This window comes from Neoarius graeffei, chromosome 5, assembly GCF_027579695.1.
Source record: "Neoarius graeffei isolate fNeoGra1 chromosome 5, fNeoGra1.pri, whole genome shotgun sequence".
Classification (NCBI taxonomy): domain Eukaryota; kingdom Metazoa; phylum Chordata; class Actinopteri; order Siluriformes; family Ariidae; genus Neoarius; species Neoarius graeffei.
Genome location: NC_083573.1, coordinates 57383904 through 57524541, shown reverse-complemented (window position 1 = coordinate 57524541; position 140638 = coordinate 57383904). Strand labels below are relative to the sequence as shown.

At 41.6% G+C, this 140638-nt stretch overlaps 4 protein-coding genes across 9 annotated transcripts; 3 read left to right on the top strand and 1 right to left on the bottom strand.

The window, feature by feature from the left end:
- Positions 1 to 36201: 36201 nt before the first annotated feature.
- On the top strand, positions 36202 to 62743 carry cblc (Cbl proto-oncogene C, E3 ubiquitin protein ligase). Of its 2 annotated transcripts, XM_060922135.1 has the most exons (12): positions 36202 to 37520; positions 41368 to 41514; positions 41704 to 41860; positions 44363 to 44484; positions 44600 to 44737; positions 44819 to 44906; positions 54943 to 55074; positions 55614 to 55820; positions 56915 to 57067; positions 58287 to 58351; positions 58701 to 58759; positions 61781 to 62743. In XM_060922135.1, exons 1-12 carry the CDS (start codon positions 37141 to 37143, stop codon positions 61858 to 61860), a joined length of 1728 nt encoding a protein of 575 aa, XP_060778118.1. In that variant the 5' UTR covers positions 36202 to 37140; the 3' UTR covers positions 61861 to 62743. The 2 variants fall into 2 exon arrangements, with proteins under 2 accessions (XP_060778118.1, XP_060778119.1); XM_060922136.1 differs by lacking the exon at positions 56915 to 57067.
- A 2645-nt stretch (positions 62744 to 65388) lies between these two features.
- LOC132886073 (trypsin-like) lies at positions 65389 to 71104 on the bottom strand. The gene is made up of 6 exons (XM_060920624.1): positions 71065 to 71104; positions 70549 to 70705; positions 66554 to 66652; positions 66246 to 66406; positions 65737 to 65873; positions 65389 to 65541 (listed from the first exon to the last, which is right to left on the bottom strand). The coding sequence occupies exons 1-6, from the start codon at positions 71102 to 71104 to the stop codon at positions 65389 to 65391; spliced, it is 747 nt and encodes a 248-aa protein (XP_060776607.1).
- Positions 71105 to 72220: 1116 nt separating this feature from the next.
- LOC132886918 (trypsin-2-like) lies at positions 72221 to 76121 on the top strand. Its single transcript, XM_060922137.1, has 5 exons — positions 72221 to 72257; positions 72476 to 72629; positions 72780 to 73039; positions 73360 to 73496; positions 75972 to 76121. The coding sequence occupies exons 1-5, from the start codon at positions 72221 to 72223 to the stop codon at positions 76119 to 76121; spliced, it is 738 nt and encodes a 245-aa protein (XP_060778120.1).
- A 5405-nt stretch (positions 76122 to 81526) lies between these two features.
- Positions 81527 to 130722, top strand: irgq1 (immunity-related GTPase family, q1). 5 transcript variants are annotated; one of them, XR_009654750.1, is made up of 5 exons: positions 100937 to 101114; positions 101235 to 101673; positions 109137 to 109300; positions 109417 to 109520; positions 109635 to 111505. XR_009654750.1 is itself a non-coding variant. In XM_060922133.1 (3 exons), the coding sequence occupies exons 1-3, from the start codon at positions 81718 to 81720 to the stop codon at positions 86048 to 86050; spliced, it is 1485 nt and encodes a 494-aa protein (XP_060778116.1). In that variant the 5' UTR covers positions 81527 to 81717; the 3' UTR covers positions 86051 to 87497. The 5 variants fall into 5 exon arrangements, 1 of the variants encoding a protein (XP_060778116.1); XR_009654749.1 differs by lacking the exons at positions 100937 to 101114; positions 101235 to 101673 and adding an exon at positions 81527 to 81731; XR_009654748.1 differs by lacking the exons at positions 109417 to 109520; positions 109635 to 111505 and adding an exon at positions 130679 to 130722 and having other exon boundaries at positions 101235 to 101685.
- Positions 130723 to 140638: the final 9916 nt, after the last annotated feature.

Here is a 140638-nt window from a genome sequence, read left to right as displayed (position 1 = left end):
TTTAGAGTCACCAGTTAACCTAACCTGCATGTCTTTGGACTGTGGGGGAAACCGGAGCACCCGGAGGAAACCCACGCGGACACGGGGAGAACATGCAAACTCTGCACAGAAAGGCCCTCGGCGGCCCCGGGGCTCGAACCCAGGACCTTCTTGCTGTGAGGCGACAGCGCTAACCACTACACCACCATGCCGCCCCCGCCCTACATCAAATGTAAAATAGTAAATAAAATCTTAAACATGTAGAGTATTGTAACATTATAACATACATGTAACATACGTGTGACATATGCTTTGTCCATGTATTAAAGGTAGACTGCCTTTAAGATTTTTCAAGTGTAGGTCATAAAAATAATTTTCCCTGACACCCAATTATTTTTGTTTAGTAGGCCGAAATTTACTGAATTCGAATCACAGACTTCCAATTTTATTAGTTTTTTAAAAATAGAACAATTAATGAATTTAGGGCCATGTGGCCCTTAATTGTCTGCCATGTTTTCTTGCTTCACCATGACCCAATTCAAGATACTACCTCATGCATCACGTGGTGGGCTTTCCCTGTTCACGCAAGGATTGTGGGATACAAATTTGAAACAGGAGAGAACAATGGAGGACGTGAATGAAACATGAAAGACTGACTACAGTAAGACATTATGTTGTGAAGGAAAGGAAACGTGAGACCAAACTAATAAATATCGGTGGTCAGCGAGCACCTTGGTGTGATCAGCTGTTCATTTAGCGACAGAATGATGTAACTGTCAGTGCACGGTCAAGGTAAACCTGTAGATGGCAGTAATGCAACATTGGATGCCAGCTGCCATAAAACCCAAAAGTTGAAGGAAAAGAAGAAGAGGAGGAGGAGGAGGAGGAAGAAGAAGGTAAACCTAAGCATGCGCACACAGACTTCCTCTGTCTGCTTGACTGTGCAAAGCGAGCGATTTCATGCACATTATTTGCTCGGGAATCCCCTTAAATTAAATAACTTCCCAGCAGCAGAATGGCCTGTTTTTTTTTTTTGAGATATTGCAGAAATAAACATATATCACAATGACCAAATTTCAGAAGGAACTAAATATCACCGATTTTATGAAATCGAAAGGCCATATAGCTTTAAAGTTTTGTGTACCCAAGCTGTGGCTTTGCCATACCGTAATAGAAACACATATCCAAAGGACAAATTGTACACTTTAAATAGCAAACTTCTTTAAATATCAAAACATATTTTTAATCTGAGAATACAAATTGGCCCTCTGCTGACCAGAGTCGATTAACACAAAATATTGGTTTAGATACTTCACTACATGCTACAAGCCCAGTTCCAAAAAAGTTGGGACGCTATGTAAAACATAAATAAAACCAGAATATGATGATTTGCAAATCATGGAAACCCTATACAGGGGTGGATCCAGAAAAATGGGGGGTTGGGGGGGGGTCCAACCCAGTAAGGCCAGGGGTTCGGGGGCCACCAGAGGCCCCTGGAAGCTCTGCAGTTTTTAAATGCCCGGAGATGCATTTTGGCCTGTCAGTGCATGTTGTAAATGAAATCTCTTAAAGAAAATTACCATATCAAAAATATGTCTTAAAAGTAGGAACTTTCAAAACCATTTTATTCATCACTGAAAATGATATTGTCAGAGTCGCAGGTATATGTGTAGAACATAATTACAACTGATATATGGTCATATTTATGAAAGTTGCACTGTCATATAATGCATTACCACATGACACACTACAGTGTAGTACACTGACCACAGAACACCTTATATCAATAAATTATTACTATTTTAGCAACTGTAATCTAAGCTCCTGCTCAGGATATTCAATGTACATATAAGACAGTGAATATACCCAGGTAAACTGAGGTAATGTAAGTGGCCACTTAAGACAGAGCTTAATACCGAGATAACTATAAACAAAGACTGCAAGAGTTGCATGTCTATAATACAAAGTCAGTAACTGCAATCTGAGCTCCTCAGGCTAATAGACTGAGATAATGATACAGTGATTGTATGGGTTGCATGTGAACAAGTCCTATCATAAGTCTGAGTTCCCAAGACAGGGGATTTCAAGCAGATTTTCTTCAGAGCCGTTGCAAAAATCAACATCCCTCACAGACCTGTCCAGCCGCTGTCGTAAAAATCAAAGCGAGGCTCACCCCCAAAATGACACGTGTACCATGTACATACACAGGGTATAGTAAGTACAGGGATACCCTATTAATGAATACAAGCAGTAGCCAGACAACCCACATGTGTGTGTACGCAGTAAGTCCACTGTAGCATCTTATCATTTTGGCTTGTGAACATGCGTGTTAATGACACCATAAACATAAAAGGATGGTGCACACCCTTTACATGTAGTCTACAGTGCAGTCTGGGAATACATATATGTTATTTACCAGCTGGGAGGTCCGTATCGTGAAATACCATGACCGAGGTCTTGAAAGTACTGACTGAGGCCCTCTGGGTCAGTATTCAAGGCCGAGGTCACGGTATTTCACCATATGGACTGACCTTAAGCTGGTAAATAATATATTAATTTTTTTCTTTACCAAATTCTAACAGAAAGCAAGAGCGCCCGAAAGGGAAAACCGAGCCGAGGCGAGCCGCCATTTTGAATCCTCATTCACAGCTGTAATGCAAATTGCTTCCTCCTTGGTAAACAAGTGCACTTCCATGGTAGGAAAAAAATACATTTTGCCGCCTATGTAGTCACCTATTTATACAAAATTGAGTCATTCAGGATTCAGCCATGTTTTTGCTTGGCGTTAGCAACAGTTTTTAGCTTTCTCCTGAAATGTTTTCTTTTATTTCTTCTTCCTCAGGGTAGTAAAACTCGCTTTCGCTGTGAACACTGTCGTTATCGCTATCCATGCTGTAGAATTAATGCTATTCTCGTGAGAAATGCTGGCAAAAAATTATAAGATTTTTGATAAGCTTATAAATAAATCTTATAAAAAAAAGATAAATGTTGACCAAAAAATGCTACTATGTTTGTTGTTGTTGTGAACGAGCGAGTCGCCAGAGGTCCGTAACCGGGGTCCGTAACTGAGGCCCATATCGTAGGATACGGACCCGCTCGCCAGCCAATCAGAGCGCAGGATTTGATGGAAACCGGACCGCGAAAAAATAAAGTATGTTATTATGTCGATGCATAAAGTTCCTACACCTTGTTAAAATCTAACAGGACTTGCCCAGCTTGCTTTTCACTGCATTCGTTTCATGAGTGAAAAAAACCTCAGCTAGGACCTACTATTAAATATAAATTTATACCATAAACTCTTCAGCTCAATCCCACATAATTTATTTTATTTATTTTTTAAACCTTATTAATTAAAAAACAGTGGGCATATCTCGGTATCTGCAATACAATCAAGTCACAATTCCACAATTCCATGGCTGAGTCTCTCAGAAGTAAAGATGGGGAGGGGTTCACCGCTCTGTGAAAGACTGTGTGAGCAAACAGTGCAACAATTTAAGAAAAACCTTCCTCAAAGCAAAACTGCAAAGAATTTGGGGATCATATAATCTATGGTACATAATATCATTAAAACATTCAGAAATCTCTGACAAATCTCTGTATGCAAGGGACAAGGCCAAAAATCAGTATTGGATGCCTGTGATCTTTGGGCCGTCAGGTGACATTGCATTAAAACCAGATATGATTCTGTAGTGGAAATCACTGCATGGACTCAGAAACACTCCCAAAAACCATCGTCTGTGAAAACAGTACATCACTGCATCCATAAATGCAAGTTAAAACCAGATATAAACAATATCCAGAAACACCGCCACCTTCTCTGGGCCCGAGCTCTTTTACGATGAACTGAGGAGAAGTGGAAAACTGTCCTTTGGCCTGACAAATTGAAATGTGAACTGCTTTTTGGAAATCATTGTCACTGCGTCCTTTGGGCTAAAGAGGAGAGGGAACATCCGACTTCTTATCAGTGCAGAGTTCAAAAGCCAGCATCTGTGATGGGATGAGGGTGCATTAGTGTCCATGGGTTGGGTAGCTTGCACATCTGGGAAGGCATCATTAATGCTGACAGATATATACAGGTTTTGGAGCAACATGTTGCCATCCAGATAACATATTTTTCAGGGAGAATCTTGATTATTTCAGCAAGATAATGCCAAAGTGCTTTCTGCACATATTAAAACTGCATGACTCTGTAGTAAAAGAGTCCGGGTGCTAAACTGGCCTGCCTACATTCCAGACCTGTCTCCCACTGAAAACATTTGGTGCATTATGAAGTGCAAAATACGACAAAAGAAACTGTATATTCAGCAATATGGCACAACATTTCACTTTCACAAGTACAGCAACTGGTCTCCTCAATTCCCAAACATTTCCAGAATGTTGTTAAAAATAGACGTGGTGCAACATAATCATAAACAAGCCCCTGTCCTCTTTTTTGAAACATGTTGCTGGCATCAAATTCAAAACGAGCATATATTTAAACAAACAAACAAACAAACAAAATTTCTCAGTTTCAACATTTGATATGTTGTCTTTGTACTATTTCCCCCACAGTACAAAGGCATGCAGGTTAGGCTAATTGGTGGCTCTAAGTTGACCGTAGGTGTGAATGATTGTTTGTCTCTATGTTAGCCTTGCAATGACCTGGCGACTTCTCCAGGGTGTACCCCGCCTCTCACCCATAGTCAGCTGGGATAGGCTCCAGCTTGTCTGCGACCCTAGAGAACAGGATAAGCGGCTACAGATAATGGATGGACAGTGCTCTAACATTTCTGGAATTAGGGTTGTACAACCCCGATTCCAAAAAAGTTGGGACAAAGTACAAATTGTAAATAAAAACGGAATGCAATAATTTAAAAATCTCAAAAACTGATTTTGTATTCACAATAGAACATAGACAACATATCAAATGTCGAAAGTGAGACATTTTGAAATTTCATGCCAAATATTGGCTCATTTGAAATTTCATGACAGCAACACATCTCAAAAAAGTTGGGACAGGGGCAATAAGAGGCTGGAAAAGTTAAAGGTACAAAAAAGGAACAGCTGGAGGACCAAATTGCAACTCATTAGGTCAATTGGCAATAGGTCATTAACATGACTGGGTATAAAAAGAGCATCTTGGAGTGGCAGCGGCTCTCAGAAGTAAAGATGGGAAGAGGATCACCAATCCCCCTAATTCTGTGCCGACAAATAGTGGAGCAATATCAGAAAGGAGTTCGACAGTGTAAAATTGCAAAGAGTTTGAACATATCATCATCTACAGTGCATAATATCATCAAAAGATTCAGAGAATCTGGAAGAATCTCTGTGCGTAAGGGTCAAGGCTGGAAAACCATACTGGGTGCCCGTGATCTTCGGGCCCTTAGACGGCACTGCATCACATACAGGCATGCTTCTGTATTGGAAATCACAAAATGGGCTCAGGAATATTTCCAGAAAACATTATCTGTGAACACAATTCACCGTGCCATCCGCCGTTGCCAGCTAAAACTCTATAGTTCAAAGAAGAAGCCATATCTAAACATGATCCAGAAGCGCAGACGTCTTCTCTGGGCCAAGGCTCATTTAAAATGGACTGTGGCAAAGTGGAAAACTGTTCTGTGGTCAGACGAATCAAAATTTGAAGTTCTTTATGGAAATCAGGGACGCCGTGTCATTAGGACTAAAGAGAAGAAGGACGACCCAAGTTGTTATCAGCACTCAGTTCAGAAGCCTGCATCTCTGATGGTATGGGGTTGCATTAGTGCATGTGGCATGGGCAGCTTACACATCTGGAAAGACACCATCAATGCTGAAAGGTATATCCAGGTTCTAGAGCAACATATGCTCCCATCCAGACGACATCTCTTTCAGGGAAGACCTTGCATTTTCCAACACGACAATGCCAAACCACATACTGCATCAATTACAGCATCATGGCTGCGTAGAAGAAGGGTCCGGGTACTGAACTGGCCAGCCTGCAGTCCAGATCTTTCACCCATAGAAAACATTTGGCGCATCATAAAACGGAAGATACGACAAAAAAGACCTAAGACAGTTGAGCAACGAGAATCCTACATTAGACAAGAATGGGTTAACATTCCTATCCCTAAACTTGAGCAACTTGTCTCCTCAGTCCCCAGACGTTTACAGACTGTTGTAAAGAGAAAAGGGGATGTCTCACAGTGGTAAACATGGCCTTGTCCCAACTTTTTTGAGATGTGTTGTTGTCATGAAATTTAAAATCACCTAATTTTTCTCTTTAAATTATACATTTTCTCAGTTTAAACATTTGATATGTCATCTATTTTCTATTCTGAATAAAATATGGAATTTTGAAACTTCCACAGCATTGCATTCCGTTTTTATTTACAATTTGTACTTTGTCCCAACTTTTTTGGAATCGGGGTTGTATATTTAATTAAGAAAGGATGCTGCAAATATATATTGCTAAATCAATGTTTCAATGATATATTGAGATGTTCATTTTGTAAACAATGTTTAAAGTTGACTTGAAAAGTGTTCAGATTCAAATGTTTGCTACCTCTGTGAGAGCTGCTAGTGCAAAGTAGGCTACATTTCATGCTAAGCTGCTGAAATGCAAATTGGTGGCAAATTTGTTTAGTTGTAAACTATACTCTTTATAGATCTTGATATAAGGAAAATGGACTGTATATGTCACCAAAAATATAAAAATACATTGCAATATGATTGAGAGGCATGCACGTATGTGATAAGGCATACCAGGTAGCCTACTCAAAGAGTATCCTACTATACTGTCATAGCTTGGATTAATCTGATGATCTGTCAGAAGTCATTTTCTCAGCTGGTGATCAGGTATAAGTGGTATAAGCATTCCCTTAGAGACCCATAATTTTTAAAATAAGTGTGAAAAAACCCCCACCCAATTTCATTTGTCAAAAATGTTTTTGTATCAGGCAGTCACATGGGGCCCCCTTGTGGTGTAGGAAAAAAAACCCCGGAAACTGCCATTTATGTACTGTAACTAAATTAGGTAGCTAACATAGTCTATCTATCTGTCTGTCTGCGGTGGAAAACATAAAAAAAGGCAGAAGAATAGAAACAGATCCAAAACACATGTTAAAAAAATGAATGCTAATTAACTGCACTGGGGTAGTTTGTCCCCTTTCTTGCTTCCTCTTGTTGATGTAATTAAAATGGAAATAGTTATGTGGCTAAATAGTAAGTAGAGCAAAACTTGTTAAGTTGCTAGCATGTTGTTAATAGCTACGGCCTGCTGACTTTAAAGATAATCACTTCTATGGTGGTGAAAAGGTCAATCGCTTCTAACATCTCCGAAGATCACATCCAGGGAAGAAATGATTTTCCTGAGTTCAAATTTTTTCATCATGCTAATAAGCCTAATGGTCATTTTCAGGTGCTGTAAGAACGCAGCCAACAATTCCATGCCAAGGTTATTTTTGGAGTTGCAGGACTCAGTTTAGAGTCATTGTCACAGTCAAACACAGCTTCGTTTTGAAGCTAGCAATCAGCTTGAGAATGACTGTAGTCTGTGTTCCAGTGACACAAAAATCCCAACATAATCATGGCCTACATATGACCAGCTTAATCACCATGGACTATCAGCAGTGGATGCCCAGCCCTATGATGACATGAGAAACATTTCTCCCTCATGGACATTACTTAAATGGCATGCCATCCAAGGAAATTTGTACTGCTGAAACATGGGCATCACTGTGCACTTTCTGTAGGCTCAACACGGTTAACGGCACCCCTCCCAGCCAACACCTTTCCAGTTAATCTTTTGATATGTCAGATCCTCATGACAATGTGGCTTACATTATGAAATTAAATAGGATCCTAATTACATATGTAACAGATGTAATTAGAATTACATCCATTAGGATAAATCCACATGATTCTCATTGCTCCTCATGGAGATTCAAAATTCAGAGAATTACATTTACATACATAACTTGCTTTTAAGTTATCCTTTTTTCTCTCGCATTATTGATTTTTGAATAACTGTGAATTGAAACACCTCACAACTCCAGAGTACCCAGTTTTACACTGGGCCTGGTTTACTGTCTACGCAGAGTTTTGTATGCTCCCTCCATGTCCTCCAAGTTCTCCACTTCCTGAAAACATGACAGTAGATGGACTGGATAAAAATTGCCCCTAGTTGTGAATGAGTGTCTGTGCGTGGTGCCCTGAGATGAACTGGCATCCCATTCAGGCTGTATTCCCATCTTGCACACAGTTCCTGGGATAGACTATCCATCATTCGGTGCAGTGACATGCTTTCACTTGAATATTTAATTGGCACAGTTCACATACTCTACAGATAAAGAGAATGGACACAATAAGTGAAATATACTATATACCAGGGGCGATTTCTCAGAGACAACAAGGGAAGCCGAGCTTCCCCTAAAATTCTCTCCCCAAACTGCAGCGTCTACGATGTTGAATTCTCATTAAAACAATAACTTGCATAACATAATATATGCCCAAGATTGTATTTATGTTCATAACTATCCTGTAACTTATTTGAGTGATGTCTGACGAACTTGCAGTTCGCTACGAGAATCACCTTTGCTGCCAGGCTGTAACCTTTCTTATTTCAATGGGCTCTATGGACTGGCAGCAGTGTTGCCAGATTGGGCAGTTTTAAGTGCATTTTGGCGGGTTTTGAACATATTTTGGGATGGAAAACGTCAGCAGTATCTGGCAACACTGACTGGCAGCCGGGTATCCGTTGCAGTCTACGAGACGGCTCTGAACAGCCAATTTCGGCTAGTTGTTATTGGTTAAAATCAACAAAATCGTCACTTCCAGGGAAGCTGGGCTTCTCTGGGACTAAACGAGACAGTGGGAGGGACAAGAAGCCGGGCTGATAAAGGATTATTGGAGGTAGTGTTTGAAAGACATGAGGAGGGCGGTACTTCGGCGAGGAACACGGAAGTATGATCAGTCAGTCCCTAGCGGATGTCGAGAAAGTGTAGTCGTGTGCTAAAGTGCTGTCCGAATTTCTTTTCATATAAACGGTTCTTCTCATTGATGTCTCTGTACATTACTCTGTAAATAAATGTAAATATTACTCGTTGTGCTCCGTTAACTTTCATCCATTCTATCAGTTTGATCATTCGTGAATTCACTCGTTTATTTCATTTGTAGTTCAATCTGGTTGTAGGCTAGCTTGAGCCTTATTGGGATCTGCAGTGCTAGCTGCTAACGGAAATTGGTAAAGTCTCTGGAAAGCACAACCAGCTGGTATGACAGGGTCACAGACCATTTTCTGGAAAAGGAGCGGAGGGCAGAATTTGTGTATAAATAGTGTTCATGTTCATGAATCTGAAGTGTGTATATTGTTCAGTAATGTTAAAAGAATGGTGGGCTCTGTGTTATAGGTTATACCTGGTTATAATATTCAAGGTTCTGTGTGTTGCATAGCCTACCTGGTTATGAATTTCCAGACTGTGTTGCAGAAGATGTTTAAGGATGTGTTGCACAGCTGGGTGTTGTGTTAAAGACTCTATGTTGCATATCAGGGTATGATGTTCAAGGCTCTTCGTTGAATAGCCAGTGATTTTTGGATGTTTGATATTTTTGATTAAGGATATGAGGCACTAGCCTGGCAAGCCAGACTATAACATGAAATGTACAAGCAAAAATACTTTCTGCCACTAGGTAGGGTTGTCTAGTTCACTATGCTAATGGGGCACACCTTTCTATGCTTTGATATCCGGCCTACAGGTTTTACGATGAATGCGTAAAATGGGCTTCCCCTGTTTTAAAAACCAGCAGCCGCCACTAGCTCAAGTTGTCAACAACCACAGGTTGAATCTACACAGCAAATTCCCCAGTGTTGAATTAACACCCAATTGGACCAATATAAACACTCTGGGTGTTAATTCAACAATGGGGAATTTGCTGTGTAGTTTAAACAAAGGTTTTTCCGAAGAATGTTCTATAAGTGTGGGGTGATGCAGTCACATCCAAATAATCATCACATTCATGAGTGTGTAAATGTGTGAGTCAGGCTTAAGTAAGAGATTTAGAATTTGAGATAAATTAAAAAAAAGCTGTTCTCAGTGAAAGTTCTGTTGCTGATTGTTTTGGAGACCTAAAAGATAACCCTTTCATGGAATGAGTAACACAGCAAGTTTAAAAAAAGTGCATAAACATACAGTCAGGTCCATAAGTATTTGGACAGCGACATAAATTTTGTTATTTTGCCTTTGTATACCACCATCATAATGGACTTTTTTTTTTTAACTATTGAAATGAAACCATCAAGATGTGATTGTGTAGTGTAGCAGTTCGGATGGGTGGGTGGAGGACAGAAGGACGGCAGGCCAGAACTGAGTTCACAAAACTCTTTTATTTTCACTTTTCAGCAGCTCCCTCTGCTCTCGCTCTCTCTCCTTAAATAGGGCGCAGTCACTGGGGAAGATACACAAACACAGATGGGTGGGTGGAGCACAGAAGGACGGCAGGCCAGAACTGAGTTCACAAAACTCTTTTATTTTCACTTTTCAGTGTCAATTTCACTCTCTCAGCCACACACGCACGCACACACTCCAGTCGTCTGGCTGGGGAGAGAGCTCCCTCTGCTCTCGCTCTCTCTCCGTAAATAGGGCGCGGTCACTGGGGAAGACACACAAACACATTAACTAACCTCAGGTGCAGTGATTCTGCCACTTACCTTCCCTGACTCCGCCTTCCGGTCACAGACCGACGCTTGGCCACGCCCATGCTGCCACATAACCCCACCGCCCGACTCAGGCCGGGCAGCCGTCCAGCCTGCAGCCGAACTCCCCCCCCCCTTGACGGGAGAGGAAGTCCGCCACGACCATCTGCGCCCCCAGCCTGTGGATCACCTTGAAGTTGAAGGGTTGGAGTGCCAGATACCAACGGGTGATCCGCGCGTTGGCATCCTTCATGCGGTGGAGCCACTGGAGGGGCGCGTGGTCCGAACAGAGGGTGAAAGGGCATCCCAGCAGGTAGTAACGGAGGGCGAGGATCGCCCACTTGATCGCTAGGCACTCCTTTTCAATGGTGCTGTAGTGCCCCTCACGCACCGACAGCTTCCTACTGATGTACAACACTGGGCGGTCCTCCCCCTCCCCCTCCTGGGACAAAACAGCCCCCAGCCCTCTGTCCGACGCATCCGTCTGTAACATAAAGGGGAGAGAAAAGTCAGGGGAGTGTAAAAGTGGCCCCCCACACAGTGCAGCCTTTACCTCAGAAAAAGCCCGCTGGCATTGCTCTGTCCACTGGACCGGATCTGGTGCCCCCTTTTTAGTCAGATCAGTCAGCGGGCTGGTGACGTCCAAATAATTAGGTATAAACCTACAATAATAGCCAGCCAGCCCCAGGAACTGTCTCACCCCCTTTTTGGTCTTGGGCCTCGGGCAGGCCGCAATTGCCGCTGTCTTGTTAATTTGGGGACGCACCTGCCTGTTGCCCAAGTGGAAGCCCAAATACCGTACTTCCACCCGCCCAATCGCACACTTCTTCGGGTTGGCTGTGAGACCCGCTCGCCTCAGCGACCTAAGGACGGCCCTCAGATGTTGGAGGTGCCTCGGCCCATCATTATGTAACCCCTTCTCTCACACTCCTGCTGGCTTCCTTGCACCTCCACACACCACTACTCTGCGTTGTGTTTGGTTGTATATGGACGGCTGACGGGGGGGGGGCGCAGCCAGTAGAAAGGCGAAGATACAGACAGAAGGGTTCGGGATAGTGGCTGTTTTATTAAGTTGCATTCCACAACATCGCTGTAGGGTTGATAACATGAACTAAGATTGATATCACACCAGTAAACATTTTACAATAGGCTAGTACATTCCACCACGTTGCGCGCTCAGTCGCAATACCCATTTTAATACAAAAATAAGAGTGCTAGCTTCAAAAATTGCTCAACTTCCAAAAGCGTAGCATTACAGTACTGAAAATAGTTGATAAAAACTAACTCAAAAGAGATCACAGTTAAGATATTTTGTAATTTACAAGAGCAGAAAAATAACATGGCGTACCTGTAGGGTTGATAACATGAACTAAAGAAAAAATGGCGCATTACACACACGCTACCAACCCTACGGTGTTACCAGAGGGACAAAAGGCAATTCTAAAATAGCAACGGTAACTTAAATATGGTCTTGCAGCGACATCTAGTGGAGAGACAAATACACTGCCTTACATCCACCCCTTCTTTAAGTGATGGCGTCCCCGCCATCAGACTCAACAAGAAGAAACATATTTACAGCATACCCTACAAAAACAAATGTGTGTGGTGCGTGTAATATAAAGTGTATGAAAAAAAAGAGTGTGTGTATAAGGTTTGTGTGTGTGTTGTTAGCGGTCATCTAGGCATGTGCACCAAGTGGCCCTAGGTGTGTCCAACCGCTCTCCTTGCTTTGGCCCTTTGCCACAACTTTCTTCCCCTCTCTATCTTCTGCTGCTCACTCTCCGTTTCCACTACCTGGCACTCCATTGAGAATTTTACGGGAGGATTTCGACTCCTTCTCGGTGTTCTTCTTGGGGTGTTGGCCGGTTGAGTGGAAGTAGCTCCCCCACTGGCCGCTGAGGTATCCTCTCGTATCTCCACATTGCTCTGCTCCATACTGGGGTGGTCCTCTCCGCCCACTGTTCCGGATGCGGCTGGGTCTCCCATTTCTACCATAATGCCACTCTCATTATCCTCTTCATCACCCACATCAACATTAGTCTCACTGTCCTCCTCCATGACCACTCCACTGATTCGCTCCACTGGGAGAAACATGCACTGGGTAAGGAGGTTCCGATGAACCACCCTCTCAGGACCTCCATTCTCCGGTCGCACCACATAGACAGGTAAGTTGGGCTGCTTCTTGACGACGACATATGGGCATGACTCCCACCGGTCTCCCAGTTTCTGTCTCCCCTCCACATGACATATTTTGACTAAAACTCTATCCCCTGTGCCAAAGTCTTCACTTCTGGCTTTCTGGTCATAATACTTTTTCTGTTGCTCTTTAGCATGCTGAGATGTTTGGTTAGCCAGGGCATAAGCCTGCGTCAGAGAGTCATGCAGAGTCTGGACATAGTCGCTGTACTCACAGGGCTGTTTGATGGTTGAGGACCCGAAAATCAGGTCGACTGGGAGTCTCGGATGCCTACCAAACATTAGGTAGTATGGGCTATAGCCCGTAGAGTCGTGTCGGGAGCAGTTATACGCATGAGTCATGGCGTCAACATATTCATGCCAGCGGGGCTTTAAGTGAGGCTCTAGCGTCCCAAACATGTTCATTAAGGTGCGGTTAAACCTTTCAGTCGTCCCGTTGCCCTGAGGATGGTAGGGCGTGGTGCGGGTTTTAGTGATGCCCGTACACTTGCAGAGTTCTTTGACAACGGCACTTTCAAAGTTGCGCCCCTGGTCCGCATGCAACTTTGCAGGGAAGCCAAAGCGACAGAAGTAGTTCTTCCACAGTACTCTTGCCACTGTGCCTGCCTTTTGATCCTTGGTGGGGTAGGCCTGGGAGTAACGAGAAAAGTGGTCAGTGACAATGAGCACATTTTCCATACCACCTTTGGACTTCTCAAGTGTCAAAAAGTCCACACAAACCAGCTCCATGGGGGCACTGGTGTGTATGCTGACCAGGGGAGCTCTGACATTGGTGGTAGAGGTCTTTCTCAGGCAACACCGTTCACACTGTTCGCACCAGGCTCTCACCTCTTGGAACATCCTCGGCCAGTAGAATCTCTCTCGTATCATCTGGAGCGTCCTCTCAAATCCCAAATGTCCAGAGTCATCATGAAGAGCGGTTTTGACAGCCTCACGCAACCTCTCTGGCAGTAGTAGCTGCTCCACTTCTCCTCTATGGCAGTCTCGGACGCGGCGGTACATGATACCATTGCGTACCACTAATCTCCTCCACTCTTTTAAGAGAAGACCCCCACTTGCACTCACTTCCATCCTCTCACTGCGGCTTGGTTTCTGATTACGGGTCTTAAAGTGCAGGACTGGACCGATGATCGGGTCTTCCTTTTGCCAAGCTCGGATCTCCTGTGTGGTCATAGCGGGCAATGCCTCCATCCCCACCTCTCCATATGGCTCACTGGACTCCACAGGCTGACTCTCAGGCTCTTCTAAGACAGCAGCAGCCTCCCCAGAGGGCTCTTCCACTTTGTGGGTGACTTGTGCCTCATTGTGTCTCTGTCCACTGTCGGCCACTAGTTGGGGGCAGGTCTGCAAGGCCTCTGTGACTTCCTGATGGGACATACGCGAGAGGGCATCAGCGTTGGAGTTATCCTGTCCCCTCCGGTATTGTATGTCGAAATCATACATAGACAAGTGAGAGACCCATCGCTGACCGGTAGCATCGAGCTTGGCTGTGGTCATTACGTACTTCAAGGGATTATTATCTGTGAGAACAGAGAACTGGCGTCCATAGAGGTGGTCATGGAACTTATCGGTAACTGCCCACTTAAGAGCAAGGAATTCGAGCTTGTGTGCGGGATACCTTGTCTCAGGCGGGGTCAAGCCTCTGCTCGCATACGCAATGACTCTTTCCACTCCACCCTGGATCTGTGCAAGCACAGCACCAAGACCATCTATCGATGCATCCGTCTGCAGCACGAACGGTTGACTGTAGTCTGGGTAACCCAGCACCGGTGCATTTGTCAACTTCTCTTTTAATGACTGAAAGGCCTCCTCACATTCGGCAGTCCACGCAAAGGTTGGCTCGAGGCTTGAACCTTTCTGGGCCCCTCTCTTCTTCTTTCTGGGGTCCCCAGAGGTGAGGCGGTACAAGGGAGCAGCCAGACTGGAGTAGGACTTTACATAGCGTCTATAGTAGCCCGCGAACCCTAGGAACTGGAGTACTTCCTTGCGGTCCGTTGGCCTCGGCCAATCTTTCACTCGGCTGATTTTCTCCGGATCTGTCCTGATGCCGTCTACCGACACCAGGTGACCGAGGTAGTTCACTTCCTTCCTAACAAACTGGCACTTCGAGGGCTTAAGCTTCAGGCCATGCTCCCTAAGTCGATCAAAGACCAGTTGCAGTCTTTCTAAGTGCTCATCAAAGGACGCCGAAAACACTATAATATCATCCAAGTAAATAAGGAGATGTGTTAAGTCTAAGTCACCAAAGCAGCAGGTCATTAGTCTTTGGAAGGTGGAGGGGGCATTTTGAAGCCCAAATGGCATTCGGTTTGCCTCAAAAAGCCCCATGGGAGTGCTGAAGGCTGTCTTGTGCTTGTCATGTTCCGCAACCTCCACCTGCCAGTAACCGGATGTAAGGTCAAGCGTGGAGAAGTACTTAGCTCGTCCCAAAGACTCCAGGGCCTCCTCAATTCTTGGTAGGGGAAACGCGTCGCGGGTGCTGCATGAATTGAGTCTCCTGTAGTCTATACATAGCCTTAACGACCCATCTTTCTTGGTCACAACCACTACTGGGGAGGCGTAAGGGCTCTTACTAGGGCGTATGACCCCGGCCGCCTGCATCTCAGTTAACATCTGCCGCACATCTTGCCACTGGGATGGGGGTATTCTACGGTAGGGCAGCCTGAAAGGCCTTGAGTCCACCAATGGAATCTCATGCTGTATGGTTGTTGTGTGACCATAGTCCAGGGAATGTTGGGAGAAAACATCTGCATTCTTGCCCAGCAGTTCTTCAAGGCAGGCCCGCTGATCTTCATCCTCCACCGCCGCTTCACTCAGGTCCACCCCACAACTCGCCCCAACTTGACCCAGACTGAGGGACGCCTCTGTATTCTTAACATTTCCCTGCTTGTTCTCAGGCCGTTCCACCACGCTGTGTACCAGGACTGCATTGGCCAGGTGGGTGTATGGCTTAATAGTGATGGCACGCTGGGAGAGGTTCATCACCCTGACTGGAGCATACCCTCTCTGTACATCGGCAAGAACCTTGGCAACCAAGAGGTCCTGGGGAAGCCGCACCGAGGCCTGGCTTTCGATCAGGGCGGTGTAGGTCTTTCTCTGAGGGCCGGCTTTAATCTTACATCTCAAATCCCTCTCTTTCCCTGCAGGGATACGTATTTTACGACCAGGGTATACAGCAGGGCCTACTATGTCATGCATTCCACTTTGATCGGTGCTCCCCACCTTCTGCAATGCCGTGTACCACTCTGGGTGCTTTTCCTTCACCACGTGTAGGAACTGCTGGCCATAGGATGCTTGGAGGTAGCTACGGGAGGCCCGAATGACATTTGTGCCCACCAGAAGGGGGACTGAAGAACGGTAGTCGGAGTCAGGAACAACGAAAGTAGGCACAGATTTATGCTCTTTCCCAAGGACTTTCAAGTCAATATGCACAATGCCATGGTAGGGCACGGCCTGGCCACCTGCACCTTCTATTGGTATCTTTGATGGTTTTAACTGTTGCCCCTGTAAGACAGGGTGATCCCGCCAGTAGCTGTGTGTAATACTGGTTATCTGGGAGCCAGAGTCAATGAGAGCCCTGCACTGAATGCCATTCACTTCAACTTCTCCTTCATTCCTGGGTCCGACTATGGGGGTTCCCTCCTCTCCAGTGCTATCATTTCTTTTGGGCAGGTGGGGCCCTTGCTGGATGCCCATGGTTGCCCCGGCTACCATGGGCCTTAAGCATTTAAAGGCTGAGGTGACTGCGGTGTGGGCCCCTCAGCAGGAGTGATGGGCTGGGGAGCCCCAACTGGGCTGAGAGGGGAGAGCACTGCTCTACAAACCCGGGCGGTGTGACCAGGCTTACCACACCGATAACAGGTGAAGCTTGTATTCGGGGCTGCCCTCATCTGTGCTGGCTGGACTGCCGGTAGGGAGGCCGGGGGCGGCGAAGCTATTCTTTGCTCCAGGTGAGACAATTTGGCCATTTGTTCTTGTTGATTAAAGGCTAGCCTCTTTACCATCTCGGTCAACTCAGCTATTTCAGAACGGGGGTTAGTCATTTCAGATTTCACATTTATGCTGTCGTCAGACATTACGTGTACTTGTGTAAACGTTTTCCTTGCTCTGTTCTGGGGCTGGAGCTTCTTAGTTTCTCTTGCCAGGTTGCGGAGCTCAGTCTGCAGCTCTCGGAAGCTCAAAAGCCGGGGTGTCATGGGTGCTATCCTCACATACACCTCTTCATCAACAAGGCCTCTCATGAACTGTCGGGTGAGTTTGCTGTCTCGGTCGGGGAAAGGCCTTCCCCCCCTCTGCTTCTCTTCCACATCCCGTAGTTTTGACTCCAGCGCTATGGCATAGGAGCAGGCGGACTCACTTGGGTTTTGGCTCCGTTCATAGAAGTCAGCCAGCGGGTCTAGGGAACCTCGCGTGTCGCCATACTCTGCTCTCAGCTCCTCGAATGCTTTCTCTGGGGTCTGGGTATGGGTAGGCAGGTTTAGGATTAACTTTCGAGCTTCACCGCTCAGGTGCCGCACCACAGTGGAAAAACGCAAGTGCATGGGGAGCTCTATCGCATCCAGGAGGTATTGCATATCACGCACCCAGTCCTCCACTAGAATTTTGCAGTCAGGGTTTCCAGTAAAGACTGGGACATTTTTCACTTGATGCGTTTGCACGAAACCACCATAGGCTGACACTGGAGGGATTTTGCTGGCCATGGCCGGAACAGGGATCTTTGACTGCAGCATACGTGGGTAAGTAAACACATTGGGTAATGCAGTGGGATCAAGGTGGCTATCAGCAGCCATGTGCAGTGCATGGGAGCTGTAGGGGGTTGTGTTAGTGTGTGTGGCATGGGAGCTGTAGGGGGTTGTGTTAGTGTGTGTGGCATGGGAGCTGTAGGGGGTTGTGTTGGGAGCGCTTTCATGGGGAGTGGGTAGGGGCGAGGATTCACTATGGCCTAAACTCAGAGCACTATGATCGGTGATTCCAGTGAAACGTACTTGAGGGGTGTGCCCAGTGACCGCAGGCTGGTTTGTTATGCTAACTGGTAGCGGTGTTTGAAAACGTGGATCGGGCACATAGTTTGCAGGGGCGGAGTGTGGGTAGTTTAGAAACACCTGAGGGCTTGGTCCAACTGACTGAGGTGCATATGGGGTAGCCGCCGGGTAGGCCTTAGGGGGCTGATGAAGAGCTGCTGGTATCAAAGCACTGGGAGTGGTAGGTTGCAGATGGCCTGTGGGGCCATGTCCGCTTGGGTTGGGTGCAGTAGCACCAGCCAATCCCACTGCTGGGCTGCCTGCTGTATTGACAAGGCTAATGTCAAGGCAGAGTGGGGATATCTGTCCTGAAGCCCTTGAGCCTGACAGCCTGGATGGATGGGCTGTGGTGACATACTGATCCTCATAAGGTGAAAGCATGTGGGGCGGGGGATAGTGTCGTTCTAAGGGCGGCAGCCCATTAGCAGCTACATGCCCAGCAGTAGATAAGAGCCCGGGCGTTACAGTGGAGGGGGACTGCAACTCAAGTACAAAATCAGTGTAATTCTGTGTCATCTTGCTATATGTAATGTGTGGAAAGCAAATGAAATGATGTTGTAGGAATATAGCGTGTATGCAAATGAGCAAGGTGTGTATGAGTGTGCCAACACTATCAATGTATGTTCAAATGATACAGAGATGATCTATATCAGTACTATGGGCGGAAGCAAATGAAATGATGTTGTATTAATATAGTGTGTATATAAATGAGCAAGGTGTGTATGAGTGTGCCAACAATATCAATGTATGTTCAAGTGATACAGAGATGATCTATATCAGTACTATGAGCAGAAAGCAAATAAAATGATGGTGTAGTAATATAGTGTATATACAAATGAGCAAGGTATGTATGGGTGTTCCAACACTATCAATGTGTGTTTAAATGATACAGGGACGACCTATGTCAATACTACGAAAAGAAAGGGAAAAAAAAATCAATAAAATTTAACAAAAAAAAAAAAACAAAAAAAACTGTTCAACTAAAATATTCTGCCAGTTCACTTCACCGTTCAACTTAAAATTTCACTTAATATCAGTTTGCTCAATACACAAACTTCAATAAATCAAAAAAAAAAAAAATCCTTCCTATCCTACAAATCTTCAGTAATACCACTTAAACAGTTCAAAATTCAACTGGAACCATGGAAAAATACTTAAATCGCAACAGCAAAGCAATTTCTATTCATAACAGTTTGTATATATGATATAGAAATCAAGATCAGAAAATAACCTGCAAATGTCCATTCACTCAGATAAACGTTTCACAGTTCAATATTTAATACCAGCCTGGTCATACAATTTCCTCTTCAGTAATGCAACACCACCATCCGGGTCACGGCACCATAGATGTAACCCCTTCTCTCACACTCCTGCTGGCTTCCTTGCACCTCCACACACCACTACTCTGCGTTGTGTTTGGTTGTATATGGACGGCTGACGGGGGGGGGCGCAGCCAGTAGAAAGGCGAAGATACAGACAGAAGGGTTCGGGATAGTGGCTGTTTTATTAAGTTGCATTCCACAACATCGCTGTAGGGTTGATAACATGAACTAAGATTGATATCACACCAGTAAACATTTTACAATAGGCTAGTACATTCCACCACGTTGCGCGCTCAGTCGCAATACCCATTTTAATACAAAAATAAGAGTGCTAGCTTCAAAAATTGCTCAACTTCCAAAAGCGTAGCATTACAGTACTGAAAATAGTTGATAAAAACTAACTCAAAAGAGATCACATTTAAGATATTTTGTAATTTACAAGAGCAGAAAAATAACATGGCGTACCTGTAGGGTTGATAACATGAACTAAAGAAAAAATGGCGCATTACACACACGCTACCAACCCTACGGTGTTACCAGAGGGACAAAAGGCAATTCTAAAATAGCAACGGTAACTTAAATATGGTCTTGCAGCGACATCTAGTGGAGAGACAAATACACTGCCTTACAATTACAATAGATAATGATGTCGTCGAGGTAGGCGGCCGCGTAGGTGGCGTGGGGGCGGAGGACCCTATCCATTAGCCGCTGAAATGTAGCGGGTGCCCCAAACAGCCCAAAAGGAAGTGTGACAAACTGGTGTAAGCCGAACGGTGTGGAAAAGGCCATTTTTTCTTGGGATAATGGAGTCAATTGGATCTGCCAATAACCCTTTGTTAAATCCAGTGTCGAGTAAAAGCAACCTGTGCCTAGTCGATTGAGCAACTCATCAATACGAGGCATTGGGTACATGTCAAATTTAGACACCTATATTGACTTTCCTATAGTCTACACAGAACCAGACCGACCCGTCGGCCTTGGGTACCAAGACCACCGGGCTGCTCCAGTCACTGTGGGACTCCTCGACGATGCCCATTTCCAGCATCACCTTGAGACCTCGAGTTCTTCCCGAACCACTTTTTTCTTGTGTTCGGGTAGCCTGTAAGGGCGGCTACACACTACAACCCCCGGGGGCGTCTCAATGTGGTGGTCTATGAGGTTGGTGTGGCCGCGGGCAGGGGCGAGAACACGTCCGAAAACTCGGTCTGCAACTGAGCAACCTCCGCGAGTTGGGTCGGGGAGAGGTGGTCTCCACAGGGGACCAGAGAGGTACGTGATGCCAATGTTCCCTTTTGAACCTCCGGCCCCAGCTCCGCCTTCTCCGGAGCCACCGACACCAACGCCACGGGGACCTCCTCGTTCCAGAGTTTTGGAATGGCCGCTGGATTTACTAACTGGCATTCGTAGCACGCCGTACACCACCTACGGACATTGCCACAAATCCCTGGCCAATAGAACTGGGCCATTATTCGGGCTAGTGTTTTATCCTGCCCTAAGTGTCCAGCCATGGGATTAAAGTGAGCCGCCTGGAATACCAATTCCCAGCGGCTCTTCAGAATCAAAAGCTGTGTAACTTGCTCTTTAGTTTGAGTGTCCTGCATCACTCGGTATAATCTATCCTTCATAATTGCGAAGTAGGGGAAGGACTGGGTGGCGTTTGGCTGGAGCATTTGACCATTGATTACTCTCACTTGGTCAAATGCATGCCGCAGAGTCTCGTCTCATGACTGCTCTAATGGAAAATCCATGAGGGATTCCCTAATAGAGAGAGGAGGAGCCGGTGGCTCCTCACTCTGACGCAGAGATAACGTAGACAGCTCTGTGACAGCTGCTCCCACCAACGCGACACCGGGACCTCCCCTTATTAAGCTACAGCAGGACCCACTCTTCAATAGATGACTCATTAATTCCCCAAATCCCGGCCAATTCGTCCCCAAAATTATCGAGTGGGTAAGGCGAGGATTAACCGCTGCCTTCACTATAAATTTTTCCCCTCGAAAAAAAATGTGGACCGACACTAAAGGGTAGTTGTGAACATCCCCGTGCACACACGACACCTTCACCAATTGTGCTCCCCCCAATGCCTCGTCTTGCACCAGGTTTTGGTGGATTGAGGTCTGATTACAACCAGAATCCACCAACGCCTGATGTGTATCCCCTTGGACACTCACCGGTATGCGATATGCTCCGGCCCGATCGAGGGTGGCTCCTGGTGCGTCGAGGATCCTAACCACCGCGCCCACCTCCATTACCGAGCACTGCTGTTGGAGGTGGCCCGGCTCCCTGCAGCGCCAGCAAACCGGCCTGGGCTTCCTCTCTGCACTGGTGCTCTGGGGCTCACTCATCTGAGGGGGGGGAGACAGACACAGAAGAGAGAAACGGGAGGGCACCGCGGGTGCGGTGGGCCAGCTGGGGTGGGGCCGGCCCCCGCCTCCGCGGTGGGGGAACGGGGCGAGGATGAGACACAGGAGGAGAGGGAGAGAGAGAGAGAGAGAGAGAGGAGAGGGGTGGGGGGGAATAGGTTGTCTGCTGTCCTGCCGTCGGGACAGCCGCCAAATGGTCCTCCGCCAGCTCGATTGCCTGATCCAGCAACGCTGGGCGGTGGCACTGGACCCACTCTGCAGCTCCGGCTGGTAGGCGCGTGATGAACTGCTCCAGTACCACCTGGTCGATGATCCCCTCAGCGTCGCGGTTGTCGGCCCTCAACCACCGCCCGCAGGCGTCCCGGAGTTGCTGGCCAAACGCGAACGGCCAGCCGACTTCCTCCAAGCACAAAGCGTGGAAGCGCTGACGTTGTTGCTTGGGGGTGCACCCCACATGCTGAAGGACGGTCCGGCAAAGGTCCGCGTAGGCCAGCCGGCGGTCGACGGGGAGCTGTAGCGCGGCCAGCTGCACCTCTCCCGTTAGCAGGGGGAGGAGGTGCGCCGCATGCTGTTCCACCGGCCACCCCAAGGTCTCTGCTACCTGCTCAAAGAGCGTGAGGAAGGCCTTGGGGTCGTCCTGCGGGCCCATCTTCGTCAGGGTGAGGGGGGACGGGCCCTCGGCGGTGGACCCCGCCGACGCAAGGAGGTGCCGGAACGCCTGTCGCTCTTCCTGCTGAGCCAGCACCAGGGCCTCGAACCGCTGTTCCTGTTCCTTCCGGAGGGCAACTAGTGCCTGGTGCTGGCTTTGCTGGGCTGTGGCGAGGGCGTGGACCAGGTTGGCAAAAGGGGAGGACTCCATGGGGCTGTTCTGCTTCTGCGCTCCAAGTCCCAGGTTTCGGCACCACTGTAGCAGTTCGGATGGGTGGGTGGAGCACAGAAGGACGGCAGGCCAGAACTGAGTTCACAAAACTCTTTTATTTTCACTTTTCAGTGTACTTTCACTCTCTCAGCCACACACGCATGCACACACTCCAGTCGTCTGGTTGGGGAGAGAGCTCCCTCTGCTCTCGCTCTCTCTCCTTAAATAGGTCGCGGTCACTGGTGAAGACACACAAACACATTAATTAACCTCAGGTGCAGTGATTCTGCCACTTACCTTCCCTGACTCCACCCTCCGGTCACAGACCAACGCTTGGCCACGCCCCCGCTGCCACATGTAGATTTTCAGCTTTAATTCAAGGGGTTGAACAAAAAAAAATGCATTCAGCATTTTGGAATTACAGCTACTTTTACATAACCCCTCCATTTTCACAGGTATAAAGAATTTTAATTAATACTTGGATAAATACATGGATGCAAATCCTTTGCAGTCAATGATTGCCTGAAGTCTGGAACCCATGGACCTCACCAAATACTGAGTTTCCTCCTTTGAGATACTTTGCCAGGCCTTTACTGAAACCTCCTTCAGATGCTGTTTGTTTGTGTGTCTTTCAGCCTTGACTGACTTGACCATTTAAGAACACTTCATTTCTTTACCTTATTCAGCTCGTTTTGCTTAGGTCATTATCCCTCTGTACTGTAAAGCAATCAATTTTGCAGCATTTCAATTAATCAGAACAGAAAGTATAGCTCTATATACTTCAGAATTCATCCTGCTACCTTTATCAGCAGTCACATCATCAATAAGCACCAGTGTCCCAGTTCCATTGGCAGCCATACATGCTCATGCCATAACACCATGGGTTTTTTTTTATTTAATTTTTTTAATCTTGCCTCTCTATTCTTGAGTATTGGTGGTTTACATCTCGCAAAACCCTCTGTATTTACATTAATGAAGATGTCTCTTGATTTTAGACTTTGACAATGACACACCTACCTCTTTGATAGTGTTCTTGACTTGGCTAGATGTTGTGAAGGGGTTTTTCTTCACCAAGGAAAGAATTCTGCGATCATCCACTTTAGTTATCTTCCATGGTCTAAAGGCATTTTGATGTTGCTGAGCTCTCCAGTACATTCTTTATTTTTGAGAACATACCCGATTACTGGTTTGGCCACTCCTAAAGTTTCTGCCCTCTTAGGCCTCTAGTGTACATCGGCAAAATGATGAAAATTGTGTCATTGTCCAAATAATTATGGACTCAACTGTATCTAACCAGCTAGGTTCAAGGCAAGAAACATCTGTCTGCTTCCCAAACTTCATTGTTTTTCTTTTTCTGTACTTACGATAGGTCTCACTTTGACATGATGTACAATATTGTACAAATAAACAAAATGTCCTCTAGGGGGTGATAACAATTCAATGATTTAACTGTGCTGGGCAATCTTATCAGGTAGGGTTAAAGGAAACAGGATATGCACCAAAGTTACTTGATTTAGCTGTGTACATACTTCCCATGTAAATTAAATACATGACACCAGCAAAATTAAAGCAAAATTCAGCTGATTTTATTTAATTTACAAAGCTGGCTAACCAGAAATCCTGAAATTGTACCAAGTCATGGTAAAATTATTAACTGCACCAAAAAAACTTTTTCTTTCAGTCTCATTGTAGTCTCATGCCTATTCTATTTAAATTAACTAGACATATACATATCAAATAATAATAAATAAGACATATGAATCCCAAGATGAACAAATGTCTGGAATAATATCCTCAATTAGGGAGAAAAAAATTGATCAAGCAATAGAGAAATAATGAAATAGCTTTTGCCATATATATATATATATATATATATATATATATATATATATATATATATATATACACACACACACACACACACACACACACACACACACACTATGGCTGGGAAACCACAACAGCTTGTGCCAATTGTAGTGGCCCCCATTGTACCTAATCTGCATGTCTTTCAATTGTGGGGGAAACCAGAGCACCTGGAGGAAACCCATGCAGACACAGGAGAACATACAAACTCCACACAGAAAGGCCTCCTTTGGCTGTGAGGTTCAAATGCAGAACCTTCTTGCTGTGAGGTGACAGTGTTAACCACTGCACCACGGTGCCACCCAAACATAACTAGGTCATGTAACAGAAATGTATCTTGCTAAGAGGGCAATAATGCAATTTTCTAAAGTGGTGAGTAAGTAAGCCTAAAGAATTCTCAACATAAGAAATATGAGGAACAATAGATTTATCATCAGCTCTTTAGATGAATCAAAATCTGAATGAAAAATTTAGTAAGAAAAAAAGTCAAAGTTTTCAGATCCTTGGTTAAAGCATGCCAAACTGCACTCAGGAGCATCCCATTTGCTTTGATTATCTTGAGATGGCTTTAGAACTTGATTGGGGTCCATCTGTGGTACATTCAACTGGTTGGGCATGATTTAGAAGGACACACACCTCTTTGTATAAGGTCCCACAATCCACAGTGAATGCCAGACCAAAAACCAAGGCATGAAGTTCAAGGAACTGTGTGATCAAATTGTGTTGAGATATAAATCTGGGAGAGGGATTTGGCTCCATAATTATGAACTGGAAGTTTGGAACCTCCAGGACTCTTGATAGCCCTGGATGCCCACCCAAACTTAGTAACCAGGTTGGAAAGACCTTGGTCAGGGGGGTGACTAAGAACCCAATGGCCACTCTAACAGAGCTTCAGAAGTCCTTCAGAAGAAGGACAGCCATCTCAGATATACTTCATCAATCAGACCTTTATCATAGAGAAAGCCAGCTAGATGTAAGCCACTCCTGAATACCAAGTGTCTGTACTTTATATTATTCTATTCTTATCTTATACAGTTTTCGAAACTGAAACCTCCGAACCAAGGCTGACATACACACGCTGTCGCCATGACCCAAACTCTTATTTCCCGGAAATGGCCCGGCGCTAGAGCTCAGTGGAACGCATTTTCCCTCTGTAATAAGCATAAACATGTCTGAAAGCGATTTCTTTAGTCTAGTCCATTTATTTTGAATGGTGAACCAAATTATATACACTCACCGGCCATTTTAATTGGAACACATGCATGCGCATGTGTAGTGCACAATTGTTACACTCTTACATTCTTACAGCATGATGACATAGTAGCTACTACTTCTATATAAGGCAGTAGCCACAAATACCAGATACTGCTAATTTTTTCTCTCCGTGCTCTTGCAGAAGGCGGTTGCATTCTCTCCCTCTCCCTTCCCTCATCTTTCCTGCTTCTGCTCTGCTGTCTAGTCTGTCTAAGTGTGTATATTCTGAGAGACTCTCTCCGCATTACTCTCCGAACTAAAAACCATGGAATTGATAAACTGGTCTCTTCACGCAATTGACACAATCTTCTCGACGAGAAGCCTGGGTTCGGGGGAACCAGCTTGTCCTGCCAGAATGTTCACAGCTGGCTATACGATGGACATGGGAGAAGTGGCGGGTCGTGTGCCTGGCAGTTCTTTCTGTGGAGGACATTGAAGACATCTACCTATTCGGAACCATGATTACAGGACTTTTGCTGATTGGATTAGGCATTGCCCTGGTTTATCGAGGAAATCAGAAAACAGTGACAGCTGTTCAAAGCCCCATAAAGCTGCCCGACATGATTGAAGTGGTGGGCAGATCTGTCAGCACTCAGACTGTGGCTATTCAGAACTTGACCCGCAATGTGGATAATATCTTGGAGAAGCTTTCGGCTTTGCAATGGAAATTAGATCATTTTGGAGACCAAGATGGACATGCGGCGTAGGCGTGAAAAGAATGTGTCTGCTCGCTAAGACCAAACAAATTCCAATCTTATCTATTTCGGCTCCCTAGCCAGCACTGGCCTTGGCAAGGTCGTTGCTGGGGAAACAATTCCCCTGGAGAACACTGCTGTTAGACTCTCTCTTCGAAATTCCTTCCCCCACTCCCCGCAGTCGCCGCTTTTCACTCCCAGTGTGACAAGCGGGTGCGTGACCAGCGCCCTCATGGCTGCAGGAGCGGACGGCTGCTTGCTTGCGCTGGGTTACCTCTACCTCCTCCCCTCCCCCTCTACCCCCCCCACCACCCCTGATCGCACCCCCTTTCCCCCCTTCCCCCCAAAAAAGTCCCGTGTTATGATGTAAAATTTACTTGTGTTTTCTTGTGCTTATGTGCTGAGTTTTTTTAATGTTCCCACACTGTACTTCCACAGGAGCATAGAGTGGGGGTGTTTTTTTTCTCCTCTCCTTTCCTCATGTTCTCTGTAATTTCTTTTTTCCCTGTCTTCCTGTACTGCCCCCCTCTGTAAGGACAGGTTGATGGTCAAGTTCACTGGTAAAACAGTGATAATAAATGGTTCATTCATTCATTCATTCATTCATTCATTCATCAGCTGGCTAATACCATCCCTATGGTGAAGCATGGCGCTGGAAGCATCATGCTGCACAGGCTTACAGCCAAATGAAAATAAGATATTTTGCTTCAATTTAGCAGGTCAAAACAATGTGTCACATAATGAAAATGGTATGTAACTTGTATTTTACCAACAATGAATACTGAAAGATCTATAGCATGTGTTCAGTTACCTCTGTACTAACTTCTCAACCTCTTTTCATTTCTTCAGTCATCTCTACTACTCTTTTCTCTTCCCTCCTTGGGCCCTTCCCCTTCCTGTCTTTTCTTCTGCGTTACTATTTCATTTTCTCCTCATATCTTTGATCTCCTCACTAGTGATATGACAAGAACAAGTGGCCTTTTCATTTCACACTCAGCCAGTAGCCTAGTACGTGATCTTAGACCTACTGTGGATATAAAATATCCAGACACCCTTGTTAAACTAGCAGGTTTTTTAGACACAAAAAGACAAGAAGATTTCTACTTTAATATAATATAGCAACAAAATTTAAGTGAAAAACAAATAGAAAGGTTTAAGGGAAAGAAGAAGAAAAAATACAATAACCTGGTTTCACCACCATTTTATAATGGGGAAGATGACTGTGCTCAGAATTAAGCAATCACATTCAAACTCATGTTTAAAAGTACTTAGCATATACTTGCCATCAATGAAGTGGTTTGTTTAACCTCAAATAAAGATTATCTGTTTCTGTAAGATTTTCTTGATGTTGTTCTGGTTTCATCCAACTACTGAAACCATGATCCCAAAGAACTTGTAAAGCATGTACAGCTCATAGAGTGGTGCTTGAAAGTTTGTGAACCCTTTAGAATTTTCTATATTTCTGCTTAAATATGACCTAAAACATCATCAGATTTTCACAAGTCCTAAAAGTAGATAAAGAGAACCCAGTTAAACAAATGAGACACAAATATTATACTTGCTCATTTATTTATTGAGCAAAATGATCCAATATTACATATCTGTGAGTGGCAAAAGTATGTGAACCTCTAGGATTAGCAGTTAATTTGAAGGTGAAATTAAAGTCAGGTGTTTTCAATCAATGGGATGACAATCAGGTGTGAGTGGGCATCCTGTTTTATTTAAAGAACAGGGATCTATCAAAGTCTGATCTTCACAACACATGTTTGTGGAAGTGTATCATGGCATGAAAAAAAGGAGATTTCTGAGGACCTTAGAAAAAGCGTTGTTGCTGTTCATCAGGCTGGAAAAGGTTACAAAACCATCTCTAAAGAGTTTGGACTCCATCAATCCACAGTCAGACAGACTGTGTACAAATGGAGGAAATTCAAGACCATTGTTACCCTCCCCAGGAGTGGTCGACCAACAAAGATCACTCCAAGAGCACGGCGTATAATAGTCAGCAAGGTTACAAAGGACCCTAGGATAACTTCTAAGCAACTGAAGGCCTCTCTCACATTGGCTAATGTTAATGTTCATGAGTCCACCATCAGGAGAACACTGAACAACAATGGTGTGCATGGCAGGGTTGCAAGGAGAAAGACACTGCTCTCCAAAAAGAACATTGCTGCTCATCTGCAGTTTACTAAAGATCACGTGGACAAGCCAGAAGGCTATTGGAAAAATATTTTGTGGACGGATGAGACCAAAATAGAACTTTTTGTTTTACTGTAAATGAGAAGCATTATGTTTGGAGAAAGGAAAACACTGCATTCCAGCATAAGAACCTTATCCCATCTGTGAAACATGGTGGTGGTAGTATCATGGTTTGGGCCTGTTTTGCTGCATCTGGGCCAGGATGGCTTGCCATCATCGATGGAACAATGAATTCTGAATTATACCAGCGAATTCTAAAGGAAAATATCAGGACATCTGTCCGTGAACTGAATCTCAAGAGAAGGTGGGTCATGCAGCAAGACAACGACCCTAAGCACACAAGTCATTCTACCAAAGAATGGTTAAAGAAGAATAAAGTTAATGTTTTGGAATGGCCAAGTCAAAGTCCTGACCTTAATCCAATCAAAATGTTGTGGAAGGACCTGAAGCGAGCAGTTCATGTGAGGAAACCCACCAACATCCCAGAGTTGAAGCTGTTCTGTACAGAGGAACGGGGTAACTTTCCTCCAGGCCGGTGTGCAGGACTGATCAACAGTTACCACAAACATTTAGTTGCAGTTGTTGCTGCACAGGGGGGTCACACCAGATACTGAAAGCAAAGGTTCACATACTTTTGCCACTCACAGATATGTAATATTGGATCATTTTCCTCAATAAATAAATGAGCAAGTATAATATCTCATCTCATCTCATTATCTCTAGCTGCTTTATCCTTCTACAGGGTCGCAGGCAAGCTGGAGCCTATCCCAGCTGACTACGGGCGAAAGCGGGGTACACCCTGGACAAGTCGCCAGGTCATCACAGGGCCAACACATAGACACAGACAACCATTCACACTCACATTCACACCTACGGTCAATTTAGAGTCACCAGTTAACCTAACCTGCATGTCTTTGGACTGTGGGGGAAACCGGAGCACCCGGAGGAAACCCACGCGGACACAGGGAGAACATGCAAACTCCACACAGAAAGGCCCTCGCCGGCCCCGGGGCTCGAACCCAGGACCTTCTTGCTGTGAGGCGACAGCGCTAACACCACCGTGCCACCCCCACAAGTATAATATTTTTGTCTCATTTGTTTAACTGGGTTCTCTTTATCTACTTTTAGGACTTGTGTGAAAATCTGATGTTTTTGTTTTAGGTCATATTTATGCAGAAATATAAAAAATTCTAAAGTGTTCACAAACTTTCAAGCACCACTGTATACTAGTGCATCTCAAAAAATTAGAATATTGTGAAAAAGTTCATTCTTTTGTAATTTAATTAAAAAAGCAAATTTTCATATATTCTATATTCATTACATGTAAAGTGAAATATTTCAAGCCTTTTTTGTTTTAATTTTAATGACTATGGCTTATAAATCAGGAATCCAGTATCTCAAATTATTAGAATATTTCCTAAGCTCAATCAAAAAAGGATTTCATCTCATCTCATTATCTCAAGCCGCTTTATCCTTCTACAGGGTCGCAGGCAAGCTGGAGCCTATCCCAGCTAACTACGGGCGAAAGCGGGGTACACCCTGGACAAGTCGCCAGGTCATCACAGGGCCAACACATAGACACAGACAACCATTCACACTCACATTCACACCTACGGTCAATTTAGAGTCACCAGTTAACCTAACCTGCATGTCTTTGGACTGTGGGGGAAACCGGAGCACCCGGAGGAAACCCACGCGGACACAGGGAGAACATGCAAACTCCACACAGAAAGGCCCTCGCCGGCCCCGGGGCTCGAACCCAGGACCTTCTTGCTGTGAGGCGACAGCGCTAACACCACCGTGCCACCCCCACAAGTATAATATTTTTGTCTCATTTGTTTAACTGGGTTCTCTTTATCTACTTTTAGGACTTGTGTGAAAATCTGATGTTTTTGTTTTAGGTCATATTTATGCAGAAATATAAAAAATTCTAAAGTGTTCACAAACTTTCAAGCACCACTGTATACTAGTGCATCTCAAAAAATTAGAATATTGTGAAAAAGTTCATTCTTTTGTAATTTAATTAAAAAAGCAAATTTTCATATATTCTATATTCATTACATGTAAAGTGAAATATTTCAAGCCTTTTTTGTTTTGATTTTAATGACTATGGCTTATAAATCAGGAATCCAGTATCTCAAATTATTAGAATATTTCCTAAGCTCAATCAAAAAAGGATTTACAATACAAAAATATTCAAATTCTGTAACGCATGTTCATTTATACACTCAATATTTGGTTGAGGCTCCTTTACCACAAATTACTGCATCAGTGTAGTGTGGCATAAAGGCGATCAGCCTGTGGCATTGCTGAGGTGTTATTGAAGCCCAGGTTGCTTTGATTGCGGCCTTCAGCTCGTCTGTATTTTTGGGTCAGATGTTTCTCATCTTGGGGTGGCACGGTGGTGTAGTGGTTAGCGCTATCGCCTCACAGCAAGAAGGTCCGGGTTCGAGCCCCGTGGCCGGCGAGGGCCTTTCTGTGCGGAGTTTGCATGTTCTCCCCGTGTCCGCGTGGATTTCCTCCGGGTGCTCCGGTTTCCCCCACAGTCCAAAGACATGCAGGTTAGGTTAACTGGTGACTCTAAATTGACCGTAGGTGTGAGTGTGAATGGTTGTCTGTGTCTATGTGTCAGCCCTGTGCTGACCTGGCGACTTGTCCAGGGTGTACCCCGCCTTTTGCCCGTAGTCAGCTGGGATAGGCTCCAGCTTGCCTGCGACCCTGTAGAACAGGATAAAGCGGCTACAGATAATGAGATGAGATGAGATGTTTCTCATCTTCCTCTTGACAGTATCCCATGGATTCTCTATGGGGTTCAGTTCAGGTGAGTTGGCTGGCCAGTCAAACACAGTAATATCATAGTCAGCAAATCATTTGGTAGTATTTTTGGCACTGTGGGCATGTGCTAAGTCCTGCTGAAAAAGGAAATCAGCATCTTCATAAAGCTTGTCAGCAGATGGTAGCATGAAGTGCTCTAAAATCTCCTGGCAGATGGCTGCATTGACTTTGGACTTGATAAAACACAGTAGACCAACACCAGCAGATGACATGGCACCCCAAATCATCACAGACTGCAGAAACTTCACACTGGACTTCACACACTTGGATTCTATGTCTCTCCATTCTTCCTCCAGACTCTTGGACCTTGATTTCCAAATGAAATGCAAAATTTACTTTCATTTGAAAAGATGACTTTGGACCACTGAGCAACAGTCCAGTTCTTTCCCTCCTTAGTCCAGGTAAGACACTTCTGACATTGTCTCTGGTTGAGCAGTGGCTTGATATTAGGAATGTGACAGTTGTAGCCCCTTTCCTGAAGACATCTGTGCATGGTGGCTCTTAATGGACTCATACCAGCCTCAGTCCACTCCCTGTGAAGCTCTTCCAAGTTCTTGAATCGACTTTTCTTGACAATCCTCTCAAGACTGCAGTCATCCCTGTTGCTTGCGCATGTTTTCCAGCCAGCCTTTTCAGCAGCGACCTTCTGTGGCTTACACTCCTTGTGGAGGGTGTCGATGATCGTCTTCTGGACAACTGTCAAGTCAGCAGTCTTCTGCATGATTGTGGTTGTGTGGACTGAACTAGACTGAGAGATGCATGGTATTTATACCGTTTTACTCGAAATTGAAATGAAATACTCTGATATTTTGAGATGTTTTCTCTTTTTTTTGCACTATAGTCCATAATTGTCAAAATTAAAATAAAAAAAATACTTGGAAATTTTTGCTTACGTGCTAACTGGAATGAGTCTGGAATATATTACATTTTCATTTTCTTAAATAACTGATGGAAAATATTACATTTTTTCATGATATTCTAATTGTTTGAGATGAACTAGTACAGCTCATTTTTGAAAGGTATCAATAAAGAGAGGGATTCAAAAGAATTTCCAGATCATTAGATGTACCATGGAAGACCATAAAGGCCATCCTCAACAAGTGGATGTCCTTCCAAAATTGACAAAATTACAAGAAAAATCTTATCAAGGAGGCTGCCAAGAGCCTGATAGCAATATCTACAAAGCTACAGTAATATCTGGAAATAGCTGTAAATAACTTAAAAAAAAAATGGAGGGAACTTTAACTAATTAGCATAACTATGGAACTACGTCACACCAAGATGGTGGCATGTGGAAAAAATCGTGCCGATTAAAAATTTATTTTATACCAGCAGATCACATTACATCCAAAAGCTGAAACAAGCAGATATCACAGATCCATATAGTTTACCCACAAATATATTTATTTATTATTTATTCTGACCACTGCTCTCTCTCTCTCTCTCTCTCTCTCTCTCTCTCTGTGTGTGTGTGTGTGTGTGTGTGTGTGTGTGTGTGTGTGTGTGTGTACGCACGCTGCATAATACACATATTCACTGCTTTAGATGGATTAAATGCACAGGAGGAATTTTGCTGTACTTGAGTGTACATGTGACAAAAATAAAGGCTTCTTCTTCTTAATTTATCCACAAATGTATTTATTCCACTTGAAAAGTGCTCAGCAAACAACCTACCAGATTTGGGATACGACAAAATCCTGAACTATTTAGTATTTGGGACTTTTAAATATACCGGATATGCTAAACAATAAAATAAACAATTTTATTTTATTTTACTTTCCTTTTGTTCTTTATCTCATCTCATCTCATCTCATTATCTCTAGCTGCTTTATCCTGTTCAACAGGGTCGCAGGCAAGCTGGAGCCTATCCCAGCTGACTACGGGCAAAAGGCGGGGTAGACCCTGGACAAGTCGCCAGGTCATCACAGGGCTTTGTTATTTATCTGTTTTACTTATTAGTTAATTTAGTTATTTATTCCCACTGCACACACCGAGACCTGGGTAACTGCATCTCATTCTCATCATGTTACATGGTTGAATGAGAATAAATTTGAATCTGAGTCCGAGTCTAAAGGCACACCAAAGTACAGATGCCTACTGATATTTTGAGGCAGGTTTCATGCCAGAATGTTATGGGAAAGCCCTGATAAAGAAAAACACTTTATTATGACAAAGATAAGCTCAAATGCGGACTTATAATACTAATACTAATACTAATAATAATACATGCCAGGGCCTAGATCTAGCATATTTTATGGTGTTTAGCCTCGTCTACATTATCAGTACAAAACAAACATGCTGCTAGTCGAGTGAAGCATTAGGTCTAATAAAATATATTGTGTCCAAAGTTCACATCCAGATATACATTTTAATGTTGCACAGAACTTTCACATTAACCTGATATAAAATGTTCCCCACACACGGGGATGTTTTGTTGGCATCAAGTCTTCCTGTTTAACAGCAGCTTGCCATTTTTTCATCTTTCTAGGTTCACTGGGAAGAGGTGAAAAGTTAAACCAGGCTTGTCTCCACATCTGTTATTACATCCAAAATCACTACAGGTGTCTGGCACTGTTCTTTTAGATGTAACTTTAACAAGTTTATCTGTAGATGTTTACTGAATTGGGCTTGCAATCACTTGTGTACACTTGTGCCATTTTTGTCGAACACAAAACTTGGCCAGATAACCAAATCCACAGTTACGATGATGTCATGTGAAAGGCCCCTATAACTCCATAATCACTACCATAGAGTCAAGCCCATGCATTCTCAGGCTAAGATAGCTAAGCACTAGCTAGAGAGATTTAGTTATCTGTCCAGAAAAATGACATCATCTAACCTTGCTGTATGCGCAATTATACTCACTTGGCAGGCTTTCCTTTTCTTTTCCACTGGCTTTCAGCTGGTGGGAGAGCAGAGTCCACCATGTTTGCTCATGCCGACTTGTTTTGGTTAAAAGTAGGTCAAACACCCCATGGTGGTCACATGATGTTGCTGCTTGCTTGCTTCGGCAATTTTCGGAATCAAAAAATGCGGGACGCTTTTTAATCTCGGCAAAACAATGACACATAAGGTATACAGTGTGTGCAGCATCATAACATCTCAAAACTCCAACAGCTAGACATAGAACATCTCATCTCATTATCTCTAGCCGCTTTATCCTTCTACAGGGTCGCAGGCAAGCTGGAGCCTATCCCAGCTGACTACGGGCGAAAGGCGGGGTACACCCTGGACAAGTCGCCAGGTCATCACAGGGCTGACACATAGACACAGACAATCATTCACACTCACACCTACGGTCAATTTAGAGTCACCAGTTAACCTAACCTGCATGTCTTTGGACTGTGGGGGAAACCGGAGCACCCGGAGAAAACCCACGCAGACACGGGGAGAACATGCAAACTCCGCACAGAAAGGCCCTCGCCGGCCATGGGGCTCGAACCCAGGACCTTCTTGCTGTGAGGCAACAGCGCTAACCACTACACCACCGTGCCACCCTGACATAGAACATCTCATCTCGTCTCATTATCTCTAGCCGCTTTATCCTGTTCTACAGGGTCGCAGGCAAGCTGGAGCCTATCCCAGCTGACTACGGGCGAAAGGCAGGGTACACCCTGGACAAGTCGCCAGGTCATCACAGGGCTGACACATAGACACAGACAACCATTCACACTCACACCTACGGTCAATTTAGAGTCACCAGTTAACCTAACCTGCATGTCTTTGGACTGTGGGGGAAACCGGAGCACCCGGAGGAAATCCACGCGGACACGGGGAGAACATGCAAACTCCACACAGAAAGGCCCTCGCCGGCCACGGGGCTCGAACCCAGACCTTCTTGCTGTGAGGCGACAGCGCTAACCACTACACCACCGTGCCACCCTGACATAGAACATATTGCCCAGAATTCAACTTTCCAGTCAGCACCTTTAAGGTAATGCCAATAGTGTGCAAAGAGCCATCAAGGTAAACTGTCACTACTTTGAAGAATCTAAAATATGAAACATCTTTTTGTTTAACACTTTTTTGTTTACCACACAATTCCATCTATATTCCAGATGTTATGTCATAGTTTTGATGTCTTCAGTATTGTTCTACAATCTAGATAATAGTCTAAATACAGAAAAATCTATGAATGAGTAGGTGTGTCCCAACTTTTGACTGGTACTGTATATAAGAAAGACTTTTTTTTTTTTTGGAGGAAGTTAGGTTTAAGGTGACATCTTTTCCCCACCCTACATATCACTGGACAAAATCTACAGAGTGTATTGTTACTTTTTTTTTTGCTGAAAAACATGATCCATCTTACTAGTCTTAACTTCCAGCGCTCTCTATTTCTGTTATTCATACTATGTCCTCTGAAAGTGATATTTTTTCAATATGTGTCTATAGAGTTCAAGAAGTGGTTAAAGGATGAATTATTGAATGAAAGGTAACCATGGTAAAAAAAAAACCCTAGTCACCTAATTAAACAGTATGTAGCCTATATAGCTCACATGTCAACTCTGAGGTATGAGGCCCATAGTTGCCCAATTTTGTGTGAAAGTGAGGGAGCAAAATTGTAGTGATTGAGGCCCAAGGGATTTTTTTCTTTTTTTTTTTACTTCTATTTTCCTTTCATTTCAGTCAAAAATACTTATTTTCCATGAAAACAAAGCAATTTTTATGTAATTAATTAAGTAATTATTTATTTTTAAAAAGATCCATTCCAGTTTGACTTTACACACATTTAGTAGTCACAGAAGCAGATTTTAATGACTTGATCAAGAAATATTTTAAGCCTTTATATCATAAATCTTTAGAGGCTCAACAATACAGGCTTCTCTCTCTCTCTCTCTCTCTCTCTCACACACACACACACACACACACACTTCTCTTTTACCTTATTCCTTTTAAGATACTACACTCTCTTTGTCTGCCCTCTTGAGGCTTTAAGTAAACCAACGTGCTTGTCAGGTTGTTTCCTACCCGGAAACTATTCAAAGAACGTGTGGGGAAAAGCAGAGAGAGATAGAGAGAGAGAGAGAGATCTACATCTGAATGAGCGCCTGTCATTAGTACTCGGAACTTTCCTTGCATCCCATTTTGAGATTTAAGGCACAATCAGAGTATGGGGGATGAGACCACCACATGGATGCCAAATATAAAGAATATAACTGTGAGTAAACAATGGGGTTGACAGTAAAGGAGAGAAGGACAAAATAGATGTAATTGGCACTCTCAGTATTTCTGTGTAGGATGCAGAATGTTGTCTTTATAATAGTTACAAGAAGAAAGAAGCTTAACTTGATGTATAGGTGTATAGATTTTTTTGGCTTTTTTTTTTTTTTAAATAGCTGCTTTGGAGCAAAATACGTTCAAGGATATTTTAACATTTCTTACTTTGCTTGTTGACTTGCCTCCACCCCAAGAATGACATTCGCACAGACTTGTCAGGCTGTAACATGTGGAGTTAGATTGTGCAACATTATCTAAAGCATTGTGAAAAGTATAATTGAAAAAAGTATTAGTGTGGCAAGACACCGATTTGTGTATTGTGTACTGTACTGCATTCGGATTGTCACCAGTGGTTCAAAACAGAAACATAAAAGGTGACTTAAAAGGAAGTGACTTAAGCTAAAAGGCAGCACAAGAGACTTGTGGGCTACCTGACGATTGGATGATCAGTAGGGGCTTCATCTCGTTACTTCTTTGGTAGACACTGAATGACAGAGAGCAGTGTTGAAGCTACTGTGAAACGGAAGTAATAGATATCTGGAAACACAGAGATCATTGCAGATCTAGACACATTCTGAATCCTGACCAGATGGGGGCTGGCTTTTGGCTCATGTGCATCTTCATTTGTGAATCTACTCGGCAAACAACCTCATAGAGAAAGACGGCACGTCACAGTCCTTTTGGCAATGGCTGGAAGTTTGATGGGATTCGTTCGAAGCCTCGAGACAGATTCATCTAGCTCTGAATCTCAGCCATTAACAAGTTCAGACCATAAACTCCTCGACAAGGCTCTAAAAAGCCTACAGAAACTGTATAAGCTGTGCACTGATCCACGGCTATGTCTAAAGAATAGTTCACCTTACCTTCCTGAGCTGGTGAGGGAGACTGTAAATCTCATGATGGATATATGGGCTCCTTATAAAGGCTCACTCCCAGCCGTGCCACGAGGGGACGAGGGAGAGTACCTGAGGATCCATGTCCAACACTTGCTGGAGAAGACAGACAGGGCCATCCTGCTGTTCAAGGAGGGAAAAGATAAGATGTTTGAGGAAAACTCAAGCTACAGGTGAGGTCAAAGACATTTTTTTTATTAAAAACAAAAAAAGTGATTTTGTTTCCTGTAAATATACATTAATATTCAGAAAAATACATACATGAGGAAGGTGAAGACCATAAATTAGAAATAATCATAAATGTTTACATCATGTATAACCACATTTCTTTTAACATTACTAGACTAGACTAACGTTGAAATGTTTCTATAGATAGACGGGTAAACTACAAGCTATAACACACTTGAAAGTACTTTGTATCCTGTGGAATTGAGACGTACAGATTATTTCTCCACATTTATCCATATCAGATGACCTTCAAAAGTACCTATAATGGTCCAGTTTCTATTAATTTTTAGGAATTAAAATATGTGCTATTTTTGTTTCAATTTATCGCCTGCCTATATGAAAAATAACATGAAATTTTTTTGTCTAAGAGCACTAAGATGGGGCCAAGTTGTTGATCTGTTCTGAATGCTAATGGTCTGTCTGAATGAGTACTGCAAGCCAAGGGCCTTTATTATGCTAAGTGAGAAACCTCCATTTGCAGTTTAATACATGAATGTAACTCACAAATTTCAAATATCCGATGAATGCTGTAGGCTTGCTCAGAACAAAAAAACCAACAACCAGGAAATAACAAAAATTACAAACTTGCAATGTACATTTTCCATCCAAGGGGTGATAAAAATCAAATAGCACACTAAGAAATAAATGTATACAATGAAATAGATATGTAATTAATGTTAAATAAACCATATTTAAAAATGCATAACAATAATTAAAGAGGAATGCTATTAATATTACATTAAATATTAGAAATAATGGGATAGAAATAAAATCTAAAGACTTGAACTGAAACAAAAATAATGTTGTGTTTCCTTTGATTTGATTTTTAATACAATATATTCAATCATCACCTCTGCGTTTGTCAAAATCATAGAAAACGAGCTTATTTCCTATTTAATATAGACTTTTATTGGTTTGTCTATATTAAAATAACCAGATTTTCCTAGACACAGAGTACTCATAGGAGGAGAAAATCTATAATTGTCCGGCAATATTCAAACAGTAAAATTGCATAGATACGTATAGCAGGCAAGGTGAAAAAACAACAGACTCATTGGTCACATCCACACTTAGTAAACTGTAGCTTACCTTGCCGCTGGCATGGTATTGTCAAGGATATATTTATTGTACCTTCATTTTTGTATCTTTGACCTGGAAACATGAATTATGTTATACCTTTAACCTCCTAAGGCCCAAGCTGTTTTTTTTTACATGCATTTTTTTTTTATTTCTCTTTGCTATTTGGGCTTATTAGAACCTGATTAGAATAAAAACTAAGCATCATCTTTTGATAAGATGTACTTTTAGAGAAAAAGTATGTCCACATATGTGGATTCTTGTTCCGAATTTCCATAAAGTGCTGTCCATGCATGTGACCGCTAAGCCCTAGGAGGTTAAAAAAAAATATGAAAATTAAGGTAGAAAAGTTGCACCCTTGTACCCTTGCCAATACCACCACTACCACGACAAGGAACACTACATAAATAGACCATAATATTTTCAGGATAAAGCCTTAAGGGTACACTACATGCAGCAGTCTAGGTTAAAAAAAGTATACAACGTGTACAGTTGAGGGTATTTCCCCTAGCAAAAGTTTAGTACCCTTTTTTCTGAAAGTATCTGGAGTTTAGAAGTGAATGCTTTAGACGTGAAGCATTATCTACAGTATATGGACACGTTTGATCTGTTCCTGTCAGTGTCTCTGGAGTGGTACCTTCCAGCGAATGTCTTTTGTGTCCTTAGTAACCTGAGTAGGGGAAACACATAAGATGCATGATTAAGGATAAGTGTTGTACTTTTGAAGATCAGTTTACATTGTTTGTACTTTGGGAACCAGAAATGTGCCTGTACAATATCTTTGTTCTGATCGTGTATTATGTCTTCCATATAAAAGGGACACCGCATCTTTGTTTACTTTAACGGTGTAGCCACATTCCATAGCAACACAATGTCCACATACTACACCTCACCATAAAATCTCCCAGAAATGTTTACACTGTTAAAAAAAGGCAACAATATTATTACTAAACAATTAAAAAAAATCAATTGACTTGTTTTATGTTAGCATTATTATATCTAATAATGTATTTATTAGTTGTTGGTTTTTTTTTTCAAATAATAATTTTATGCTAGTATCACCAACAACAAACTCACCTAAACTGCTTGCAAAATCTAATTCTTTAGCACATAAGTGATTTTGACATACCCATGTGTTTTGGCATTTGTACATACTAAATGACCGCACCTTATATGTGTTGCACATGAGTTATGTTACTTGGACACGAAGGAAGCTTGAAGTTCTGAGCTATGACTTGTAACTGTGCCCGAGTTGCGATATCTATCTAACTTTATATAAAGTAAGTGCTTATTATTAGCTATCTAATCTATGTTATTAAAAAAAAGAACAAGACCAAAATGAAATGCCAGCAATGAGGAACATCACATGGTCAAGAAAGTTGGTGTCATTAAGTCTAATCAGATAATGAATTTTGAATGCACAAATATAGCATTTAAACACACAGAATAAACTAAGCTGTTCGGTATAAAGTAGTGAATTAGTAAAGTAAATAAAGTAAGATTAGAGTTAAGTAGAAAACATTATGCATTTTTTTCACAGAACACATTCTTTTAGAGAAATATGTTTAATATAATTTAATAATCAACACTGAAGAATCATATGGAAAGTCATACTTCAACGTTGGTTGCATGGCTTTTATATATTTCTATATCTAGGCACACACAGCAGTAACAATGACAATGGAATTTTATTTAGTCTTATTAAACATTAAATCTATGACTACAGTGTTTGTAAACACAATAACTTTACTGTTTATCTTAAACACTAACCATATTTCATCTTGTGTGAAGAGATGGAGTCGAAAGCAAAATTTTAAATAGGCAATCTGATAACAATGACTAATGGAAAATTAGGCCTTTGAAGAAGTAGCCCAGAGAAAGAGGTGAACATGTGTTCATCCTGTCAGAGTGGAAAAAAATTTTCTCAGGTCTCAGAGGTGCTTTTTAACTGTCTGACATGTTTCAGGTATCAAAATCTTTTAGCTTTCAAAACTCTCACTTGAAGCTTTACTGACCCATGAATGATTGTGAAAGGGCCATTTAATCCAACCAACTTTGTGCAAGAAGCATGTGCATTGCATGTAAGTGGTTTCTGTGAAATGAGCGGAAAAGATGCTAAGGTTTTGCAGCTTTAGATTAAGCATTATTTCATTTGGGTGACAGAAAAGGACAGTTGTTAAATTTAATTTATATCTAATGTTCTTTTGCTGATGTTGTAGTTTTAATGAATGCACGTGCACAGACCTGATGTCTGTTCATCATCGGATTGCACTGTTCTTGAGTTTGCAGTGAAGTATGTACTGTAGGTTTGAGAGGTTGTAAGGTCTGTATGTACCACCACCAGAGATGCTGATGTTGCCATGACACTAGACTACGTATGGTCAGTTACCAATGGAAAATTCCGTCAGTGAACTACAAAGATTCAGGACAGGAAATGTCAAACTGTGACTTCCTGTTTGTAGTAGCTTGCATGCAGACATTTTTACAGTATATGTCAATCTAGAAGATGTCTGTCTAAACTGCAATTAGGTATGTGGGTAAGTAGTGCAATAACTTTTTAACATGTCTGAGGATTTATAGTCAGAGATATGTGGATGACAGTACTTTTGACTAGAGAACTTTCACATTTGCTATATTTTTAATGAATGGAAAAGTAAGGTCAAAATTTTAGTTGGTCCAACTGATTTAATTATCATTAATGCCCTGCTCTTTCAGGAGAAACTTGACAAAGCTGTCTTTGCTGTTCAGTCATATGCTGTGGGAACTACGGGCTATATTTCCAGATGGCCAATTTCAGGGTGATACCTACAACCTGACAAAAACAGAAGCAAAAGAGTTCTGGAGGAAGATATTTCGACACAAGTGGGTGAACGTAGCCATAAATCCTGTGCAGATTTTATATATTTATAGGTTGCTTTCAAAAATATGGTTATAGTTCTGTTGTTTGTCTATGTCTTGTTATACATCCACAGCATTTCATATAAGTTTGTGAGCTTTCCATTTGCAAAAGATTAGTTTTTATTCTCTCTCCTTGATCTGTTTCACATTCAGGTGCATAGTTAAGTGGAGTATATTTAAGCAGCATTTGAAAAATGTTCACAACTTTGAAGAGGGGATGGAGGCGATGGCTCTGAAGTCAACAGTTGACCTCACTTGTAATGATCATGTTTCTATCTTTGAGTTTGACATCTTCACCAGACTGTTTCAGGTACCTGCGTAGGATGAAACCATTTGAAAATGGAATTTTACTGTTGGAATTTCTTTGGTAAATACAGCAAAATGCCTGGGAAAACCCAAAACCCTTCAAATGGTCAAATTGTAAAAGTTAAAAATGTAAGATTATAATTTTTAAAGCCAGGTTACCACCAAAAGTGAAAAGGGAGAAAATTGCATTTTAAGGTTGCATTGCAATTTACCTGAAAAATGTCCAACCTACTTCTATTTTTATTACCTAATCTATTTATGGGGAAAAAAAACATTACTGCCAAATTTTAAAGAATTATAATTTTAGAATTGCAAATGAGTTATCACTTCGAATGTCGGTTTCATCTACATCAGTCCCTGTCTCACCAACCGAGGTCCCTCATGGCATTTAAACACCTCATCGTCATCTCTTCACTTGACTGAAAACTGTTCATGTTAGCATTGGTGAGGGGTTTAATCACTGGTTCAATCAATCTAGTCTAGACTGCTGGTATCTAATTACAAACTGAGTTACTAAGTTTATGTTTGTTTTGCCATCACAAGTCATTATCAAAAACACAATCAAACTGTGAGAAAATCACACTTGGTTAGCAAGGATTTAGACATCTGTTGGTAGACTGACTGCATTTATTAGTCAAAAAAGTAAGTCTACAGCCAAGGAAGGGTTAAAAATTAGCCTAAATAAAAATATTTTAACAGGGATGTGGTAAAATATATTTGTTTTCTTATTGACATGTCTTAGTATATTACTGGCAATAATAATAATAATACACCTCAGTTTTGGTCAAACTGGATTTATTTTCTTGCATATTGATGGGATTTTCCTGACCACTATACAAACATCACATTATACTGCACATTTTGCACATTAAATTGCAATATTAGAATACTATATATACAGTTAGGTCCATAAGTATTTGGACAGAGACAACATTTTTCTAATTTTGGTTCTGTACATTACCACAATGAATTTTGAACAAAACAATTCAGATGCAGTTGAAGTTCAGACTTTAAGCTTTAATTCAGTGGGTTGAACAAAATGATTGCATAAAAATGTGAGGAACTAAAGCATTTTTTAAACACAATCCCTTCATTTCAGGGGCTCAAAAGTAATTGGACAAATCAAGTGAAATGCATGCTCAATTGGGTTGGGATCAGGTGACTGACTTGGCCATTCAAGCATATTCCACTTCTTTGCTTTAATAAACTCCTGGGTTGCTTTGGCTGTATGTTTTGGGTCATTGTCCATCTGTATTATGAAACGCCGACAAATCAGTTTGGCTGCATTTGGCTGGATTTGAGCACACAGTATGTCTCTGAATACCTCAGAATTAATCCGGCTGCTTCTGTCCTGTGTCACATCATCAATAAACACTAGTGACCCAGTGCCACTGGCAGCCATGCATGCCCAAGCCATCACACTGCCTCCACCGTGTTTTATAGATGATGTGGTATGCTTTGGATCATGAGCTGTACCATGCCTTTGCCATACTTTTTTCTTTCCATCATTCTGGTAGAGGTTGATCTTGGGTTCATCTGTCCAAAGAATGTTCTTCCAGAACTGTGCTCGCTTTTTTAGATGTTTTTTTAGCAAAGTCCAGTCTAGCCTTTTTATTCTTGAGGCTTATGAGTGGCTTGCCCCGTGCAGCGAACCCTCTGTATTTACTTTCATGCAGTCTTCTCTTTATGGTAGATTTGGATATTGATATGCCTACTTCCTGGAGAGTGTTGTTCACTTGGTTGGCTGTTGTGAAGGGGTTTCTCTTCACCATGGAAATTATTCTGCGATCATCCACCACTGTTGTCTTCTGTGGGCATCCAGGTCTTTTTGCATTGATGAGTTCACCAGTGCTTTCTTTCTTTCTCAGGATGTACCAAACTGTAGATTTTGCCACTCCTAATATTGTAGCAATTTCTCGGGTGTTTTTTTTCTGTTTTCGCAGCTTAAGGATGACTTGTTTCACCTGCATGGAGAGCTCCTTTGACCGCATGTTTTCTTCACAGCAAAATCTTCCAAATGCAAGCACCACACCTCAAATCAACTCCAGGCCTTTTATCTGCTTAATTGAGAATGACATAACGAAGGAATTGCCCACACCTGCCCATGAAATAGCCTTTGAGTCAACTGTCCAATTACTTTTGGTCCCTTTAAAAACAGGGTGGCACATGTTAAGGAGCTGAAACTCCTAAATCCTTCATCCAATTTTAATGTGGATACCCTCAAATGAAAGCTGAAAGTCTGGACTTTATGTCCATGTCCATTATATAACTATAACTTGAATATTTTTCAGTAAACAGGTAAAAAAAGAAAATTTGTGTCAGTGTCCAAATATATATGGACCTAACTGTACATTCAAGGAAAGAATAGTGTTGATATTTTGCAGGATGCTTTCTCAACACATTCATTTTAGTTTTATGTACTTTTTTTTTATCTTTTATCTCATCATCATTAGTTAGCAGGCTCTAAAGAATGTCAAATGTCTTGGTTTTTTTTTTTTTCTCTTAGCCTTGGTCAACACTGCTGAGGAATTGGAATCATTTAGCAGTGACTCACCCAGGTTACATGGCCTTTCTCACTTATGACCAAGTACAAGCCAGACTGGAACACCACAGACATCGTCCTGGCAGGTCAGTGATACGAGCCCAAAGCCTGATTTAAAAAATATATATATATTTATTTATTTATTTTAGTTATGAAGCTCTATTTAGGCTTTAACCCCCCCCCCCCCCCCCATGCTTTTAGCTACATCTTTCGTCTCAGCTGCACAAGAATGGGCCAGTGGGCAATTGGTTATGTGAGCCACAATTGCAGCATTCTACAAACCATTTCAGAGAATACGCCTCTGTACCAGGCTCTAATACAGGGCTTCAAACAGGGATGGTGGGTGCATAATACAGAATTTCCAAAGCATAAATGTAAAGATAAGTATAATAGGATAATTTTGAATGTATGTGTTTGCAGCTACTTGTACCCAGATGGACGTGATATGAACCCTGATCTCACCGCCCTGTGTATGCCATCTCAGAAGGGCTGCATTAAAGTTACAGAGGTAACAATTTCAAGTTCTAATTGTGGAGAGTGACGCTGACAATTACAATTGTGGTAAGAAGTATATATACACAGACATGAATGCCATCATGGACATGAATGTTGTGGCTATATTAAGCTTCCAGTGGTTTCTTTGAATTGGTCTGTAGTAAGTTCCCTATGGGTGGGTGAGCACAGAGGGCGGCAGGACAGAGATCAGGATTCAACTGAGGCTTTATTGCCACACTGTTCAGTAGACAATTTCAAACAGAGACAAACACACACACACTGTAGTCTCGTCCGGGGAAGCTCTCTCTCTGCTCTCCCTCTGCCTCCTTAAATAGGGCGCGGTTACTGGGAAGACACACAAACACAGGTTAATTGCCGTCAGGTGTAGTGATTCTGCCACTCACCTTCCCTGACTCCGCCCTCCTGTCACAGACCGGCGCTTGACCACGCCCCCGCTGCCACATACCCCCACTGCCCGACAGGCCGGGCGGCCATCCGGCCTGCAGCCGACTCCCCCCCCCTTGACGGGAAAGGAAGTCCGCCACGACCATCTGCGCCCCCGGCCTGTGGACCACCTTGAAATTGAAGGGTTGGAGTGCCAGATACCAATGGGTGATCCGTGCGTTGGCATCTTTCATGCGATGGAGCCACTGGAGGGGCGTGTGGTCCGAACAGAGGGTGAAAGGGCGCCCCAGCAGGTAGTAATGGAGGGCGAGGACCGCCCACTTGATTGCTAGACATTCTTTTTCTATGGTGCTGTAGCACCCCTCATGCACCGACAGCTTCCTGCTGATGTACAGGATGGGGTGGTCCTCCCCCTCCACCTCCTGGGACAACACCGCCCCCAGCCCTCTGTCCGACGCGTCGGTCTGCAACACAAAAGGGAGAGAAAAGTCAGGGGAGTGTAATAGTGCCCCCCACACAGTGCAGCCTTTACCTCAGAGAAAGCCCACTGGCACTGCTCCGTCCACTGGACCGGATCTGGTGCCCCCTTTTTAGTGAGATCAGTCAGCGGGCTGGTGACGTCCAAATAATTAGGTATAAACCTACGATAGTAGCCAGCCAGCCCCAGGAACTGTCTCACCCCCTTTTTGGTTTGGGCCTCGGGCAGGCCGCAATTGCTGCTGTCTTGTTAATTTGGGGACGCACCTGCCCGTTGCCCAAGTGGAAGCCCAGATACCGTACTTCCACACGCCCGATCGCACACTTCTTCGGGTTGGCAGTGAGACCCGCTCGCCTCAGCGACCTAAGGACGGCCCTCAGGTGTTGTAAGTGCCGCTGCCAGTCGTTACTATAAATGATCATATCATCCAGGTATGCGGCCGCATAGGTGGCGTGGGGGAGGAGGACCCTGTCCATCAGCCGCTGAAACGTAGCAGGCGCCCCAAACAGCCCAAAAGGAAGTGTGACGAATTGGTGCAAGCCGAACAGTGTGGAAAAGGCCATTTTTTCCCGGGATAATGGAGTCAAGGGGATCTGCCAATAACCCTTCGTCAAATCCAGTGTCGAATAAAAGCGAGCCGTGCCTAGTCGATCGAGCAGCTCGTCAATACGAGGCATTGGGTACGCGTTGAATTTAGACACCGCGTTGACTTTTCTATAGTCCACACAGAACCGGACCGACCCGTCGGCCTTGGGTACCAAGACCACCGGGCTGCTCCAGTCACTGTGGGACTTCTCGATGATGCCCATTTCGAGCATGGTCTGAAGTTCTTCCCGAACCACCTTTTTTTTGTGTTCGGGTAGTCGGTAAGGGTGGCTACGCACTACCACCCCCGGGGGCGTCTCTATGTCGTGCTCTATGAGGTTAGTGCGACCGGGCAGGGGCGAGAACACATCCGAAAACTCGGTCTGCAACTGGGCGACCTCCGTGAGTTGGGTCGGGAAGAGGTGGTCTCCACAGGGGACTGGAGAGGTACGTGATGCCAATGTCCCTTTTTGAACCTCCGGCCCCAGCTCCGCCTTCTCCAGAACTACCGACACCAACGCCACGGGGACCTCCTCGTTCCAGAGTTTAAGCAGATTGAGGTGGTAAATCTGTAGCGCCCCACCCCTGTCCGTTCGCCTCACCTCATAGTCGACGTCCCCGACTCGCCATGTGACCTCAAAGGGTCCTTGCCACTTGGCGATCAATTTGGAGCTCGACGTGGGCAACAGTACGAGTACCTTATCTCCCGGAGTGAACTCTCTAAGGCGCGTACCCTTGTTGTACAGGCGGGCTTGCCGTTCCTGGGCCTGCCGCAAATTCTCCTGAGTTAGGTGGGTGAGCGTGTGGAGTTTTGCGCGCAGGTCCATAACGTACTGAATTTCGTTTTTACTTTGTGAAGGTCCCTCCTCCCAATGTTCCCGCAGCACACCTAGGATGCCGCGCGGCTTACGCCCATATAATAATTCGAACGGGGAGAACCCCGTGGAGGCTTGGGGGACCTCTCGCACTGAGAACAGCAAGGGTTCGAGCCATTTATCCTAATTACGTGCGTCCTCACTCACGAATTTTTTAATAATATTTTTGAGGGTGCGGTTGAACCGTTCTACTAAACCGTCCATTTGTGGGTGATACACACTGGTGCGGATCGGCTTAATCCCCAACAACCCATACAGTTCGTTCAGTGTACGTGACAAATGAGGTGCCTTGATCAGTCAGAATCTCTTTCGGGATTCCAACTCGGGAGATGACACGGAAGAGTGCCTCTGCAATACTGCGTGCTGAGATATTGCGCAGAGGCACTGCTTCCGGGTATCGCATTGCATAGTCCACCAGAACTAATATAAAGCGGTACCCTCGTGCTGACCGATCTAATGGCCCGACGAGATCCATCCCAATTCTCTCAAATGGGGTCCCGATTAACGGTAGAGGGCGCAAAGGCGCTTTTGGAATGGCCACTGGATTTACTAACTGGCATTTGCGGCATGCCGTACACCACCTATGGACATCACCGCGAATCCCCGGCCAATAGAATCGGGCCATTATTCGGGCTAGTGTTTTATCCTGCCCCAAGTGTCCAGCCATGGGATTAAAGTGAGCCACCTGGAATACCAATTCCCGGCGGCTCTTCAGAATTAAAAGCTGCGTGACCCGCTCTTTAGTTTGAGTGTCCTGCGTCACTCAGTATAATCTATCCTTCATAATCGCGAAGTAGGGGAAGGACGGGGTGGCGTTCGGCTGGAGCGTTTGACCATCGATTACTCTCACTTGGTCAAACGCATGCCGCGGAGTCTCGTATCGCGACTGCTCTAATGGAAAATCCGCGAGGGATTCCCCAATAGAGAGAGGAGGAGCCGGCGGCTCCTCACTCTGATGTGGAGATGACGTAGACGGCTCTGTGACAGCTGCTCCCGCCAAAGCGACACCGGGACCTCCCCCTGTCAAATGGCAGGACCCACTCTCTACTAGGCGCGTCGTTAAACCCCGAAATCCCGGCCAATCAGTCCCCAAAATTAAAGAGTGGGTAAGGCGAGGATTAACCGCCGCCTTCACTATAAATTTTTCCCCTCTGAAAATAATGTGGACCGACACCAAAGGGTAGCGGTGAACATCCCCGTGCACACACAACACCTTCACCCCTTGTGCTCCCCCCAATGCCTCGTTTTGAACCAGGCTTTGGCGAATTGAGGTCTGATTACAACCAGAATCCACCAACGCCTGATATGTAGCCCCTTGGATACTCACCGATATGCGATACGCTCCGGCCCGATCGAGGGCGGCCTCTGGCGCATCGGGGATCCGAACCACCACGCCCACTTCCATTGCTGTGCACTGCTGTAGAAGGTGGCCCGGCTCCCCGCAGCGCCAGCAAACCGGCCCAGGCTTTCCCTCTGCACCGGTGATCTGGGGCTCACTCACCTGAGGTGGGGGAGAGACAGACACAGAAGGGAGAAACGGGAGGGCACCATGGGTGCGGCGGGCCAGCTGGGGTGGTGCCGGCCCCCGCCTCCGCGGTGGGGGAATGGGGCGAGGATGGGACACAGGAGGAGGGGGAGAGAGAGAGAAGAGGAGAGAAGAGAAGATGCCATCTGCTGTCCTGCCGCCAGGACAGCCGCCAGATGATCCTCCGCCAGCTCGACTGCCTGATCCAGCGACGCCGGGCGGTGGCACTGGACCCACTCCGCAGTTCCGGCTGGTAAGCGGGCGATGAATTGTTCCAGTACAACCTGGTCGACGATTCCCTCGGCGTCGCGATCGTTGGCCCTCAACCACCGCCAGCAGGCGTCTCAGAGCTGCTGGCCGAACGCGAATGGCCGGCCGACTTCCTCCAATCGCAGCACGCGGAAGCGCTGGCGCTGTTGTTCCGGTGTGCACCCCATGCTCTGGAGGACGGCCCGGCAGAGGTCCGTGTAGGCCAGCCAGCGGTTGGCGGGGAGCTGTAGCGCGGCCAGCTGTGCCTCTCCTGTTAGCAGGGGGAAGAGGCGCGCCACGCGCTGCTCCATCGGCCACCCCGAGGCTTCCGCGACCTGTTCGAACAATGTGAGGAACGCCTCGGGGTCATCCTGCGGGCCCATTTTGGTGATAGTGAGGGGAGACGGGCCAGCGGCCGGAGCGTTGGTGGACCCCGCCAACGCAAGGAGATGCCGGAATGCCTTGCGATCTTCCTGCTGGGCCAGCACCAGGGCTTCAAAGCGCCGCTCTTGTTCCTTTCAGAGTGTGACGAGCACCTGGTGCTGGCTTTGCTGAGCTGTGGCGAGGGCGTGGACCAGGTCGGCGAACGGGGAGGATTCCATGGGGCTGCTGGGTTGGTGCTCCACTGTCCCGGGTTTCGGCACCACTGTAGTAAGTTCCCTATGGGTGGGTGAGCACAGAGGGCGGCAGGACAGAGATCAGGATTCAACTGAGGCTTTATTGCCACACTTTTCAGTAGAGAATTTCAAACAGAGACAAACACACACACACTGTAGTCTCGTCCGGGGAAGCTCTCTCTCTCTGCTCTCCCTCTGCCTCCTTAAATAGGACGCGGTTACTGGGAAGACACACAAACACAAGTTAATTGCCATCAGATGTAGTGATTCTGCCACTCACCTTCCCTGACTCCGCCCTGTTGTCACAGACCGGCACTTGACCACGCCCCCGCTGCCACATGGTCTTTTTCTGTGGCAGAATGATTGTACAACATACATCTTTAATAGGGAAAAATAATTTGGTGGACAAGTTTTAATTTACCTTGGATTTTCTGAAATCAACAGAAGGTCAAAATTATACATACAGAGTCAAAAATACGCACACACACACACACACACACACACACACACACACACACACACACACACACACACTTAGATTATTGTGTATTAAAAGTGGTACTAAAAGTTCTTGCCAGACTAAGGCCTCTTTACTTTCTGTTAGTGATCATGATTGGCTGCAGTTGGTAGTTTTTCTGTTCCAACATAAAAAAGGGTTTTCATAAGATGAGAAAAAATCCAAAGTGCTCAGGAATTGATGAAAATAGAGATAAAAAATAAAAAATTGAAGGTGCTCTTTGGTATAGGGAATGCAAAAACCTTTGAAAAAAGAAGGAATCCAAGGCACTCTTCATATCCAAATATATTTAAAAAAAGCTTTTATTTTACATGGCTATTTCATACAGAAAACATGAGCTGAGCAGCAACCCACGCGTAGCAGCACAGACAGCCTTCTTGGCTGACAGAAGAATGCTGTCTGTGCTGCTATGCATGGGTTGCTGCTCAGCTCATGTTTTCTGTATGAAATAGCCATGTAAAATAAAAGCTTTTCTTATATAGTTGGATACGAAGAGTGCCTTGGATTCCTTCTTTTTTCATAAAAAAGGGTTTGTTTGACAGCACTAATTGGATTAACCAACACACAGAACAATGAGAAAGTCCAAGGAACTCAGTGCAGATCTGAGAAAGAGGATCATAGATTTAAATAACTCAGGAATGTCTCTTGGAGCCATTTCTAAACAACTGCAGATTCCAAGATCATCAGTTTAAACAATTATATGTAAGTACAAGTTATTGGGAGGTGTAAGTCACTTTGCCAGTCCACTTTGTTGGAAGAAGACCCAAACTATCATTCTGCAACACCAGCATCATTGCCTACAGTCAACTGAGTTTAATGTTGCTGCAGATTGAGAAGCTGCTGTCTAAGAAAAAGGCCCCTGAAGTCATGCTCAACTAAAGTTTGCAGCTAACCACATGGACAAAGAAAAATCCTTCTGGTGGAAGACAGTTTTATGGTCAGATGAGACAAAGGTTGAGTTGTTTGGCCACAGTGACCACAGGTACAGAGGAACACTGTACCAACTGTTAAGCATGGTGATGGTAGCATAATGGTTGGGGATTGTTTTGCTGCCAGTGGAACTGGTGCATTACACAAAGTGGATGTCATATGAAGAACCTTAGGCCCCGTCCACACGAGTACGTTTTTGTCGAATCCGCATAAATACTTTATCGTTTCGGCCTCATGTCCAGACGGAACTGGCTTTTTCGAGGGGTGAAACCGGTATTTTTTAAAAACGGCTCCCAGAGTGGGAAAATCCTAAAACGCCGGATAGCCCGGAGTCGTCTGGATGGTGAAGCGGATTTTTTCAGAAACGATGACGTATAAGCCCCGCCTCTCTAACCTTTAACCTCAGCTGCCACCGCTAGACACGTCATAACAACAACAACAGCGGACTACAGGCTTGTGCTCGTACTGCAGAAACAACTCAGTCTATTACGGCTGCTACAACAAAACCTTCTGCTTTTATATTACTGTGAGCAGCAACAAAACTTCTCGTGTTATGAGCTTGTTTTGTAAACAGCACGTGACCTTTATACACATGCTCCATGGCTTCTCTTCCGGTTTTAGTGTATTGGTGTGGCGGCATCACAGCGCCATTTACAGGCCTGACATATGTACTACAACATTTTGGGTCATTTCCAGTGAATTGAAACGACGCCGTGTTTACGGAGATTTTTTTTCAAAACGACAGCGTATTGGGTGAGGCCGTGTACTCGTGTGGACGGGGCCTTAGAATTCTTCAGCATAACGCCAAACCATTAGCTAGATGGTTGAAACTTGGACACATTTGGCCCCAGCAGGACAATGGTCCCACACACATCAAAGCTGGTTCTGTCAGGACCACTTTCATCAAGGAACTTTATTTACATTGCAATATTTGCAACAAGTTGTATTTGGTGGGTGACTCTGTTCTGGGACCTCCCTGCCCTTCCATGTGCATATGTGGAAAGCCTTGGGACAGAGAGGGCGCACCTCCCTGCCGTACCATGCACCTATATGGAAAGGCTAAAGCAGGAAGAACCGCAGCAAAACCCCCACATAGGGTACAGAATAGAGCAGGCATCAATGACAACAGAGATGACATTGATTAAGGTTGGAATATGGGACCTCCCTGCCCTTCCACATGACTATGTGGAAAGCCTTGAGTCAGGGAGAGCACACCTCCCTGCCCTTCCATTTGCCTGCATGGAACAGCTAAAGCAGGGAAGGTGGCAGCAACGGAAATGGCATGGATGCCTACACGGAAAGCCTTGAGGCAGGGAGAGCACCTCCCTTTCTTTCCATGTGCAAGCAGGGAGGGCAGCAGCAATGGAAATGGAATGGATTAAGGGACCTCCCTGTCCTTCCACGTGCCTATGTGGAAAGCCTTGAGGTAGGGAGAACACCTCCCTGCCCTTCCACATGCCTATGTGGAAAGCCTTGAGGTAGGGAGAGCACCTCCCTGCCCTTCCACATGCCTACATGGAATGGCTAAAGCAGGGAGGGCGGCAGCAACGAAAATGGCATGGATTAAGGGGGTGTTCCTGGTATACAGTGATCACTATCTATCAGAAAGTGGTAGAGAGGAAAGACAATCAGCAAACTACAGAAGAGCACCTGTAGCACAACTTGCTGAAGAAGTTAATGCTGGCTGTCATAGAAAGGTAATATGTGATAGAAAGGCAAATATATGTTGAGTAGTTGGATGGTGACATCATTGTTCTACAACTCAGGAGCTGGCCCCGCAGCTAATTTGGAAGCATGGAGGATATAGACATACCTGCTGTTGCCGGGAAATGCAAACTTGTAGAGGGAGCCTACCAGATTCCAGGGTTTAGATTCTGGAGTTCATGGTGGCAAGTGACGCCAGATGCTGAACAAGGCTGACGAGGAGTTATGCAGGTCTGTACGGTAGGTGTGGCTACTGGGCTTAGACTCGCACTCTCTTGGGCTGCGGAGCGGCTAAAGCTGGGACTACATGGAGGTGCAGCAGTGTTTTCATTTTCGGTGGCTTCCCTAGGAGCAGAGGAGCTGAAAAGATCTGCAGCTGGGGACTCGATGTGGATGCCCCCTGCAACAATGCAAACAGTTTCTTGAGAGATGCTCCAACTGGAGCAGCGATGCTATTTATTAACAAGATTTCCAGGATCCTGGGCATAGGCCATTTGTTAATCCTGGGAACAGAAGACTTCTACTTGCCAAACGAGAGCTCCGGTGAAGGGAAATGGTGCTGTCTTGTAAAATGGCTTGCAGGGAAAGTAGCAAAAGTAGGCAGGTTAAAGCAGCTTAAATAAGGCACTCTATGAGAGATATCCCAATAGAATGCATAGAAGAGAATCAGCTGAGCTGACGGCTGATATGGGCTGGCTTGAGATCAGATGCAGTCAGCTGACGTAGCTGGGATTGAGGGCTGAGCTTGACTTCATGGCCTGCCAGAACTACGCTATGCTTGATTTATGGAATGGATAAAGCAGGCTAACATTAATCTTAAAACAAGTCCTGACCTCAACCCTATTGAAAATATGTGGACTGTACGGTACTTAAAAGTTGTATCTATTCCAGGCAACACACAAATTTAACTGAACTCTACCAATTCTGCCAAGAAAAGCTGTTCAATATCCAACCAAAATTCTGCCAGAAGCTTGTTGATGGCTACCAAAAGCATCTGGTCAAGATGAAACTTGCTATGGGACAATAAACCAAATATTAGGTGTGCTAATATTTGTGCACCAAATTCATTCATTCATTCATTCATTCATTCATGCATTTATATTTGCTATTAAAGATGTATGTTGTACAATCATTTTGCCACAGAAAAAGAATGGTTCATAGAAATCACTGAAAGCCCATAGTCATGATATTCAGGTTCATGATATCCTTCATATCCGAATATATAAACTTCTGACAACAACTGTATATCAAATGTTATTGGTCTTGTTCTTCTCACACATGGAACAAAACAACAACAACAACAAACCAAGTAAACAGTTCAAATTTAAATGGACATGTTCAAAAGTGTAAGCATATTCATTTGAACAGATGATATGTTACATTATGAGTAAGATTACAGAAAGTTACTTCCCCTATACAGTATGCAAATTTTGTGGTGGTATAAATTCTGTTAATTCCTCTTTTTATTTTGTAAGTTCTCAGTAGTTGAGGTCAGTTATAGCTCCTTTGCCAATATCTTAAAATTATTACTGCACCTACAGATCCTTCTTCACAAGAAGCAAGTTTTTGTTTAAAGATTGCTGTTTTGGTTTAAGGTTGATATCTCAGGCATATCAACCCTCAACCCCACTTGTTTTTCAGTTCCACCTGTGTAATTTGAAAAGTAATGACTTCTATCCCTCTCGAAGTAGAGTGGCTCCACTTGATTTAATGTCTTTCAAAATGATGAAATAATAACAAAATCACTGAATGGTAGGCCATGAGAGCACAAGTTGTAAGAGCTACAGAAACAATTCCTTTATTAACAATATTTGAAACCCAGTGTAAAAAATAAAATCAAACCAATCATAACTTGCAATTTATGATGCCACATTGCCCAGCAGAACAGAGAGGCACTATGGGATAGAAAATGTCATTCATTCATATGTCCAATTACTATATTTCAAGAATTTTGACCAACCTCAGAATGGATCAATAGATGTCAAATTCAATGAATCATGGAGATCACGAGATTCAGTATTTTAATATTTTTTCTTCATTTTTAGAATATTTGCTTTCTGTAGCAATAATGTAATTCTCTCTCTCTCTCTCTCTCTCTCTCTCTCTCTCTCTCTCTCTCTCATATTTTATCTCATATCTCTTTTTTCTATGTCTGTCTGAGCAGGAGCAATATGAGTTATATTGTGAAATGGGCAGCACATTTCAGCTGTGTAAGATTTGTACAGAGAGAGAAAAGGACACTCGCATTCAGCCCTGTGGACATCTGCTCTGCCGGCCTTGTCTCACTGGCTGGCAGGTATTCAGTCTCATTCTGATCTAACTAGTTCTACATGAAAGCAGCATTATTCGACACTGTGGCGACTCTATATTGAAAAAGACAACATAGGACATCATTTAGATTAGAAAGAAAATACCATCAAATAATAAACATTTAAATGTTTTATTCAGCACATGAAATAGTTTGTATGTGTGTGTGTGTGTGTGTGTGTGTGTGTGTGTGTGTGTGTGTGTGTGTGTGTGTGTATTCTCACATCCTTTGTCACACCCAACAAAGTAGCATTTTCATTTTCAAGTCTGAAAGCAAGTTATGAGCACACATGTTTTTTTAGAACAGCAGTTTTCCATGAACTTGTCGTTTTGCTTAGCAATGCTTCTCTGAATTCCATGTATGAACTTTGTAATAATGTCCTAATTAACTTCCCTTGTAGATATTGCGTAACACAATCATACCTTTATGACACAAAAAGGGGGTGCTTGTGCCTGATCTCATCTCTTTTGTCAAGTTGCTTGATGTATGTTGCTTGTATGTGTGTTTCGTTATCACTCCACAAACAGAAGTCAAATGCACACACCTGCCCTTACTGCCGCTGTGACATTAAAGGGACAGAGTCTATCCTCGTTGAACCATATCAGCCCACAAGAGACACCGCACACGGAAGAAGACAAGAAGACGAAGAAGAAGAAGATGATGATGATGATGATGATGATGAAGACCATGAAGATGTGGAAACAGTCATGAAAAAACTGGCTGCTATGAAAAGGGTGAGAGTTAATTCTCTACATGCATAAATTGAAATAATCTGTTTCAGCATCTGCATAGTTTATAGACAAGTCTTAGAAAATCCATCTTTAATACATATTTTAAAAATGTTTGTGGGAAAATCTAGTGTATATTAGATTTCTCAGACATGTTTTCAATATAATTTTTCAACAAGACCCTGTTCCTTTCATGCGTCATATTTATGAATTATGTCCCTGTAAAATTTTGATCTCATGAATTTACTCTTGCAGTTAAAATGTGTCTGTAGTTAGCAAATGTACAACATTAAATATGCAAAATAGCTCATAATACTTGGCAAACCAACTTCCTGTACACTTATCTTCCAAGTTCCAGTTACTGCATGCAAAGGTTAGTTGGTATTTCTACTTACAAGAAGCAGACTATTTTTGGAAGTCACTGATCATATGATGTATTTTGATATATTAGGAAGACTTTGTCAAATGTGTCTAGATGAAACATTAATACTTATACATTTACACTTGCCATATTTACAATTATATACCATCTGGCTAAAATGTGTCTCACCCTGAAGAGTGATCAATTTGAGTGATCACATTTTAATTATTTACAACAAGCCTTGGGTGCAACAATTCAAATATTTGAGTTGCACTCTCAGCCCTGTGATGACCTGGCGACTTATCTAGGGTGTACCCCGCCTTTCGCTCGTAGTCAGCTGGGATAGGCTCCAGCTTGCCTGCGACCCTGTAGAACAGGATAAAGCGGCTAGAGATAATGAGATGAGGGCACAGTGGTGTAGTGGTTAGCGCTGTCGCCTCACAGCAAGAAGGTCCGGGTTCGAGCCCCGTGGCCGGCGAGGGCCTTTCTGTGTGGAGTTTGCATGTTCTCCCCGTGTCTGCGTGGGTTTCCTCCGGGTGCTCTGGTTTCCTCCACAGTCCAAAGACATGCAGGTTAGGTTAACTGGTGACTCTAAATTGACCGTAGGTGTGAATGGGAGTGTGAATGGTTGTCTGTGTCTATGTGTCAGCCTTGTGATGACCTGGTGACTTGTCCAGGGTAGTCAGTTGCACTCTAATAATCCCAAGGTTTTATTTACACTTCTCACCTGCCATAACAGGCATCACAAGAGGAGAATCAGGTCCCTAGTTCCAGTTTAGTGCCTCCTCCACTTCCACCAAAACAGAACACCATGTCCTCTCCATGCCCATCTCGCAAACCACACGACTATCCTTCCATCAGTAACAGGCTGGTTAAAGGTCACAGTAACACAGTGAGTGTCTTTTTCTGCAGTCAGTCAAATATATCACTGTTATAACAGTTGCAACATACTCATTTAAAGCTAGACGGCCTTTCGATTTCATAAAATCAGTGATATTTAGTTCCCTCTGAAATTTGGGCATTGTGATATATGTTAATTTCTGTAATATCTCAGAAAACAAACAACAACATCAAAAAAAAACAACAACAACAGGCCATTCTGTGGCTGGGAACCTATTTAATTTAATTCCCTAGCAAATAATATTCATGAAATCACTCGCTTCGCGCAGTCAAGCAGACAGAGGAAGTCTGGTGTGTGTATGCACAGGTTGACCTTCTTCTTCCTCTTCTTCCTCTTTTGGGTTTTACGGCAGCTGGCATCCACAGTGTTGCATTGCTGCCATCTATAGGTTTATCTTGACCGTGCACTGACAGTTACATCATTCTGTCTCTAAATGAACAGCTGATCACACCGAGGTGCTTGCTGACTGGCGATATTTATTAGTTTGGTCCTGCGTTTCCTTTCCTCACAACATAACGTCTTTTCTTCTTGCTTTCTGTTACTGTAGTCGGCCTTCCATGCTTCATGCACACACATCGTCCATTTTTCTCTCCTGTTTCAAATTTGTATCCCACAATGCCTTGCACGAACGGGGAAAGCCCACCATGTGACGCATGACATAGTGTCTTGAATTGGATTATGGTGAAGCAGGAAAAAATAGCAGAGAATTTAGGACCACGTGGGTCTAAATTAATTAATTGTTCTATTTAAAAAAAAACTAATAAAATTGGAAGTCTGTGATTTGAATTCAGTAGCTTTTGGTCCACTAAACAAAAATAATTGGGTGTCAGGGAAAATTATTTTTATGACCTACACTTGAAAAACCTGAAAGGCAGTCTAGCTTTAACTTAGTATTGAATGTCATAGCTATATGATTACAGTAGTGTTATTAATTGTAAGAATTTTATCATAAGAATTATGAAGTATCAATACTCTTTTCAGTCATCTTAAATAAAATTACAGATCTTTATTTAACATTTTTGTATAAAAATACATGTGAAAGCACATAGCATATAGGCTTGAGTGGTTAAATGATGAGTGGTTAAATGAGTGGTAGACTTGTACCTGAAACAGGAAAGGTGACCTAATTGAATATTAATAAATGTGTGAAACAGCTTGTGGGCAATTTCTGTAGGTACTTTGTATAAAAACTGTATTTTTTTCTCTGCAGATTACCTGTATTGATGTGATACATTCAGAAAGCCATTTAAATCAGAATAAGGAAACCTCAGACAGGTAAAAAGAAAAACATTTTAAAACTCAAAGCATAAATCCTGAAAAATATAATCATTAATATAATTTAAAAAATATCTTTCTTAAACTGGCTTGCTTAAATCTGATATATATATATATATATATATATATATATATATATATATATATATATATATATATATATATATATATACACAACAACCATCTCATTTCCTGAATTTCATGATTTTTCTGTAGTTTTCAATTTATTGTCTTGTTAAAATAAAGCATTACAATGAATCTCTAATTTAAGGGTTAATTGTTTTTCCAAATAAATATTTTTAAATATTAAAATATTTTCCTCACTATTTTGTTCTCTTTTTCTCTGAAGACAACTGCATTGTGATGCAGAGCAGAGCCATACATCACTCTTCCAGTCAGGCAGAAAAGGTATCCACCTCTCTATCTCTACAGTAGAGTGCAAAAGTTTGCATCCCCCATAGTTTCTAAGTGAAAATGACTGACACAAATAAGCAAAGGACATGAAAGAGGGTAAGACAAAGAGTGGTATAAATGATTTTGACAGTCGTGTTCAGAATGGAGGCTACACACGTTTGAACTATGGTTTTTCTTTTTTCATTATTTATATCTTTTCATACACTATTTGACCATTTTCATTACTTTGGTAAAGAAGGAACATTTCTGATACCTACTGAAGTGTCAAAGCCGAAAGCGACACCGAACTATGCTTCAGGACACCGCTTCCCAGAATGCACTGCAGCCTATAAACATGGCCACCATGGACTACAGCACCCAGCAGCACAGACTCTCTTGTGTTCCCTTTCACCAGATTCCTGATCATGCACACCTGCTCCCCATTGTACACAATCAGAGTCACACTATTTAAGTTACCTTTTTTTGTGTTTCTTTGTTATGCTTCTCTTGCAATTATACCTCATAGTGTTTTGTGTCAGTTCAAGTTCATGCTTCTCATTCTCACGTTGATTGATTTGTTCGTTGTTAATTAAGAAAAGAATTCTACATTTGCATTCACCTCCAGTTCCTGACAGAAAGCTTGACATACACTGAAGGATGCAGCAGAATTTCTCAGGATCCTAACTGAGGAAGCCAGGCAGGACTGGATTTAAGTGAGGAGGAGGCAGTTTCTCACCTGTCTCTCAATATGGGATCCCATGGAGAGGGTTTGTGTGCCAGTGAAAGCCATCTCTCTGCCCCACAGAGCGTGACTCAACACTTCTAACCACCTTGAAGAAAAGGAAAAGAGAGGTGCTAGAGGAAGCAGAGGAGGAAGACAAGGTCTTGGAGGTCAAAGCCAAAAGGGTGAAGAAGGAAGTTTTTGTGGAGGGGGCTACCAATCCCACTGGTGCCATCTCTCACCCTCCCTGGCCCACTTACAGCACATGGCCTTGGCATGAGTGTCACGCCATCTCCCTGCTCCCCCTTGGACATCACTATGCCACCCGGCTCAGTTTCCGATGTTGCTCCGCTTTCCTATACCACCTTGGACATCGCTTGGCCTCTTTGCTCTGCTCTAGATGTCACTCCCCCTCCCTGCTTGGCTGAGGACATTGCTACATCTCCATGCTCTGCCTCAGATATCGCTCTGCTTCCCTGTTCTACTGAGGACATCAATCCATCTCCTGGTTTCGCTGAGGACATTCCTCCTCTCACTTGCTTCACTATGTATGTCACTTCCTCCTTCTTGCTGCACAGTCAATGTCATTCCCCCATCTTGCTTTGTGGAGAGTGTCACTCCCCCCTCTGACCCACAGTCACTCCATGCCACAGTACACAATCCTCTTCTGTCTTCTTTTCCTACAAGTTATGACACGGAAAGTCCCCAAAGCTGTAATTCATGAACGGTCCACTCTACATACAATCTGTCAGTCTCCATTTGATCACAAAACAATAATAGTTTCCCGAATCAACATGTCAGCATCTTCAAATCAATATTAGTGTCCCCTGCTGCCGATTTTCTGAATTAAGCCGAAAAGTTCGTCTACTCCACTGCTGCCGCCATGATTGATAATCACATGATTGCATTGCTGCATGCTGATTGGGGGATACTAATAGGTAAAACAGCATGGTACGTAAGGTTCACAAACACAATTTGACCTTTGGCCAATCAGTGCACAGGAATGCAATCACGTGATTTTTCAATCATGGCGGCGCCAGCTGAGTAGATTAACTTTTTGGCTTGATTCAGAAACTCAGCAGTAGGGGACACTAATATTGATTTGAAGTTGCTGACATGTTGATTTGGGTAACCTTTATGGTTTTGTGATCAAATGGAGACTGACAGATTGTATGTGGAGTGGACCATTCATGAATTACAGGTTTGGAGATTTTCCCATGTCGTAACTTGTAGGAAAAGAAGACCGAGGAGGATTGTGTATTGTGGCATGTAGTGACTGTGCTCTGACCGCCCCCATCAGGCACCACCTTGGGCTCCGCTCTCCCCTTGAGCTTCAATGTGGCTGGCACTCTGTTCTCACATCCTGCTTTACACATAGCACCACCCCCTAGCCATGTGGAGAAGATCGCTGCACGATCTTCATGAGGATGTGCTGGGGCTTTTGTTGTCTGGGAATCCTGTCAGCCCACAGGCCCGTATCAGCTGAAGGTTGTCTCCTCAAGTGGTCCAGGGCCCTGTTTGATTATTTTGCATATTGTGAGCCGCGTGTTAAAGAGGAGGCTCTGTCATGTCCACAGCAAAAGTAGTGCCACACAATGCTTTCAGACTACACTTCCCAGAACGCACCACAGCCTACAAACATGGCCACTGTGGAGCCCAGCATGCAGCACTATAGACTCTCTCAGTTTCACCAGATTTCTGATTATGCATACCTACTCCACATCATACACAATTAGTCACACTGTTTAAGTTCTGGTTTTTGTGTGTTTCGTTGTCAGTCTTCTGTTGCGATTATACCTCATGTTGTTTTGCGTCAGTGCATGTTCATGCTTCTCATTTCTTTTCTGTCTTTGGTTCCTTTTTTCTCAGTAAACAAATTATGCACAACAGAATTAATATGCTCTACTGTATAATTCTGCATATTAAGTAGTATTCATATTACATATGCAAACTTTTCCTCCAGGCCTTTATGCTAACTGAACATTCAGGGCAGATTATGTAGGGCAGACTACTTTCAATGAGCAGGAATTCTATTGGTCAAAATTCTTATTTATAAAATAATGATTATAAAAGTTAGCTATTATATATTCTACATCATGTACCATAACTTGCTTGCTATTACCAAGTACGTCTAATGGCCTCAGATTACACCTGTCAACTCATAATTAGCATACCCTAACTGTTCAAAAAACTGCAAGGTTCATTGTGTGAAGTATTTTACTCCTACACTGACATCTTGTGGCTAGAAGAAAAACAAATTTTCTTTATAAAAAAAAGGTATGACCACATAACCCTTTCATTCTTTCCTTTTTCAGGTGGAGCTTCATGGTCAGGGTCTCCACATTCAGGAAAAAAGAAGAAAGAAAAGAAGGGAACAGGTGAAAGAAAGGAGTGATTTGGAAGCAGAGTTGCTAACAGGAAGTAAAAGCCAAAAAAGTTCTCAGAGACAGAGACAGTGCTCATCTTTGACATTCCTGGAGGATTTCACCATGCAATACCATCTATCCATCTATCACCTATGGGCGATTTGTATATTAGCCAGTTGACCTAATCCATGTCTTTGCAAAAACGATACAGGATTTATCTTTTAATGTCCTGATCTCCAGATCTTTAACCCAGCCACATATAAAAAGTTGTACTCCTCCATGCTCTTCTAGGTTTTCTTCTGTTTGTCCATGCAAAACGATGTCTGCACCACCAGGTAGTTTGAGATGTCAGGGAACTCAACAGATGGATAATTTTCCAACTCATGATGAATGAATAACTTTATTTAAACACAATAAGTTGATCAGCAGAGCTGGTGGGGTTGTGTACAGATACAAATAATTACAAATTCAAAAGACTAAAAATAAACACAATCTTAAAAAAACCTTTAAATCTGTTGATTATCTGCTAATTATCTTCACATTAAGTTAATTAATAGTATGCATAACTATTGTCTTTTTATTTAGTTCCGGCTACAAAATGATCAAAATTTATTCTACTAATGTCAATTTTAGCTAGTAAATTTTTCTTTCACAGAAAAAAATCCTTCTTTGTTAGCATGTAAGGATCTAATCCCATTGAGTGGTTTCTATATCCACTTCTTTTGAGTGCATTTATTGGTTTTAATAACTTGCTTGTTTGCTGTACACAAACATGGCAATAAGTTCTTGTGTTAATGGACCAGACTCCACTTTTGGATCATTAATCCCTTTTGGCTGAGAATGACCTGCATGCATGGTTTGGCTTCTGGTACATCCATATGGTTTTAAATACAATACCTACAATTAAAAACAGTTTGTTTTTATTGCATTTATTTAATTCCTGGGCTCCCATCTGTAACAGGGTTGCATCCCATTAATACACTTTACAATCGATTATTAGATTCTAATAAAATAGATGAGCCAAAATAGTTGGGGATCTTTTTTAATGGGCTCCGACTTGGTACAAGTATGAATAGGTGGGCTTCAAAGCAGAAAAGGTTGAGAACCCCTGATTTAGGGCAAAACAGGTACATATATGTTCCCAAGCAGTATATACAGGATACAAATAAGTACCTCAGAGCAGTCTTTATCAACCACTGGGCTGCGGCATATAAGTAGGCTGCAAATGCTTTTCAAGTTGAAGCTAATTTTTAGTAGGGTACAATTGCTGGGTTGCCGCCAACGTCACATCCGCCTCATTAGATATGCAAGACATGAAGTGGTGGTCAGCTAAGCTCACTATTCATCGCTAGAGCGCCTTGCTAGTTGTTAAAATGCCCTATGCTTGCGTTGTTTTGTGCTGTTCAAATCGAACAAACTGTGAAACTGATAAAAGTTTCTTCTGGGTTCCCCATGAAGTGTTAAAGGGTGAAAGAGCAAAGGATTTTAAGGTGGCTCTTGAACCTTTCGCTGTAATCAAAAGGAGCAGAGTTGAAGAACGCTCAAGTTTGCAGTGATGACATTGTGAAAGGTTTGTTAATTCTCATCTTATCTCATCTCATCTCATTATCTCTAGCCGCTTTATCCTGTTCCTCCGATTTATTTCATTTGGATTCATGAATCACTTTTCTCACCATTGTCCATTATTTCATGATGTTTTGAAGTTCAGGAGAGGGTTAAGTCTTCAGATGTGTTTTTGTTTACTGTTTCATTATGGTTGCAATATTGTAAACTAACGCATATAATATGCATAATACCCAGGTCTTTAAAGGGGTTTCTGTGGACCTTTTTGAATGATTTACCTGGAAGAGAAGAGCATTGAGGACTGAGAATTGAGTAGCTGTGGTTTATTTACACCTACTACTAAAACTTGTAGTGTCCTCTAACAATCATTGCAAAGATGTGTACAAAAAGCCCAAAAATTCCTACTTACCTGGGCATAAACGACACAGGATTTATCTTGTAATGTCCTGATCCCCAGATCTTTAACCCAGCGACATATAAAAAATGTTACACCTCTATGCTCTTCCAGGTTTTCATCTGTTTGTCCGTGTAGAACGATGTTTGCAGCAACAGGTAGTTTGAGATGTCGGGGAGCTCAACAGATGGATAGTTTTCCAACTCATAGGAAAAATCCTTCTTTACTAGCATGTAAGGATCTATCCCACTGAGTGGTTTCTATGTCCACCTCTTTAGAGTGTACTTCTTGGTTTTAATAACTTGTTTGCTTGCTGAACACAAACATGGCAATAAGTTCTTGTGTTAACGGACCAGACTCCACTTTTTGGATCATTAATCCCTTTTGACTGAGAATACCCTGCATACATGGTTTTATGTTGGCTTCTGGTACATCCATACAGTTTTAAATACAATACCTACAATTTAAAAAAATTGTTTTTATTGCATTTATTTAATTCCCGGACTCCCATATGTAACAGGGAGTGATGCTGCATCCGATTAATACACTTCACAGTAGATTATTAGATTCTAATAGAATAGATGAGCCAAAATAATTGGGGATCCTTTTAATGGGCCTCAACTTGTTACAAATATGAATAGGTGAGCCTCAAAGTAGAAAAAGTTGAGAACCCATGCCTTCGAGCATATTGCCCCAGCGGCGAGCTGTTGTACGCCTAAAGGTACAATAATGTAATTTATTTTCTGAGAGTGAACTGTATTTTACATGTTATATTAAAGTTCTGGCAACCACAGCTGTCAGTTATTTTTCAGTAAAGTTCACAGTTTTTGTTGTTATTTTTCCCCCACAGTGTACATAGAGCAATCAATCTATAACTGTAATTAGTCTTGATTTCATCAAATATACCACAAAATATTTCATAAAAAGCAGGAGAAACAAAAAAAGAACATTCTGCCTCATACTATCTGAAGTAGAAGCATATACATCCTGGCATGGATGACACAATATACAATTTGATATATTGAGGTTTTTATATTATGCAGTGTGCAAACTAAAAAAGACTATGTGTGTGTCACTAAATCTAAATGGGAATCTAAATAGAAACACTCAAATAGAAATGAATGCTTTTTGTGCATGGCAACCACACACAATAAACATCCACCTTCTCTCAAATAACAAAAACGCTGATAAAAAATATCAGCTATTCTGAATAAAAATGGCTAACAAGAGAGAGCCAAAGAGTATTCCACTTTCAACTGGTAAAATTTATTCTAGAAATATAACTATATGCATTTTTTTCTATATCCAGTTTGATAGCAATTGCTTACTGTACACGCATGTACTAAAGTCAGTTAGGAGTTAGATACGTGTTAAAAACTGAAGTCACTGTCACAGCAGGGGTGTTTTTATTCATGCATCCCAATTCTATCACATCACTTTTTCTGATGATTGAGTGGAAGCAGAACAGAAAAAAACCCCAGCAGCATAGCAGAGAATTCCCAAATTCATACAGGATGACACATGGGTGAAAAAGAGTAACAGCTGGACAATGAAATAAAGAGTGTGAGAACCAAAAGCAGTTGGAAAACAAAAACAATCTCTAAGGGTTTGCCGCCATGACGTCTTTGATCCAGTAGAGGAACTCACACACTTTGACATAGACACCGGGGTAGCCTGGTAGGGCACAGCCTTGACCCCAAGACACCAGTCCATGCACCTCTTCAAAGCACACCAGTGGACTGCCTGCATCTCTCTGCCAAAGACATCCAAGATCACATTCAATTTTATTCTCATTCAATCATGTGTAGATGTGAACAAATATGGCTTCAGTATTCTGATTCTAACGTGACATACAGTCGATCCATAAAGTAAATCGGTGTCTTGTGAAGTCTGACATCAGCTTAATGAAGGTGCATTTTTATACTGAAGAAAGACTGCAATTACGTACAGAGCAGGCATCCTTGCCACCCTCCTTTAACCCAGCACACAACATTCTGCGAGTCAGCATACCAGGATAAGACTTCTCACACTCCTGCTCACCCACAATTGGGATATCAGCACACTGAAGACGAAATGGCATAAATACTGTTGGGAGACAAAAGGGAAAATGCAGGCTGCTTGGTCATATGTACAGACACTATAAATTTCTTCCTAAAGACATGCACATAGAGTGGTCATCCCCACAATAAATTATCCCTTAACATAAGAGGCAATATTGCTAATTAATTAAAAATATATTTGAGGGAATAAAATGCACAATGTCTCTATTACATCCAGTATATCAATATTGGTGTTATACTCTTTCAAACCAGCTTACCGTATAATGGGATATGTGATTTTTTAAAGTATTTTTTTCCCCAGATATTGATTTGGAAAAAAAAAGGACATGTGATTTTAATATTATTTATCAAGTACTTCTAGCCACATTTAGAATTGTGTGAATGTGCATGATCTTACAGCTATCAGCATAGAGAGATCCCCAGCCAGCGACAGTACAGGTCAGTCCCTCATAGGGACAGCTAGTTGGCAGAGATATTGGCCGCACCGCATTAGTCACTTTCACTGGGTGGAACAGCTTAATTAGCATAATATCATAGTCCAGAGTCTTGTAGTCATAGCTAGTGACAAGACATGATAAGGGACAATTTTAGACATGTACTGTATCTGTTTCATTCTTATAATTTCTTTGTGATATATAACATAGTAATAACAAGTAGTAGATCTGACCAAGAATTTGTTGCTAAAGAAAAAAAAAAAACACTTGCTTGGGGTGCCAGATAATATTTTTTGTCTTCAGAAGCTGCTCAGTTCCCTCAAACACACGCACATCGTGATCTCCCAAAATGAGCTGCATGCTGTAGGGACTTTGGGGAAATGAGGATAAAGAAAAAGATGCATGTCAAATTCAGATCCTGGAGCCTCCATATGCAAGCAAATTACTTGAACACATAAAAATGACGACTACAAAAGTTTAAGTTTAAATCAACAACAGCAACAAACACCTGATAAAGGCCTTATGCATAACACAAATACACCTATTAAACCATTTAAGCAGTATGTGCAAGCTATTAAAATAGCCAAAACACTTGTTCAGCAATTATATTTTAAGAGCAAGCTATTGGCTCTGAAATTTTAGATAGCTCAGATAGTCTTTGTCATTCACAATAACTGCAGATAAGTCATGATAAGCCTAACAGTGACTCTATGAAAGACCTCAGAATAACCGTCAGTGATAGAGTTGACAGTGCCATGAGAAGAACACAGAGCCTCTAGGGCCCTGTCCACATGGCAACGGATTCAGGTGAATCCGATACAATTGTTTATTGTTTCGGCCTGTCGTCCACACGGCACCGGCGTTTTGGGTGCCCCACAACGCAATCTTTTGAGAACGGGTTCCAGAGTGGAAAGATCTGGCAACGTTGCCGTTGTGAAGTCGTCTGGAGGAGTAGAACGGATTTGTTTACGATGATGTCACAACCACATGACTGTGAGTGCTTCACGCCGGGTAGAAGTGTAACGAACTCGATGCGAGTTGTCAACAAATCCTATAACTTGGTTCATGAAACGCGCTTACAAAATATTTTCACTGTGAATATTTATTGTGTAATGGTGCAAAGAGAGAGAGAGAGAGAGAGAGAGTGTGAGAGTCAATCCCGCCAGCAAAAATAGGGAAAAAAAGGAGCGATCTCACCTCTTCAGATGTTGGTTTAAGTCCTACAATACATTCCTCAAAAAGGGCGTAGAAGAACAAATTAATCCATCAACGTGTAGCATTCAATTTATTCCGGACCATTAAAGACGCCGCCTTCCACGTAGAATCATACATCATCCTCGCCGCCATATTGGATGGGTCAAAGCGGAGAATAAAGATGCCTCATTCATATGCTGCGTTTAACTGTACCAACAGGTTTACCGTCCAAACGAGATCACATGGGATTACCTTTCACAGGTGAGACTGGAAAAATACTTTTCATTGTATTTGGTCATTATAATGTAATTTTACGAACAGATTTTTCTGACTTTGTGGCTAATATGAAGTCTCGCGCATAATAGTTTATGCGCATGCGTCCTTACTTCTTCTATTGTTCTGGTGTCTCCGAAGGGACCGTCTTACAGCGCCCCTAGAGGTGTGGCATGTGTATTGCATCGTTTTCAGCAAGCGTTGCGTTGCCATATGGACCTGATATTTTACTGATCGTTGCCCATGTGGACGCGATATTTTTTTAAATAACATCTCGTTGCTGTTGTCGTGTGGATGTAGCCTAGATGGCTATGAATCAGGGTGACTAATGTGCAGTTAAATGCTGCTGGGATACAGGCTGGCGTCTGATCAACCCCACCTGGGTCACCTGAGCGAGGGTGTCTGATGCTTGAAGATCTGATTACCTGAGGGAACCTCACCTCACTGATAATGCATTCCAGCACATCCTAGGATGTGTTTTCTCACAAAAACATATAATATATGGATGGCCAAGACTGTGTTAACAAAAAGAACTACCGTTGCATGTACACAATTATTCATCTGATTATTAACTCATTATACAGTCCTGTTCAAGGATAGTAATGCCCCTATTTACAGTGTTAAGTGAAATCATTTAACTTTTGCAGGATGTCCTGGAGCCTAATATATGAAGCACTCCAGGACTGACAGGCTCAGAAGGAGCTTCGTCCTCAGGCCATAAGGACGATAAACACTTATAAACCTATGTGCAAACATGAGCAATTTCAAGAAACAATTGAAAACCATCCTATTTAAAATAGCTTATGCTTCTTTGATTCTGACTTGTTGATTGAATTTTAATGATTTTTTAAAATTTATTTTTATTATGTCGTGATTTTAGACTTGAAGTACAATTATTGTTTGCATTTTTTTATTGTAAAGTGCTAGAGTGTACATATACTGTATAGCGCTATATAAATTTAAAAATGTAATAATGTAATGTAAGCCTGCACCTATTTTACACACTGCATCTTTTTGCAGCTCAACACCTTTACAATGTCAACTGTTTATACACTTGCAAATTGTTTATTTCTGTATGTGTGTAATTTTATTTTATATATATATATATATATATATATATATATATATATATATATATATATATATATATATATATATATACACACACACACACACACACACAGAGGTAAACAGTAACAAAGTACATTTACTTGAGTACTGTACTTAAGTACACTTTTTGAGTATCTGTACTTTACTTGAGTATTATTTTTTGGAAACTTATGACTTTAACTTCACTACATTTGAAAGACAAATATCATACTTTTTACTCCACTACATTTCTGTCAAGGTCCTCGTTACTCGTTACTATGAAGCAGCTTTGAAAGTGGATGTTTTTTTCTTTTCTTTCCTAAAACATGAGTGTTTTTTTTCGCAGGTGACACTGAGACAGTCTATCAGTAATCACTAGGGTCACGTCACATCCATAGACTGGATAAAATCAAGTTCAATGATTTCTCAGCAGTGTTATTTGAACACAATCAGTTGATGGCAAAATGGAAGGAGGCGGTTCTTCTGGGGAATGCATGCACCCATGGCCCATGAACCCATGTTTCAGTTTTCTGAAAGGATTAAAGATTCGTTTCATTTGAAATGTTTGCTTTGTTTGCTGAAAACGAATCACATCAGCCTACAAAAACTCGCCGTCCAACCTGCAGAAGCATATTGAGATCGGTACACATTTTATTCCAAGAGAAAGCTTGCAACGAAGTTGTCTGTGCTTTTAGAGCTAGCGGTAACATTGCAATAGCTATGCAGTCTGGTTTGTCAAATGACTTTCTATGGATTTGCCCGCCAAGTTGCCATCGCCTTGTCCACGGCTAACGTTTACACATAGCTAGTTAACTTGGACACTGAAGTTAGCATGTAAAATTGGAGTTACGCTAACATGAATAACTAACTTATCTGAAGTCCTTTCAGAAATATGTTTTAGCATAATCTTGCCAAATAAACAGAATGTAGAAATCGTTCTTTTCTAGTAACATTAGCTACCCAATATGATTTTGAGTTTGAAAAGCGTTTGCTAGCATGCCAGGTGGAGTTTCACTGACTAGCTAGCTTAACGTTAAACCACCATGATGGCACAGCATGCGTTCATTTTGTGAATTCACATTTCTGTCTTTGGTAACGGCATTAGGTTTTGTAAGCGTTGTGGCAATAATACAACGATGCGTTGACAGAAAATGTACTTTTAATACTTAAGTATTTTAAAAAGCAAGTACTTCAGTACTTTAACTTAAGTATAAATTTGACTGTATAACTTTCACTTGTATCGGAGTAACATTTGACCAGTGGGATCTGTACTTTGACTTACGTAATGAAGTTGGGTACTTTGTCCACCTCTGTGTGTATGTGTGTGTGTATATATATATATATATATATATATAGATAGATAGATAGATAGATAGATAGATAGATAGATAGATAGATAGATAGATAGATAGATAGATAGATAGATATTTACTTTGCTATTTGTGCAGCTTTTGCAGTTGTTGCAATGTAATTTCACTGCTGTTGTACATGTACAATTATGCATGTGACAAATGTCTTGAATTGTGAATCTTGAAATAAACAGAAGTTCTCAAGGCCATTTCTTTCTTCAGTTTCACACAGTTTGGGATTGTTATGTCAGAAAACAATGAGATGTACTGAAGTTATTTTGAACAAAATATACAGTTATCTCTTGTTTCAGAGGTGATTCAGTGGTAAAGAAATGATACTTTCCATTTGTGTAATACTTACTTGTACCAGCACTGGGCAGTAGAGAGCACCCACTGTTCATTGATGAGCACTCCTCCACAGAAGTGGTAGCCGTAGTGGAGAGACACCATCCATGGCTGTGAGTGAGGAGCACACTCAGAGCCTCCGACGATTCTTTCTTCACCCTTGGGTACTGCCGCTGCAATCACACCAAAGAAACACACACACACACACACACAATGAAGTTACACAATAGTTGAAATGCCTCCATGCCCATTGTCAAATCTTTGATATTATTTCTCTGATGGGTTTTCACAGCTCATTATCCTATCACAAGTTCTCTTTCTGACTTTTGACTGATACTACAGACACTATTCTTAATAGTAAAACACAAATGCACAGTTTAATTCTATTTACATCATAATAAAATGCATTACAGTGAAAGAAAAAGGGGGGAAATCATTTTCAAAATCATATGCTTAATAATGTTAAGCATACCAGTACTTCTAAATGTCTGTTAATAACACAACAGAAGAGGTAAAATGTTAATTTCTTTACCAGCAGCTCCTACTAGTGCCAGCAGAATGATCAAGATCATGTTGAGTGCTTCAGCAGCCAGAGTATCGCATAACTTCATATATATATCAGCTTTAGCCCAGACACACACACACACACACACACACACACACACATGGCTCAAAGCCACTGAAATTGTTCAATGGTTAACTTCTCTGAAGGTTTGACATGATAAGGGATTACTTTAAATAGCTACATGTAAGTAAAATATAAATGAATGTCCAAATGATCTTTTCTGATTTATAGCTTAAACCCATACAGGACCATAGGAACACTTGTGTCAACTTTAAGCGTCTTAAGTTTATTTCATGGATACCTTTAATACATATTCGAAGCTGCCCTATATTTAATGTCAGGTGCTGTGTGAAAACAACCACATGCTATAATGATCTTGACACTTCCAAAGAGCAATATATGATTGGGTTTGAAGAGCAAACAAGATTCAAGGACCCTGAAGCACTTTTCTTTTGTAAATAAAGATCAAGTTTCCATAAGAATGCTAAAATGAGAATGTGAAAGAACATGGTTTATCTAAGCTGCTATACCTCTCTCGAGCAAAGATATCCAAATCTGTTGAGCTGAGCGGAGAAGGACTTATTCGCCACAAACTGCAGAAAACATTGACTCATACAAATAAATCTCACTATCTGCCATATGTTTGAAACACAGATATCATTTCTTTTCAGATACTGGTCAAACATGTTATATGTATTTGTTAATTCAGCATCACATTTGAACAAATGTTCAGTGCCAAGTTTCCCAAAAGCATCGTAGCACAAAGATCATCGTTAAATGGTAGAGCAAGCAGCACAATGAACACTCTCTCTCCTAGTTAAGATGGTCTTAGCATTAAGAGGCTTTTGGGAAACCTGTCACAGTTCACCTAAGTGTTAGAGCATACAATGAGTATATAATGCTTGATCACATTAGCAAAGTGTGAAAATTCAATGTGTATGTAAGAGGGAGGGAGAGAGGGAGGGAGAGATGGAGAGAGAGAGAGAGAGAGAGAGAGAGAGAGAGAGAGAGAGAGAGATAACCTGTGTCCTTCTGCACATATGCTACAATGTGATAACCACACTGCTATAAATGCAGCACAGCTGACCATATTGTGTCCAGACAGGTGAATACAGTAGGCAGCATGATGATCTTACTGTTAGCGCTTCTGAGTGCTGCAGGTAAGGAAGAATATAATCTGGTTTCCGATATACATTTCAGCACATGAAGGGATTTTTTTTTTTTTTTGGTCAGATATTTTGTCCTACTTTGGTTTAAATAGTAAAAACCATTTCCTGCTTTACTCTGGCCTAATATATTTATTCCACCTTCTTGTGCCTTTTGGTACAAGGGGTTAAATGATTCCACTTCATTATTTTTATATACATGTGTGTCTCAGCGGCAGCACCACTGGATGATAAGATAGTTGGTGGTTATGAGTGTACGCCTCACTCTCAGCCCTGGCAGGTCACTTTGAACATCGGATATCATTACTGTGGTGGTTCCCTCATCAATGATCAGTGGGTCGTCTCTGCTGCTCACTGCTGGATGGAGTTAGTATTAAAGATCCATTCCATTCACAAACATTTTTTTTAACTATACCCATTTGCTGCTAGGACTTTTGCTTCTAAATTCTTCTGGTTTACAATTTGTCTATTGCTCTAAATGTACATACAGTATGTGCTTTATTTCTGTCACCTCAGTCCTTACAGTCAGATAGTTATCCTGGGTGAGCACCACATCTGGGAGTATGAAGGCACAGAGCAGTACATGGCTGTGGATGCCATCTACTGGCACCAGAGCTATGACTACCAGACGCTGGACTACGACATCATGCTGTTGAAGTTAGCCCATCCTGTAACGGTAAATGAGTTTGTGAAACCTGTAGCTCTGCCCACAACATGCCCCACTCCAGGAGAAATGTGTACGGTGTCCGGCTGGGGTAACATCTATTCAGACTCAGGTCAGTCCAAATGAGGAAATAAAAAGGCATGCTATCAATATTGCTTTTTTCATTGAATTTATTTTCATGTCCATCTTTGTATAAAATGCGTCAAACACAATAACAATGATTCGCAAATACCCTGCCACATTTTCCATGTTGTTTTCTTTTTAACTTCAAGTGTAGTACATTATTCTCACGTACACCCAAAGACAGAAGTAGTGAAGGTTATAACCACAGACATTATGGTGTTTGCAAACAAATTATGATGCATTTTTGTTAAAAGATTGATTTGTCACATTTCTAAGGCAATCTAACTTTTCATTTTTCCTGTTTTTAAGTGTTCAACCCATTCCAACTCCAGTGTGTAAGGATTCCTATTGTCTCTCAAGAAGTGTGTGAGAACTCATATCCAGGACAGATAACAAACAACATGGTGTGTGCTGGTTATCTGGAGGGAGGCAAGGATGCCTGTCAGGTGTGCCACGTATTCTTATATTTTATATATAATATAAAGTATTATATTATCATGTATTACACACTGCCTGGTAAAAAAAATTATTTGGATTTAAATAATAATAATAATAATGGGCGGCACGGTGGTGTAGTGGTTAGCGCTGTCGCCTCACAGCAAGAAGGTCCGGGTTCGAGCCCCGTGGCAGGCGAGGGCCTTTCTGTGTGGAGTTTGCATGTTCTCCCCGTGTCTGCGTGGGTTTCCTCCGGGTGCTCCGGTTTCCCCCACAGTCCAAAGACATGCAGGTTAGGTTAACTGGTGACTCTAAATTGACCGTAGGTGTGAATGTGAGTGTGAATGGTTGTCTGTGTCTATGTGTCAGCCCTGTGATGACCTGGCGACTTGTCCAGGGTGTACCCCGCCTTTCGCCCGTAGTCAGCTGGGATAGGCTCCAGCTTGCCTGCGACCCTGTAGAACAGGATAAAGCGGCTAGAGATAATGAGATGAGATGAGATAATAATAATTTCAATTTATATAGCGCCTTTCACAAACCCAAGGACACTTTACACAGGAGTTACCAAAAAAAAGGTCACACTAGGAAGAGTACTGTGAGGTAAAGAGAAAAGTTTTCAAGTTAGCTTTGAAGGAAGAGAGAGTGGAACAGTCACAAAGCGATTGTGGTAACGAGTTCCAAAGTTTAGGAGCAGCAACATTGAATGATCTGCCACCATAGATGCCAGTTTAAAACGTGGGACAGTCAGAAGTCCACAGACAGAAGATCTGAGGGAGCAGGAGGGACAGCACAAATAAATTAGCTCACAGAGATAGGAAGGGGTGAAACCATGAAGAGCTTTATAGGTTAAAAGCAAGATTTTGTATTTGATCCGAGAAATAAGCAAAGAAATAGACTTTAATTTGATAAATGCTGCAGTGATTAATATGTTTCAACTGGCAACAATCCCTTTAACCCTAACTGATGCAGTCAGTAGCTTCTCATTTCTTTAACAACCATGGTGGCATATCTAGTGATTGTGGAAAAGATGTTACTGTTTCAGAAGGGTCAAATTATTTGGCCTGTATCAAGTAAAAAATACAATTAAGGAGATTGCTGAAATTACTGGAATTGGGTTAAGAACTGACAAACACATTACTAAAACCTGGAAAGATAGTGGTGAACCATCAGATTCATAGAAGAGATGTGGTCAGAGAAAAATCTTGACTGACCATGATCAGAGATCACTTAAACACTTAGCGAATTTGAATTGAAATAAAGCAACAATATATCTCACAACTATGCTTAATAGTGAAAGTAAAAGGCTTCAATTTGTTAGTGAACATAAAGATTGGACTCTGGAGCAATGGAACTGTGCAATGTATTATTAAAATCTGGAAGGACAGTAGTGAACCGTTAACTTTGCGGGAGAAATGTTGCTCTTGACTGACCATGTTCAGAGATCACTTAAATGCTTGGACACTTAAAATCAAATCGTTTAAATAAATAAATAAATAAATAAATAAATAATCAATCGACAACAGAACTCACAGCTAAGTTTAATTGTGAAAGTAAGATCATTTCCACACACACAATATCAAGAGAAGTCATAGGATTGGGACTAAACAGCTGTGTGGCCATAAGAAAACCATTTGTTAGTGAGGCTCTGGAGCAATGGAAAAAGGTCATGGGGTCTGATGAGTCCAGATATACCCTGTTCCAGAGTGATGGGTGCACCAGGGTAAGAAGGGAAGTACACGAAGCAATGTACCCCATAATGCACAGTGGCCAATGTACAAGCCTCTGGAGGCAGTGTGATGATCTGGGGTTGCTTCAATTGGTCAGGTCGAGGCTCAGCAACATTGTGTGACAATAAAATGAAGTCAGCAAACAACCTGAATGTACTGAATGACCGGGTTATCACATCAATGGATTTTTCTTTCCTAATGGTACGGGCATAAAATTAGGGCTCAAATACCACAGAGTCCTGACCTTAACCCTATTAAAAGTTTTTGGGATGGGCTGGAGAAGACTTTACAGAGTGACTAGACTTTCCCCATCATCAAGAGAAGATCTCAGTGAAAAATTAATGCAACTCTGGATGGAAATAAATGTTGTGATGTTGCATAAGGTTGCTGAAACAATGCCACAGCGAATGCGTGCCATAATCAAAGCTAAAGACGGTCCAACAAAATATTAGTGTGTGACTTTTTTTTTTTTGGCTGGGCAGTGTATGAATTTACATATCTACAATGACACTGTTACACATTATTACTGTGGCATTTCCAGCACAGGAAATATTTGCATTGTGTGTATTATAGTCCTTATATCTTTAGCCCTAAAATAAAAATCATTACACACATGCCATTATCGATCGTTTGTAAATAGTTTGAAAATTCAAATGCTTAACTGTTATGGTATTTAAAAAAATCTTTATGATATTAGTAACAATTCAACAATGCAGAAAATCTTCTTTCACTCACTCTGACTCTCCATGTTTCTCTCAGGGTGACTCTGGAGGTCCTCTGGTGTGTAACAATGTGCTACAGGGTATTGTATCTTGGGGTTATGGCTGTGCTCAACCTAATTATCCTGGTGTCTACACTAAAGTGTGTGCTCTGCTTCCATGGATCAATGAGATTCTGAACAGCTATTAGTCCTCCAGACAACCACACCAGCCACCTCCATTATGACTGCAGAGAAATATTATGCCTTTTAGACTCTAGTATGAAATAAAATAGTAGAAAGCTGAATAAGAACAAATAAAACTGCATATAGAAGTATGGAATAATGGACTTACTTCTCATGAAGTGGAATATATTGCAATACATTTTTGAAATTCATGTGCATGCCCATGAAACTGTAAATGTATTTTCATGAATAAATAATATCCATGATTTTTTTTTCAGATTTAATACGAGTTTTAAGCATGTAAAATGTGCTAATGGGGTTTATTATATATGTATTTCAGTTGGTTTATTTAATATGCAGATTTTATATTCTTTATGGCCATTGCCAGTTGATTGTCAAATGAATAATGTTCAGTTATGTCATTTGACTATTCCTACTCTATTGGTTGTGCCAATGAATATAATTAACAAATAATTGTTCTTTTACATAGTGAAGTTCAAATATAGTTCATAACCATTACATATGGAAAAATAACACTCCATATTTCAAACTTATACAAGTTCATTTATAAAAATTAATTTTCAAAGTTTTGCTATACATAATGTGTAACACCCCCCCCACACACAAATTATGTAAATACATGTAAATATTAAATACAAATGCTAAAAGTTCAAATCTTCTTTAAGTGCTTCAATATCCTTGTCAAGAAAGCCTATGCTGGGAACACTGGGTGCAAGATGGGAGAATTCACCTACGATGAGATGCAAGACCATGTACACACACATTCACTCACATCTTAAGGCAACAGCTTAGCTAATCCACCAACATGCATGAATTTTGGACATTTGGAGAAAACCAGAGAACTCAAAGGGAAACCCGTGCCAATTCAGGGAGAACTTCAAAAACAAAGAGAGGAACCCTAGGTCAGGATCAAACTGGGGATCATGGAGTTGTGAGCTGGCAGCACTACCCACCATGCTGTACCCCTAAATGATAAAAATAAATGTTAAATGTATGGAAATGCTAAATGCAGAAGGTATATGTACATATATACTAATTACCCACACTCTGAGTTTAGCAACATTGATGTGTGTGTGTGTGTGTGTGTGTGTGTGTGTGTGTGTGTGTGTGTGTGTGTGGTGGGGACCAGCAGGATTGCTAGAATCACAATTCTTATGCTACAGTGGTGCTTGAAAGTTTGTGAACCCTTTAGAATTTTCTATATTTCTGCATAAATATGACCTAAAACATCATCACATTTTCACACAAGTCCTAAAAGTAGATAAAGAGAACCCAGTTAAACAAATGAGGCAAAAATATCATACTCGGTCATTTATTTATTGAGGAAAATGATCCAATATTACATATCTGTGAGTGACAAAAGTATGTGAACCTTTGCTTTCAGTATCTGGTGTGACCCCCTTGTGCAGCAATAACTGCAACTAAACATTTCCGGTAACTGTTGATCAGTCCTGCACACCGGCTTGGAGGAATTTTAGCCCATTCCTCCGTACAGAACAGCTTCAACTCGGGGATGTTGGTGGGTTTCCTCACATGAACTGCTCGCTTCAGGTCCTTCCACAACATCTTGATTAGATTAAGGTCAGGACTTTAACTTGGCCATTCCAAAACATTAACTTTATTCTTCTTTAACCATTCTTTGGTAGAACGACTTGTGTGCTTAGGGTCGTTGTCTTGCTGCATGATCCAATGTCTCTTGAGATTCAGTTCATGGACAGATGTCCTGACATTTTCCTTTAGAATTCGCTGGAATAATTCAGAATTTATTGTTCCATCAATGATGGCAAGCTGTCCTGGCCCAGATGCAGCAAAACAGGCCCAAACCATGATACTACCACCACCATGTTTCACAGATGGGATAAGGTTCTTATGCTGGAATGCAGTGTTTTCCTTTCTCCAAACATAACGCTGCTCATTTAAACCAAAAAGTTCTATTTTGGTCTCATCTGTCCACAAAACATTTTTCCAATAGCCTTCTGGCTTGTCCACGTGATCTTTAGCAAACTGCAGATGAGTAGCAATGTTCTTTTTGGAGAGCAGTGGCTTTCTCCTGCCATGCACACCATTGTTGTTCAGTGTTCTCCTGATGGTGGATTCATGAACATTAATATTAACCAATGTGAGAGAGGCCTTCAGTTGCTTAGAAGTTACCCTGGGGTCCTTTGTGACCTTGCCAACTATTATACGCCTTGCTCTTGAAGTGATCTTTGTTGGTCGACCACTCCTGGGGAGGGTAACAATAGTCCTGAATTTCCTCCATTTGTACACAATCTGTCTGACTGTGGATTGGTGGAGTCCAAACTCTTTAGAGATGGTTTTGTAACCTTTTCCAGCCTGATGAGCATCAACAACGCTTTTTCTGAGGTCCTCAGAAATCTCCTTTGTTCATGCCATGATACACTTCCACAAACATGTGTTGTGAAGATCAGACTTTGATAGATCCCTGTTCTTTAAATAAAACAGGGTGCCCACTCACACCTGATTGTCATCCTATTGACTGAAAACACCTGACTCTAATTTCACCTTCAAATTAACTGCTAATCCTAGAGGTTCACATACTTTTGCCACTCACAGATATGTAATATTGGATCGTTTTACTTAATAAATAAATGACCAAGTATAATATTTTTGTCTCATTCATTTAACTGGGTTCTCTATCTACTTTTAGGACTTGTGTGAAAATCTGATGATGTTTTGGTTTATATTTATGCAGAAATATAGAAAATTCTAAAGGGTTCACAAACTTTCAAGCACGAATGTAAATAGCACCAATTTTGGATCACAGTTGCAGGTGGAAGGGGTGTGTGTGAGATCAATGTATGACTAATTTCAGTATTTACTAGCTGTAATGATAAAATTTAGGTCCCAAAAGAGCACCCTGAACCAATCTTTGCAATATACAGTATCTTAAAACATAAATGGTTCTGTCCACCATTGATCCATTGGCTTCTCTTACAAATTCCCTTTGTTTTCCATATAATATGTTTGCAGAAATTAATTTGATTGAATTGAATTTATTTGCTTTAAAAGATGTTGATGGCCACAGACTATTTTTAAACCATCCCAAGAAATGCCACCTATGGACTTGCGTTTTCCAGATGCAATCTTGATCCAAAATTAGCCCAATTTGTAAAAAATGCAACCCTGGCAACCCTGCTGGTTCTGTCTTTTCCAAACGACACAAAACTCAGAGAAGATTGGCATTTAGTACACGATTGATATGTAGCTTCTACATTTAACATTTACAATTACAGTTGATATTTGTATGTCACATTTATGTTTATTTTTAATGTGTATGTACACTTACTTTTGGCTCCCCATAGACTCCTAGACATATACTGTATATAGCCAGAAATATGTGGACACCTGAACATCACACCTATGTGTGTGCGCCTTACCCAAATGGTCACCACAAAGTTGGAAACACACAGTTGTAAATGATGTCTTTGTATGCTCATCTCTCTTCTCATTATCTCTAGCCGCTTTATCCTGTTCTACAGGGTTGCAGGCAAGCTGGAGCTTATCCCAGCTGACTACGGGCGAAAGGCGGGGTACACCCTGGACAAGTCACCAGGTCATCGCAGGGCTGACACATAGACACAGACAACCATTCACACTCTCATTCACACCTACGGTCAATTTAGAGTCGCCAGTTAACCTAACCTGCATGTCTTTGGACTGTGGGGGAAACCGGAGCACCCGGAGGAAACCCACGCGGACACGGGGAGAACATGCAAACTCCACACAGAAAGGCCCTCGCCGGCCACGGGGCTCGAACCCGGACCTTCTTGCTGTGAGGCGACAGCGCTAACCACTACACTACCGTGCCGCTCGTCTTTGTATGCTGTAGCTTTATAATTTCTCTGCACTGGAATGAAGGGACTCGAACATTATGCTGCGTTCATGTGCTATGGGAAGATGATATTTTCCAGTTGGGAAGTGGCATTTACCAGTGTGTTGTGTTCACATGCTTTTGTTGTTGTTGACAAATTAAAGATGGTGGACCAGATTCAAGTTAGCAATAGTTAGTTAGCTATCGTTAGCAATAGCGTCTGCTCTGGATAGGTAAAAACAAACCATAACACATTTTTAAAGGAAACGGATTTCTAACGTATTATATTACACTTGTTAATGACGCAACATTGCATAGACAACAAAAACTACCCACTAGTACTAGTAAAAAAACCTTTAGTAGCGTACAATGCTTAGCATTCAAGTGTCTTGTACCGCTCGCCGCCATGTTGAAAAGGTTAAAGTTCATCTCATCTCGGCAACTCGTGTATCAAAATTTTCTACAAGTTGCCCAGTGGAAAATACCACAAGAGGGGGCGTTCATATGTGCTTTCCATGTCGGCGTTTGGTATTTACCATAATTCCCATAGCACATGAATGCAGCATTATGCTAGGATGGCAATGCCCTGTACACAAGACAGGATTTGCCAAGGCTAATGTGGAAGAACCTGAGTGGCCTGCACCGACCCCTGACCCTGAACACCTTTTTGATGAACTGGAACACAAACTGAACTCCAGGCCTCCGTGCCTGACATCAGGACCAGACCTCACTAATGCACTTATAGCTGAAAAGACAGAAATTCCTAAAGCCACATTCCAAAACCTTGTAGACAGCCTTCCCAGAAGAGTGGAGGTATTTATAACAGCAATTCAGGGGATACATCTGGAATGGAATGTTCAAAAAGAACACGTGGGTGCGGTGGCCAGGTGTTCACAAACTTTTGGTCATAAGTGTAGTGTATCTTTGCATTCTTTTCACAATCCAGTGAACAATATTGAAAACTTGAAGGATAATATAGTGACGTCGGCACGAGTCTACAAGGGGAGGAGCAGAAGGGTGTTTTCTCTTTAACGTCATCAGTCACAAATCCGGAAGTGTCCAGAGGTGATTCAGTAACCTCACTCTGTGTCCGAAATCGCTTCCTACTCACTATACAGAGCACTATATAGGGCATTATATAGTGGGGACGCCATTTTGTAGTGCTATCCGAAACCTTAGTGAGGATTATTTACACCCTATATGGTGCACTCTAGAGTACAACCGATGGTCACGAACCAAAGCAACATATCCCATCATGCATAGCGGTCTCGCTGAAAGCAGTCAAATTAAAAGTCTCAAATTTGATTTAATAAAAGACAGCGGCAAAGGAGAAAGTATTCAGCATTGATTTACAAAAAGTGAAAGATACAGCTACTTTGTATTGATTAATGTGAGAAATACGCTCAGAATAATATGCATTTATCACAAAAATACATGCGTGTATTTATTATTTTGAAAACCCACCAGCTTACTGATATGACGTTTTAATTGTGCGACAGTAATGACGTAAATACCAGCGCGACGGATTAGTGTCTGGAAGCGTTTTTTTTTTTTTTTCATTTTACCAATGAGCTCACTAGATAGGGAGTAGTGAACGAGTGAGCGATTTCGGGCGCAGTCAGTTGGCAAATGATTATAGACCGATATTGAAAAAGGAATCGTTCATACATAAAATAGCAATAGGCTATATAATAATACTCTTAGCGGTGTATTGAAAGTATCGGCGTTTAGTTTCAGTTTCAGTCTAGGGGACTGTCTAAACTGGCAAAATGGAAAATATCGGGTGAGTGGCACTTTTCCTGTTGCATTTATCATCAGTTACAGTGGTGCTTGAAAGTTTGTAAACCTTTCAGAATGTTCTATATTTCTGCATAAATATGACCGAAAACATCATCAGATTTTCACACAAGCCCTAAAAGTAGATAAAGAGAACCCAGTTAAAATGATCCAATATTACATATCTGTGAGTGGCAAAAGTATGTGAACCTCTAGGATTAGCAGTTAATTTGAAAGTGAAATTAGAGTCGGGTGTTTTCAATCAGTGGGATGACAATCAGGTGTGAGTGGGCACTCTTTTATTTAACGAGCAGGGATCTATCAAAGTCTGATCTTCACAACACATGTTTGTGGAAGTGTATCGTGGCATGAGCAAAGGAGATTTCTGATATCCAACATACAACTCTCGTCTCTTAATCCCTCCCGTTCTTGAGCTCTATATAAAATCTGGAGAGCTCGTCAGAGTGAAGCCATCTGGCCGCCATCTTACCACTCGCATCGCGTGTATTTGGCTTGTGTTAAACCGTTGTATCCGATCAAACTTGCCCCAAGAAAAGGATCTCCTGACTTTTTTCCTCTTTCATTACCTCCTCTTATTTTCTCAACTTTACCCCCATTCCTTACATATCTTATAGTGCTCCCCTTCACTGTTATTGTTCTTTTTTTCCCCTTTCCCAGTCCAGTCTCTGATCATTTTTTAAAAACTGTTCTTTTACTGCTATAATTATTTTTACGGAGATTTCAGTTTTTCTCTTATACAGTGTATCTTTCTCTTTTGTATATTTCTTCTTCCTTCCTTTCTATCTGTCTCTCTATTTATTATATCAATACAAAGGCTGTACAATACTTCCTTTCTATTTAGGACAATTGTTGAAACAGGATCATTTTCTCATGTTATTTACCATTTTCACTTCATTCTCATGGTCATGTCTTAAACAGTGTTTATTGGTCATATAATTCACTGCCACAGTATTCATGCAGCTTGTGACCAATAAATACTGTTAAGACACGACTGTCAGAATGAAGTGAAAATGGCAAATAACATGAGAAAAAATAGTCCTGTTTCAACAGTTGTTCTAAATAGAAAGGAAGTATTGTACAGCCTTTGTGTTGGTATAATGAATGAAAGAAAGAAGAAACATACGAAAGAGAACGATACACTGTATCGGAGAAAACCCTGAAATCTCTGTAAAAATAATTCTAGTAGTAAAAGAGACAATAAAAAAATAGACTGAACTGGAAAACAACGAGATTAAGTGGAATAATTGATTTATTCTATCCACATTCGCTGGATTTTGAGAAACGGATCATTTTTTATTTTTTGGAAATTCGATAAATAAAAGCTTCACAAAATGTCAGACGAAATAATTTCTGCTTAGAATGTAAACAAACCAGTGAAATGACAGTAGCAATTTGTGAAAAATGCTATAATTCTTGGAAAAAATTTTTTTTTCTTACCATCAAATACTTTTTATTCCATTTTTTTTGTGTGTGGGGGGGGTTGTTTTCGAGTAGAGTTTTTATTTCATCCTCGGTTGGTTCAGCAACACGCTCCACCATTTTGTTTTTCTCTACTAATAGTATATCAACTGATAGCCTAGTAGTAAAGTAGCCAATCAGAGTGTGCGGTTGCTCATATCTTGTGAATGTGGATAGAAAAAAAAATTGTATAAGGCTAGAAAATCTAGATGATGCCCTGCTGCAGCAATGCTCAAACCTCCCCTAAGAAGTGTATCTCACACAGGCTGTGTGGCTGCTCTAACCTGTTAATATGGGTGTCAAGATGGAAATCAAGATGTTCTGCGATTGCCACACACATGCAACACAGTCTATGTGGCTCAGGCTGAAGACTTTCACATAGTACTGTACGTTGTTGGTGTATTGTGTTGATTGTTTGTGTATTGTTAACATTACTGCTTGCTGGATCTCTTCGGCTTGTGGACCATTTCAAACTTCAATTAATAAATAGCTAGTAACAATGCTGTATCTGATACACTGCATTTTGGTGTCAGTGCTGTGCTGAGAATTCTCCACCATGTAAATAACATCAGCAATAGTTCTCTTTCTACTGATGGCTGGAATATAAGGACTGCTGAAAAACTGTGCAGAGAAAACAAATGGGTTAAGATGTAATTTGGCCTATACGCATACATACTAAGTGCCACTTGTGTGGTATTTTAATCTCATGAAATGACCAGTCGGCGGCACAGTGGTGTAGTGGTTAGCACTGTCGCCTCACAGCAAGAAGGTCCGGGTTCGAGCCCCGTGGCCGGCGAGGGCCTTTCTGTGCGGAGTTTGCACGTTCTCCCCGTGTCCGCGTGGGTTTCCTCCGGGTGCTCCGGTTTCCCCCACAGTCCAAAGACATGCAGGTTAGGCTAACTGGTGACTCTAAATTGACCGTAGGTGTGAATGTGAGTGTGAATGGTTGTCTGTGTCTATGTGTCAGCCCTGTGATGACCTGGCGACTTGTCCAGGGTGTACCCCGCCTTTCGCCCGTAGTCAGCTGGGATAGACTCCAGCTTGCCTGCGACCCTGTAGAACAGGATAAAGCAGCTAGAGATAATGAGATGAGATGAAATGACCAGTCAGAACAAGTTAGGTACATTTTTAATCTGCTGGCAAACAAGTGTATATCAGCCATAAACCAACTGGTTATCAGGTATGGGAATAACTATCATTCATAATAACGAAACATTCCTTATTTTGTTCCCAAAAATATCTAGCATGCCGCAAAAGATCGCAGAGGAATACATCAACAAAATCACCAAGGCAGTCCAGTCTTCAAGCCCAGAGAATATCCCTCAACAGTTTATGACTTTTCTGAAAGTGTATGCTCGATTCAAGTTGGATGTTGCTGTGACTGGAGATTCTGGCTCAGGAAAATCTACACTCATTAATGCTCTCCTTGGACTGGATCATGATGCTAAAGAAGCTGCACCCACAGGAGTGGTGGAGACCACAATGAAACCTACACTGTATCAATATCCCAACTGTCCCCATGCAAGACTGTGGGATCTTCCAGGGATGGGCACACCCTCTTTTACATCAAAGAGTTATGTCAAGACAATAAACTTTAACCTCTATGACATGTTTTTTGTAGTGATCTCTGAACGATTTAGAGAAAACAACATGCTTCTGATTGACGAAATACATAAACAAAAGAAGCCTTTTTATATTATTAGAACAAAAGTCGATCGCGACTTGCGTGCACAGAGTCGGAAATATGACTTCACTGAAACTGGTGTTTTAATGGTCATGAGAGATGAGTGTTTAAAATATGTAGAAGAGAAAAACCTGCACCCTCACATCTTCTTAGTGTCAGCCCATGAGACACAGAAGTACGACATGCAGAACCTTAAGGACACCTTTGAGAAAGAAGCTCCAGAACTCAAAAGAGAAGTTTTTCCTCTTTTCCTGGCAAGTTTGTTCAGTGGAGATGGGACGAAAGAAAGGTGAGTATTTTTGTGATGTGTATTTTTTTCCACTGTATTTAAGAAATAATCATGAATGCATCTGTAAGGCTTTTAAAAATGATCTGGCACACAAGATCAAGATAACATTTTAGTCTCTCTCTCACGCTTCAGGACGATTATGCGCCATGCTTTGCAAAGTGGGAAAGCCACTGAAAAGGAAATACTGGACCTAAGAACTTTCTGCAAATGTTTTGATGTTGCAAATGGAACTGAAACACTTACAACTACACTGGAGGCTCTAAGCCACTTTCAGCTTGATGTGGCTGTTTTAGGGGAGACAGGATCTGGAGTAACTACTCTTCTGAATGCCTTAATGAGACAGCAGAATAGTGGCGTTTGCTCACTGTTTGCTGAAATGCCAGCAACAAGTCCTCATTACCCCAATGTCAGATTTTGGGCTGTGTCAGGAACAGAGAACATGATGAAAAACTCCTTGGAGAGGATGAAAGATACGTTGGATCATTTTGATTTCTATGTGATTATTGTGACAGACTGGAAGAAGCCACATCATATTGACCTCGCAAGAATTGTTCAGAAGTTACAGAAAAAGTACCACTTTGTCCAGACGAAGACTGATTGCCATTTGCAGGCCTATGATGATTTGTGTTGCTCTGAAACTGAGATTCTGGATGGGCTTCGAGCGCAGTGTGCTGAGGAGCTTCAGATGGCAAAAGTGGACAATTTACAACTGTTTCTCGTGAACAGCTTAGACAGAAATGCCTTTGACTTTGTCAGTCTGGAGAGTGTATTGGGAAGTGACCTGGACACCATAAGGACAAGTGCTTTTGCATATTATGTTGATAGAATTGTGAGAAACAATAAACAACCACAGAGCACTTGTCAAATACTATAGCTGCTTGACTGTCTCTGAAGTGGTGTTTTCAGTGACTGGACTTGGACTTTTTTTTTTAAATAAAAGAATGAAAGCCCTGTGATGACCTGGCGACTTGTCCAGGGTGTACCCCGCCTTTTGCCCGTAGTCAGCTGGGATAGGCTCCAGCTTGCCTGCGACCCTGTGGAACAGGATAAAGCGGCTAGAGATAATGAGATGAGAATGAAATGGCAATATGTGAGAAATGGCAACTTTTACATACGTACTTGAAATCTATAATTAACCAATCAACTGGGGTATTCAGAATGAAGAAATTCATAGGTGCTTTCCCCACACAGGGGACAAGACATATATTGAAATGTACAATTGCTGTACTTGAATATCAAGTGTAACTCAATCATTTGCCAAAATGCAGCAGAGCAACAGGATGTCTTTTCAGTTAAAATCTAATCAATGTTCTTACTTATTTGTTCATATCCTGGTCAAAGCACGGTGGTGTAGTGGTTAGCACTGTCGCCTCACAGCAAGAAGGTCCTGGGTTCGAGCCCAGCAGCCGACGAGGGCCTTTCTGTGTGGAGTTTGCATGTTCTCCCCGTGTCTGTGTGGGTTTCCTCCGGGTGCTCCGGTTTCCCCCACACTCCAAAGACATGCAGTTAGGTTAACATAGGATGGCCTTGGGCTGAAGTGCACTCCAGTTTGTTTTTACTTAAAAAACTGGATGTGTTGTACCATTCAGCCCTGCGTTTCATCACTGGTGTATCAGCCAGGACTCACCACTGCACTCTTTATGAAACTGTACAATGGTCTTCTCTCTCTCTCTCTCCGAAGGAGAATCCATGCACTGACTTTTATTGCTAAAGCCCTAATGGGTAAACTACCCCTGTACATTTTTAATTTGCTTTCTTTTCATAATAGTGTTTACCGGACAAAGTCATCAGGAAAAATACTTTTACATGCTCCACAAACAAGATCAGAACTTGGTAAAACTGCCTTTTCTTCATATGCACCAAAGCTTTGGAATGAACTTCAAGCTACTCTAAATCTTGAAATTCTCCCACCCGTTAATTCTTTCAAAGACCTTTTAAAAGCAACATTAACTGAGCATTGCAATTGTTTTTAATTTCATTATTTGTTTGCCGTGTGCTTTTTTTTAGTTGTCTGTGTATACATAGGCTGTTAGTATTGATTTTGTTTTTGTCTGTTTAGATGTGGTGTAGCTGTGGTTTGTCTTGTCTTATGTGTTTTATTGTAATGTAACTTTTTAGCCGCCTATCTTGGCCAGGACTCCCTGAAAGAAGAGTTATTGTAACTCAATGGGACCATTTCCTGGTTAAAGAAAGGTTAAATTAAAAAAAAAAAAAGTGCCCAAGAGTGGCGGCGTGTACATATGCAGCAGCTTTGTTCTCCTGTGATGAACTAAATTTTGTTGTACATTTGTGCAGCGACAATAAAGGCATTCTATTCTAAATTGTATTTTTTTGAATTACACTTCCTGCAATTTATCCTGTCAATCTTGTAACCCTTACAAACTACCTCAGACCACAGTCACTGGTTTTACAAGTTGCACTTATAATCAGAGAAAACTCTTCGAACAGTGGGAAATAATTAGTAATCAGTCAGAGAGTGATGCTCATCATCTCAGAACCAGGTACTCAGAACTCCGATACAGGTCCAGACCCACATTATTATTGTTTGTTTTCCTTAAGAATCATGGATTACTAACTTTCTGAGACTCTGTAGGTTCAGGGTTTGTATTCTACAAAAAGTGTATATTTTGTTGCCAATCAGTTACCATGCAATACAAGCTATGTTTGTCTACTGTTGTTATTGTTTGATTATTACACCATAAGTGTTATTAGATAGGGCGGTGCAGTGGTTAGCACGGTCACCTCACAGCAAGAAGGTTCTGGGTTCAAACCTCATAGTCAACTGTGGCCTTTCTGTGTGGAGTTTGCATGTTCTTTTCAGGTCTGTGTGGGTTTCCTCTCACAGTCCAAAGACGTGTATTAGGTCAAATTGCCCATAGGTGTGAATGTGAAATGCTGTCTGTCTGGTGATCTGGGCAGGGTTGACCCTGCCTCTTGCCCAGTGTCAGCTGGGATTGGCTCCAGCTCACCTGTGACCTGCATTGGATAAGCGGTATAGAATCTGAATGGATGTTATTAGATACTTATTTTATTACATAAATATGAATCGGGGCAGAGTCCTGGTTTGTGTATGTGTGTCTATATACAGGGCGTTTAAAAAAAAAAATTCACAATCTAATAACTTTGCCAATTCTCATTCAATTGACCTCAAATTTTAACAGCCTGTGTGGGAACAGGTCAAAGTTTTTTGTTTTTATCTTTTTAGGTATAGAAATGCAGTGTTTTCCCCAGAAAAAAATTAAAGCCCTAAATTCTGGCATGATAATACACAGACAATTGAGTGGCAATGGTGTGAAAGCAAGCGCCAAAGGCGCGAAGCGAAGCTAGGGGAGTCCGGGGGCATGCTTCCCTGGAAAATTTTTTGAAAATAGATGCTCTCAGGTAGCCTAGTAAACTAGACCCACCCGCCTAGCGGCCAAAAATATTTTTGCCTAGCGAATGGGTCTAGCCTTGCACCATGTAAACAAAAACATCCCGGGCATCAAATCGTGCCCGCCAATCACAATGCAAGGTTTTTGTTTGGATTCTTTGGGCGGGCTTTCGCAGGAGTGACGACAAAGCTGCGCGACGCTGGAGAAAGCACAGCAGGAAAGATGGCTACGGCTAGTGAACAGCGCGCGTTTGACTCCGCTTTGGAATCAGTTTTAGAAGAATTAGACTTGGAGTTTTCGTTGAAACATGAGCAGGAAGAGGCTCTCCGCTCATTCCTTTTCAAGAAGGACGTTTTCGCTGTTTTGCCGACCAGCTGTGGCAAAAGTCTGATCTACCAGCTGGCTCCGCTCGTAGCCAAAAGGATGGGGCTAGTTTGTGCAGTACGAAGAATTAATAAACAGCTTTGAAACATTACTTTTTGATTGTTTCTTATTTTCCCGTTATTTTAAATTTAAGGGAAATTATTTTACCAAACACCACTAAATAAAAACTCTCAAAAACAGTTTAAGCAAACCCTTGAAAAAAACTTGGAAAAAAAAATGAGTGTATGTGGTACAGACTCCAAACTTGTGGTCATTATCTCCAAACTTCTTAATATCTAGAACTTGTTTATTAATTAATACGCATTTTGAAAAATTATTTATTTCAAGGTCTCCCCCACTGCTTTCTGTCGCTCTGACTACGTCACAGTCACTGTTGCGCTGATTGGTCAGAGCGTTGGCCTATACGCACAGAGACAGTTTGAAAGACAGCGGTTTGTTCCTCCCACCCCCGTCGGAAATGTCTACGGATCGAGGTCAGACTAAATATTCACATTTAGTCTGGCTTGCCAGGCTAGCTCTCAGGTGCATTTTCAGGGTCTCTGAGAGGTTTTAGATACATGATTATAGGATAGATTTTACCAGTGTTTCAATGATTTCTGACCTAAATAGTACTGATGTATACACATTTGAAATTTCACCTTAAAGTTCAACATGCAAGTTAAACTGTTTTGTTATAGATTACTGAGGTACATGATAGATTGAAAATCTAAGGGGATCCCTTAATTACCTATGATCAAGTAGTGTTGTAACAAAAATGTGCATGAAAATATGAACAGTGGTTTTGCTCCATCTTATGTAATCCAATGAAGAGAATCGATCATCATGACTTCCTGTTGATCACAAAGGGATCTGAACCTAAGACCTGCCACCTTAAAATAAGTTGCTGTATTATTATAACTGTAATGATTTAGAATGTTTCTGATGCAATTACCATAATATATGTAGAACTAAGATGCACTGAAAAGAAAAGTAAGGCAACTGCATATTATAACGTTTAAATTTTGGCACTTTATTAAATGGACTAGATTAAGATTAAAACATGTATAGTTAAAGGAAAAGAAAACTTAATTTCTACAGTTTAAGTTTGCAGAAAGATTATGTACTTATAAACACATTTCATGAAGGGAATTTGTTAAGTGTCAAATGTAGCATAATTGCGAATAATAATGATAAGCGTATTTGGCAGTGTGATGTCACTGTGAGCCTTTAACAAAAGAATAATCCAGAGCCTTCTTTTGTTAAATGGATCCCAGTGACATCACACTGCTAAAAATGCTTATGATTATTATTTGAAATTATGCTGTATTTGACACATTTGGACAGCTTCACTTCGTGAGAGTGTTTATAAGTACATAATCTTTCTGCAAACCCAAACTAATGAATTAAGTTTTCTACTCCTTTAAAGCAGATTAATTCTCCTTGGCTTTTGCTTGGCTCAGTGTTGGCCAACCCTCTCAGAGTCCATCTCGCTGTCATCCATGCTGATGTGGATTAATTTGTCCAGCGAGTCTTCTCCTAGCTTATTAAAATCAGTCGGCTTTGTCCGTCTGGTGGGGAACGACATCGGCAGCCAGTGAGATCGCTTATAATGAATCGGAAACTCCCGGGATGTCTGACGTTTTCTTTCGATGTTTTTATTGGACGGTTTGAGCACATGATCTTGACATGGCCAACAGATTACAGTTTGTTTACATCATACGGTACCACGCGGACATATTACTTTGACAGAATCAACACAAACATTGGAAAAAAAGACCGCTTGTTTAACACGAATATCAATCAATATGTAAATGGTTCTGTTATTTGCTCTCCTATGTATCTAGTTACTTGTGGGTAGGAAATTTAACATATCGGTATAAATCTAAGCATATCGGATTTTAACTAAAGCGACTAAGCATATCGGCAGGCAGAGCAAGCGTATCGGGCCCGACACGCTAAAACGCTTTGGGGAAAACCATGGAAATGCCATTCACTGGAAAAGAAAAGGCTTTTAGTGTGTTAAGTACGCTCAAAGATAGTCGAACAAGACTGTGCAGCATGCATTTATGAGAGAATTCTCTAAAAATGCACCAACTGCAGTGCAGATTTGGACATGGCACAAAAAGTTCAAAGAGGAAGGCTGGGTTAGGGTTAGGCGCACATATTGAAAATTTGTGAAATCGTTCATGGAATCCATATAACTTTGAATTTCTCATTTAAATTTTGAGGAATAAATCTTATATTGCTCAACATTAAGCCTGTTCAGTTTCATTTGCCTAGACTATGTAGTTTCTGGGATATTTACATCTCAAATAATATCAGATTTTTTTTGAAACACCCTGTATATCCATCCATCCATCCATCCACCCATCTGTTATCCATAACCACAGGGTTGCAGGCAAGCTGGAGCCTATCCCAGCTGACTACGGGCGAGAGGCGGGGTACACCCTGGATAAGTTGCCAGATCATCGCAGGGCTGACACACATAGACACAGACAACCATTCACACTCACATTCACACCTACGGTCAATTTAGAGCCACAAATTAGCCTAACCTGCATGTCTTTGGACTGTGGGGGAAACCGGAGCACCCGGAGGAAACCCATGCGGACACGGGGAGCACATGCAAACTCCGCACAGAAAGGCCATCGCCGGCTGCTGGGCTCGAACCCAGAACCTTCTTGCTATGAGGTGACAGTGCTAACCACTACACCACCCTGTAATAGTATTTATATATAATCTTTCTACAGTAGTGTGTGAAGATGATGATATAAGCTTCCAATGTAAGGTCTCCTTTAATTATAATATATTACAATGCAACAGGTGGTTCTCCTCTATGTAATTAATCTGTCTGTGTGAGAAATGAGTTTCATTAGTCAGTGTACTCCCCCCAAATCTGTAGGGCTCTGACCTTTTCAGGGTCTGTCACCCTGAAAAATGTTATGCTGATGCACACTTAAGTAAAGAAGTGGATGATTAAACAAACTCTTCCTTACACATAATTTTTTCACTCATTCTTTCTTATTCAGTCATTAATTTATCCTCGTCAGGTTGCAATGAAGAAGGGAAAAAATGTGTGTGTGTGTGTGTGTGTGTGTGTGTATATATAATACAACCCCGATTCCAAAAAAGTTGGGACAAAGTACAAATTGTAAATAAAAACGGAATGCAATAATTTACAAATCTCAAAAACTGATATTGTATTCACAGTAGAACATAGACAACATATCAAATGTCGAAAGTGAGACATTTTGAAATTTCATGCCAAATATTGGCTCATTTGAAATTTCATGACAGCAACGCATCTCAAAAAAGTTGGGACAGGGGCAATAAGAGGCTGGAAAAGTTAAAGGTACAAAAAAGGAACAGCTGGAGGACCAAATTGCAACTCATTAGGTCAATTGGCAGTAGGTCATTAACATGACTGGGTATAAAAAGAGCATCTTGGAGTGGCAGCGGCTCTCAGAAGTCAAGATGGGAAGAGGATCACCAATCCCCCTAATTCTGCGCCGACAAATAGTGGAGCAATATCAGAAAGGAGTTCGACAGTGTAAAATTGCAAAGAGTTTGAACATATCATCTACAGTGCATAATATCATCAAAAGATTCAGAGAATCTGGAAGAATCTCTGTGTGTAAGGGTCAAGGCTGGAAAACCATACTGGGTGCCCGTGATCTTCGGGCCCTTAGACGGCACTGCATCACATACAGGCATGCTTCTATATTGGAAATCACAAAATGGGCTCAGAAATATTTCCAGAGAACATTATCTGTGAACACAATTCACCGTGCCATCCGCCGTTGCCAGCTAAAACTCTATAGTTCAAAGAAGAAGCCATATCTAAACATGATCCAGAAGCGCAGACGTCTTCTCTGGGCCAAGACTCATTTAAAATGGACTGTGGCAAAGTGGAAAACTGCTCTGTGGTCAGATGAATCAAAATTTGAAGTTCTTTATGGAAATCAGGGACGCCATGTCATTCGGACTAAAGAGGAGAAGGACGACCCAAGTTGTTATCAGCGCTCAGTTCAGAAGCCTGCATCTCTGATGGTATGGGGTTGCATTAGTGCGTGTGGCATGGGCAGCTTACACATCTGGAAAGACACCATCAATGCTGAAAGGTATATCCAGGTTCTAGAGCAACATATGCTCCCACCTAGATGATGTCTCTTTCAGGGAAGACCTTTCATTTTCCAACATGACAATGCCAAACCACATACTGCATCAATTACAGCATCATGGCTGTGTAGAAGAAGGGTCCGGGTACTGAACTGGCCAGCCTGCAGTCCAGATCTTTCACCCATAGAAAACATTTGGCGCATCATAAAACGGAAGATACGACAAAAAAGACCTAAGACAGTTGAGCAACTAGAATCCTACATTAGACAAGAATGGGTTAACATTCATATCCCTAAACTTGAGCAACTTGTCTCCTCAGTCCCCAGACGTTTACAGACTGTTGTAAAGAGAAAAGGGGATGTCTCACAGTGGTAAACATGGCCTTGTCCCAACTTTTTTGAGATGTGGTGTTGTCATCAAATTTAAAATCACCTAATTTTTCTCTTTAAATGATACATTTTCTCAGTTTAAACATTTGATATGTCATCTATGTTCTATTCTGAATAAAATATGGAATTTTGAATCTTCCACATCATTGCATTCCGTTTTTATTTACAATTTGTACTTTGTCCCAACTTTTTTGGAATCGGGGTTGTAAAATCAGTTAAGCCATTGAATGTTATTAAGTTGTTATAAAGTATATTCAACCATTAAATATATTCAGAAAATATGGCGAATGTGCTAAAACTTGGCACAGACATTTAGCTATTTCCCAGTTTAGTTGCTTTTCAGCAGCATCACTGATTTTATATTTATCGCAGTTATATTGTAGGATTTCTTGTTGGAAAAAGTCTTGCGAGATTGGCTGTGCAACACAACACAACAAGCCTTAATGTGCACATATGCAGCATGAATGTGTGTTGCAATGTACTGGGTTAGTGAACAGTTATCAGGATCAATCAGGATAAATAGACATAGCAATTCCCATAAGTGCTAACAGATAAGCACCATATAAGGACAGACCCAAACCCAAACGGTTGTACGTTATAGCCCCCGCCCCCCCCAACATCCTTCTCTGCCTACATCCAATCCCACAGGCTGCAGCAAAATGTATGATGCTTCTCACTGTGAGGGATGTGTCCTTTAAAGTGCATATTCTGGACCAATTTATTTTTTTTTATATGAAAGAATGTCCCTTTACACACACATCCAGAAGGGTAATTTTGCACAAGGCCGTCTGTCTACAGCAGAAAAAAATAAAATAACAAACCGCGTCTGGAAAAATCCCAAGGGAGTCTGGAGCCAGAGTCGCGGCGTTACCTGCGGAAGTGCCAGCAGGCTGAGAGAGCTTTGCACGGTTTCAGTGCACAGCCTGTGTAGACCAAGTGCTCCCATTTCTCTCTCATTGTCCGGTCTTTTGGGAAATGATGAGTACTAATCCCATCAAGATTGGTGTTGCTACACCCTCCTACGATACATCTGTTAACAATTTTAATAATTACGCGATATCGTTGAAGAAATTTGCAGAAAACCACCAGGTCGTTTTCTCATAAACAAACCAGCGCTGATGTAGGATTCAGAGGGAGGCGTCCCACACGCAACGTCAAGAAAATTACTGTTTGCCGGGAAATCCAAATGCCAAGTTTTTTCAGAGGCGGACCAATTCGCCTCAAATGGCTTGATTTCAACTGAATTTTTCTGTTATTGCGCAAGGTAAAAAAAATTGCACAAAATGCAAAATGTGACAGATATTTGACCAAAGTTTAATATAAAATAGGAGAACTACGTTGATCTTGCTCCTGAATTTACCCGTGATATGCACTTTAAAGGCTGCATTTCAAGGATTTCACGTATTCAAATCCCATCAAAGGACTGTTCCAATGTCTAGGGTTCTTCAAATTATTCAAGGATGCATGTTTGGCTCCTCGCGTTCTTAAATCACCCACAATTCTGTGTGCACGTACAAGACCGGGCGTTTTTAATGATACACACCAACTTCATTGCATATAGGGCACATACACCTAAATTGTGGTCTCAGATTAATAGAAAAACAAAAGTCTGGGACATATTTTACTGTGGAGAAGTGTACTTTTGGAATGCAGTGAATATGCAAGGGGGGGAAAAAACAAGCATCTCTAGCTAAAGTGGAAAAATGTGGATTGACAAAAAGCCTGCAGTTTAGTTCCTGGGACACAATCGACGACTAAAGCTGCTGTTTTCATATTTCTAAGGATGAATGATTGGTCTTGCAAATACAATTTAATTTCTTTCTTTTCAAAAGTATTTACACCTCAGTCCTGCTGATGGTGATAATGTATTAAAATTCCAAGCTGTCAATAACTCAACAGACGAAGAGTCCTCAGACCTGCACCCTCACTGGATTCTTCCATTATGTGTTGTCCGAATGAAAGGAGGAGTCTTGCCTTGCCTCTGAAGGATCTGACTCGGAACGACCCATCCTACTTTGAGAAACTCCCATACCTGAAAACATCAAACTAGAAGGGCATTCAGTAGAGTGTATCCCTCCTGCAAGCCAATCTAATCAGTTGTTGCTTGGCCCACCTTTTCTTAAAATTTCATCAAAATGTGTTCTACTTTTTGAGTTATGTTGGGAACAATTAAACAAGCGGAGGCGAAACCATATGACCACCTCCAACAAAGGTGGCGGAGGTGACTATTTAAAAAAAAATCAAACACCAGTCATTTAGTGCAATTAACCAATGAGGGTCTCCTCTTATATGTAAAGTATGTATGTTGAGAAGCAGGGAGTCAAACCAGAAAGAGCAAATAATAATTAAAGCCGCTAGCAGCCTTGACGGGCCCTCGCACGTGTGGTTCTGCAACCCAGGACATTCCGCCACCCAACAAAACAGTCACGTCATATATTCATCAAATGTTCAAAGGTGATGTGCATGTTGCAAATGCCATGACTGCTTGATGGATGAGAGATAGAAAGACAAAGTGTGTGTGTGTGTGTTTCTGTGGTGTGAAAATGTACATTTACATATGTACAAAACTATACATGTGTCTCCTCCTTATCTCTATCTCACACTGTAATCTTAAGTCATCTTAGCTTTCCTGTGTGTGTGTGTGTGTGTGTGTGTGTGTGTGTGTGTGTGTGTGTGTACATGCAGAGTTTTCACATGTCTGCAACAAAATGCACAATGATGGCAGGTCACTATTATTGTGTGTGTGTCTGTCAGAGAGAGAGAGAGAGTGTGTGTGTGTGAGAGAAAGAGAGTGAGTGTGCTCATAGATGTTGCGTGTGCATGTGAGTGCATACTTGTGAGAGTGTATGTGTGTATGCATAAATATGCATATGACTGTGTGTGTATGAGTGTGCACAGAATTGTATATGTTACCCATTCTCGTGAGTATTCATGTGTGTGTATATGATTGCAACTGTGTGTGTGTGCACGTGTGTGTGTGTGTGTGTGTGTGTGTGCTACATGTACATGAGTGTGAGTGTATTGGTGGTGCTATGTCCGGCATGTCATAGATCAATCCGTCAAAGCATTGAAAATCTTTGGCACATTTCCTGCTTGGCCAGATGGTGATACTGTGCTAGGCATGTGGATTAGACGTGTCAATATCATCAGTAGCTTTCGGTCCACTAAACAAAAATAATTAGGTGTCGGGGAATATTCTTTTTATGACCTACACTTGTTTGACTTTATGATTCTGCAAAGCATTTTAGGGTCTGTCATTTATATCAAAAATCCCAAAGGGATATCAAAAATCCCTTCGCAATTTCTTGGCATCATGTTTGCCAAGTTTGACATGAATCTGATGAACCGTCTAGGAGGATAAAGTTATAAATGACCATGTGTCCAAACGCATATAAGCCCAATTACCTCACTTCCTGTTGGGCGTGACATCATCCAAAGGGTAGAACTTTGGGTAGAACTCCAAAGTTCTACCCATTCATTTCAGTGGGAAATGGAAAAAGGGGCGCTATGAAGTCCCTGGGCCATGCCTGGGGCCAAACGTCTGTGGCTGAGAAGCGGTTACAATGACTGAGTGTAACACAGCATGTACTGTGTGAAAGCAAAGGTTATGCCAGTGTACTTTAGTACACATGAAGCTATTGTGTGTACATTTTCCATTTGACAATATATATTTAAGGTTCAACTTAATAACTTTAACTTTCTAATTAGGTTTTTCCACTTATGTGTTAAGCCGTCATATCCGATCAAACTTGCCCCAAGAAAAGCATCTCCTGACTTTTCCCCCCCTTTCATTATCTCCTCTTATTTTTTTTTTCACTTTACCCACATTCCTTCCATATCATTATAGCACTCCCCTTCACTGTTAGTGTTTTTTTTCCTTTTCCAGTCCAGTCTCTGATCATTTTTTTGAACGGCACTTTTACTACTATAATTATTTCAACGGAGATTATTTCAGTTTTTCTCTTATACAGTGTATCTTTCTTTTTCGTATATTTCTTCTATCTATGTCCCAACACAAAGTCTGTACAGTACTTCCTTTCTATTTAGGACAGTTGTTGAAACAGGACTATTTTCTCACGTTATTTGCCATTTAAATTGCCCCTCGGGGACAAGTGTTCTGAATTTGAATTTTCACTTCATTCTCACAGTCATGTCTTAAACAGTGTTTATTGTTCACATAATTCACTGTCACAGTATTCATGCAGCCTGCGACCAATTTGACCAGTAAATACTGTTCAGCCATGACTGTGAGAATGAAGTGAAAATTCAAATTCAGAACACTTTACTTGTCCCCTAGGGGCAATTTTAAATGGCAAATAACATGAGAAAATAGTCCTTTTTCAACAGTTGTCCTAAATAGAAAGGAAGTATTATAGAGCCTTTGTGATGGTATAATAATAAATAGATAGACAGATGGAAAGAAGAACTATATGAAAGAGAAAGCTACGCTGTATAAGAGAAAAACTGAAATGTATAGCTGCTATAACTGAAAGATACAGCAGCTCCTTCCTCCCTACTGCTGTGAGACTGTACAACTGGCACTTCACCAAGCACAGCACCAGACACTCCTCACAATAATGAACAATACTGTCCAGATCACTTCTACATCCTTAGAGACCCCTCTGAGTGTATACTGTGTGCACTGACTATCAGCATCAGTACCTTACAGCAAACTGCTAGCTACTGTACACACTGTTAAAATGGCTCCTGTGCAATATACCTACTCACTTGTGCAATACTACCTGGGTAATACTGGTAACACGACCTGTGCAATACTTACACGTGCAATTCCACCTTTGTAATACACTTATGTTAACTGTATATCTGCAAACCTGTTAATTTATGCAAATTTGTTAATTTTTATCTCTAAATTTGCAGTTTATTTATTATATATATATATATATATATATATATATATATATATATATATATATATATATATACACACTTTTTTTGTCGACTGAGTACTTTTGCACTACTCTTTCACTGCCTTATCTTCTCTTGATATACTTTGCTGCTGTAACAATGTAAATTTCCCCTTGTATGATGATAAAAGGCTTTATTTTTTTCGCGGTCCGGTTACCATCAAATTGTGCGCTCTGATTGGCTCATGAGCGGTCCGGAATTCTACGATCTGGACCCTGGTTACGGACCTTTGGCGACTCGCTCGTTCACAACAACAAAAATTTAGCAATTTTTTGTCAACATTTATTTTTGCATTTCTCAGTATAATAGCATTAATTTTACAGCATGGATAGCGATAACGACAGTGTTCACAGCGAAAGCAAAAGCACCTGGTTTTGTGTTGCCTAGATCAAGTTTTTTAGTTTTGGAAAATTCCGAGCTGACGTAGCTTGTCAAGCAGGTTTTTGATGAGCTTGTAGCAGGTTTGTTCTAAATATGGTTTCCCTTTTGGGTGCTCTCATTTTCTGTGAGAATTTGGTAAAGCAAAAAAAAAAAAAAAAAAAAAAAATATATATATATATATATATATATATATATAATTTACCAGCTTAAAGTGCATATCATGGGTAAATTCAGGAGCAAGATCAATGTAGTTCTCCTATTTTATATTAAACTTTGGTCAAATATCTGTCACATTTTGCGCAATTTTTTTACCTTGTGCAATACCAGAAAAATTCAGTTGAAATCAAGCCATTTGAGGCGAATTGGTCCACCTCTGAAAAAACTTGGCATTTGGATTTCCCGGCAAACATTGATTTTTGTGACTTCACGTGCGGGACGCCTCCCTCTGAATCTTATATCAGCGCTGGTTTGTTTATGAGAAAACGACCTGGTGGTTTTCTGCAAATTTCTTCAACATTATCACGTAATTATTAAAATGGTTAAAAGATGTATCGTGGGTGTAGCAACACCAATCTTGATGGGATTAGTACTCATCGTTTCCCAAAAGACCAGACAAAGAGAGAGAAATGGGTGCGCTTCATCTACACAGGCTGTGCACTGAAACCGTGCAAAGCTCGCGCAGCCTGCTGGCGCTTCCGCAGGTAACGCCGCGACTCTGGCTCCAGACTCCCTTGGGATTTTTCCAGACGCATTTTGTTATTTTATTTTTTTTCTGCTGTACACAGATGGCCTTGTGCAAAATTAACCTTCTGGATGAGTGTGTAAAGGGACATACTTTCTTATAAAAAAAAAAAAAATGAAATTGGTCCAGGATATGCACTTTAAGGTCGGTCTGTATTGTGAAATACCTCGGTCACGGTATTTCACGATACAGACCTCCCAGCTAGTAAATTTTTTTTTTATATATATATATATATATATATATATATATATATAAAATAATAGGGTGGCACGGTGGTGTAGTGGTTAGCACTGTCGCCTCACAGCAAGAAGGTCCTGGGTTCGAGCCCAGCGGCCGGCGAGGGCCTTTCTGTGCGGAGTTTGCATGTTCTCCCCGTGTCCGCGTGGGTTTCCTCCGGGTGCCCCGGTTTCCCCCACAGTCCAAAGACATGCAGGTTAGGCTAATTGGTGGCTCTAAATTGACCGTAGGTGTGAGTGTGAATCTGTCAGCCCTGTGATGACCTGGCGACTTGTCCAGGGTGTACCCCGCCTCTCGCTCATAGTCAGCTGGGATAGGCTCCAGCTTGCCTGCGACCCTGTAGAACAGGATAAGATGGATCTTAAATAATCTCTGGTGAAATATTTAATGTTGTAAAAGAGCTGTTCAAAAAAATTATTGGGGACTGGAAAAGGGAAAAATCCAGGAGATACTTTTCTTAGGGCAAGTTTGATCGGATATAAGTGCCATTCCACCATTGGATGTATTCTTTGGCATAAAATACAATATAGTTTGACAACATATATAAATGGTATCACTAGATAGAGAAATCTTTTAGCTTCAAAATGATATATCAAACATAATTTTTTGACGACAAGTATATTAATTTTGCAACCAAAGTCACCTACCCTTTTAATTTCCGCGCGTGATGTCATCGGCAGGTTCCCCTTCTTGTGTACCACGTGATGTGTGACGTGGCACATATCAGCAATGGCGGATAGAACGCGATAAAAATAATACCAATAAATCTAGCTAATACCAATAAATCTAGCTAATACCAATAAATCTAGCTAACTGAAAGATTAACTCAAAATTTTTCACAATTTTTTTGGCCCCCATATACGAGGAGAAATGACTCTCTCACTTTGGGGGTTTCCTGGTCTAAAAATAGACCGACACGTGGTACACAAGAAGGGGAACCTGCCGATGACATCACGTTTCACTACCGCGCAGAAATTAAAAGGGTAGGTGACTTTGGTCGCAAAATTAATATACTTGTCGTTGTCAAAAAATTATGTTTGATATATCATTTTGAAGCTAAAAGATTTCTCTGTCTAGTCATGTTGTCATAAAATATATTGTATTTTATGCCAAAGAATACATCCAGTGGTGGAATGGCACTTTAACACGTCAGCCAAATAGTTGCAAATAGATGAGAGTGGTAAGATGGCGGCCAGATGAGTCACTCTGACGAGTTCTGGTCACGTGATGCCCGAGCTGCTGTGTGTGTGTAACGACGCTGAGGTCTTGTATTGTAAACTACTGTGAGGCCGAGCTGTTTACTGAAGCTGCTTAACAACGGAAGACATTCCGGATAAATCTCACGGCAGTAAAACTGATCGCTTCCGCAGTTCCAGCGCATGTCCTCTATCCACAACCGCCAGGCTTTCGGTAAGTTTCATTTGACTCATTTCAAGCCTGCTGGCTATCATTGAAAAGCAACGTTTCTCATCATGGCAAACAATATAAAGCTCGCTAATGTGCTAACTCTCCGCGCTGCCTGGAGCACAGCGCCTCCTGGTTCTGCTGGAGCACAGCGCCTCCGGGCTCTGCTGGAGCACAGCGCCTCCTGGTTCTGCTGGAGCACAGCGCCTCCGGGCTCTGCTGGAGCACAGCGCCTCCTGGTTCTGCTGGAGCACAGCGCCTCCTGGCTCTGCTGGAACACAGCGCCTCCTGGTTCTGCTGGAGCACAGCGCCTCCGGGCTCTGCTGGAGCACAGCGCCTCCTGGTTCTGCTGGAGCACAGCGCCTCCTGGCTCTGCTGGAGCACAGCGCCTCCTGGCTCTGCTGGAACACAGCGCCTCCTGGTTCTGCTGGAGCACAGCGCCTCCGGGCTCTGCTGGAGCGGCAGGGACTCTGTGTACGAACATCACATCAGAGCTCGAACCGCACAGACACCTGCAGTGGAGAAATCACACACTGGCTTTGCTGAACATGCTCATCTGTTCCCTGTGTGTTTGTTGGTGGGGCTGACTTTTTTTTTTTTAAGTGTGGGGTTCTGGGAGAGGGAGGCGAGCAGTCTGTCCTGAAAATAAATACTAAATCATAATTAACTTGTTGCATGAGACGTAAATGATTTATGTATTTGTTTTATCGTATGGGTTGTATATACTTTCAAAGAAATTACAGAAGAGGCTTACAAAAGGGAAGATGAAAACAAAGGAGGACCTTCACGTGATGTCATTGCACCTGAGGATTTGTTTACGCGGCCATGTTGCCTGGCCAGCTTCTTGTTTGACAGCGACCAGCACAAGGGTCCACAAGTTAGTGACGGGAAGTTCGGCTCTTTTCAGAGAGCCGGCTCTTGTGGCACGGCTCCCAAGTGGCTCTTAATTTATCATCATCTTTTGGCTGCTCCCGATTAGGGGTCGCCACAGCAGATCTTTCGTCTCCATTGCTCCCTGTCTTCTGCATCCTTCTCTACCACACCTGCCCCTTTCATGTCCTCTCTCACCACATCCATGTATCTCCTCTTTGGCCTTCCTCGTTTTCGTTTGCCTGGCAGCTCCATCCTCAACATTCTTCTTCTTCTTTTGGCTGCTCCCGATTAGGGGTCGCCACAGCAGATCTTTCGTCTCCATTGCTCCCTGTCTTCCGCATCCTTCTTTACCACACCTGCCACTTTTCATGTCCTCTCTCACCACATCCATGTATCTCCTCTTTGGCCTTCTTCATTTTCATGTGCCTGGCAGCTCCATCCTCAACATTCTCCTTCCCACATGCTCTGCATCTCTTCTCAGGACGCGCCCATACCATCTCAGTCTCATCTCTCTTAGCTTAATTCCCAAGCTCTCCACATGTGCTGTCCCTCTGATGTGCTCGTTCCTTATCCTGTCCAAACTTGTCACTCCCATCGCAAACCTTAGCATCCTTGACTCCACCACCTCCAACTTTGCCTCCTGTCTCTTTGTTAAGGGTACGATCTGCAATCCATACATCACAGCTGGTCTTAATTTATTATCATCTGTAGCCTCATATTTTAGCCTAACTTGGCAAATATGAATGGTTTGTGTGTTGATAAACCCTTTTGCATTGAGTTGCAGTTGGAGGGGTTATACTTGCACTACTCGTAGCTGCTGCAGCAGTTGTTGGTTTGGGACCAGACACACCAGGGTCAGTAGACATTGCATCAGCTTGCCCTCTCTCCTCCAACTGCACTGTGGGATGGACAGTTCTGATGTATCTGTGCAGGTTTGTGGTGGAACCTGCTCTTACTGTTATTTTTCATTTTACAGTGAAGGCACTCTGCTCTGTTATGGGGCAGTGCATATGGGTGGTGTAGTGGTTAGCACTGTCGCCTCACAGCAAGAAGGTTCTGGGTTCGAACCCAGTGGCCAACGGGGGCCTTTCTGTGTGGAGTTTGCGTGTTCTCCCCGTGTCTGCGTGGGTTTCCTCCGGGTGCTCCGGTTTCCCCCACATTCCAAAGACATGCAGTTAGGTTGACGTGGGGCGGCCTTGGGCTGAAGTGCCCTTGAGCAAGGTACCGAACCCCTGACTGCTCCCCGGGCGCTCTGGTGTGGCTGCCCACTGCTCTGGGTGTGTGTGCATGTGTTCACTGCTTCAGATGGGTTAAATGCAGAGGATGAATTTCACTGTGCTTGAAGTGTGCATGTGACAAATGTTTCTTCTTCTATTCCCAATATATTTAAACTGCAGCCAGATGCTGCTTTGTTTATGGGTGTCAGTCGTATTTAGGTGTTTTTGCGACGCACTCGCTGTCTACTGTCTCACTCACTGACGGGGACGGACAGAAGCTCCACCTGACTGTCGCGTCTGTCCCCCTCTCTGTTTTAACATAATGGTATGATCCTATATCCTCACGTGATTGGCCACAAAGCCACCATGCTGCCAATCAAAACAAAGTTCTGCTATGAGCAGAGCTAAGCCAGTGAGAGCTGAGCAGTGAAAGGAAAAAAAAAGTGGGGAGCCGGCTCTCACTCGATGGGAGTTGGCTCTTCTGATTCACTACAAAGCATCGGCTCTTGGAGCCGATGCTTTTGCGCATGACACATCACTACCACAAGTGACTGTAAACAAACATCTCCAGAAACTTTTAAGTTACATCTAAAAGAACAATGTCAAAGACCTGTAGTGCTTTTGGATGTAATAACAGATGTGGTTTAACTTTTCACCGCTTCCTGGCGAACCCAGAAATAAGAGAAAAATGGCGAGCTGCAGTTAAACGGGAAGACTGGATGCCAACAAAGTATTCCCGTGTGTGTGGAGAACATTTTATATCAGGGTAGTATGAAAACTCTGTGCACCTAACACCTTTTTCTAGCCCATGGCTATTCAGTTAGAAAAATCCCATAGATCTAGCTCTAGCCTTGGCGTACTCAAGTTAACATTCAACAAATCCGTAAGTTGGTGTAACAAGCAGCGCACACACATACCTAACGCCTGGAGGGCAGTGGAGGGTTAGGTGCCGTGCTCAAGGGCACTTCAGCAGGGGTAAAATGAAAAATTTTGTTCATTTCATTTTAATGAGTGAAATTTTCTGCTGGAATTTTCCCATGAATTTTGCTGCCGGTCCAGGGAATCGAAACAGTGATCCTTTGGGCCCAAGGCTGCTTCTCTAACCTTTAGGTCATGGTGCACCATGTAACTGACCTGTAACTCCATGGTTTTATGCAATGTGCTGCTGCTATGTCATTGGATTGGATAACTGCATACAAGTACAGGTGTTCCTCATAAAGTGGACTGTGACTGTAGTTTGGTTCAATGCATTTAAAGGAGATACGCAGAACCATGGCCTCACTTTTTGTTTATAAACGCCTTAAGACCTCAAGAATGGCACAGGAATAGTTTTAAGCGTTAACAATAAATCTAATATAGTAATTTTTACGATTAAAATGATTCATATAGGTAGCGGTCTGAGTGAATGACCTTGACATCTGTGACGCCACCGCAGGAAGGCTGTCGGTTTCATCGCCATTTTTGCTATATTAAAACCAGGGCTTTGAACCGGAATTTTTTTCCTATTGGTTCGTTCCGAACAGAAACGGAATTTTAACGTTTCCGGTTTTGGGTTCCACCATTAAATAGACGTTCCCGAACCGGTTAGAACAAAAAAATTTCATTCCCGGAACGGTTAATTACGTTCCCTCTCAGCTGTTTAACAAATGGCTATAAAATTATGTCTCTGTCTCATCCAGCTTAAGCCAAATGTAGGCTAATTCTATTACAACCTTCATTAAATAAGACAAGAAATAATTCAAAACAATTATTATTTCAAATGTTGGCGATTTGGATTCTCAGTATGTCTTCCCATCTACACAAACAGAAAAAGTGCCAAAAATGAAAGATAATTCGTTTAGTGTGTTACCAAAGGCTAGTCAGGCCCTATAGAGGGCTACCGCATGACGTCACCGCGCCGCGAGATTTTGTTAGGCGCCATATTGGAAGTACACATCTATGCAAGTACATACATTCATAACAAACTACAGCTGAAATGTAGCCAGGGCCGGTTCTGCCCTAATCTGGACCCGGGTGCAACATCGCGCAACCCCCCCCCCCCCAAAAAAAAACAGTCTAAATCAGGACAACCATCACATAACTATAACTATAAACATTTTATTTCAACTATTTTAACTACATGGGCTATAATAAATAAGCCTGCAGGCAGCCACGGCGGGCTGCCTCAGAAAAGTAACCATTTGTCCTACCTTAAAACTCGTTTTGCATTTTCTGCCTCCTTTTTTGTATTTTTGACCCTCCGTTTATTTTCTTTCCTTTTCTGAAAACCCGATTTGTGTCCAGACATTTTGTTCTGCTACCAACGAACTAACTCGTCAGGTCTCGTCTCTCGAGCCCGCGATGATTCCCGTGGAAAGGGCAACAACTGATACATTTTTACAAACAGCCAATAGGGAGGCTGCATCGTTCAGGCTCTTCTTTGCTCAGACACTCAGTAATGGAGACGTGATAGTAGTCCACCTTCCCGCTCTCTCCATTCAATCAGCGAACGTCACACAGGAAGTGAACCCCAGCGGGTCATAGAAACTTGCGCAGGAGAAGAATGACTATTTGTAGGCTACAGAAACTTTGAGGAACGAAATAAAAATCGGTATTAACCGGTTACCATTATTTTTAATAAGCGTTTCTGTTCCGGAACATAAAAAATAATAAAGTTTCTGGTTTCGTTTCTGTTCCATGTGAAATAGAAAAAGTTCCCGGTTTTCGTTTTCGTTCCTTGAACCGGTTCAAAGCCCTGATTAAAACACAGAGCTGACTGCAACTTTGAGCTTCCATTTTGAATTAATTTATCGCCGTGCCACATAGATGTGTTGCTGGAGGGTGCAGCAACACAACAAAAGGTGGATTTACGTTGCATTCATGGTCCAAGAATGTTCAAACTGCAAAGATTTGGATGCGTTTTGTGAGAAATTCATGGGCACATTGGGCGCCTATGAAGTGGTCTCTCCTCTGCTCTGCACATTTTACTGAAGACTCATACAAGACCTCTGATCTGTTGAGGAGCGTTGGCTATAAGCCCGTACTGAAAGAGGGTGCAGTACCAACAATTAAAGGAAAAGGAAACTACAAGAAAAGGAAAGTAAGTTCAGTTGCACCAGTTCTCTTGGAGTGTGAGCCGAGGGTTGTTTGTAAAACCCGGGATGGAACGGGACGTGACTTATTATCGCTCGGGCAGTGACCTCCCTGCAGTTGTTGCTAAAACTGGTGACGTCCCGTCCAGGGTTTTAGTAATTGCCTGAGCTGAGCAGTAATGACAGAGTACTCCGTATGGAGAAAATGGAGAATGAGTGGACCAGCCGTCTGATTTCTCCGCTGGATATGCTCGCCTCAGCAGCAAGATCTCGCCCTTACGTGGAAGAAGTGAATAAACGGAGAACTGAACGAACAACTGAAAGTCAGATTGTTTCAAAACAATCGGCCACAAGGTCGGCCTTCAAGAAGCGAGAACACAGACGGGTAAGCTCCGACTCTCATTTGGATACAAAACAACAAAAACAACTCATTGTTTACCTGCATTTAGATTAATACATGTAACTTGTATTGTGTGTTTAAGTTACCGGTATAAGATTATTTAATTTGTTTCAGAATGTGATTGTCTCAGTTCATCTGATTATTTAATTAGCCTTTTACGTTTTATCAGTGAAAACGCGTACATGTATGTTGCATAAGTTATAACACCTATCCTGTTTTAATGAGAGTCAACCCACAATCAGTGAAGCCAAATCAGTCTTAGTTGAGCAAGTCGGTAATGGTATTTCTTACTTTCACCATAAATTTTTATTTATGTGACTTTGGTCTATAGCTGTCAAAGGCCTCGGCCTTAAAACCGGTTACCACTGTGATGTCGCACTCAGGGCTGGCTGGCTCAGCAAACTTTGCAGTACGTGTGTGTGTGTGTGTATATATATGTGTGTGTGTATATATATATATATATATATATATATATATATATATATATATATATATATATATATATATATATATATGTATTTTTTTTTTTTTTTTTAATTCCCATTTATGCAGCATACAAGAGTCAAGGATGAAGATACTATCCACTCAGAAATGTATTTAAAAATAAAGGTTCTGCGTATCTCCTTTAAGTTGTTGAATGTGCTGATAAGCTGAGGTTTCAGCATGCATGTTCAACTGTTGGTAAAGATGGTGTAGATGTTTATCATGCCATTGACATAGCCCAGAGCTAAGCACACTTTCACATCTTAATGTGTCCTGAAGCACTGCAGAACTGTACTGAACAAAATTGATTTTGTCCATGCTCTTTAAGTAACATGGTTAGGTGCAGCAGCACATGAATTCTCCCTGTACTCATGGTGTCATGCTTCTTTCCCCATAATGGGGGTGCAGATACAGCAACTATGGTTCCCCCCCCCTTGAATGAAATGGCTTTAAAGGTGGGCAGCACGGTGGTGTAGTGGTTAGCACTGTTGCCTCATAGCAAGAAGGTTCTGGGTTTGAGCCCAGCAGCCGACGGGGCGTTTCTGTGTGGAGTTTGCACGTTCTCCCCGTGTTTGTGTGGATTTCCTCTGGGTGCTCTGGTTTTCCCCACAGTCTAAAGACATGCAGGTTAGGTTAATTGACCGTAGGTGTGAATGGTTGTTTTCCCTGCAATGATCTGGCGACTTGTCCATGGTGTACCCCGCCTCTCGCCCATAGTCAGCTGGGATAGGCTCCAGCTTGCCCGCGACCCTGCACAGGATAAGCGGTTACGGATAATGGATGGGCTTTAAAGCTAGACTGCCTTTCAGATTTTTCAAGTGTAGGTCATAAAGAATTTTCCCTGACACCCAATTATTTTTGTTTAGTGGACTGAAAGCTACTGAATTCGAATCACAGGCTTCCAGTTTTATTAGTTTTTTTTTTTAATCGAACAATTAATGAATTTAGGGCCATGTGGTCCTAAATTCTCTGCTATTTTTTACTGCTTCACCATGATCCAATTCAAGTTACTACATCATGCATCACGTGGTGGGCTTTCCCCGCTCGCACAAGGCTTGTGGGATACAAATTTGAAACAGGAGAGAAAAATGGAGGACATGAATGAAACTGGAAAGACCAACTACAGTAGCGGAAAGTGAGAAGAAAAGACGTTATATTGTGAAGGAAAGGAAACGCAGGACCAAACTAATAAATATCGGCGATCAGCGAGCACCTTGGTGTGATCAGCTGTTCGTTTCGCAACAGAATGATGGAACTGCCAGTGCACGGTCAAAGGTAAACCTGTAGATGGCAGTAATGCAACACTGTGGATGTCAGCTGCAGTAAAACCCAAAAGAAGAAGGTCAACCTGCACATGCGCACACTGGACTTCCTCTGTCTGCTTGACTGCGCAAAGCGAGCGATTTCATGCACATTATTTGCTCGGGAATCCCCTCAAGTTAAATAGCTTCCCAGCCACAGAATGGCCTTTTATTTATTTATTTATTTATTTATTTATTTATTTAAAGATATTACAGAAATAAACATGTATCACAATGACAATTTCAGAGGGAACTAAATTTCACAGATTTTATGAAATCGAAAGGCCGTCTAGCTTTAATCTAAACCTCTGTAACTCTGACAAGTAAGAGTGAATGTCATGTTGAGGAAGTTCAGGGTTAAAATGTACTCTGTTGCTCCAGTAAATGGCCAAGATATTATTGAACATGTTGAACAAGTGGATTAGTTTTATAAAATTTAGTGCTGACGGTGTCCATGGAATTTTTACAGTTAAAGGAAGGCAAAAGTTTGCGAACTGAACAGGGTTATTATAGTCTTGAATTTTTCATTAGAATATAGACCTTTAGTGTCCATGGTTTTGGTTAGAATGCTGCATTGTGTATGTTAGATGGTCCAAAGAGTTGTAGAGATGTGGGAGTGTGGTGAGCCTTGGGCCTCTTTATAAGTTTGTGTTTCACTATTATGGGATTTATCACTTTTTCAGATCCCTTTGCTGATGCAACGAAGGATGACAACTTGCTCCCAGTTGGGACGGAGGATAAGATCCACATAAAGACTCAACAATGAACTGGGGACAAGATACTAACTACAATGGAAGGAATTGCAGATGATTATGACAAGAAAAAGCTTGTGAAAGCCTTCAAAAAGGTAACTATAAAAGAAGAAAACTTTTTCCTTTCATTAAAGGATAAAACTAATTTTTGTATTTTTTATTTTTTTTTTGTAAATGTATTATTCTTAATTGGGTTATATGGTTTGGGCAGGAATTTGCCTGTGATGGTCCTGTGATCAGGTACCCTGAATATGGTGAGGTGATCCAGTTGAAAGGCGACCAAAGAAAAAAAATATTTGCCAGTTTCTGATTGAGGTGAACCTTTCTTGTCTTTGTTTTTTTTGTTTTGTTTGTAAAATTAGCTGGAAACTATGACGGCATTATTAATGTATTAATATTCCCTTTTTTATTGTCTTTGTGCCTAAACAGATAAACACTGTGAAGGAAGAACAGTTGACGGTCCGTGGCTTTTAAAATGATGGGCTTTCTAGAGGATCGAGGTCACAGTGGTTTTTAAGACCACAGAATTGAATAGGGCGATTATTTTCTGACCATATGCAATGGCCATCTATACCCGTCAGCCTTAACATTAAAAATCACTGACAGGTGAAGTGAATAACTTTTGATTATTTTGTTACAATGGCATCTGTCAAGGGGTGGGATATATTCGGCAGCAAGTGAAGTCAGTTCTCGAAGTTGATGTGTTGGAAGCAAGAAAAATGGGCAAGCGTAAGGATCTGAGTGACTTTGACAAGGGCCAAATTGTGATGGCTAGAAGACTGGGCCAGAGCATCTCCAAAACAGCAGCTCTTGTGGGGTGTTCCCGGTCTGCAGTGGTTAGTACCTATCAAAAGTGGTCCAAGGAAGGACAACTGGTGAACCGACGACAAGGTCATGGGCGCCCAAGGCTCATTGATGCATGTGGGGAGAGAACAATAGCCCATTTGGTCCAGTCCCACAAAAAAGCTACTGTAGCACAAATTGCTGAAAAAGTTAATGCTGTCTGTGATAGAAAGGTGTCTGAACACACAGTGCATCGCAGCTTGCTGCGTATGGGGCTGCGTAGACGCAAACCGGCCAGAGTGTCCATGCTGACCCCTGACCACTGCTGTGAACAATGGCCAAGTGAGCATCAGAACTGGACCCTGGAGCAATGGAAGAGAATGGAGGGGTTGGCAACTGTCTTGAAGTCTCTCCATTTGTGAACAGACCTTTTCACTGCAGAATGGTGAATTTCAAATTGTTTGGAGATGGCCTTATAAACCTTACTAAATTAACGAGCAGCAACATTTTATGCTTGAAACAATTCTCTTCCACTGGTTTCCCACAGGGCTGCATCCTTTCACCATTGCTTTTTATCTTCTACACAAATGATTGTAGGAGTCACTCTGTATCATCAGTAAATTTCAGTCATTGTGAGTCTTTTAAATAACCATGTGATTGGGCATGGTCCTGTAGATGATGACTTCAGTGCTTGGTGCAAAGATTTTTAACTATCAATAAACGTGTTCAAGACTAAAGACATGATTTTCACAGGTCACAGCCTGGTGTGACACACATGCAGTTGTTCAGGAGAAAGATGTTGAGATTGCTTCTCATTATAAATATTTGGGAAACATTATTGACAATACATTGTTTTGAACCCGACACTGACCCTGTTTGTAAAATGGTCCAGCAGCGGCTTTTCTTTCTAAGAAAGATGAAGTCGTTTAGCGTGCGTAACGTTTTAATGAGTTTGTTTTATCAGTGTTTTGCATTGTGGCTTGGTACCGTACAATAGTCTTACCAGTGTCCAGTAAAAATAGGCTAGCAAAATTGGTCAAAGTGGTGAGAAATGTAACTGGGGTGCAGCAAGCCTGGCTGCAGGATATCTGTAGTAAGCGCGTCACCAGTAAGGCTCAACAAATACTTAATTGCCCTGATCATCCACTTTTTAAAGTGTTTAGTCTCCTTCCTTCTGGCCGCCATTTTCGAATGCTGAGAGTAAATACAAGGTGTGCCAGAACTACTTTTATTCCTGTGGCCATTAAGCAGCTTAATTTAGTTGGCTAACTTGTTTCTTTTATGTGTAGCTTGTGAGATAGCTTTGGATTTTTTATTTTTCATACCCGGATTATTATTATTTTATCTGTTGTCATTTGTTTACTGTGCTGTTTTTAATGTTTTAGTTTCTGGTTCAGTGTGGTAGGAGTACCTTTGTTTGTGTGTTGTGGAATATGTCTGTTTATATCTGCTGTGTTTTTATACCTCTTGTTTTTAATGTATCTTGACATGTCTTGATGTCTGCTGCAGACTAAATTTGGAATAATAATAATAATAATAATAAAAAAGTGAAAAAGTGAAGTCACTTCTCTGTGGTCATAGCTGATGTCTTTTCTTCTTGACATGATGTAAAAACACACCTGAGTGCTCCAGAACACCAAACTGCCAAATGTTCCGCTTGTATAGAGGTAACTAATTCTATGCATTTCATTTATTTCAACACCTGGCTGCTAATTACAGTCAGGGGTGCCGCCAGAAATTTTGGGCCCCATGAAAGATTAGAATTTTGGGCCCCCCAACTTTGCCCACACTCGTCACAATTGCACTATTGTCATTATTTGACTTTTGATAGCCCATGGACCTTGAGTTTGTGACTTTATTACATTTTATGTATTAACCAATGGTTGAAACCAATGGTTTAGAACGTGTGAACATTCCACACACATAACCATGTCAAACACTTGACTGGTATCCGTTATTAGCAACACTTTAATCTAGCAAACTGTATATGGCGCTCGCTCATTAAAAACTTCAATCCTAAAGCATTTATGGGTTGTATTGCTGCTTACCTCCTTCTCCAAAGGGAGGTTCAGTGGTTTGGTAGGGCGGAGGTCCCCCTGAGGCTGAATCTGTGCATATTTAGGGCACCCCATTAGTTATGAAACTGGTTATGAGCACTAGTTATTAGCACCAGCATAACGTAATATTTCATCTTGTTTATCACACAAGTCAGTTCAGTTATTAAAATGGAAAAAATGTCACTGTACAAACTGTAAAAGTGTTCTCTTGATAGGCTAATCCAACCACGGTCATACTGTTCATTTACCATTCGCTGATATTTTGAACACACGTGAGCGATTAGCTACCTTTCTTTGGTTAAAACTGAGTGACCAGTTGCCTGCCTCTCCGGTCCCTCTCAGCTTTCAGCTGCCTTTCTTTACGTTTTTGACAGCCACTCTTCATATTTAGCGATCATAGACTGTACGCACTCCACTGCTGGCTGGCTGCTGCACCGCGACACAGCAGCAAGTAGCGTTGCACTGATCAGCACACAGATTTAACATATCGCGCTTCTACCAGAACTGGACCGTACCATTTCGCAAAAGGTGGAGAGTTAAATGACAATACAGTATGTTGAAGAACTCAAGAAATAGACAACCTTGTTCAATTAGCTCATTTTACCAGATGGAATATTGCATTGTTGTTATTTCAAAAGTCTTATTAAAATCATCAAAAGCATATTATCAGCCCCTTAAAGGGCCCCATGGCAGTGCTGGGCCCCTAGAATTGTTCTAACCTTTCCCCCCCTGGCGGCGCCCATGATTACAGTCTTAATGATTGTGGAAGTAGGGTGTACTTATTTTTTTTCCCCCACTTGGTTTCTGAATGTTGGTTTACTTTTTGGTTTAAAAAAAATAGTGTGAATTGAAATCTGTTTTGTTGATGGAGGTTGTTGAGAACCACACAATTGTTATTTAGGCCCTGGTAAATACAATGTGTAGAACTGAAGGAGGGTGTGCTTTCTTTTCCCCATGACTGTAGGTTAAGACACACTGTTGCTGAAAAAGTATACAAAATGATCTCCTTATTGATATGCCTTAATCTGCATTTGCTCTCATGTCCTGCTATATACTAGATACAGTAATAACATTTTCGTGGCGTGGATAAGGTACGGGGTTGTCTGCAGTCTCTCCATCCTCAAGTCATATTAAAATACTTGGTTAAACCGAGCAAAATGGGACACTTGAATCATTTCTTTATACTGTGCCACAGGCACTGCACAAAAGCATGAGTAGACAAATCATCAGTTTTGACATGTTTCTCATTAATGTGTGGATTTTCCCAGTTTCCCCACTTACCGTAGTATACAAATGGTGATCTGGTGGTGTTGTACACATTGATTGATTGATTTTTAGTTTGATATGGAGATGTATATAATACGAAGAGGAGCAGTCTTTTGTTTAGTGAGAAGTGGACTTGCACAGAGTGGCATAGTGAGTTTTTGGCATCAGCAGTTTAGTGGGCTCATGTCTGTGTGAGACACGAGGAACAGACGGTGGAGGCAGTCTAGCCTCGGGCTGTCCACCGGCCTCTCTGTGCCACTCAATTAATTTCTGCAAGTCGATGCAGGAAAGATGCACGAAGTTAATGATGGATGCTTCATATCAGTCACCAGCCATTTTCATCTTTTATATCTTTGTTTGTTTTCTCAGCTCTTTAAAGGCCACATTGAATGAATCGATACTCTCAAGCTGCTGAAAGTGCCTGGTGGCTTTTTAAGAAACCATTTGGAGACCATTTATAGAGTATTTTGGTTAGAAGTTTATGATGTCTCTAATTATCTATGAAAATGGACAGGCATACGAGTTCTACTTGAGAGCTTGCCACACTATAGCTCAGGATTATTCAGTCCTGGCTTCGGCAATCGGCAGACTGTGTTGTTTTTGTGCAGTTTTGCTAGAGGCCAGCCAGCTGTTATTGTTTTTGTCTTGATTGCTGTCTACCCGGTCACACCCCTCCGTTTTCATTTGGCCTACCTCTCTGCATTCCTGCCAACATGTTCGATTCAGATGGGACTTTAATGACTATACTCCTCAACAGAGGTCGTCAATGATGGCGAGCTTTTGTTGCCGAAATCTAAACTGTGATGCTGCATATGACCAGCAGATAGAGCTGTGAATCCACACCAAACAGTTGACAAACTGTTTATTGAAATAGTTGTACAGGAAGCTGTGGACGATTTAATTAGAATACTCCGTCCAAAGCTGATATATTAGCAATAAAAATACAGATAGCAACCTGTGTATTACAGGGAAAGACCGACAGTGTCCTTTCTAGAATTAGTGGGGCCAATTATTTTTTCATTCATTTCTTTCAGGGAAAATGTGGCATGTTTTGTATTGGTTCATTTAAACTGAACCTGAAATTATGGATAATTCCATTTATTTAAAATGCTTTACAGTTAATAAACAATATCTCCTGCATTTATCTCATCTCATTATCTCTAGCCGCTTTATCCTTCTACAGGGTCGCAGGCAAGCTGGAGCCTATCCCAGCTGACTACGGGCGAAAGGCGGGGTACACCCTGGACAAGTCGCCAGGTCATCACAGGGCTGACACATAGACACAGACAAACATTCACACCTACGGTCAATTTAGAGTCACCAGTTAACCTAACCTGCATGTCTTTGGACTGTCGGGGAAACCGGAGCACCCGGAGGAAACCCACGCGGACACGGGGAGAACATGCAAACTCCACACAGAAAGGCCCTCGCCGGCCACGGGGCTCGAACCCGGACCTTCTTGCTGTGAGGCGACAGCGCTAACCACTACACCACCGTGCCGCCCCCTGCATTTATTTTCTTTATATTTAGGTATCAATCATTCTAGAGTTCAATATCAGTTAGGGAGGTGAGTGAGTGAGATTTTATAACCAAGAAATAATTTTTTATAAAGTATTGTTTTGGCTAAGACAACATCATCAGGAATCTGCATGTCTTCAAAGGAGTTTTCACACCATATTAATCCACACTGTGTTACTGAAGGGGGGGAAAGTGTTTTTCTAGCCTCTGTTACAAGCAGGGGACTCTGAGCCCAGTGTCCATCAAATCACGACTGTGATAAAGATCAGACGCTACCTCAATATGTACTAACGGTTTGGCAGCATACAGAGGATTATTACAGATTTGTATCACGAACTTGTTCATAAAATTATATAAGTAAATGGGTAGAGAAAGTCTGCATTAGCTTGTGGAATTTCTGAAATTGGTTAATTAAACTGTCTTTTAATAGCGAAGAGAATGATGGTGCTTTTATCCCCCCACCCCCAAAGATTACACCCACATTTTGAAAGAATAATATTGCATATATTAATTATTACACTTTTCCATCGCAGGTGTGGACTTAATTGAGATTCACACATCTGGAGTGTGTGCTGTTGTGACCTTTTGATCAGGACAGCTTGCTGGATAGTAATATTTTCTGTCACGCCTCCACAACCAGCTTTATTAATACTGTATGGCAGACAGCTCTCACAGTCAACCTTCCTGTAACTCCTCAATTTGATCACTTTTCTGAAGCATATTTCACTGACCCGAGGCTTCACCGGAGCTATGAAAAATAATATTCTACTGATTATCTAGCTTATATACATTACTGGACTGAAATGTGTCAATTATTGACATACTGTATATGAAGGAGAAAAAATACTAACAGTCACAATAAAACAATATTAGGGCGTGATATTTAGTATTAAATCTCTTGGGAATGTGATAACCATCATTTATTTCATCAAGCTTTCATTGGAAACAAGTTACAACAGCCCTAAGTTGTTGTTGTCCCCCCCCCCCCCCCCCCATGATGAATCATTATGTACTTGTACTTTATTTTTCACAAACACAAATTTAATAACTAATGAATATTGCTGATCTTCAGAAAACAAATGCACACAACACCTTACAAATAATGCTATCCGCTATTATAGCAATAATTTAGAAAACTTATTAGACTAAGTGGTTAATTTAGTAGGAAGAACACAAAGTACACAGTTAAAGTATTGGTTGCATTCTGAAGATCTTGCCAACACAAAAAACACTATTTGTCAAAACCTCCATGCCAAAAAGCTATTTGGAAGGATTGCCATAAGAAAGCCCCTACTGTTTCATAGGAATAAATTGAAGCGCCTGGGGTTTGCCAAATGGTGTTGGCACATTGACTGGGATTTGGTACTGTGGTCAGATGAGGCCAACATAGAACTTTTAGCCGGCAGTCATCACAGATATGTGTTGTGTGAAGAAAAAATGGGTTCATATAATAAAAAAGGCACCATATCTATTGTAAAATACTGTGATGGCTTAGCTGTCAGTGGTCCTAGGACAATTGCAAAGTTTATGAGTCATGCATAATGAATTTTCAAAAATATGTTGGCCAAACCCCTGGTCTGCCAGGAGACTGGATCATTCATCATACCCATGATTTATAGCACACTTCCACATTAACAGTAAAGTGGTTGACTGAAGTGTTTTGCCATTTAATCTCCATCTCCTGGTGAAAAAGCTGATTGAAAATTTTAAGTGCAAACCCCAATAATTTGCACGGAGGTATGACCAATGTTCATTCACCAACTTGTGCTAGAAATTGGGGTGCCAGTAATTATGTTTATTTCTTTTGGGATAATAATTCCATTTAGAAGCACTATAATTTTTACTTAAAGCTAGATGGCCTTTCGATTTCATAAAATCGGTGAAATTTAGTTCCCTTTGAAATTTGCTCAATGTGATGCATGTTTGTTTCTGCAATATCTCAAAAAAAAAAAATCTGGGCCATTCTGTGGTTGGGAAGTTATTTAATTTGAGGGGATTCCCAAGCAAAAAATGTGCATGAAATCGCTCGCTTCACGCAGTCAAGCAGACAGAGGAAGTCCGTGTGCACATGTGCAGGTTTACCACCACCTCCTTTTCCTTCTTCTTCTTTTGGGTTTTACAGCAGCTGGCATCCAGTGTTGCATTACTGCCATCTACAGGTTTACCTTGACTGTGCACTGACAGTTCCATCATTCTGTTGCTAAACGAACAGCTGATCACACCGAGGTGCTCGCTGACCGCCGATATTTATTAGTTTGGCTCTGCGTTTCCTTTCCTTTGCAACATAACATCTTTTCTTCTCGCTTTCCGTTACTGTAGTCGGTCTTTCACGTTTCATTTGCGCACTCACGTCCTCCATTTTTCTGTCCTGTTTCAAATTTGTATCCCACAATGCCTTGTGTAAACGGGAAAAGACCACCATGTGATGCATGACGTAGTATCTTGAATTGGGTCATGACGAAGCAGGAAAAAATAGCAGAGGCTTTAGGGCCACATGGCCCTAGATTTATTAATAATTCTACTTTTAAAAAACTAATAAAATTGGAAGTCTGTGATTCGGATTCAGTAGCTTTTGGTCCACTAAACAAAAATAATTGAGTGTCAGGGAAGATTCTTTTTATGACCTACACTGGGCAGCACGGTGGTGTAGTGGTTAGCGCTGTTGCTTCACAGCAAGAAGGTCCGGGTTTGAGCCCCGTGGCCGGCGACGGCCTTTCTGTGTGGAGTTTGCATGTTCTCCCCGTGTCTGCGTGGGTTTCCTCCGGGTGCTCCGGTTTCCCCCACAGTCCAAAGACATGCAGGTTAGGTTAACTGGTGACTCTAAATTGACCGTAGATGTGAATGTGAATGGTTGTTTGTCTCCGTGTCAGCCCTGGTGACTTGTCCAGGGTGTACCCCGCCTTTCGCCCGTAGTCAGCTGGGATAGGCTCCAGCTTGCCTGCGACCCTGTAGAACAGGATAAAGCGGCTAGAGATAATGAGATGACCTACACTTTAAAAATCTGGAAGGCATTCTAGCTTTAATAATTAATACATACTACTTATTTTTTCTTTATCCTATAATTCTAAGACTTACTGTATTCACACACACATTCTCTCTCTCTCTCTCTCTCTCTCTCTCTCTCTCTCTCTCTCTCTCTCTTTGATGTGAGTGAGAGAGAGAGGACCTAATTTGATTACTTGTAAATCACTTTTAGATTACTACCAATTTCATACTCAGATGCATTCTTTTATGGAGAAGCAAATATATACTGTTATACTGGATGAATTTCATGTGTAACATTTGTGCAAATTTGAATTAAGATGTACATTTAAAGCATAAACCCTTATCCAGAGTGACCTACATTTATCTCATTTATACAACTGAGCAGTTAAAGTCAAACAAAACCCTAAAAATAAACGCTGGATGTCAATTACAGCAAGTGCCCTGATGTGCTGAAACCAGATATCTGGCTCTAACGTTACCGGTTCACTAGTACGCTGTTTGCCTTCAAATAAAGGCTTCTAATCCTATTAAAAAAAAATCACTGGGCACCACTGCGCTCTCTCTCTCTGTCTGTGCATTTTCACTGCTTTGGGTAGGTTAAATAGAAAGTTAATTAATTTCACTCAGCTGTAATGTATATGTGACAAATAAAGGTTTATAATTCTAAAACTCTAATCAGAAATTTTCTGTAACTGTGTGATTTTTACTGGCAACAAAATACGTGAATCAACAGACTTCAATTTATGAAGTTTAAATCTCACTTGGCTAGATAACGCGCACACAGTACTGACACAGAGACTAGTAGACAGTGATCATTGTCATAGCAATATGATTCTTGTCATCTAAAAAGATCTCTTTTCTCAGTGAATAAAAACAAAACCCTGTCACATAAAATGATCAAAGATCAGACTTATTTTTACAGTCAAACACTTGACACTCGGCATCTTTAGGACTGTTTGCAATAATTTAGGAACGATGTGTCCACGAGCTCTACTAATCTCAGTAAGTCATGTAGGGTGTAAGTGACGTCACAATCTCGGATTCTCTCATGTAATTTGTGCTCAGAGTGCAATATTCGAACCTCAGAGAGAGTGAGATGGCAGGACCCAGGGGCATTGTTTTTCTTTTAAAATAAAATCTGTACACAGGTACAAATGTGAACAAGTCTTGTATGGATATTATGTGTCAGTATCCATCCATAACCACTTATCCTGTGCAGGGTCGTGGGCAAGCTGGAGCCTATCCCAGCAGACTATGGGCGAGAGGCGGGGTACACCCTGGACAAGTCGCCAGGTCATCACAGGGCTGACACATAGACACAGACAACCATTCACACTCACATTCACACCTACGGTCAATTTAGAGTCACCAGTTAACCTAACCTACATGTCTTTGGACTGTGGGGGAAACTGGAGCACCCAGAGGAAACCCATGCGGACATGAGGAGAACATGCAAACTCCGCACAGAAAGGCCCTCGCTGGCCATGGGGCTCGAACCCGGACCTTCTTGCTGTGAGACAACAGCACTAACCACTACACCACCGTGCTGCCCATGTATCAGTATAATGGAGTTTATTTGTTGAGTTTTGTTTGGCTTTAAGGGTCTTGCTTAAAGGTCCAGCAGTGGCAGCTTCACAGTGCCGGGGTTTGAACTCGCTACCTGCCGATCAGTAATCCAGTGTCTTCACCGTTATTTGACATTGGTGTTGATGATGGGATTTCTTTTCATAACCAGTTGCACCTCAACTATTGAACCATTGAACAATTCCCATTGGCTGATAATGAGTAGTGCAATACACTGATTTTATATATATATATATATATATATATATATATATATATATATATATATATATTGTATATATATATATATATATATATATATATATATATATATATATATGGTCACCTCAGCATTACTGAGTTCTGTTTTAATATAATGTTGTGCATGCTTGTTTTTTCTTTAAAGAGAAGCAATTTTCAGTGATGGTACATGCACTGATTCTTATTTCGAATGAGAGTCTTCATGTTTCTCTCGTTTACATTTGGCTTGGTGTCAAAATACTGCTGTTTGTATGAATTAATTTGCCCGTCATTACTTTTGCATCCACCAGATGGCAATATGTAACTGGTACCAATAAGCCTACCTTGACAATTTATACTTTTTGATTATAATACATAAAGTATTTAATATGTTTCTCTTTATTAGGTGTGTGGTTGGACATCTAAACGTTAAAAACATATCCTCAAATATTCAGATAATCTTTGTTTGCCAAACAAGGTGGGCCCTTATGAAACTGTAATCAACGCTGGCATAACATATGGTGTAGGCTTATAGTCTATTCCATGGAGACAAATGGCTCATTCCCTTCTCCAAACTCACAGCTAAAAACAGCAGCTTTACTAGAGGTGGCATCGTTCCAGTTCTGATGGAATAGTCTTAGTTCATCCTCTTCATCTGCTGGAAATGTCAAGCCCATCCTCTCTAACCTTGTTTATCTGGTTAAAGTAAATCATCCTGAATTACCAAGCAGTACCTAGTGCAGCAACAGGATGGAGCAGTGGGTTAATAGTGTTTCCAAGGGAACTGTGTGTAGGCACACAGCCTCCGCTGCTAATAGCCCTAAAATATCCCAATTAAAAGTGGAGACGGGGGACTATGTGTTTTCATTGGCCCATGCTCAGAGTGTTGGCCGCTGCCAGAGAAAGGCAGGGTCTGGTTCTATTGCAATATGTTCCTTTGAGTGTTCCGTTTTTAGAGATGAGAGGTGGAGAGAAAGATCCTTTGAGTGTCTTTGTACCATATGCATGTAATAGTTGACACGCAGCCATGTATTCCAGGTTTTTGTGCAGCTCATACGTATATTGGGTTAATTGGTAAGACATGACAAATGTATAATTGTGTCTCACATTTTTACGCTAGGTCTTCACAAGCTTGTGGATATAGTGGGCACACAGAGTATTTCTGTTAGCTGATTAGCACTGCACAATGAAAAGAATGTAATAGCTCAGTTTGTAATGAGCATTCATGATTAATAGATTAATGAATTCAGTCGGATATTTTCGTAAGACTGTATTAATCTTCATGCTGTCTCATTAAATAAATTATTTTCAGAGGTGTCATCAAAACTACTGTACATTTTCTATACAGCACCATGAATATAATTGACTCTCCATACTTATATATATATATATATATATATATATATATATATATATATATATATATATATAATTTTTTCATGTAAAAATGTGAGATAAGAAGGGATAGAATAACTTTGGTGAGTTTTATAAGACAGGCTGCTATGCTCATAATAAATAGATGTAACATCATGCCTTGTTATAAACTGACAACGTTATTCACAATCACTCATAAAACTGCCTTGAATTTGATACGCTCCATACATGAGTGCATGCTGTATTTAGCCCATTTGCATCAGTGTATGGTGCATCCTGTCTCTTACAAGGTGTGTGTGCATGTGTGTGTGGAGTGAGTGAAAGGCCCCCCTGCTGAGCGACTCCACTACACTGACAGGTGCTTCAGATAGACTGGGAGTGATTTACAGCCATGCGCTTCCACTCAGCCACACAGACAGCAGTCCAATGAGGCCCTAGTGAGTCCTGCATCATGTACGTGCCCTGAAGCGTGGACAGCAGCAATACCAGCTCGGTCTGTGTGTATGTCCTGAAATATTTTACTGTGTGGTTCCATTATTTCAATATTGATTGAGCAAAATAATTAATATTTTCAGATCTATGGCAGCTACATGAAGCAAATCTATTCTCCACAACATTACGCCATCACCATCGGGCTGAACTGTTGACACAAGGCAGGTTGGGTCCCTGGATTCATGCTGCTGATGATAAATTCTGAACCTACTACAGTATCTGCATGTTGCAACAGTAATCAAGATTCAAGAGATCATGCGATGTTTTTCATTTCAACAGTCTTTAGGGGAGTCAGTGCCCACTGAAACCTCAGATTCCCATTGTTGGCTGACAGAAGTTGAACACAATGTGCTCTTCTGCTGTTGTAACCCAGCCACCTCAAGGTCTGATGTTCTATGCATTCTGACATGCATTTCTGCTCACCGTAATTTTAAAGAGCTTGCTGTTACTGAAACTTTCCTGAAAGCTCAAACGAATTTGGCCGTTCTCCTCTAAACTCTCTTATCTACAAGGTGTTTCTGCCCACAGAAATGTCACTCACTGGAAGTTTTCTCCCCCACACCATTCCTTGTAAATTCAAGAGAAATTCCCAGGAGACTAGCAGTTTCTGAAATACTCAAACCAGCCCATCTGGCACCAACAGCCATGCCACGGACAAAGTCATAGAGATCAAACTTTTTCCCTGTTCTGATGTTTGATGTGAACGTTAACTGAAACTCCTGACCTGTATCTGCATGATTTTATGCAGACACTGCTGCTATATTATTGGCTGATTGGAGTAATGCACGAATGAGCAGCTGTTCCTAATAAATTGGCTTGTGAATGTATATGGTCTGTGTGGTGTGTTGAAAGAGGGAGCGATAAATAGATGTGCATAGTAAATCAGATCTCACATGACCCAAGTAAAAAAAAAAAAAAATCACAGGATCAGGATTTGCTTTTATTTTCATGATGTAGGACCAGTCAGATACGCCGTCAGGAAAAAAAAAAAGTTCCACTGAAATGGGACACTAAAGGCTACATTTTTCATAGTTTTAGTGTGTTTATTTTACATGGTAATGTGTAGGGTAGTTGGAAATTGATTAAAGTACATAAGTAGATCTTAATATCCACTCTTGTACCTTTTAAATAAGTTTTAAAGTAATACTTTAAAGGTGCACGGCATGCACATTTCCAGGTTAAAAAATACACACTAAAATGTGTACCTCTGACAAAGTGTGTCTACGGGAGTGAGTGGGATTGATCAGAATTTCTTCAGGAGCAGGTGTGATTGGTCAGACTTTCTGTTGGAATAGGTATAAATGGTTAATCTTTCTGTAGAAACAGGCAGGACTGGTAAAAAAAAAAAGACAATAATAACTGTGGTACTGTGCAGAAATGGGCAGGATTTGACAAGATTGGTCAAAATTCCTTCAGGATCAGGTGATTGGTCAAATTTTATGTTGGGGTGGGTTGGACTGGGTAAACATTTTGTAGGAGTAGGCAGGTTTAGAAAAAAAAGTATTTTGCAGAGCAGGTGGGATTCTGTGCATGCACGAGGAGATGTGAATGGTTAAAATTTCCCATGGAAGTGTTGACTAGTCAAACTTTCCATAGGAAAGAACTGGGATTTAAAATAAATAAATAAATAAATAAATAAATAAAATAAAAGGTCACATACACACTTCTAGAATGATACCAGAAAGAAAAAGGAGTTTTCCTGAGCTGCATATGGAGCTATAAAAGTGCCCCACTGTCTGTGCTGACTTTACACCAAGTTCCATCCATTATCTGTAGCCGCTTATCCTGTCCTACAAGGTCGCAGGCAAGCTGGATCCTATCCCAGCTGACTATGGGTGAGAGGTGGGGTACATCCTGGACAAGTCACCAGGTCACAGCAGGGCTGACACAGAGACAAACAACCATTCACACTCACACCTATGGTCAATTTAGAGCCACCAATTAGCCTAACCTGCATGTCTTTGGACTGTGGGGGAAACCGGAGCACCCGGAGGAAACCCACATGGACACGGGGACACCATGCAAACTCCACACAAAAAGGCCCTCGCCGGCCGCTGGACTCAAACCCAGGACCTTCTTGCTGTGAGGCGACAGTGCTAATCACTACACCACCGTGCCGCCCCTCTCTGTATCTCATTCAAGAATAAAAATGCTGACCAAATACATTGATAGTTGTGTGTTTTAACTATACCATAAAATACATCTGTACAAACTGTATGTTCTGAAAGAATGCAAACAGTTTTAAATATAGCTCAAGCATAAGTTGAGTGAGACTGTGACCCCAGCAGGAAAAAAGGAAGGAAAATGAATGAATGAATGAAATTAACACTTCTCTTTATAAGAAAGATGATTTGGCTTGAGACAACACTTTCAGTAGGTTGTTGTGGTTGTTGTTGTTTTTTTAATTGATAAATGTGTATAATTTAATGACAGCATACATACTCTATATGACCAAAAGTTTATGGACTCCTGACCATCACACCAATGTGATTCTTCCCCAAACAGTTGCCACAAATTTCCAAGCACACGATTGTATAGGATGTCTTTGTATGCTGCAGCTTTACAATTTCCCTTCACTGGAACTGAACTGAAGAGGCCTAAAATGCTCCAGTGTAACAATGCCCCTGTGTGCACTGAGCTCCCACATATGGGTGATTGTTTGAATATATTCATATTTATGAATATGATGTCAAGTCAAGTCAAGTTTGTTTGTATAGCGCTTTTAACAATAGACGTTGTCCCAAAGCAGCTTAACAGAATCTGAATGACTCAAGACATGAGACAATTTTATCCCTAATCTATCCCCAGTGAGTAAGCCCATGGCAATGGTGGCAAGGAAAAACTCCCCCAGATGACACGAAGAAGAAACCTCGAGAGGAACCAGACCCAAAAGGGAACCCATCCTCACCTGGACAACAACAGACAACATGACTATAACATTAACAGTTTTAACATGAAGTCAGTTTCGTTGATGTTATAAACTCTTCATTAATGGAAACTTGAGTTCAAAACTGTTCATGACAACTGCAGTCCTAAAGTTAGCAAGCATTACTGTAAGTGTCCAGAGTGTCTTCCAAGTGTGACTTTCAACTGAATATGAATACATTTTTGTATATGTGAAATGTCAATTGTATACTATACTATACTATACTATACTATACTATACTATACTATACTAATACTATACTATACTATACTATATGGTTAGAAGCAAACCCGCCCATGACACTACCTTCCTCAAACTGTTGTCACAAAGCTGGAAGCACATAATTGTTTAGAATGACTTTATATGCTGCAATGTTATATTTTGCACAAAGTGAGGTAGATAAAGAAATGGTTTGCCAAAGTTGGTGTGGAAGAACTTGAATATCCTGCCTTGGACTCATCCTTATTTGCTGAATCTTATCTTTGGGATGAATTGGAAGTCTGTGCCTTCTCATTCAACATCAGTGACCAACCTCACTAATGTTCTTGTGGCTGATTGGGCAAAACCCAACAGCCATGTTCCAAAATTTAGTAGAAAACTTTACTAAAAGAGTTGAGGTTGTTATAGCTGCAAAGAGGGGACTATCTCCATATTAATGCCTATAGTTTTGGAATGGGATGTTCAGCAAGCACTAGCATCAGTCCACTAACTTATTAGTACAAACATACCAGAAAATATGAGGTTTCACTGAAATGTATGACATTGGGCTACAGAGTAACACACTGAGCTAATTAATAAAGTAGCCTGTGCTTTATGAAGTGGTGCTATGTTTTATTAGTTACATGAACTATACTAGGGCGGCACGGTGGTGTAGTGGTTAGCGCTGTCGCCTCACAGCAAGAAGGTCCTGGGTTCGAGCCCCGGGGCCGGCGAGGGCCTTTCTGTGTGGAGTTTGCATGTTCTCCCCGTGTCCGCATGGGTTTCCTCCGGGTGCTCCGGTTTCCCCCACAGTCCAAAGACATGCAGGTTAGGTTAACTGGTGACTCTAAATTGACCGTAGGTGTGAGTGTGAATGGTTGTCTATGTGTCAGCCCTGTGATGACCTGGTGACTTGTCCAGGGTGTACCCCGCCTTTCGCCCATAGTCAGCTGGGATAGGCTCCAGCTTGCCTGCGACCCTGTAGAAGGATAAAGCGGCTAGAGATAATGAGATGAGATGAAATATACTATATGGACAAAAGCATGTGGACACTTGACCATGACAAAGTCTGGATGGTGATCAAACTGGATGGTAAACTGTTCTATCTTTATAAAGAGGTTCTACTTAGAATCTTTTCTGAAATGGAAATCATTTGTTGTAAAACCCCAAATCAGAAGAAGTTGTCATGTTATGTTGAAGTTGAAATTAAAACTGAAAACAATGATTTGTAAATAATATTTGACCTGTATTTTGCACTCAAAACTGCACAGCAGCCCATTATTGGATGGTTTACCTCATTAATTTTATTATTGACATTTTTTCCTCCAAAATAAGCACTTATTTCAATTTTGATTCTTGCAACCCATTTCAAAACTAATTTATGTCATTCCTTCTCACAACATTTAAAAGATGTTTAGGGACTGAAAACACCAAGTGATGAACTGTTTCATGTGTTATTCTTGTCCCATTCTTCATACAAACATGTCTTAAGGTGTGCCACAGTACGGGGTAGTCGTCATATTTTTTGTTTCAAAATTCTCCACACATTCTCTATTGGGGACAGAGGGGACAGGCCCCCTCTTCTTCCACAGCCATGCCTTTATAATATGTGCAGAATGCAGTTTTGCATTGTCTTGTTGACATATCCCTGGAAAAGATGTCATCTTGAAGGAAGCATACATTGCTCCAAAATCTCAATGTACTTTTCTACATTAATGCTGCCATCACAGAAGTGTAAGTTATCTTTGCCAAGGGCACTGACACAAACCCCCTACCATGACAGACCCTGGCTTTTAGACTTGTTGTTGGTAAAAGTCTGGATGGTCCTTTTTGTCTTTGGATTGGAGAACACAGTGTCCATTTCTTACAAAAAAGACCTGGAATACTGATTTGTCTGACCACAATACATGTTTCTACTGTGTGATGGTCCATCCCAGATGCCTTCGAACCCAGTGAAGTCGACGGCGCTTCTGGACACAGTTACTGTAACATAAGGCTTCCTTTCTGCATAGTAAAGTTTTAACTGGCATTTGTGGATGTAACTCTGTATTGTAGTGCTTGACAAAGGTTTGCCAAAGTAATCCAGAGCCCATGTGGTTATATCAGCTGTAGATGAATTGCAATTCGTAATGCAGTGCTGTCTGAGGGATCGGAGTTCATGGGTGTTCAGCTTAGGCTTGCGCCCTTGCCTTTGCCCTTCAGCACTGAAATTCCTTGAGATTCCTTGAATCTAGAGGGTGAAATATCCAGATCCTTCATGCCATTCTTTGAAGAATATTGCTTTTAAACATTTCAATAATTTTCTCATGTATTTGTTGACAAACTAGAGATCTTCAGCCTATCTTTGCCCCTCAAAGACTAGGCCTTTCCTGGATACTGATTTTGTACCAAATCATGATTACAGTTACCTGTTGACATCACCTGTTTCAAGTCACATAATTATTTAATTGTTTACCTCATTACTAGCCCTAAATTTCCCCCAACCCAAATTTATTAGAATGTGTTACAGGCCTGAAACACAGGAATGGATGTATATTAACAAATGAAGTGAAGTTGATCAGACAAAACATGAAATATTTTGGCTTCATACTGCCTGCAATGAAATACAAGTCAATGTAAATTTAGAAATGCCTGTTTTCTTTTTTTATTCACATTTTCCATACCGTCCCAACTTTTTCTGATTTGGGATTGTTGAATTTTACATGTATAACCTTTAAAAGTTAACCCAAAGAACCCTTGGTGCTACATGGAACATTTAGGACATTGTACCTATATAATTATCTATGTAAGATCCTATTAATTAATTGATCAAGAAGAGGTTCATAAGCATTAAGTTAAAGATGCCATAATCAAAATCCACTGATCTTTGCAGCTCAAGCAACAGCTCTTTTCTTAACACATTCCAAAACTCTCCTGTGAGTCATAGTTTGGTTAATGAATTAGGGAGACTGATTTGACATGGCATGACTCCTTATTTACCCCCACCCACCCCCTTCTTTTTTACTTGTGTCATCATGTTCTGCGGGGCGGCACGGTGGTGTAATGGTTAGTGCTGTCGCCTCACAGCAAGAATGTCCGGGTTCGAGCCCCGTGGCCGGCGAGGGCCATTCTGTGCGGAGTTTGCATGTTCTCCCCGTGTCCGCGTGGGTTTCCTCCGGGTGCTCCGGTTTCTCCCACAGTCCAAAGACATGCAGGTTAGGTTAACTGGTGACTCTAAATTGACCGTAGGTGTGAATGTGAGTGTGAATGGTTGTCTGTGTCTATGTGTCGGCCCTGTGATGACCTGGCGACTTGTCCAGGGTGCACCCCGCCTTTCGCCCGTAGTCAGCTGGGATAGGCTCCAGCTTGCCTGCGACCCTGTAGAAGGATAAAGCGGCTAGAGATAATGAGATGAGATGAGATCATGTTCTGCCAGTATTGCACTAGTAGACAAACCAAACAATTACTGATGAATAAACATTATGAAATAACCATCCATCCATTATCCATAACCATATATCCTGTGCAGGGTCACGGGCAAGCTGGATCCTATCCCAGCTGACTATGGGTGAGAGGTGGGGTACACCCTAGACAAGTCACCAGATCATCGCAGGGCGACACAGAGACAAACAACCATTCACATTCACATCTACAGTCAATTTAGAGCCACCAATTAGCCTAACCTGCATGTCTTTGGACTGTGGGGGAAACCGGCAAACCCAGAGGAAACCCACGCAGACATGGGGAGAACATGCAAATTCCACACAGAAAGGCCTCTGTTGGCGACTGGGCTCGAGCCCAAAACCTTCTCGCTGTGAGGCGATAGTGCTAACCACTACACCACCATGCCACCCATTATGAAATATCCTTTTATTATTATTATTATTATTATTATTATTATTATTATACTACACTACTAGAATGAAACATTTCATTGACCACCCTAAAGGTTTCTGTTTTTCCCACTTTCTGTGATAAAATCCTAGTAATTCTGAACTGTTGGTACTTTAAGATATTATATACTCACACTCCAGACATCACTATAGATTTACTACAAGATCACTATATTCTGGAATATTACTGTAGTTTGGGATAGTGTGTCCTGGATCCTATAATAATGCTATAAGATGCTAGTCATTATGTAGTATGGTGTTTATGTATGTATATTAATGATTGTAACAGGCTAGTACAGTGTTTTTGTTTATTCATCTCATCTCACTATCTCTAGCCGCTTTATCCTTCTACAGGGTCGCAGGCAAGCTGGAGCCTATCCCAGCTGACTATGGGCGAAAGGCAGGGTACACCCTGGACAAGTCGCCAGGTCATCACAGGGCTGACACATAGACACAGACAACCATTCACACTCACATTCACACCTACGGTCAATTTAGAGTCACCAGTTAACCTAACCTGCATGTCTTTGGACTGTGGGGGAAACCGGAGCACCCGGAGGAAACCCACGCGGACACGGGGAGAACATGCAAATTCCACACAGAAAGGCCCTCGCCGGCCCCGGGGCTCGAACCCAGGACCTTCTTGCTGTGAGGCGATAGTGCTAACCACTACACCACCATGCCACCCATTATGAAATATCCTTTTATTATTATTATTATTATTATTATACTACACTACTAGAATGAAACATTTCATTGACCACCCTAAAGGTTTCTGTTTTTCCCACTTTCTGTGATAAAATCCTAGTAATTCTGAACTGTTGGTACTTTAAGATATTATATACTCACACTCCAGACATCACTATAGATTTACTACAAGATCACTATATTCTGGAATATTACTGTAGTTTGGGATAGTGTGTCCTGGATCCTATAATAATGCTATAAGATGCTAGTCATTATGTAGTATGGTGTTTATGTATGTATATTAATGATTGTAACAGGCTAGTACAGTGTTTTTGTTTATTCATCTCATCTCACTATCTCTAGCCGCTTTATCCTTCTACAGGGTCGCAGGCAAGCTGGAGCCTATCCCAGCTGACTATGGGCGAAAGGCAGGGTACACCCTGGACAAGTCGCCAGGTCATCACAGGGCTGACACATAGACACAGACAACCATTCACACTCACATTCACACCTACGGTCAATTTAGAGTCACCAGTTAACCTAACCTGCATGTCTTTGGACTGTGGGGGAAACCGGAGCACCCGGAGGAAACCCACGCGGACACGGGGAGAACATGCAAATTCCACACAGAAAGGCCCTCGCCGGCCCCGGGGCTCGAACCCAGGACCTTCTTGCTGTGAGGCGATAGTGCTAACCACTACACCACCATGCCACCCATTATGAAATATCCTTTTATTATTATTATTATTATTATTATTATTATTATTATACTACACTACTAGAATGAAACATTTCATTGACCACCCTAAAGGTTTCTGTTTTTCCCACTTTCTGTGATAAAATCCTAGTAATTCTGAACTGTTGGTACTTTAAGATATTATATACTCACACTCCAGACATCACTATAGATTTACTACAAGATCACTATATTCTGGAATATTACTGTAGTTTGGGATAGTGTGTCCTGGATCCTATAATAATGCTATAAGATGCTAGTCATTATGTAGTATGGTGTTTATGTATGTATATTAATGATTGTAACAGGCTAGTACAGTGTTTTTGTTTATTAATTTTTTAAAATTCTATCTTCCACAAACAGTATCAAGAATTGTTACAGTGTTAAAAGAAAAAAGAAAAAAAAAAGGCTTCTTCATCGATATAAGAAACTGGTAGTTTGGCTTCAACTTGGCTTCCATAATGCTGAACAGTTTTCAGTGCCATTGCAGGGAGGAAACAAGTTTTCTGATGAAACAACTGTAATGAGTTAATTATTTGTGCTACAACCTGCTTGATGACATTGATAAAGATGATTTCAGTCACTGCATTTTTAGACTGATATGAAGAAATCAATGGCAGGAGGATTAAAAATCCTGTTTTCTCCCCAGCAGATGGCACTCTACCAATGAACCAGTGTGGCTCTGTTAAAGGTGGAATGGAGGTCCATTTTTTTTTCAAAGAATGTTTGACTGGACTTGTATTGTTATCCATTCATTATATAAACCACTTATTCAGCAGGGTGGCAGGGGAAACTGAAGCCAATCCCAGCTCACTTCGGGCAAGAGGTGGGGTACACAATGGGCAGGCCACCAATCTACCACAATACTAACACAGAGATGAACAACTATTCACACATCAATCCAAAACTGGTATGTTTCATTTTGCACTCTCTACATGATGGTGTAATGAAATATACAAAATAAGAGGGGTAGGTAAAACCATGGTACAAACAAGCAAAGAAACAAGCAGTACTGAGAAATGCATCAGGTAATGGGGGGGGGACTTGAGAAGGTAAGACTGAGAAAAACAAACTGTACATGCTTAGAGGTAAATGAGTCTGTAAGTGGAAGCAGGTGTGACTGATAATTAGACATGATGTTGAATGTTAATAGGTTCGAGTAGAGGTTGGAAGTGTCCGAGAGTCTGACAGTGAGTTACAATGTAATCCCATTGGAGTGAAGTCTAATGTACTGTTTTAAACATTTTTTTAAATGTGTCTTAATACACATTTACATTTCATAGTATCTTCCAAATTGTCATTGTATGTTTTTGCCATATATACTTGCAACAGTTGGGCTATACATTAACTCCACTATAATGGCTGGTGAATAGAATCTAAGTGGACTGGAGATGCTGTTTGGTTCCAGTATCTATTTTCTGAATACAATAAAATTGTGAACAATTTTGATTTATTTTGAAGTTGCTAGAAACATTCAAGGAAACCATCAATATAAAGATCACTAACACTCCAGGAAATCTGAATCTTGTACCGCTGCTGGAAGGCATCTTTGGGGTACATTAGCATGTACATGTCAGCAGACATAAATTGATGATTTTGTGTGTGTGTGTGTGTGTGTGTGTGTGTGTGTTAGCGCGTGCACGCAAATGTTCAGTGTGTAAAGTTAATTAACAATCAATGAGCAGCAAAGAAGGTGAATGTGAAAATCTATATGAAACAAAATACATACATGTTATTTACCAGCTTAAGGTCAGTCCATATCGTGAAATACCGTGACTGAGGTCTTGAATGCATTCAAGGCCGAGGTCACGGTATTTCACCATATGGACCAACCTTAAAGTGCCATTCCACCATTGGATGTATTCTTTGGCATAAAATACAATATATTTTGACAACATATATAAATGGTATCACTAGATAGAGAAATCTTTTAGCTTCAAAATGATATATCAAACATAATTTTTTGACAACGACAAGTATATTAATTTTGCGACCAAAGTCACCTACCCTTTTAATTTCCGCACGTGATGTCATCGGCAGGTTCCCCTTCTTGTGTACCACGTGACGTGTGACGTGGCACATATTATCAGCAATGGCGGATAGAACGCGATAAAAATAATACCAATAAATCTAGCTAATACCAATAAATCTAGCTAACTGAAAGATTAACTCAAAATTTTTCGCAATTTTTTTGGCCCCCATACACGAGGAGAAATGACTCTCTCACTTTGGGGGTTTCCTGGTCTAAAAATAGACCGACACGTGGTACACAAGAAGGGGAACCTGCTGATGACATCACGTTTCACTACCGCGCAGAAATTAAAAGGGTAGGTGACTTTGGTCGCAAAATTAATATACTTGTCGTTGTCAAAAAATTATGTTTGATATATCATTTTGAAGCTAAAAGATTTCTCTGTCTAGTCATGTTGTCATAAAATATATTGTATTTTATGCCAAAGAATACATCCAGTGGTGGAATGGCACTTTAAGCTGGTAAATAATATATTTATTTTTCTTTACCAAATTCTAACAGAAAATGAGAGCGCCCGAAAGGGAAAGCCGAGCCAAGCCGCCATTTTGAATCCTCATTCACGGCTGTAATGCAAATGTCTTTCTTCTCGGTATACAAGTGCACTTCCATGGCAGGAAAAAAACTACATTTTGCCGCCTATGTAGTCCCCTATTTATACAAAATTGAGTCATTCAGGATTCAGCCATGTTTTTGCTCAGCGTTAGCAAGTTACAGGTTTTTAGCTTTCTCCTGAAATGTTTTCTTTTATTTTGTCTTCCTCAGGTTAGTAAAACTCGCTTTCGCTGTGAACACTGTTGTTATCGCTATCCATGCTGTAAAATTAATGCTATTCTCCTCAGAAATGCGAAAATAAATGTTGACAAAAAATTGCTACCATGTTTGTTGTTGTTGTGAACGAGTGAGTCGCCAGAGGTCTGTAACCGGGGTCCGTAACTGGGGTCCATACCATAGGATACGGACCTGCTCGCCAGCCAATCAGAGTGCAGGATTTGATGGAAACCGGACCGTGAAAAAAATAATTAATAATACTTTTTTATTGTTTGAAATAGTGGGATGGCACAGTAGTGTAGTGATTAGCATTGTTGCCTCACAGTGAGAAGGTTCTGGGTTTGAACCTCACGGCTGATGAGGGCCTTTCTGTGTCGAGTTTGCTCTCCCCGTGTCCGCATGAGTTTCCTTTGGGTGCGCCAGTTTACTCCGACAGTTCAAAAGGTAAAAATACCCAGTCATTGGGGTTGCACAAGCCAGTGCATACTTAGTGCTGGTCCCAAACCTGGATAGATTGGGGAGGGTTGCATCTGGTGTTAAAAAAAAAAATCAAAAATCCTTTGCCAAATCAAATATGTGGATCATAAATTGGGAAAGATGATCTGCTGTGGGGGCGGCACGGTGGTGTAGTGGTTAGCGCTGTTGCCTCACAGCAAGAAGGTCCGGGTTCGAGCCCCGTGGCCGGCGAGGGTCTTTCTGTGCGGAGTTTGCATGTTCTTCCCGTGTCCGCGTGGGTTTCCTCCGGGTGCTCCGGTTTCCCCCACAGTCCAAAGACATGCAGGTTAGGTTAACTGGTGACTCTAAATTGACCGTAGGTGTGAATGAGAGTGTGAATGGTTGCCTGTGTCTATGTGTCAGCCCTATGATGACCTGGTGACTTGTCCAGGGTGTACCCCGCCTTTCGCCCGTAGTCAGCTGGGATAGGCTCCAGCTTGCCTGCGACCCTGTAGAACAGGATAAAGCGGCTAGAGATAATGAGATGAGATGAGATCTGCTGTGGTGACCCCTAACAGGAACAGCTGGAAGAAGAAGAATTGTTTGAAAAAGTTCTGGATAATGTATGAGCTAGCAGAATAAAATGGACATAAAATAACCTTGTCAGTATATTAATGCCATTAATTCTTCCTACCAGCAGTATGGGAAGAATTCCTTGAAAGGGTTATCTACTTATCACTTATATCCTAAGGTTTGGCAAAATAGGCTTTATTAAGAAACCATGTTAAAAATGGGTCACAGTAGTACATATAAATAAACTCCTTGCGATGTTAAATGTAATTAAACTACCAGATTTGCTATGATCCACCATTGCTGTGATAAGCCTACAGTGGTGCTTGAAAGTTTGTGAACCCTTTAGAATTTTCTATATTTCTGCATAAATATGACCTAAAACATCATCAGATTTTCACACAAGTCCTAAAAGTAGATAAAGAGAACCCAGTTAAACAAATGAGACACAAATATTATACTTGGTCATTTATTTATTGAGGAAAATGATCCAATATTACATATCTGTGAGTGGCAAAAGTATGTGAACCTCCAGGATTAGCAGTTAATTTGAAGGTGAAATTAGAGTCAGGTGTTTTCAATCAATGGGATGACAATCAGGTGTGAGTGGGAACCCTGTTTTATTTAAAGAACAGGGATCTATCAAAGTCTGATCTTCACAACACATGTTTGTGGAAGTGTATCATGGCACGAACAAAGGAGATTTCTGAGGACCTCAGAAAAAGCGTTGTTGATGCTTATCAGGCTGGAAAAGGTTGCAAAACCATCTCTAAAGAGTTTGGACTCCACCAATCCACAGTCAGACAGATTGTGTACAAATGGAGGAAATTCAAGACCATTGTTACCCTCCCCAGGAGTGGCTGACCAACAAAGATCACTCCAAGAGCACGGCGTGTAATAGTCAGCGAGGTCACAAAGGACCCCAGGGTAACTTCTAAGCAACTGAAGGCCTCTCTCACATTAGCTAATGTTAATGTTCATGAGTCCACCATCAGGAAAACACTGAACAACAGTGGTGTGTATGGCAGGGTTGCAAGGAGAAAGCCACTGCTCTCCAAAAAGAACATTGCTGCTCATCTGCAGTTTGCTAAAGATCACGTGGACAAGCCAGAAGGCTATTGGAAAAATGTTTTGTGGATGGATGAGACCAAAATAGAACTTTTTGGTTTAAATGAGAAGTGTTATGTTTGGAGAAAGGAAAACACTGCATTCCAGCATAAGAACCTTATCCCATCTGTGAACCATGGTGATGGTAGTATCATGGTTTGGGCCTGTTTTGCTGCATCTGGGCCAGGACGGCTTGCCATCATTGATGGAACAATGAATTCTGAATTATAGCAGCGAATTCTAAAGGAAAATGTCAGGACATCTGTCCATGAACTAAATCTCAAGAGAAGGTGGGTCATGCAGCAAGACAACGACCCTAAGCACACAAGTCCTTCTACCAAAGAATGGTTAAAGAAGAATAAAGTTAATGTTTTGGAATGGCCAAGTCAAAGTCCTGACCTTAATCCAATGGAAATGTTGTGGAAGGACCTGAAGCGAGCAGTTCATGTGCGGAAACCCACCAACATCCCAGAGTTGAAGCTGTTCTGTATGGAGGAATGGGCTAAAATTCCTCCAAGCCGGTGTGCAGGACTGATCAACAGTTACCGCAAACGTTTAGTTGCAGTTATTGCTGCACAAGGGGGTCACACCAGATACTGAAAGCAAAGGTTCATATACTTTTGCCACTCACAGATATGTAATATTGGATCATTTTCCTCAATAAATAAATGACCAAGTATAATATTTTTGTCTTGTTTGTTTAACTGGGTTCTCTTTATCTACTTTTAGGACTTGTGTGAAAATCTGATGATGTTTTAGGTCATATTTATGCAGAAATATAGAAAACTCTAAAGGGTTCACAAACTTTCAAGCACCACTGTATGTTAAACATGTGTGAGACAGAGTCGATGCTCCCACCAGTTTCCACCCTCCGTTCCTTTACGCATTTCTACTGGGCAATCACAGTGGAGTGGACACAGTGGACAGGCAGTTTGGATATTCCAGATGCAGATGTTGACTTTATTAACTACGAAGAAACTGATTGCACTGGAATCATGTTCCAGAGCAGTGGCTGGTGAAATAGCTTTTGAATTGAAAGAAGTTGTTAGTTCTCAAGTAGCACTTGTCTAAGAGGAGTGGAATTAACAGGTGAAGATCTAGTAAAGGATCCTACACACATTTGAATTGTGCCAATTCATCACCAGCCATGACCTTCTCTGCTACACAATGTGGTTACAGCTACAGCTATGCATGTGTATTTGAAGATGGATAACCCACCTGACTGTAGTGTGGAACTTGAGGATGAGTGCTCCATGCCTTATATCACAACAATTTTTTTTAAATGCTGGAGTAAGCAAAGAATTATATAAAATTAAATGTCTCCTTTTGCCTCTCCAAAAATATGGACTCGATCTAATCTGAAAAAGTAATGATAAGTTTCAATAAGTTGCCAGCATTAACTGACTTTAGTATGAATACGGAGGTGATTATAGAAAATCATGCGTGCTGACTGGTCAAGAGATGTGGACTATTTCTCAATAATTACCTTGAGTGACTTGGCAAAATGGCAGCCAATCGCTTCATCACCGGAAATGAGGAAGAATTACAAATTATGAAAGTAAATGCTGTTCCTAAAAGCATTAAAGATGCTACAAAGTTTGGTTTAAATCTATTCAAAGGTAAGGTGTAATTGTGATTTATCTCTTTCCAAACAAAGTATTTTATGTGACTCGCATAGATCACAAGTCTGCATTGCGCCTTTATTACATTTGCATGCTGCTTTTAAAATTTGAAATAAATATTTTTTATATGATTTTTGAAAAAATAATCACCTGTGTATTTATACTAAAACAATTATCCACCTCAGCTCAGTGAACTGCGTCTTGGTTATTATTCACCAATATTCACTTCGCCGTCGGTGAATAATTGTTAAATGATTGACTAACTTAGCCTGTTTTCTTTGCTAATGCCATGTTCGCATTGATTCCAGTAGCTAACATAACTGGCGAGGCAGCAAGTCAAATTCTGGTAAATATTGCAAACTTACAGTGACTGAATCATGATTTCAGGCAAAATGATGTAGTTGCCAAACTACCAAACACATTGTCTAACAGTTTCAGAGAAGTAACAAAAGTTATGCTTTCATGTGAAAAGTGACATTAACTTAATTTCATTACTTTCACTTGAGTAATTTTATTTTTTGGCTGCATACTACCAGTTTAATTAACATTTTCTTATGTTATCTATACTTTCAGGGTGGTGCAGTGGTTATCTGGTGGTGAGTGGTTCTGGGTTTGAACATTGTGATGGACTGGGGCCTTTCTGTGCGGAGTTTGCATGTTCTCCCTGTGCCCAGGTTTGTTTCCTCCAGGTGTTTTGGCTTCCTTCCACTGTCAACAACAATGGGTGTTTGTCTCTGTGTTAGCCCTGTGACAGATTCTCTACCTGGCCTGGGTGTACCCCACCTCTTGCCTGAAGTCAGGGATTGGTTCCAGCTTCCCCTGCAACCCTGACGAATAAGCGATATAGATAATGGATGGCTCTAAACTTTCACTTACATGCCACTTAGGGCAGCATGGTGGTGTAGTGGTTAGCACTGTTGCCTCACAGCAAGAAGGTTCTAGGTTCAAGACCAGTGGCTGATGGAGGAGTTTGCATGTTCTCCCTGTATTTGCATGGGTTTCCTCCAGGTGCTTCAGTTTCCCCCCACAGTCCAAAGACATGCAGTTAACATGGCCTTGGGCTGAAGTGCCCTGGAGCGAGGCACTTAACCCCTAACTGCTCCCCGGGTGCTGTAACATGGCTGCCTGCTGCTCTGGGTATGTGTGTGTGCTCACTGCTCATGTGTGTGTGTCCACTGCTCGTGTGTGTGTGTGTGTGTCCGTCCACTGCTTCAGATAGGTTTCATGCAGAGGAGGATTTTCACTGTGTTTAAGTGTATGTGTGAGGTATAAAATGTTCTTGCTCTTGTTGTATAATTTCTCAGTAATTTGTTCAGAATGATTTGGCTTATCAAACATGGGTCCATAGATACATATAAATCAGTGTTGTAGGAATTAACTGACTCATTACAAAAATAATTCCAAAAAATAATGTATGTGTAATGTTGAGGTTTTCATATTGTTTGAGATGGATTTCTTGCAATAATGTTATATTACATGTATATAGCCTACTGTATGTGGATGAGAGCACCTGCATCTCTCTGAATTCAGCAGACCTGTAAAGTTGTATGAGGAGCTGTTTCAAAGGATGTGCTTACCTTCATCCTCCCTGGTTGGTAGCTATCGTGTGATGAGGAACAGCTAGCTTGTGGGTAGGAATTGGCAACACTTCAAATTAGAAGAAAAATGGGGTTAAAAAAAAGAAACTTTTGCATAATCTCTTGAAGGGTTGGTGTCATATCATTGTTTTGTTATAAAGTAAGCTTTTAACATTTTAAAAATGGTCACTATATAAATCAGCACTCATTATTACAGCTTTATATTATGAGTTTTTCTTAACATTTTTTGAGAATAAGCATTTTCACAAGGTAATAGACTCCCAGCCCATACACCCAGTTACTGTATGTACTGTATGTGGGTTGCTTTTTTATCTACATAATGAGGATATTTTGAAAACAGATTTCAATTCATTGTTTAACAATTTTTTGCAGTTTAGGAAATAGCTTTGTTTTTTGTGCAGAGGAGTACTGGGTTTCAATGGTCTTGATGATTTTGTTGAGATGAACAACAGGTTTCTCTGTTTCCAGTACCCTTGCATCACGGGCGATTGCTCTAAGACAACGAGAGAGGCTCAGCCTCCTCTAAAAATGACGAACATCGTGTAGGATGAATTGCGCTAGGCTTATGTTATAGCCGACCTTATAACATTGCTATTTCAGATCCAGAATCATAGAAATATATGTGCTCAACCCAACTACAGTGCGAAATCATTCCGTTATAACTTTCCCCAGTTCACCTAATGTGTGCGTGAGTTTTTCCCCCTCGTGACAACGCGATGCAGCCCAGCCTCAGTGGACTTCAATGGCATTTGGGAGCTATGCGCTTTTCAATATCAAAATGCAAGACGGTTATTGGACAAATACTGCGAAAACGCCCGCCCCACGGACTCCCAGCCTCAGTGGACTTCAATGGCATTTGGGAGCTATGCGCTTTTCAATATCAAAATGCAAGATGGTTATTGGACAAATACTGCGAAAACGCCCGCCCCACGGACTTCCAGCCTCACAGTGGGAGGGACATGGCAAAGCTTTCCGCGAGGAGACTGGTGATTGGTGAAAGTGGCTGGATATTTTCTTTGATTGACAGCTTGTTTCAAATATAGACAGGCAGCGGTGAATCTCAGTTCAGTCCCATGCGGATTCGCAAGTGCTGTGGTGTATTGTAAGAGATCAGCTTACATTTCGATTTCATTCATTACATACGGTTTCTACCAGCTTTTTTAGTTTGTATATATTTTCATTGTAAATAAAGTGTAAATATAGTGTTGTCAAGTTTGCTATCTTAGTTCCAGAAATTTCATTTATTTGAGTGACTGAACTTGAGGGGGCTAGTCAGCTAGCAAGAAAGCTGCGCACGGATGCCAAGCATTGCTGATTTAATTTTGGCGAAGCCATTTGCCAGTCTTCCTTTCGAGGAAAAAAATAAAATTAAAGAGCAGGGTAGACCAATGCCTCAAATTGACTTGGTGAAAAAGGTAGGGAATAATACTCGTTCCTTTCAGCTCTCCTGGTACGAGAAAGTGAATTGGCTAATAGCAAGTGACCCACATCAACAACAGTAAATAGGCTACTTTAGTAATATGTCATGGATGGACCAAAAATATAGAATCTATTTAAAATGTTTATGCTGAGTATATTATATTGGAATATATATTTCCCTGGATATGAATTAAACACAGCTACAATTTGGAAAACATTTTTAAACAAAAACACAGCCGAGAACATTTCACACTACAGACCTGGATTAAAAGTGAAGGGTTATCAAAATTGTCAATAAAATATTTCTCAGTCAAAATAAGTAAAATATAGGGAAAGTGTCACTGAATGAAATGTGTGGCACCCAGCTCTATGTTTGGCTCCCCAAGGTCAGTGCTTGTGCCGATTCCAGAACACTCTGCTGTTACTGCTGAGGTTCCTGACAAAAAGCTGCTTTCAATAATGATCAATTTTTAAACAACATGCCACAATTTTAAAATATAAAATGTTAAGATATACCCCCCCAACACCACCATCATGTATATTGGACAGTAGGCTAATGGGCCAAAAGGACCTGTTATTTCACAGTTTGTGACCCTGCCAACAATCAGCCAGATCAGAGGCAAGAGTATGGGCAAAATTGATGTGTTTTTTCTTTTTTAATCTGGAAATATCGTAACCAACCAGCCTCCCCTGTTTGAAAGACTAGCAGCCGCCACTGCCTTGCATTATATTTTAACAACATCTTTTAAAGGTTATTATTATCAAGCTGAACTGATGATTGACTTTCATTTACTTGCAGCATGATTGCTAGGATATATACTGGCAAAAGATGGTTTTCATAAACAAATGTTTTGGCAGATATCGTCATGTTTCATCTAGTTTATCAGCTGTCGGGTTCAGCATTATGTACTGGAATGCTATCAGTGCTGGAATGAATGAATATGCATGCTCAGGTCTCTTATAGATAATTTTAGACTGCCAGTGTAAATGTGTCTCTGTGTGCTGTTCAAAAGAATGAAGGCTTAGCTGGCATTTAAAAGGGCTATTGAAAATGGCATCTCAGTCTAACATAGCACTAAAGATGCAACTGAGCTACAAGCAGGAATAAATATGAAGGACAAACTTGCAATGATGCTCAGACTGGAAATTTTCTGGTCAGCTCAGGCTACATCCACACGACAACGG

What these genes read in the sequence shown, in the direction of transcription:
- irgq1 (XM_060922133.1), top strand. An exon ending in GGAGATGGGACGAAAGAAAG is followed by an intron (nt 85,177 to 85,308) that starts GTGAGTATTTTT and finishes CTCACGCTTCAG; the next exon opens with GACGATTATGCGCCATGCTT.
- LOC132886918 (XM_060922137.1), top strand. Translation starts at nt 72,221, where the DNA reads ATGATGATCTTACTGTTAGCGCTTCTGAGTGCTGCAG. An exon ending in GCTGCTCACTGCTGGATGGA is followed by an intron (nt 72,630 to 72,779) that starts GTTAGTATTAAA and finishes CTGTCACCTCAG; the next exon opens with TCCTTACAGTCAGATAGTTA. An exon ending in TAACATCTATTCAGACTCAG is followed by an intron (nt 73,040 to 73,359) that starts GTCAGTCCAAAT and finishes CCTGTTTTTAAG; the next exon opens with TGTTCAACCCATTCCAACTC.
- LOC132886073 (XM_060920624.1), bottom strand. Translation starts at nt 71,104, where the DNA reads ATGATCTTGATCATTCTGCTGGCACTAGTAGGAGCTGCTG. An exon ending in ATCTCTCTATGCTGATAGCT is followed by an intron (nt 65,874 to 66,245) that starts GTAAGATCATGC and finishes GTCTCCCAACAG; the next exon opens with TATTTATGCCATTTCGTCTT. An exon ending in GTGGCAAGGATGCCTGCTCT is followed by an intron (nt 65,542 to 65,736) that starts GTACGTAATTGC and finishes TGTCTTTGGCAG; the next exon opens with AGAGATGCAGGCAGTCCACT.
- cblc (XM_060922135.1), top strand. Translation starts at nt 37,141, where the DNA reads ATGGCTGGAAGTTTGATGGGATTCGTTCGAAGCCTCGAGACAGATTCA. An exon ending in CACAGACATCGTCCTGGCAG is followed by an intron (nt 44,485 to 44,599) that starts GTCAGTGATACG and finishes CCATGCTTTTAG; the next exon opens with CTACATCTTTCGTCTCAGCT. An exon ending in CTTGTCTCACTGGCTGGCAG is followed by an intron (nt 55,075 to 55,613) that starts GTATTCAGTCTC and finishes CTCCACAAACAG; the next exon opens with AAGTCAAATGCACACACCTG.